The sequence below is a fragment of the Electrona antarctica genome, assembly GCF_951216825.1.
Source record: "Electrona antarctica genome assembly, chromosome: 5".
NCBI classification, from domain to species: domain Eukaryota; kingdom Metazoa; phylum Chordata; class Actinopteri; order Myctophiformes; family Myctophidae; genus Electrona; species Electrona antarctica.
The window spans coordinates 20278262-20422440 of NC_136810.1; the positions used below are offsets into that span (position 1 = coordinate 20278262).

Below are 144179 nucleotides of genomic sequence, written 5' to 3' on the forward strand. Positions count from 1 at the left end.
ATGCCTAATGAATAACTCATTCCAGCGTGACTGTCTACACTTCACTTTGTACACGCACGCGCGTGCGTGTCTGTGTGTGTGTGCGTGCGTGCATGCGTGCGTGTGTGTGCCTTCAGCAGTCTGTCTGCCTCAACAAATTACAGCTCACAGCAGTCTGTCAAAACCCAACACACACACACACACACACACACACACACACACACACACACACACACACACACACACACACACACACACACACACACACACACACACACACACACACACACACACACACACACACACACACACACACACACACACACACACACACCCATGCGCATATGTGCTGCACATGCATGCGCACATGCATGCACATGCAGGCATGCACACGCACGTACGCATACCAGGGTGTGTGTGTGTGTGTGTGGGGGGGGGTTAAACTTATTACAGAAGACCCAATCAGGACTCTAGGGGGAGAGCACTGCAAACCTCCGCAGTGAGAGAGAGAGAGAGAGAGAGAGAGAGAGAGAGAGAGAGAGAGAGAGAGCAGGGGATGGAGGAGAGAGAGATAGCAAGCGCGTGGCAATTCGTAGCTCCCATCCACACTGAGACAGAGAGAGACAGAGAGACATACATTGCAGAGAGAGGGAGCAACAGAGAGACAGAGAGTTAGTGAGACAGTCACAGCCAGACCTGTCTCTCTGTGCGTTTGGACGGACGAGGGACAGAGGGACAAGGGGACTGCATGTGACGGTAGTGGTGTGGGACATATCGGTTCCTGCAGGACTACAACGTCTGTCAAGTTATTGCTTTGGCGTGGAGGAGACTATAAGACCATGGGATCCTAGTTCCTTGGAGTCACCACATTGTTCTCTCTCTGCACTCTCAGTGTGTGATTATTTGCATCGCTCATAGTAAGTCACTCTGGGATGAAGAGGGACCTGCTAAATGCCCTATTGTAAAACTATACAGAGCATCTATCTATGGCCCATGTGCAGCCGTTTTACTGCTGAATGACATGGACACGAGGAGCCTGGAGGTCTAGAAGACATGAGCCTGAAGGTCTAGACGACATGGAGATGAGCCTGGAGGTCTAGAAGACATGGAGATGAGCCTGGAGGTCTAGAAGACATGGAGATGAGCCTGGAGGTCTAGAAGACATGGAGATGAGCCTGGAGGTCTTGTCCACAAGGCACCAGGGCTGAACAATTTGGGAAAATATCTCTAATCGTCATTCTTCATGACTAATAATATTTATTTTAGATCTAGTCTAGAAGATGTGGACTTGAGGAACCTATAGGTCTATTCCAGAAGATATGGACCAGCAGAGTGGTCTAGACTATATGGGTCATAAGGACATGATGGTGTGTGATTGTGGAGCTTCTGGCTTTACTGCCTCACGGTGAGTGTTCAAGTGGTTCTCAAACATTTTCATGTCAAGGACTCCCAAATCAGTATGTAATTGGCATTTTAACAACATTTGTGTTGTTAAAATGTTTAATTTTTTCAAGAATTCTTTTGAAAATATAGCTGATCAGATCGGCTGCTTTCAAATAGCCAATGTGTTATTTTATAGAGGTTCAATTGGTTAAAACTTTTGCTGGGAAACCCCTGAAACCCCCTAAAAAAGCCCCTGGGGGTTCCCGGACCCCAACTTTGAGACCCACTGGTCTACAGTAGGCCTACACTTCATATTTTGGATTGACAGTGCAGCCTCTGAAGCACCGTAAATAGCCCATCTATAAAAGATAGGCTATGCTGTTTGTGGCTGATCGATGTCCCGCAGAAATAAATAGCGGTAAGTGAGTAATGAGAGACATAACATCTACATTTCAATGAAGTGACTTAGAGAGCCTGACCATTAGTAGGCTATTCACTTAAAGGACCACTTCACCACTTTTCAACATTTCTTCATATAATTGGTCCTCACTAATGTTCATGATAAAACACCACCATTTTTTCCTACTCAGTCTGTGTCTCATAGGAGGGCTTTGGGCAGTTCGGACACCCGTCCACCAGTGACATCATCATTAGGCAGATTTTTTTTTAAACAAGATTTGTTTTAAAATATATTTAGATTTTTATTATCGTGAGAACGATGGCTTCAACTTTTGCATTGCAACTTTTCAGGAAAAGAAAGCCTGCCGTTTCTATTAGCTTGGATTCACCATCGATGATGTCACTGGTGGACGGGTTTCTGAACTGCCCACAGCCCTCCTATGAGACACAGACTGAGTAGGAAAAAATGGTGGTATTTTATCATGAACATTAGTGAGGACCAATTATATGAAGAGATGTTGAAAAGTGGTGAAGTGGTCCTTTAAGTGAAAGTATCAATACCAAAACTATTCTTCTGATAGTAAAAATCCGATATATTCAAAATGTAGGGCCTACTTGAGTAAAAGTATAAAAGTATTGGCATCAACATGCACTTATAAAGTGCAAAAGAAAAAGTACTCATTATGCAGAATGTTGCTTTGCGTATGTTGTATATTTATTTTCAAATACAAGTCCAGAAATAGGGCTGAAGTGGTTAGTGTATGTTTTGTAACCAGTTGAGTAACCAGTAGCTAAAGTTTTCCAATAAGTGTAATGGAGTAGTACAATATTTGCCTCTGAGAAGTAGTGGAGTAGAAGTAAGAAAGTATTGAAAATGGGAAATACTACAGTAAAGTAAAAAAAAAAAGAAAAGACAAATAAATAGTGTACTTAAAGTGCATTACTTGAGTACATGTACTTAGTTACTTTCCACCACTTCAAATGAGCAATGAGACGGTTAAGTGAACTTAACATCAAAATATCAATGAAGTGACTTAGAGAGCATGGTGCCTATTAAGCGAGGAGGAAATTCAATTAAACTGTGTTTACCAGAAAGCGCTCTGGCGCATAAACATCGTTCTGCTTTAAAGGCATAGTATAACTTTGCCCTGTGTTTAGACATAGCGTAACAATAAATACATAATATATGTATTTCTATACACTGACACCACGCTAGACAGGAACGCCCAAAAACGTCACATCCGGTTTTAGCCTGGGGTAAGAACATTCTATGGCTGCCAATGCAACTTGGTCCAATCCTTAATCACATACGGACAAACATCTATGCCGATGCTATCTAACTTGCGGAGGTAGCGTGCCTTGTCCACGGGCAACAGATCTTTCAACGTATGGCATTGCAAATACGTTTGATAATCGCTACTCTGCTCAATATTATTTTGAAAATGCCGCAAATTGCATTGCAGTGAACGAGCGCAAATCACAACTTCCCCCGGTTGTGGGCGGAGTCACAGTTTGAGGCGCTGTTTACGCGCCGTGGTGTCAGTGTATCTATCATCATCTCCCTAGCAGGAGGCTATCAGCCACTGGAGTAGTGTGGTGGTGCGTGGTGTTTACCTACGGAAACTCTCACTGTCTGTTTGGTGTTTAGAAGACACTCAACATACTGTGAGAGGACACTGTCTGTTTGGTGTTTAGAAGACACTCAACATACTGAGAGAGGACAATGTGTTTCTGAATCACGCACGTTTACAGATCGTCTATTTTTGAACATGTAACATAATGCTAGGTTGAAAGTGATTAACCACTCATTAAGGCCTATTCATACTCTTTTTAGGCGATAAGGTGACCACTGAAACGGTAGCCTCGTTCCCTTTACGCCTCATTCACACCTAAAAGACACCTGTCTTGTCCGTGTTTAATGCATTTCCAATGGCACACGCAAGACACACTTGTGTCCTGTGTCTTCTGTGTGTCATGGCCGCCTCAATGCATTTCCAATGGGAGTCACATGGTTTGATGACACAACCTTGTTGCATGGGGGGGGGGGGGAGGTCAGAAAACCACCTGCATTGTGTGCAAATTCAAAACAGGTGGTTTTGTATTAAACAAACACATTGTAGATAGAAAGAGGATAATTCAAGCTTTCCGTAGAGCTGCAATGTTGGTGAGTTTGACCTTATTTAATACAATTAGAGATAGGACTGTTCTATTTGGATGATTGGGCTGTCTATGGGGAGTTGCACCTAGTTAGCACCTTGCTGGCAAGATGGCAGCCGTGTGCGGCTCTTCTTCATTGACTTCTATTGGTTTGTCACCATTTGAAGGCTTCAAATAGGGACAACCGGAAGTTTACGGAATGCATTGGAGTCTATGGGGCTTGCGCGTGGTACATGAACCACGTGACCGTGCTGTTTTCTGCCCCCTCAATATCGCAACTCTTCTATTAGATGGCTCTGCCATAGTATAGCATAGACTTTTCTCTTTTTTATATCACATCAAATAATAACTGTGTTCCAAAAATAAACGATCCCGGCGGTTGCATCTTGCATGGACTGATATGAAGTATCAACTGAAAACTTGAATGTTACTGCCGCCAAATTAGTTTCATATTCGCCAGAAACACACTGTATCAAAGTGACTGAGTGTCACGATACAGAGACAGTGAGACACCTACCCGAGTTTGTTTATTTTTGGACCACAATGCTCATCAATATGATTTTAAGATGACGCCATGTAATTCTCCATAGAGACAAACGTCTATGACCCAGGGGGTGAACGAGCGACATCAGGACTCCGGTACTCTATTATAATGAGCATTAGTGAGGACCAATTATAGGAAGATAAGGTTGAAAGTGGGTGAAGTGCTCCATTAAGTCATTTTGGGCGGGAACCCCTCTTGGTGTTATTATGTTATGCTTTAGCTATTGAAAAAGAGCAGATCTACAAGCTCATGTGCTTGTAGGTCTGCTATTTTTGAAAAATCGTGAAAATGTGGCCCAAATGTTTGAATATATTCTTTCAGAGCGTTCATTTTTAACTCAAATCTTTGCTTCTGGGTGGGTCCCTGGAACAACATATTTTCAGATGGGGGTCGGCGGCCAAATACAGATAATTCTAGGGGTCCTTGACATTAAATAGTTTGAGAACCACTGACATAGAAACATGGGTTATTTCAGAAAAATGTCAGGATTTTGGCATTTGTAGAATCGTCCCCAGGTCAAAATGGGTTAAGTCTCTGACAGATATGCATCTATGACACGTCATTGCCATTGCGTCAGTTACACATTAATTATTGAACCCCTGATGCCTATAAAGAGATGTTTCTGTTTGTGTCTGTTCCCCCCAGAGGGGATTATTATTAGCATCAGTGTTAATGAGATCCATTGATACACTGCAGACGAGAAAATGCATCGCATGCTGGTTGATATGCTAAGGAGATAAATGTGTCATCCTACACCTAGGATATTATGTGTGTGTAAGTTACTACCCTCCCTCTCTCACTGGTGTAACTGTAAAGTGACTAAGTACATTTACTTTTTTTTCTTTCTTTTTTTCTTTACTTTACTGGAGTTCTGAGTATTTCCTTTTTTAAATACTTTTACTTCTACTCCACTACTGTATATACAACTATGGAAACACTGTATTTTTTATTCCACTTATTAGAAAAATGGTAGTTACTAGTTACATTGTATTAGCTATTTGAAAATAGAAGATCTGCTATTTTCTAAAGATTTTAAATACATGCATTTTATACATGATGAAACCTTGTGAAACAGGTCTGTCTGTCTGTCTGTCTGTCTGACTCTCTCTCTCTCTCTCTCTCTCTCTCTCTCTCTCTCTCTCTCTCTCTCTCTCTCTCTCTCTCTCTCTCTCTCTCTCTCTCTCTCTCTCTCTCTCTCTCTCTCTCTCTCTCTCTCTCTCTCTCTCTCTCTCTCTCTCTCTCTCTCTCTCTCTCTCTCTCTCTCTCTCTCTCTCTCTCTCTCTCTCTCTCTCTCTCTCTCTCTCTCTCTTCCCCCCCCCCCCCCTCCCCCAGGGCAGTGAATAAGACGCTGGTGTGATTGAAGAGCAGTCGGATGGTGTTTTCCGTGTCCTTCCTCCACCCCCCCGCCTCTCATCCAGGATCATGGTGTTGTCAATCAAAACCGCCTAATGAATCCTCTCTCCTCTGCCTCTGTATGCTGATGACCTTCTGTCTATAAACCGCTGAATCTATCCCCCGCACACACGCACACACCCGCACGCACGGCACGCACACACGCACACACCCGCACGCACGGCACGCATACACCCGCACGCACGCACAGAAGTGATTAGACATGTATAAGCAATCTTCTCCGGGTCACCTGACCTCCATCAGCGATTGAGAGGTCAAGCGGTTACCGGTTAACGATAGATGACAAAAGGTCAGGAGGTCAAAGTCCTCATCCTCAGACAGACACTGAGACCTCAACGTATACGTGACAAGCGGATGGATATTAACCTAAATCAATGGAATAGGCTACTATTAACCGATATCTTTTTGGAATGTCCATTTCTGATAAGCTAGACTACTATACTTCCACAATTTGATTTACAGCACCGACAAAACCTGCCGTGAATGGAATACAAAACTGTTTTGGATTTCCATTTCTGCTAAGCAGCAAGACAGCTGTGCTTTGAATAATTGAACAGGACAAATTTATACCACTGCAAAGACGAAACAGAAGGAGAAACAGAGGAGATCGGCGGGACAACGACTAGTTCATTTGCATAATTCAGCAACAAACAGTCAATTCCACTGACTGTTATGTGGAATACTTTGAAAGTAACAACCTTTACAAACACTTTGAACAAGATCAGCCTTCATGTGTGGAATACAATTAAACTCTAAAACAACAGACTATAACAACTCAAACTAATTTCCATTTTTCCACTGAGGACGACGAGAACACACAAAAACAGTAAACTATATACGAGCATTTGGATGTATGGGAATATTTCTTTTTTCGTCTCTTCCTGCCTGGGAATATAAAACGGAGTTTCATGCAACAGGAGATGAGACCGTCAGTTTATCTGTGATCCACTCGACTGGAAAACACTCCTATACCACTGTCAAAACAAACTGTCCCCACACACACACACACGCACACGCACACACACACACGCACGCACACGCACGCACACGCGCGCGCGCACACACACACATACACACGCGCACGTGCACGTGCACGCACACACACACCACGTGTGTGTGTTCTCCCTGTTGCAAACTGCAGTGTGGGGGGTTCACAAGCGCTGCCTTGCCTTTTTGTTTGCCTCGCCAGACGAGGCGGTGTTGTCATGGTGACCTGTGGTGTGGACCTCACGAGGACTGATCTCACAGACCTACTGCTCACATAGTGCTGAAGAGAACGTCTGATCTGATCTGACAGACCTTACTGCTGCTCGTGCTGAAGGGAAGAGGTGAGTGTCACCGATTTAGTATTTAAAACCCATTCTGGACGTGAACCCCTTTTGGTGTTTCAAGCGTTATGTTACACTTTAGCTATTGGAAAATAGCAGATCTACAAGCTCGTAGCGCGGCACCTCTGCTATTTTTGAAAAAATGTGAAAATGTGGCGCAAATCTTTGAATGCATATTATTTCAGAGCAAACGTTTTTTAACTCAAATCTTTGCTTCTGAGGGGTTCCTGGAACAACATATTTTCAGATGGGGGTCGGTGGCCAATTACATATAATCTTTGGGGTCCTTGACATGAAATATTGAGCACCACTGATACAGCAACATAGGTATTTCAGTAAACTGTCAGGATTTAGAAGACTTTTTTTTTTAAATTTCGACTTCAGGCCTAAAAGGGTTAAGTTAAGTCCGTACTGAAGTGAGATGCAATGTGTACTGTTACTTTACTTTACTACTGTCCATTTCTCAATACGCAGTGGTGAAAAAAAGTACTCAAAGTTTGACTTGAGTAAAAGTAGCCTACCGAAAAAGTATTGCCATCAAAATGTACTTAAAGTAGGCCACCAAAGTAAAAGCACTCATCAATGTCCCATTTTACAAGTATTTAAAAAAAAAAATCAGTTCAGCAGATGTACAAGAGCACAATGCGTCACCTTGCGACATGCCCTCGTCTATAGCAAATAAGAACTGTGTTCCAAAAATGATCAAATGAGCACCACGGTTTGACTCACATGGATATGAAGCATCAACTGACGTCCAGAAAACACTAATGTTACTGCTCAGTGTTGTTTTCGTCGACTAAAACCAAGACGAAAAATGTTTGTCGACTACCTTTTTTCACTGACGAAAACTAAATGGAAACAAAGTGAAAACTAAGCTATGATGGACTAAATATACTGACAATTTCGTCAACAAATAAAAACTAGACTAAAATGTTAGGAAGGGACTAGTGGACAAGAGATCCAGTCTCCAGTAAGTCATTTCACACTTGGTTGCATGCTGAAAATAGTCATCAGTCATTACGACATTTTAGCCGACTAAATCAACTGTAGATTTAGTGGACTAAAATCTTATGATATTTAGTCGACTAAAACTAGACTAACACTAAAACATTCCACGTGACTAAAATGTGACTAAAACTAAATGAAAACTATGACTAAAACTAAAATGAAAATGATTTGCTGCCAAAAAACAACACTGTATATAAGTTATGCATGGGATAATGAATGGGGAGCAGGTCAGTATTGAGAAATAAACCCAGACAGGGTGATTAGACCCTGATGCATGCATAGCCCTGATTGGGCTTTATTTCTCTATAATGACTTTTACACTAGACGCACCTGACATCAATTAACGGACTGCTTTCATTACAGCAAGCAATTAAATCCTTCATCTTGTTGTTCATTTTGGTAGAACCGCAAGATGGGGAACAAGTTGTTCCCCATAATTAAAAAGGACATTCATAAATTGAACCAAAATTAACAACAAGATGAAGGATGTAATTGCTTGCGGTAATGAAAGCAGTCCATTCATTTATGCCAGTGCAAGCAACGCGTCACCAATTGGAATGTTGATAAAAGTGTTGATAAAAATCTATTTCTTGCTTCAAATGTTTTCAAAAACCTGACGTGTATTGTCTAGCAGCTAGACTATTAGCTGCTGTAGGCTACTGTAAATCCCATTAAGTCAGACAACTCACGAATAGATTTAACCAATATTTATTATAGAATGAGAATGTTCATATGATATTTATCTTGGCGTTCGGCTCTAATGCATTTTCTCCCTGCTCGGCACGATTAAACACCATCATAAAACATTAAGAGCAGGGAGATAGATATACAATAAAACCCCCATGGGGAGCATAAATAACAGAGCCCACCGAACCATGGAACCATATATGCAGAGGAAGGCAGGAAGAGCATGCCTTGAGCTTAAGTATAGCCCGCCCAATAATAATAATAATAATAATAATAATAAAACTTTATTTGTATAGCACCTTTCATGACATGAAATGCAGCTCAAAGTGCTTTACACAAAAAAGAAAAGAAAGGCAGGGCATAAACAATACAGTGAGGACATGAATAACATTTTTTTTAAAAGACAAATAAATCAATTAAAAGCAAGGGTGTAAAAGTGGGTCTTGAGCTGAGCTTTAAAAATGTCTACAGAGGCTGCCTGTCGAAGGTACAGTGGGAGTTTGTTCCACGCCGTCGGCCCGTAGAAGCAAAAAGCTGCTTCCCCGTATTTTTTAGTTGCCATTTTTTTAGGCAAAGCGAGCAGGCCAGCAGTGGAAGACCTTAGGGGGCGGTTTGGGACATATTTCGGCAGGCAGTCATGTAGGTAGGAAGGTGCGAGACCATTGAGAGCTTTATAAACAAGTAAAATAATTTTAAAATCAATCCTAAAAACAACCGGAAGCCAGTGCAATGAGGCCAAGACTGGAGTAATATGTTCTCTCATCTTAGTTCTAGTTAAGACTCTGGCTGCTGCATTTTGGACAAGTTGTAATCTGTCAGTTGATTTCTTAGGCAATCCAGAAAAAAGTGCATTGCAGTAATCAAGCCGAGAAAAAACAAAGGCGTGGATTAGCGTTTTTGCATCGTCCAGTGACAAATAGGCTCTGATTCGTGCAATATTTTTAAGATGAAAAAAAGGCAATCTTGGTAACATGATTGATGTGTGAATTAAAATTCAGTTCAGAATCAATAGTGATCCCCAAGTTCTTTACTGTACTGTTACTTTCTACAGTCAGGTTGCCAAGTCTGCTTTTTATCGATTCTTTCTGCTCACTAGAACCGATTATGAGAACTTCTGTCTTATCCTCATTTAGCTTGAGAAAGTTCTCACTCATCCAGCATTTAATGCTAGACAGACAGGTCAACAGCGGGTCTAAGGCACAGAGATCATCTGGAGCTACAGAAAGATATAGTTGGGTATCATCAGCATAGAAATGAAAATTTACTCCGTGATTGGTAATGAGTTCTCCCAATGGCAGTATGTACAGGGAGAATAACAGAGGACCAAGAATCGAGCCCTGTGGAATACCAGAACCGATGTTGTGTTTGTCTGAGTCAAACTCAGCTAGATTGACAAAATAGCTTCTGTTTGTTAGGTAGGAGGAAAACCAGGACAGGGCCGTGCCAGACAGGCCTACCCAGTGCTCCAGACGCTGTATTAAAATTGAATGGTCAATCGTGTCAAATGCAGCCGTTAGATCTAGAAGTAAAAGAACGGACAAATGTTTCTTGTCAGCAGACACCCTAAGATCATTCATTACTTTTACAAGTGCTGTTTCTGTGCTGTGGCCTTTCCTAAAGCCAGATTGGAATTTGTTATGCACATTGTTGTTCTGTAGAAACACATCCAATTGATGAAAGATGCATTTTTCTAAAACCTTGCCCAGAAAGGGCAGATTAGAAATGGGTCGGTAGTTACCCAGCACAGAGGGATCAAGATTGTGTTTCTTGAGTAAGGGCCTAACTACAGCCGTCTTCAGTGAGTCTGGAAAGACGCCTGATTGTAGAGAGCTGTTTACAATTTTTAGGATATCTCCAATCACACTGTCTAAAACCTCTTTGAGAAAGGTGGTGGGAATTGTGTCCAATGAACAGGAGGATGATGTCATCTGAGATATGGTTTTTCGGAGTTCGTCTTCATCAATTGTACAGAAAGACAATAGGCTCCCCCTGGAGAGATCAACCCTGGCACCATTAGCTGCTGTTTGAGGGCTTGAGCTAGCAGCAGCACCATTCATAATATCAGCTCTAATGTTACAAATTTTGTTATCAAAAAAGCATGCAAACTCATTACACTTAGCTTTAGAAGCCGGGAACGACTGCTTGTAGGACTGGGGGGGGGGTTTAAAAGTCGTTCAATGGTAGAGAATAAGACTCTGGCATTTTTCTTGTTCTCATTAATAATGCCAGAGAAATAAGCCTGCCTTGCCAGACGCAGGGCTTTGTTATAGGCGACTGTTGACTTTTTAAGAATCTCTAGGTGGATGGTGAGTTTGTTTTTTCTCCAAGCTCGCTCAGCTCTACGACAATCTTGCTTCAGTGAACGTGTATGCTCATTTATCCAGGGTGTTACTCTGGTGTTCTGTTTCTTTTTAGTTTTCATAGGAGCCACTATGTCAAGAGCTGACTCTAGTTTAAGATTAAACATTTGGACCATATCATTCACTGGGGGAGTATCGGATAGGGGGGGGGCCCAGATGACGAGAGAACTCGTTGGCTGCAGATGAGCTAAAAAAACGCTTTTTTATAGTATATTCAGTGATGTTTTTCTCTAGATCAGAGACAGTCATATTAAAACACAGCAAATAGTGGTCTGATAGCTCAGGCATTTCAATAGTCCTTTCAACAGTGATGTTCAGACCTCTAGAAATCACCAGGTCCAGAGTGTGCCCCTGTTTATGTGTAGGCCCAACAACATTTTGGATGAACTCAAAGGAGTGCAATAACTCTAAGAAACCCAGAGCCACCGCATTTGAAGCATCTTCCAGGTGTAGATTAAGATCACCTGAGATAAGAGTTCTGTCATAGTTAGTGGAACAGATAGATAAAAGTTCTGATATTTCTGTTAGAAATACAGCTTTGCTGAACTTTGGAGGACGATAAATGCTGATCATTGGGATAGAGGACTGACCCTGCAGTATTGTGGCCTGGTATTCAAAGGATGAAAAGCTGCCGAGAGTCAGAGCCTTGAATTTTAAAGTGTCTGAAAAAATTATTGCCAGTCGACCTCCTTTCTTAGCCTCGCGAACAGAGTGGATGAAACTGTAGTTTGCGGGACAGGCTGGCGCTAGGAGAACAGCTCCATCCGAGCCAAGCCATGTCTCTGTTAGAAAGATAATATCTAGCTTCTCTTTACATATTATATCATTTACAGAAGAGGACTTATTTGTTAATGACCTGATGTTAAACAAGGCAAGGTTTAGCTTGTTATCAGATTTTTGGGGACTGTGATGCCTGTGAGGTACATTAACCAAGCAGCATTCTCTCTTCAGGCTACTCCTTGTCTTGGACAATCTATTTGAAATAACAGTGGAAATGTTGTGAACCTCAACCTGTACGGTGATTGAAACACCAGGCTTTCTAGAAGCAAGGGGTCCATACATGTTTGTTGCTACGCATAATGGACCCTGTTCATATCAGTGATCAAATGTATTTTCTAGGCTATATGGGCGTGGCATATAGCGTGGGATTAACTCTGGCCATGGTACCTCTCCCTGTGGCCATGGTACCTCTCGCATTTTGGGCTGTTGGGCTGGCCGTATGGTAAGGGGGGTCAGCCTTACTCCAGCGTTTATCAGGTCCATCATGCCCGGAGTGAATTTGAGGAGATGTATTGGTGAAGGAGTTTGAAATTCCTCCATTCGACTGTCATTGATGGACCTCTCGGCGGCCTCAGTATCCTCTCCACCAGTGGACCCTGTGACTTCACGCTCTGTGAGTTTTTCTCCACCAGGGGGCGCTGTGACTCCACGCTCTGTGCGTTTTTCTCCACCAGGGGGCGCTGTGACTTCACGCCCTGTGAGTTTTTCTCCACCAGGGGGCGCTGTGACTTCACACCCTGTGCGTTTTTCTCCACCAGGGGGCGCTGTGACTTCACGCCCTGTGAGTTTTTCTCCACCAGGGGGCGCTGTGACTTCACGCTCTGTGCGTTTTTCTCCACCAGGGGGCGCTGTGACTTCATAGTCATAGCACATAGTCACTTCATAGGGGGTGAGTTTTTCAGGGGCCCATGCTTCATCGGGGGTGACTTTATAGGGGGTGACTTCATAGGGGGTGAGTTTTTCAGGGGGCCATGCATCACCAGGGGACCATGCATCACGCTCTATGTAGTCACAGCAGATGCAGATATACCAGGGGGGATGCACTTCCTCTTCTCCATCAGAGGAGGACCACTCTTCTGCATCAGTCCAGAACACATCAGGAGGAGCTGTGTGTTCACTTGATTTGACTACTCCACCAGGAGGAGCTGTGGGTTCACTATCTGTGGTATTCCTTGTTTTGAGAACATCCTTGGCGAGGGGGAGAAGCTTGGCACCCGCCGCCACAATATTATCTGTTTTGGCTAGGGCGCTATCTCTTGATTCTATGTTGTGGAACAAGTTGCTGGAGAATAATTTAACCCCCAGCTTGTTTAGGTGAATTCCGTCTACAAAGAGGTGCCTACGATCAAAGAAAAAATTGAAGTTGTCAATGAAATTGAATGATTCTTCTGTGCATGCCGTTGAGAGCCATTTGCTGAGTGCATACAGTCTGCTGAAACGTTCACAACCAGTCATCGGAGGTAGTGGCCCGCTGATCCACACGTCTAAATCTAGGGAGCTGAGGGTGTGGAATAGGGCTCTGAAATCATTTTTTAGGATTTCTGACTGTTGTTTTTCTGTATCACGTGTACCGATGTGCAGTATCAGTGTTTTCACCATAGGGTGTGCAGCAACAACATCAGAGATTCTGTCATTCAAATCAGAGACTGTGTCTTTGGGAAAGCATAGAACTTTTGCTTTTCTCTTTTTGTTACTTTTAACATATTTCACAGCCTGATCACCAACAATCAGGAATTCATTAATTTGGTCTCCATTAGCTCGCCTTTCATTTTCTGTGATGTTGATTCTTACCCTGCTCGGTGTGGCGATATCTCTGTCATCCATCTGGAGCAGTGGGCTGAATCTGTTAGCCACCTGCACATTCTCCATATGGGGAGATATGATTTTTGATCTGCCTTTCACAGTTTTCCATTTTTGAAGGGGGGTGGACGAGGCTCTGAGTCGGGCTGGTAGCGTAGGCCAGCTGGTCTTATCGGGGCTCCGAGCTCTTCCAGTTAGTCGTCCTTTCAAGTCCAAGTCTGTTTGTAATCACAGTGGATATACCGGGTGGGGAAACACCCCCAGTTTTTCGTCCTTTCATGTCCTTTGGCCTTGCGCCGAGAGAACTCCAGGCGAATGTCTTATCCTGCGTGCGGTTCTCCTGATTCCCATGTTGTTGTTTTACTTCCAAATTAACTTTTAAATAGTGTAATTCCGCTTCGAGCACTGCAATCTTTTGAAGCAGTTTCTGAAAGTCCTTTGAAGATATGACAGGGAACATCGCGGTGCTGGCTATTTGCCAAGTATCCAGTGCTAGTTAGCTATAGCTATGTGCCACGTACCCATTCACTGGAGGTAAAAAAAGAGTATTTTGCAGTATGGCAAAAGCTTCGATCTATAGAAGAAATACAGTCCCATCGGTTTACAAGTAACGAGGATCCACTTGTAGTTTCTCAAAGAAAAATAAAACATTGATATCAGTTGAAGAATGCAAGCATAGGCGAGAGCAGCGGAGCGAAGCGTCCTCAGTGTACGAGAGCAAGCAAGCAATCTTAGGCCTATCTCACAGAATTTCCCCGCCCCCTTTCCACACCCCCTTTCGGAGCTAGTGGTGATAGCGTGACGTCACTCCATAGACACTACATGTTAACAGAGGTCATTTAAGAAGTCTACAACTTTTGTTTTCTCAAGGTAAGGTTTGTTCTATCTGTTCGAGCTGATTTACCATCTTGTTTGCTTCATAATAATATTGGTCTGTCACATTTTTACATTAGGAAATGTACTTAGATTCTCCAGAGAAAAAAACGTGTAAATGCTAATGTTAAATGACACCACTAGCTACCGGAAGGGGGCGTGGAAAGGGGGCTGTGAGATAGGCCTATTGGTCAGCTGACTGCCACATCAGCGAATGACGTGTGGGTTTTGCACACACACTTATACACCCACATAGTAATGCAGCATATTAACCCCTTGGGTAAATGTATGCGTCCTTGAGCACGGCATGAAACCCCTCGAGTATATCTGACTGAACTAACTCCGCAAGCTACGTATCATTTGTGTGTTTGTTTACATGGCTGCCATGTTGGGGCACAACATTGAGCAGCTGCAGATTGATATGAGCCAGGTCTTTTGATTGGACGACGGTCTGTTATTGAGTTCATCGGTTATTACAAAATTACAAAAGAACACACTGCAAACCATCTAATGAATTCAGCGATTGACCAATCAGAATCAAGCATTCAACCAAGCTGTGTAATGCATTGTATAAACTTGTTTGCTGATTGGATAAAATATAATTTTATTCACCATAATAATAATAATAATAATAATAGGCCTGTATAGAGCACCGAAGTCCTGACGTCACTGCCCTCTACTACCAGTAGAGGGTAGTGAGCGCCATGGTTCATGTATGTTTTTATAAGCATTGTACTCTCCATAGGGGGATTTTAGATCGCCTCATATAAGAACTGTGTTTGAAAAATAAACCGATCACCCGGGCCTTTTCACTCATATGGATATGAAGCATCGACTGAAGGTGGAAATGTACAAATATACCCAAAGAGTAACAAAATAAGCGTTAGAAACGAGCCAAACAACCCAGAGACTACATTTCCGGGTAGGCTGCTTCTGCCCGCAGCCCGTCGCACAACAGAATCTGAACGTTAATTACGTTTATTTTTATTTTTATTTTATTGATATATAATGTATCGTGGTTAGTACGAGTCGAGTCACCACCAGCTGAGCTTACGTCAACGAGGAATCTCAGGAACGCAATATGTTGACAGCTGGGCATGTCGTATATGCTCAGCGACATTGCATTCATATGTAGTTTCAAGGCTTTTGCGGTCACATTAATTCCATTTTCTCTAGAAACTGGCTGTATCAAATATGAATGGACATCATTAACGACGCACAGCCACTCCCCTGACAGAAACGCTGAGGTGACGTCAGACTTCGGAGCTCTATAACAAGGCCTAATACAGAGCCCCTCCATTGTCTCCAGGAGAATGCACATCCTTCCCCAGCTGGAAGGAGAAACCACCATGAATATCACCGTCACCGACAACACTGAGCCCATCAGCCGAACTGTGACACCGGCTGCACCCGGATACTCGTACCCTATCAGCTTCCAGGTACTATCCCATACCCGTACCCCATTATCTTCCAGGAACTATCCCGTACTCGTACTCCATTATCTTCCATCTACCAGCTGTTTAAAAACCAGGAAGAGACGCCTGCTCTTGACGCGTATATGTGCCCACGCCCTATAGGCTTCCAGGTAGACCTACTGCACATACCTTAGCCTATCAGCTTCAAGGTACTGCCCATTATACCTTAGCCTATCAGCTTCCAGGTACTGCACATACCTTAGCCTATCAGCTTCCAGGTACTGCACATACCTTAGCCTATCAGCTTCAAAGTACTGCCCAATATACCTTAGCCTATCAGCTTCCAGGGACTATCCGTACCCGTACCCTATCAGATTCCAGGTAGGCTACTGCCCATACCATAGCCTATCAGCTTCCAGGTACTGCCCATAGTCGTACCCTATCAGATTCCAGGTACGACCCGTACCCGTATCTTCCAGGTAGGACTTTACGATTGGGGGAAGATCTTTTTCCTGTGCCGCTGCCTTCTTCGATTAAATTTACATATATGTAAATGCAGTCCATTTACACTTTACGGTGTTATCTTTATTTTTGTTTGTTTGTTTTGTTAAGTCAAGCTTCAATTCTGTTAACTGTGTAGGTACCACAACATTACTGTATATACTGTCAACATACATTTATATTTAAAGGATCTGTCACAAGTACAGATCCGTGTTTAGCCGTTGAATACAATTGACATAATGTACATTACCATACTGAAATGATGGAAAACCAATGACTTTCTTGAAGGCAACATTGTCAGCAGTAATGTAAAGTATAAAGTGTACGACTTCTAGATACAATTTACAGATTACAATCTAGGCATTCAGCAGACGCTCTTAATCCAAAATCAAATCAAACTTTATTTATAAAGCACGTTTAAAACAACCAATGACCAAAGTGCTGTACAGATCAGTGGCAAAACAGAGACAAGCGAGAAACACAATAAGACATTTTGACATGATACAGGGAGGGAGCAAAATATCACAAATTGTGACACCCCTAAATTCCAGGTATATTGGTGACTAGGTTATAGTGTCAGAGATGGTTCTAAATCCTAATCATATTTATTCATCCCATCCAGGCAGGGACGTGCAGAGAGTGTTATAGGGGCAGGGGCTGAAATCCCGTTAAGAGGGCACTTTTGAACAAAAATAGAGAAAATAGCAGATCTACAAGCTCTCAATGCGTCGCAGTGCGACGCGTTGAGAGCTTGTAGATCAGCTATTTTCAGGGCGCAACCCCAGCACTCTGTATCTACTGGAGATGCGGTGTAACGACTTGGATTTCAAAACAAATTTGTTCAACGCAAAATGGCGCGTTCCAAGTTCAGGAGGCTTCGGAAAAAAAGCTATTTTCCTGAATGCTGCCTTCCGGCATGGCATGAAAAGGACTCTGAGTGGCATTTGCATTTCTTCCACCATAGTAAATGCTGCATTCGTGGTATGGAAAGGGCAGTTGTTTTACAGACGGGCATAGAGTGCCGCAGTCATGACGACACCAGGCCCAGGAAATAATTCCCAATGCATTTTCCCCATAGACATTTCAAAAAGTATTTATTTAAAGACCTTTTAAGCGTCGTACAAAGCCAACTCGAGTTGTGACAAATCATGACAACAAACACAATATTTTGGACCAAGCAAATAATTACAAAGAAGAAAAACAACAAAAAAGTGTTGTAACCTGCCGTTTTTTTCTTCTTTCTAATTATTTGCTCGGCCCAAAACATTGTGTTTATTGTCATGATTTGTCACGACAAGAGTTGGCTTTGTCCGCGGCGTAAACGTATTTAAATAAATACTTTTTGAAAAGAGGAAAATGAACAGGGAATTATTTTCCCGGGTCTCTCGAGGGTGCGGGACTGCGACGCTCTATAAGGGCAGGGGCTGAAGCCCCCTTTGACGTCTATGTGTGCACGTCCCTGCATCCAGGTATCAGTGACGGGGTTCCTCATGCTGGAGATGGTCCTGGGTCTGAGCTCCAACCTGACGGTTCTGGCTCTGTACTGCATGAAGTCCAACCTCATCAGCTCCGTCAGCAACGTGGTCACCATGAACCTGCATGTTCTGGACGTGGTGGTCTGCACCTGTTGTATCCCCCTCACCATCACCGTGGTCCTGCTCTCCATAAAGGTTATTATTATTATTTTTGAGTGGTGCAAACCACTCCAACAACTGTCTTTGTACCCGTGTACCCGTGTTTGTTCGTACCAAAAAAACGAGCATGGTTGCTATGGTTAGCAACCAAAAAAACGAGCATGGTTGCTATGGTTAATAAATGTGTAGTTGCACCACTCAGTTCACACGGGTGTGATTTTTAATATTTACCTAGCCTTGGATCAAGACTATCAGATGTATTTTATCCAGTCTGACATTTATTGCTTATTACGTACGTATGTATCTAGTCTTGGTCTCATATGGTCCCTATAGTCACTGTAAATCGGCATGCAAAGCCCATACTTCCCGTACATAATACAAAATAAAAGTTGCCACGTGCGTTTATACACTGGGGGGAAAGTAGGACACATTTACTAGGGCCCCAAGAAAGCCTGGATAAAAGGCTTGAAAGCCTGGATAAAAAAAATAAAAATAAAGAAAGATGTGCGTGTGGGGCCCACAGAGAATGCTTGTCCCAGGGCCCAGCATTTGGTGCTACATCCCTGAACATGGCTATACAGGGTCTAGCCATGTATATATTTTTGGTAAATATGTGGAGAAGTACAGGCTTTGTGTGCAGATTTTCAGTGATTTTCTCCATTGGACCCTCAAAATGTCTGCTAAAGCAACTAACTCACCACCTCTCCCCCTCTCATGGAAGTAATTGACAATATATAAAGTTACAACACCAACTTTGATGAGGCTGTATTGCTTTGTTTAAAAAATACAAGGTTTTCTTAATTTCCTGAAAAATGCATATTTTTCATTTCCTGAAAAATGAACATTTTGGAGTTATGAGGTTTCCTCCCGACAGCAGAGATGTGGTCTTGATCCAAGGCTATACCTCCAATCATCACTGTGGTGCACTAGCTGCTACTGTCCATCAAGGTTTATTTCAATTCTATACTTTTCATTAACTTCGTTAAGTTTTAGCAAACTTTTCTGCCCCCTGCTGGCAGGGCGACACGGCGCTGGTCTGCTGCTTCCACGAGGCCTGCGTGTCCTTCACCAGTGTGGCGACCGCCGTCAACCTGCTCGCCATCACGCTGGACCGCTACGACATCTCCGTCAAACCCGCCAACCGGGTGCTGACCATGGGCCGCGCCCTCAGCCTGCTGGCCGCCATCTGGGTGCTCAGTCTGGTCAGCTTCCTGGTGCCCTTCATGGAGGTGAGGCGCAGTGTTTTTGGCATCAAATTTTGATTTTAGTTATTTTAGTTGTTGTGTTTTTAGTCATATAGTCTATTCAATAGTTTTCATTTAGTTTCAGTCACATTTTAGTCACCTGGAATGTTTTAGTGTTAGTCTAGTTTTAGTCGACTGAATGTCATAAGGTTTTAGTCGACTAAATCTACGGTTGATTTAGTCGACTAAAATGTATTTTGGCGGGCCTTGATGCCGTCGTGATGACTGTTTTTACACTTGCTGAAAATAGCCGATCTACAAGCTCACAACGCCACTTTTTGTGTGTTTTTTTTTTTTTGTAAATGAATGCCCTACTACATGGGCAACTGGCGGCCCTGGGGCCACATGCGGCATGGGAATTGTAGTCCAGGAAGTAAGTGAGCCCAGTGTCCATGACATCAGAGACACTGGGCTCACTGCTACAATCTAAAAGATCTAAAACCACATATTACACACATAAAGACTCCCATGAAAGTGTTCTAAATCTTCTAAATGTCATTAACATATATTTGTATGCAAAAAGGGTGAAACGTCCCTTTAATGCAGCCCTCAGGTTAATATAGAATAGTGATATATTATTGATTTCAGCTGTTATACAATTCAAAACATGCAAACATGGCCCGCTTTTGTATGTCCAATGTGTTTGGATTTAGTTCATAAAGTTGACATAACTAAACTAACTAAATTCATTTGAAATTCAATAAAAAGGTTATTTTTCAGGATTCCAATTTAAAAAAATGGCCCCATTTCTTGTCATTAGTCCTACAACTACAACCTATCTCAAACCCTCCTAACCTCCCACGGGGCAGCACACCTAAACCTAACCTTAACATGGGTTAAGGCTTAACCCATGTTTAACCAAGTATGCACCCCTTAAAGGCCTCCTGCAATGAGGCCCTGGCTCGCAGTTTTCCCCTGTTGTCTCTTTCACTAGCCTCAAGTCATATTGAACTGCCTTCACCTGCAGCAATCTTGCTTTTATACAGGTGGGGCAAACCATCCCCTAACCAGTTAAGTGGTAAATAATTAACTCAACCACACGGCTAGCTCTAAGGCCTATAGAGTAATCTGCCACCTCACTATACATTACAACGAATATTAAATATGCATTTACATATCACAGGCCCAATTAATTTAGAGAACCTAACATAAAGACCATACATAATAATACAAACATGAACAAACACCCCTCTACTCCTCCTCTACACTACAGTACTTGGCACCCTCCGATGTAGAGAGGAGTGCCAGCACTGCAGAGGAGAGACAGGTGACAAACATAATTCAACTTCAGTGTCAATAAATACAAATATAAACATATTTAAACCCCTTTCAATCATTGTGTGAATTACTAAAAATGTCATTTGTACAATATGAAGCGTCACTTCCAATCCAGCTTCCAATCCGGTTTATCAATTGATCAAGTTGTCTGTGTGCAACGTCCTTGATATTGTCTATTGGGCACGGGCTGCCCCGTGACCAATTACAATTGGGGTGAATAAAGGGGTAGAGAAAAAAGAAAACATGTCATAACATTGCCAATTCCTCCATCACACACAGGGATTCATTCAGTTTTGCCAAGCTCTAGCCATGTAAAATGTGTGTACTGTATGTGCGCACGTAAATTACAATATTCCTATATTATACAGTTTTGGAGTAGGCAGGCTGTACACTGGCTGGCACTCTTTAGTCTTTACATTCAACGTAGCTAGAAAGCAGGCTTCCATGCCGATGAAATAAACAATTATAATCTACTGCATATCGTTCCTGTTAAATTATGTATGAGGCAATAGAAATGATTGTTTCCACTTCCATTCTCAGTGTGAAGTCTTTTAAGCACATTTTGATTAACACAATAATATTGTTTAATAACCACAAAAACCCTATATGGTTGAGTGGAGTCCCTCAGGGCTCTGTGTTGGTGTTGTTTTCGTTTTCTGTTAATTGTGAGGAAATCTTTTGCAGGAAATATAACAGCTCGGCAAGCTCAAGCTGCTAGTATTTCCCACAGAGGTTTTCCACCACAATACGGGTGCTTGGGGGTTTAAGTGGAATTGTGATTATTCTTTGCCACAATGTGTTGTTTTTGACAGCAAATTTAGATTTTAGTTTTAGTCATAGTCTCTTGAATAGTTTTCATTTAGTTTTAGCCACATTTCAGTCACCCGGAATGTTTTAGTGTTAGTCTAGTTTTAGTCGACTAAATATCATAAGAGTTTAGTCGACTAAATCTACAGTTGATTTAGTGGACTGAAATGTATTTTGTCGGGCCTTGATGCCGTCGTGATGACTGTTTTTACACTTGCTGAAAATAGCCGATCTACAAGCTCACAACGCCACTTTTTGTGTGTTTTCTTTTTTTTGTAAATGAATGCCCTACTACATGGGCAACTGGCGGCCCGGGCGCCACATGCGGCATGGGAATTGTAGTCCAGGAAGTAAGTGAGCCCAGTGTCCATGACATCAGAGACACTGGGCTCACTGCTACAATCTAAAAGATCTAAAACCACATATTACACACATAAAGACTCCCATGAAAGTGTTCTAAATCTTCTAAATGTCATTAACATATATTTGTATGCAAAAAGGGTGAAACGTCCCTTTAATGCAGCCCTCAGGTTAATATAGAATAGTGATATATTATTGATTTCAGCTGTTATACAATTCAAAACATGCAAACATGGCCCGCTTTTGTATGTCCAATGTGTTTGGATTTAGTTCATAAAGTTGACATAACTAAACTAACTAAATTCATTTGAAATTCAATACAACAATTATTTTTCAGGATTCCAATTAAAAAAAATGGCCCCATTTCTTGTCATTAGTCCTACAACTACAACCTATCTCAAACCCTCCTAACCTCCCACGGGGCAGCACACCTAAACCTAACCTTAACATGGGTTAAGGCTTAACCCATGTCTAACCAAGTATGCACCCCTTAAAGGCCTCCTGCAATGAGGCCCTGGCTCGCAGTTTTCCCCTGTTGTCTCTTTCAGTAGCCTCAAGTCATACTGAACTGCCTTCACCTGCAGCAATCTTGCTTTTATACAGGTGGGGCAAACCATCCCCTAACCAGTTAAGTGGTAAATAATTAACTCAACCACACGGCTAGCTCTAAGGCCTATAGAGTAATCTGCCACCTCACTATACATTACAAGGAATATTAAATGTGCATTTACATATCACAGGCCCAATTAATTTAGAGAACCTAACATAAAGACCAAACATAATAATACAAACATGAACAAACACCCCTCTACTCCTCCTCTACACTACAGTACTTGGCACCCTCCGATGTAGAGAGGAGTGCCAGCACTGCAGAGGAGAGACAGGTGACAAACATAATTCAACTTCAGTGTCAATAAATACATATATAAACATATTTAAACCTCTTTCAATCATTGTGTGAATTACTAAAAATGTCATTTGTACAATATGAACCGTCACTTCCAATCCAGCTTCCAATCCGGTTTATCAATTGATCAAGTTGTCTGTGTGCAACGTCCTTGATATTGTCTATAGAGCGTCGCAGTCCCGCCTCCTACCCGGGACCAGGAAATGAAATCCAATGCATTATTCTCATAGACATTTCGTAAAGTATTTATTTAAAGACGGTTACGCCGCGGACAAAGCCAACTCGAGTCGTGACAACTCATGACAACACAAACAATATTTTGGACCAAACAAATAATTAGAAAGAAGAAAAACAACAAAAAAAGTGTTGTAACCTGCCGTTTTTTTCTTCTTTCTAATTATTTGTTTGGTCCAAAATATTGTTTGTGTTGTCATGAGTTGTCACGACTCGAGTTGGCTTTGTCCGCGGCGTAACCGTCTTTAAATAAATACTTTACGAAATGTCTATGAGAATAATGCATTGGATTTCATTTCCTGGTCCCGGGTAGGAGGCGGGACTGCGACGCTCTATTGGGCATGGGCTGCCCCGTGACCAATTACAATTGGGGTGAATAAAGGGGTAGAGAAAAAAGAAAACATGTCATAACATTGCCAATTCCTCCAGCACACACAGGGATTCATTCAGTTTTGCCAAGCTCTAGCCATGTAAAATGTGTGTACTGTATGTGCGCACGTAAATTACAGTATTCCTATATTATACAGTTTTGGAGTAGGCAGGCTGTACACTGGCTGGCACTCTTTAGTCTTTACATTCAACGTAGAAAGCAGGCTTCCATCCCGATGAAATAAACAATTATAATCTACTACATATCGTTCCTGTTAAATTATGTATGAGGCAATAGAAATGATTGTTTCCACTTCCATTCTCAGTGTGAAGTCTTTTAAGCACATTTTGATTAACACAATAATATTGTTTAAGAACCACAAAAACCCTATATGGTTGAGTGGAGTCCCTCAGGGCTCTGTGTTGGTGTTGTTTTCGTTTTCTGTTAATTGTGAGGAGATCTTTTGCAGGAAATATAACAGCTCGGCAAGCTCAAGCTGCTAGTATTTCCCACAGAGGTTTTCCACCACAATACGGGTGCTTGGGGGTTTAAGTGGAATTGTGATTATTCTTTGCCACCATGTGTTGTTTTTGACAGCAAATTTAGATTTTAGTTTTAGTCATAGTCTCTTGAATAGTTTTCATTTAGTTCTGCACATTTTAGTCACCCGGAATGTTTTACTGTTAGTCTAGTTTTAGTCGACTAAATATCATAAGATTTTAGTCGACTAAATCTACAGTTGATTTAGTCGACTAAATCTACAGTTGATTTAGTGGACTGAAATGTATTTTGTCGGGCCTTGATGCCGTCGTGATGACTGTTTTTACACTTGCTGAAAATAGCCGATCTACAAGCTCACAACGCCACTTTTTGTGTGTTTTCTTTTTTTTTTAAATGAATGCCCTACTACATGGGCAACTGGCGGCCCGGGCGCCACATGCGGCATGGGAATTGTAGTCCAGGAAGTAAGTGAGCCCAGTGTCCATGACATCAGAGACACTGGGCTCACTGCTACAATCTAAAAGATCTAAAACCACATATTACACACATAAAGACTCCCATGAAAGTGTTCTAAATCTTCTAAATGTCATTAACATATATTTGTATGCAAAAAGGGTGAAACGTCCCTTTAATGCAGCCCTCAGGTTAATATAGAATAGTGATATATTATTGATTTCAGCTGTTATACAATTCAAAACATGCAAACATGGCCCTCTTTTGTATGTCCAATGTGTTTGGATTTAGTTCATAAAGTTGACATAACTAAACTAACTAAATTCATTTGAAATTCATTAAAAATGTTATTTTTCAGGATTCCAATTTAAAAAAATGGCCCCATTTCTTGTCATTAGTCCTACAACTACAACCTATCTCAAACCCTCCTAACCTCCCACGGGGCAGCACACCTAAACCTAACCTTAACATGGGTTAAGGCTTAACCCATGTCTAACCAAGTATGCACCCCTTAAAGGCCTCCTGCAATGAGGCCCTGGCTCGCAGTTTTCCCCTGTTGTCTCTTTCAGTAGCCTCAAGTCATACTGAACTGCCTTCACCTGCAGCAATCTTGCTTTTATACAGGTGGGGCAAACCATCCCCTAACCAGTTAAGTGGAAAATAATTAACTCAACCACACGGCTAGCTCAGTCTAAGGCCTATAGAGTAATCTGCCACCTCACTATACATTACAAGGAATATTAAATGTGCATTTACATATCACAGGCCCAATTAATTTAGAGAACCTAACATAAAGACCAAACATAATAATACAAACATGAACAAACACCCCTCTACTCCTCCTCTACACTACAGTACTTGGCACCCTCCGATGTAGAGAGGAGTGCCAGCACTGCAGAGGAGAGACAGGTGACAAACATAATTCAACTTCAGTGTCAATAAATACAAATATAAACATATTTAAACCTCTTTCAATCATTGTGTGAATTACTAAAAATGTCATTTGTACAATATGAACCGTCACTTCCAATCCAGCTTCCAATCCGGTTTATCAATTGATCAAGTTGTCTGTGTGCAACGTCCTTGATATTGTCTATTGGGCACGGGCTGCCCCGTGACCAATTACAATTGGGGTGAATAAAGGGGTAGAGAAAAAAGAAAACATGTCATAACATTGCCAATTCCTCCAGCACACACGGATTCATTCAGTTTTGCCAAGCTCTAGCCATGTAAAATGTGTGTACTGTATGTGCGCACGTAAATTACAGTATTCCTATATTATACAGTTTTGGAGTAGGCAGCTGGCTGTACACTGGCTGGCACTCTTTAGTCTTTACATTCAACGTAGCTAGAAAGCAGGCTTCCATGCCGATGAAATAAACAATTATAATCTACTGCATATCGTTCCTGTTAAATTATGTATGAGGCAATAGAAATGATTGTTTCCACTTCCATTCTCAGTGTGAAGTCTTTTAAGCACATTTTGATTAACACAATAATATTGTTTAATAACCACAAAAACCCTATATGGTTGAGTGGAGTCCCTCAGGGCTCTGTGTTGGTGTTGTTTTCGTTTTCTGTTAATTGTGAGGAGATCTTTTGCAGGAAATATAACAGCTCGGCAAGCTCAAGCTGCTAGTATTTCCCACAGAGGTTTTCCACCACAATACGGGTGCTTGGGGGTTTAAGTGGAATTGTGATTATTCTTTGCCACCATGTGTTGTTTTTGACAGCAAATTTAGATTTTAGTTTTAGTCATAGTCTCTTGAATAGTTTTAATTTAGTTTTAGCCACATTTCAGTCACCCGGAATGTTTTAGTGTTAGTCTAGTTTTAGTCGACTAAATATCATAAGATTTTAGTCGACTAAATCTACAGTTGATTTAGTGGACTGAAATGTATTTTGTCGGGCCTTGATGCCGTCGTGATGACTGTTTTTACACTTGCTGAAAATAGCCGATCTACAAGCTCACAACGCCACTTTTTGTGTGTTTTCTTTTTTTTTTAAATGAATGCCCTACTACATGGGCAACTGGCGGCCCGGGCGCCACATGCGGCATGGGAATTGTAGTCCAGGAAGTAAGTGAGCCCAGTGTCCATGACATCAGAGACACTGGGCTCACTGCTACAATCTAAAAGATCTAAAACCACATATTACACACATAAAGACTCCCATGAAAGTGTTCTAAATCTTCTAAATGTCATTAACATATATTTGTATGCAAAAAGGGTGAAACGTCCCTTTAATGCAGCCCTCAGGTTAATATAGAATAGTGATATATTATTGATTTCAGCTGTTATACAATTCAAAACATGCAAACATGGCCCGCTTTTGTATGTCCAATGTGTTTGGATTTAGTTCATAAAGTTGACATAACTAAACTAACTAAATTCATTTGAAATTCATTAAAAATGTTATTTTTCAGGATTCCAATTTAAAAAAATGGCCCCATTTCTTGTCATTAGTCCTACAACTACAACCTATCTCAAACCCTCCTAACCTCCCACGGGGCAGCACACCTAAACCTAACCTTAACATGGGTTAAGGCTTAACCCATGTCTAACCAAGTATGCACCCCTTAAAGGCCTCCTGCAATGAGGCCCTGGCTCGCAGTTTTCCCCTGTTGTCTCTTTCAGTAGCCTCAAGTCATACTGAACTGCCTTCACCTGCAGCAATCTTGCTTTTATACAGGTGGGGCAAACCATCCCCTAACCAGTTAAGTGGAAAATAATTAACTCAACCACACGGCTAGCTCAGTCTAAGGCCTATAGAGTAATCTGCCACCTCACTATACATTACAAGGAATATTAAATGTGCATTTACATATCACAGGCCCAATTAATTTAGAGAACCTAACATAAAGACCAAACATAATAATACAAACATGAACAAACACCCCTCTACTCCTCCTCTACACTACAGTACTTGGCACCCTCCGATGTAGAGAGGAGTGCCAGCACTGCAGAGGAGAGACAGGTGACAAACATAATTCAACTTCAGTGTCAATAAATACAAATATAAACATATTTAAACCTCTTTCAATCATTGTGTTTGTGTGAATTACTAAAAATGTCATTTGTACAATATGAACCGTCACTTCCAATCCAGCTTCCAATCCGGTTTATCAATTGATCAAGTTGTCTGTGTGCAACGTCCTTGATATTGTCTATTGGGCACGGGCTGCCCCGTGACCAATTACAATTGGGGTGAATAAAGGGGTAGAGAAAAAAGAAAACATGTCATAACATTGCCAATTCCTCCAGCACACACGGATTCATTCAGTTTTGCCAAGCTCTAGCCATGTAAAATGTGTGTACTGTATGTGCGCACGTAAATTACAGTATTCCTATATTATACAGTTTTGGAGTAGGCAGGCTGTACACTGGCTGGCACTCTTTAGTCTTTACATTCAACGTAGAAAGCAGGCTTCCATCCCGATGAAATAAACAATTATAATCTACTACATATCGTTCCTGTTAAATTATGTATGAGGCAATAGAAATGATTGTTTCCACTTCCATTCTCAGTGTGAAGTCTTTTAAGCACATTTTGATTAACACAATAATATTGTTTAAGAACCACAAAAACCCTATATGGTTGAGTGGAGTCCCTCAGGGCTCTGTGTTGGTGTTGTTTTCGTTTTCTGTTAATTGTGAGGAGATCTTTTGCAGGAAATATAACAGCTCGGCAAGCTCAAGCTGCTAGTATTTCCCACAGAGGTTTTCCACCACAATACGGGTGCTTGGGGGTTTAAGTGGAATTGTGAATATTGTTTGCCACCATGTGTTGTTTTTGACAGCAAATTTAGATTTTAGTTTTAGTCATAGTCTCTTGAATAGTTTTCATTTAGTTCTGCACATTTTAGTCACCCGGAATGTTTTACTGTTAGTCTAGTTTTAGTCGACTAAATATCATAAGATTTTAGTCGACTAAATCTACAGTTGATTTAGTGGACTGAAATGTATTTTGTCGGGCCTTGATGCCGTCGTAATGGCTGATTTTACACTTGCTGAAAATAGCCGATCTACAAGCTCACAACGCGTCGCAGCGCGACGCGTTGTGAGCTTGTAGATCGCCCTATTTTCAGCATGCAACCAAGTGTAAAATTACCTATACTGGATCTCTTGTCCACTAGTCCCTTACATTTTAGTCTAGTTTTTATTTGTTGACGGAAATTGTCAATACATTTAGTCTTAGTTTTAGTCATCACAGCTTAGTTTTCCTCAGTGAAAAAAGATAGTCGACGAAACATTTTTCGTCTCAGTTTTTAGTCGACGAAATCAACAGTTTGCCACAATAATGGAGACATTCTAATCTTCTTCCACATGGTCCCCTTACCCTATAGGTGGGCTTCTACGCCCAGGGGGGTGGGGCCGAACCCAACCGGACGGTGGCGCCCCACGCTAAAAGCCACTACCACACCGAACCTGTCCTCTACTACCACCTGCTGGCCCAGATCCCCATCTTCATCTTCACCGCCGTCGTCATGCTCGTCACCTACTCCAAGATCCTGCAGGTCTATAGCCTCAATTGTGCCACATTTTCACGATTTTTAAAAAATAGCAGACCTACAAGCTCGTAGCGCACCACACCAAAAGGGGTTCCCGCCCAAAATGGGTTAAAGATGGAGTGCCATGATTTTTTTCCACCCTAAAACATGATCATCAGGTCTTATTGTTATACAGTATTTGTTAAAATGTCGTTTTTATATGGGCACCCCCACCAGTTCATTAAGTATGCCTGGTTTGCCTGGTGGGTGGTGATGGGTGGTGATCCACCTGAACTGAAGCCACACCCACAGCTGTAGTTGTATGATAAAGGGGGAGGGGTTAGGGGAGGGGCTGATAGTGTGATGTCACTATATTAGTGTTTTTTGCAGTGGCACGTTTGACTTCAGCCGTAAGAAATACAAAGTTAATACACCATTGCACATAAAAAACGACTCCAGGGTGTCTTAATGAAGTACTGTCACCTCATAGACACATGAAAAACTGGAAAAATACAAAAAGTGTGGCACTCATTGTCTCAACCAGGCCGAAGGCATGGGGAGAGAGTATGTTTTGCACTCCGTCCGTGTGTGTGTGTGTCCGTCCTTCCTTCCGTCCGTCTGTTACCAGCTAATCTCTGGCACCGTTAACCCGGTCGATGCCAAACTTTGCACACACACTCGCTGGATGCCAACGATGAACCTCTGCCCCACATTTTCCAGAATGGGATGTTATAGCGCCACCATAAGGCAGCTTTTCACATTTTTTACCTAAAACTGCACCGATCTGCGTGAAACGTTGCATGCACACTTCCTAGAGGCCAAGGACAAACCTTTGACCTGCATTTTCCGCATCTGCCTTTTATAGCGCCACCAGGAGGCCGACTTTTGTAAAACACATTTTTTGATATTACTCCTCCAGATTCTGTCCAAAAATCTCACAAATCGTTACACAGTATCTCTATAGTCATGTGCTCAAGTCGGATCTATCCCATATTTCATATTCCATCCTAATTGGCTATAATTGGCTTTCAAAGTTTGCAAGATTGCCCCGTTTTGAACAAAAGCCTCAAATCATGAACGCAGCGTGCAATTTACATGAAATCTTTCACACATTTTCTTACTAGGCTGAGGAATATATCCCACCCTTTTCACATTGGCCTATTATAGCGCCACCAGGAGGCCACAACCTGACCTGCCTTGGTGGAGACCTGTGCCCCGAGGGGCACTTTTTCTACACCTTTTGGTGTTCATTTTTATTTCATTTTTCCCCCACTCATTTGTTTTTGTTTTTCAAAATGTCACCTTTATAATTGGTTTTTACAAATTACACGGAGAAGATTGTGTTCACATCTCAATGCCTATATATTTAGACCAGGTGCTGGATGTCAGGCATCAAGGCAAACATCAAAGAGGAGGAAAAAACATCCACACACTATAGTTTCTAGAGCGCCACGAGACTTACTTTATTAATGGCAAGAAAATGCAACGTTTCGACCCAATAGGTCTTCATCATTTGCCTGATGAAGAGCTTAATAAAGTAAGTCTCGTGGAGCTCTAGAAACTAGTGTGCGGATGTTTTTTCCTCTTCTTTATACAAATTACACCCTGTCGTGTCTCGAAATATTTCAATTGCCCGGTGGAAACCTTGACGTCCACAACCCGCAATCCAATGGAAGATCTACAAGCTCACGTTGCGACGCATTGCGTTGTGAGCTTGTAGATCGGCTATATTTGTGTGATGCAGTATAGTATGCATTAATTTGCGACAGTATACGGATATACGAGGCTTTTCCCCCTTCAGCGAATAAACCTGCATGCAAATAAATTTGCCTCTGTGTCTTGCCTCTGTAAACTTGCCTCTGTAAACTTGCCTCTGTACCTTGCCTCTGTAAACCTTGCTGCAGGCGCTCAACATCCGCATCGGCGCGCGCTTCCACCACCACGCCGCACAGAAGAAGAAGAATAAGGCGGCGCGCAGGAAAAAGCGACCGTCCATGACCGCCATGACCGCCTCGCAGCACGAGGACGACACCCACACAGACGGCGGCTGCCAGAACGCAGACGACACCGCCACTGGGGGCGGCGGGGCGGGACGATACCCGGCGCTGGGCATGCGCACGTCCGTCTCCGTCATCATCGCCCTGCGGCGCGCCGTCAAGCGGCACCGCGAGAGGCGCGAGCGGCAGAAGAGGGTGTTCCGCATGTCGCTGCTCATCGTGTCCACCTTCCTGCTGTGCTGGTCGCCCATCACCGTGCTGAACGCCTTCATCCTGGCGGCGGGGCCCAGCGACGCCACCGCCCGGCTGCGGCTGGCCTTCCTGGTCATGGCGTACGGCACCACCGTCTTCCACCCGCTGCTCTACGCCTTCACCCGGCAGAAGTTCCAGAAGGTTAATTGCGCCGCCTTCTTATATGTCTGACCTGCATGTGTGTAGCCTGGAATCCTGGACTGATTCGCTATACGTTAAACCCCATTTAGACCTGAGGACGATTCTATAAAAGTCGTCTAAAATCCTGACAGTTTTCTGAAAACCCCCAGGTTTCCATGTCAGTCGTTCTAAAACAGTTTCATGTCAAGTACCCCCAAAAATATATGTAATTGGCCGCCGACCCCCATCTGAAAATATGTTGTTCCAGGGACCCCCCCACAGAAACAAAGGTTTGAGTTAAAAACGTTTGCTCGGAAAGAATATATATTCAAAGATTTGCGCCACATTTTCACGATTTTTCAAAAATAGCAGACCTACAAGCTTCCTGCATGAAAGGGGGCGGGCTCGGGATTCTGATTGGTCTGTGTGGGCGGGGCAGGACCGGAGACGTCCAATGTAAATTTTAGCCACTTGGGGCCGATTCATACTCCTATTTTACCGCTGTAGTGCCGAAATGATTTCGCCTCGTCAGAAATTTTCAGTAGCACCGAAGAGCCTACTTTAGGACGGTATACCCGCCCCCCCCCCCAGAGCCGAACCGACTTTTAGGAGTATGAATCGCGCCTTAGCCCTTCTTTGCTGTGATTCATTGAGCACTATCCAATCAGCAATGACATGCCTATACGTAACAGGTGACCCTTGGAAATCAGGCTCAAGACGGCCCGATTGAGAAGCCAAGTGAAAAGGGCCACTGTTGAACGCAGCAAATCAGTCTGGATTCCAGGCTAAATGCCACGTCGTACATACCTTCTACGTCTTGCACCTTTATGTCTAACCTCATGTACATACAGGGCTATATCTTGCGCCACCCCTTATCCCTTATCCCTAAACTAATTTGCCATTTTTTACTATTTAAAAAAAACCTTTTAAAATAGTTCAAATAGCCGATCTACAAGCTCACAATGTCTCGATGTAGATCGGCTAGTTGAACTATTTTAAAAGGTTTTTTTAAATAGTAAAAAATTACAAATTAGTTTAGGGATAAGGGATAAGGTTGGCGCAAGATGGAGCCCACAGTACCTGCTACTTTTTGCACCAATATTTCTGCACCTGCTATTTTTTATATTATATGTATAAATGTACAGAATACAGACGTTTGACTGTTCTTTTGACCTGTTTCTTTCCTATGTTTTATCCTATGCTCTCCCTCTCTCTGCTCCACCCTTTTTAACCTGTAAACCCGTGATGCGTCAATCAAACTGACTCTTGACTGTGATTTGTTGAAGGTTCTGCAGAGCAAGATGAAGAAGAGGGTGGTGTCCATCACGGAGGCGGAGCCTCTGCCCGCCAACGCTGTCATCCACAACTCGTGGATCGACCCCAAGAGGAACAAGACGGTGACGTTCGAGGACAACGAGGCCAGGCAGAAATGCCTCTCCTCTGAGGATGCCGAGTGAAGGAGCTGTGAAGGAGCAGTGTCCACGGAAAGCCTTTTTTTGAGCTGCACTTCTTCGGTGAAGTTGTGTTGCAGCTGCTGCGCTTCGCATTTCAGTGGAGGAACTTTGCAAAGTGCACAAAAAATACCTCCGGCAGGTGAAGGGCGGGCACCAAAATATCGGCCGCCTCATTGCCGTCTCTGTACCCTGCCCACACAACGGCGGTGCTAGACGTGTGCCGGCGCTCGATCTTGGCGACCAGACACTCAATGTCCTTTCAGATTGACCCCATGGCTGTCCAGACCAGATCACACCTGACAACGGTTAAAATTCCATGGAGGATGGACCCAGGTGAGAGAGAGGAACCTGGGGACACTTGAGTTGTCATCAGATGTAGAGTGTGTCCTGTAGGAGGACGACTGCTGCTTTGTTGGGCGCTCACAGCATGGCAAAAAAGGCCCTGGGTAGTGTTCACGCAAGAATGCTTTGAATGGCACTTGTTGTCACATATGGGCAGACCGTCGTCATAAACGTCGACCTCTACGGGGTCACAGACGAGGTCAGAGAGAAAAGGATGAGGCTGGCTTGGACACTTATGTCAGGCACCCGTAACTGACAAACTGACACTGTGGGAGCCAACCAAGGTCAAAGGCAGCAGTGGAAAGACACACACACCTATATGTGGACACACTGCGGTGCGACAGCGGAGCTGACAACGCTGCAGATCTCAAGTCCCTGCACACTAGACAGGAGGGTGTGGAGGGCAGTGACTCAGGAGTCCTGAGTTAAGTGTTGGCTAGTGTTGCAATGTTGGCTAGTGTTGCAGTATACGCACTCTTGGAATTGGCAAACTTGGGACAGTGAGGCCCTCGTGGTTGAGCTGGAGCACTCATTAAAAAGGGTATCTTTGAAGAAAAGGTCCCGCACACTGTCAGACACTTGCCAAAATGTTGCTCTTTATTGGGTCGACGTTTCGGTCGATTAGACCTTCATCAGGACAGACAATGAGCTGGAGCACTGACAGAGCCTGGCCCTCGACGGGCGGAATGTCCACCCCGTGAAGCGGAGAAACTTTGGTTTGCGAACTCGCCGATTGTGAGGCGACATTATAGTGTCACAAGACAGTATTGTTGTACCACAATGGAGGACCATAGTGGAAATAAGCCTTATTATTTTATTATTATAAGGCTATATTGTGGGGTTTTTTTAATCGTCTGTGACATTGTCTGCTATATGTTGTGGAGGTGCCTGATGTGCTCTTTAATTTTATCAACCACGTGAATGAATGAATGAATGAATGAATGAATGAATTCATTCATTCATTCATTCATTCTATGCCAGTGGTTCTCAAACCTTTTAGCTCGAGAAATGTGATGTTTGCCGAGCAGAGCTAGGTTTTTATGGGGCGCTAGCCCCTCCTATATTTATACATTTTTGTCCTAACACAAACATTAAATGCCATTGACAATTAATGGAGAATTGACGTCATTGTGTAGACGAGCAAATCGGCTATTTTCGTCCTACACAATGAATGGAGAATTTACGTCACATGTGTCTGAGCAAATCGACATGTTACGTCATGATGATGTATGATGATAAGCACGCCCCTCACTTCACACGGGTGTGATTTTTTGTCGTTGTTCGTACACTCTCAGAACAACAGACCCGTAAGTGTCCATTTGGTTCTATTTGTATACACTCTCAGAGTTACAGACGCTTACGGGTCCATTTGGTAACTTTTTCTCATAGTTAAAGTAATACTGAGTGTTTGACTGTGTACCTTAATATCAAACGACCAATGGGAAAAAAGAAGAAAGGAAAGAATAAATGGGAAAAACATATATCCAAAGCAGCAATTTAAATAGTTCTAGAGTGTACAAATACCAGTGATGGAAATCAAATATGTTTTATGTATTATATATTACAGAAGTAGGTTTCATAGATACACAAACTGTAATGTATATATATGTTATTGCATGGATTTTTGTAATTGTGGTTGTAATTTACAGTAGGCTATATACGGTACACTGTATAAATATATAAATATATATGAAATGTATAGTGTTCATTATATGTACGTATGAGGAATTATATGTATTTATAATAAATTCTGTGTTTAATATTCAATGATTGAATTGAGTGACTGACTATACACCCCCCACCATTCATTCAGTAAAATTGTTCTCATAGATTTATATCCTATACTTACATCCGAAAATAACAGATCTACGAGCTCACAACGCGTTGCCATGCGACACTTTGTGAGCTTGTCGATCCGTTATTTTCACTATTTTAACATGAATAAAAAGGAACGGTTAGTTAGGAGTTAAAGGGGAATTTCTTCCTAACCGTTGATAATATGTATATTGACAAAAAATATATATATAGGGGTCTAACATCAGCCCACGTAGCACAGGAGTGCAGCAACAACACTGCATGGACTAACCTGTCATATCATCTACAACAGATGTAAACATAAACTAAAACAAATTACGCGATTGAATAATAGTTCTAGCGGTTGATCCACCCGGACAGTAAAACCGCTAATCTGGTATGGAACATATGGAATTATTATTTTTATTTTTTTGTGACAAATGGATAAAGCTTGTGGAAACTCCCCTTTAAGTGTCTTGCTCAGGGACATGTTAGACCGGGCCAGGGAGGTATAATCCGACAACCTTTCTGATTACTAGACGGCCTCAAGCTACGGTTGCCCAAAGGGGGAGAGAAAAACAGAGTGGGCCGAGCGTAGCAGTGTTGATTGTGTCGACTAATACTATGGCGAAAAAATTTCGTCGACTACCTATTTTCACTGAGGAAAACTAAATGGAAACTAAATGAAAACTACGTCATGATATTAACTAAAACTAAGACTAAATATATTGACAATTTTGTCAACAAATAAAAACTAGACTAAAATGTTAGGAAGGGACTAGTGGACAAAAGATCCAGTATATAAGTCATTTTACACTTGGTTGCATGCTGAAAATAGCCGATCTACAAGCTCACAACGCGTCGCTCTGCAACGCGTTGTGAGCAAGTGTAAAATCAGCTATTGTAAAATCAAGTGTAAAATCAGCTATTACGACGCCATCAAGGCCCGCCAAAATAAATTTTAGTCGACTAAATCAACTGTAGATTTAGTTGACTAAAATCGCATGACATTTAGTCGACTAAAACTAGACTAACTAAAACATTCCAGGTGACTAAAATGTGACTAAAACTAAATGAAGTTTCATTCCATATAGGCATAGACTATGGCCCTCATTTATCAATCGAGTGTAAAATCTGGCCCAAATTCGAGTGTAGGATTCGTAGTACACCCACGTCGGGTCGGCATTTACAAAGTGATCGCAGACAGCTGTTTCTTCCTTAATTTCGTTCGGACGTTTATAAATGTGACGGCTGAAATCTATCTGGCACGCCCTATGAAATCAAGCCTCGCCCTCGTTTTTGCGACATGAACAACTGCAGTACGACCTTGGAAACCATAGTTACATGACGAAAAAAGTCAATAAAAAAGTCACCCCCACTCTCATACACACACAGACGCACGCACGCACACGCAACTTGCAAGTCCAACTGGTTTGTTGTCGCCTATCTTAAATAAATAAAGAACGAACACCTGTATGAATTAAATAAAGCTGTAGCTGTAAAGTACCCTGTCTGTTTCTCCTCTCGCCTCGCTTGCCTTGCTGCCCCCCACACACACACACACACACACACACGCACATACGGGCCGTGGCCCAGTCAGTTTAGAGCTGGCCCAACTGAGCCTTGTGCATGCAACTTTCTGGTTAGTAAACCACAGCATGCAAGCCGCCTTTGTTTTAAAATGGTTCCCCAAACCGTTCACAGTTCACACTTCTCTATCGGCCGTGGATGCGCCCCCCCCCCCCCCCCCCCCCATGCTAATTTGCCCAGTCAATCATTTGATCCGCGCTACGCGCCTGCCGTGTGTTGTTAGTTGTAGCCTATATTAAATTATTAAAGTATTTATTCATTTAATATAGCCTACAACAATATATTACTGAACGAAAATCTGAACCTGCATGTGAACAATGAATTAAATAACAAATAGGCGCACACACACGCTGCTGTTTTCCTCCTCTCCTGTCCTGTCTGTCTCTATCACTGTGGTCCGTTCATGACACCGCGACCATGCACGTTCATGACAATCTATTTAGATTACCTCGCTAGTCGCAGTAGTCAACTGACAATTATATAAATGTGCAGCCTAAACCAGACTCATGTGGCACACTGGCACTGGTGGGCTGGCAGCCTGGCTGGGTGGTTTAGCCTATACCTAACTCCGATGCGGTCAGCGGTCCCCAATTTTGCGCTGGCACGCCGGCACGGCACATTTTGGCATTCGAGCGACGCGTCGGGTTTATTAAACGAGGAGGAGATTGCACATAGGCTACTGTAACTCCAGAAAGACATCGGCCTGCTGTAGATTCGGCTACAGTAGGCTACCCATGTTGGGACTCTCCGCAGCTGCAGCGCTGCACTATAGCCTACTCTCCAACGTCCCGTCATGGAAATATCCTCAGCCCAAATCCTCGCATGTATGCGCTCATCATGCAAAACACTGTTTAAATGGCTTACGCATCTAACTTGCAACATTGTTTTTAAATGCGCGATTTTAATTGCTTGCTTGTAAAGTTGGAAATCTCCTACTAATTTCATATGACACAAAGACACATCGTTGATGTATTCCTTAACTTTTTTTTCTTTTTTACATTTAGCCCATATACATAGGCCCTCATTTATCAACCGTGCGTACGCCAAAATATGGGTGTACGCCGAAATTACCGCAATTTTCGGCATTTACGATTTGCGCCAAAGATTGAAAATGATCTTGTGCCAAGACAAAACTCACGTCTGGTCGGGAGCTGTCGTACGCTTTGTCCTCACCTGTTTTTCTGTCGTAGAACAGCGGAGCAGCATTGTTTGACCAGCTGAGAGGCTGTCACAGGCATCTAAACATATGTATTCACTCCTAAAATGTTTATATAAAACTGTATAGGTATATATGGGCTAAATACATATAAGATGTGTCTTTGTGTCATATGAAATTAGTAGGAGATTTCCAACTTTACAAGTAATTAAAATCGCGCAATTAAAAACAATGTTTTGCCAATGTTGCAAGCCATTTAAACAGTGTTTTGCATGAGCGCATACATGCGAGGATTTGGGCTGTCTGTGCTGAAATATTTCCATGACGGGACGTTGGAGAGTAGGCTACTATAGGCTAGTGCAGCTGCGGAGAGTCCCAACGTGGGTAGCCTATACTGTAGCCTAATCTACAGCAGGCCAATGTCTTTCTGGAGTTACTGTATGTGCAATCTCCTCCTCGTTTAATAAACCTGACGCGTCGCTCGAATGCCAAATGTACCGTGCCAGCGCAAGTGGGAACAGCATCGGAGATAGGTAGGCTACCCAGCCAGCCCACCACCACCAGTGCCCAGCCACTGCAGCGACTGCGAGGCAATCTAAATACTGTCGAACGTGCGGTGCATGGTCAGTTGGTCACGGTCACGGACGGACCACAGTGATAGAGAGAGACAGACAGACAGACAGGACAGGAGGAGCACCTATGCAAAACAGCAGCGTGTGTGTGCCTATTTGTTATTTAATTCATGGTTCACAGGTTCAGGTTTTCGTTCACTAATATATCTTGTTGTATATTAAATTAAAAAGACTTTAATAATTTAATATACAACTAACAACACACAGTGACAGTTGCTTGCAAATTGCGATATGTGCGTGCGTGCGTGCGGGGGGGGTGAGGCAGGCAGCAAGGGAAGCGAAGCGAGAGGAGAAACAGACAGGGTAGGCCTTTATACAGCTTTATTTAATTCATGCAGGTTTATTTATTTAAGATACAACAAGTTGCAAGTTGCCTTAGTTGCGTGTGCGTGCGTCTGTGTATGAGAGAGGGGGCAGCGAGGGAACCTTTTTTTTTCTTCCTGTAACCATGGTTTCCAGGTCGTATGGCAGTTGTTCATGTCGCAAAAACGAGGGCGAGGCTTGATTTCATAGGGCGTGCCAGATTGATTTCAGCCGTCACATTTATCACTGCTAGGAATGAAATTAGGAAGAAACAGCTGTCTGCGATCACTTTGTAAATGCCGACCCGACGTGGGTGTACTACGAATCCTACACTCGAATTTGGGGCAGATTTTACACTCGATTGATAAATGAGGGCCATACAGTTTTATATAAACATTTTAGGAGTGAATACATATGTTTCGATGCCTGTGACAGCCTCTCAGCTGGTCAAACAATGCTGCTCCGCTGTTCTACGACAGAAAAACAGGTGAGGACAAAGCGTACGACAGCTCCCGACCAGACGTGGTTTTTGTCTTGGCTCAAGTTCAAAATCAAACGTTGGCGCAAATGGTAAATGCCGAAAATTGCGGTAATTTCGGCGTACACCCATATTTTGGCGTACGCACGGTTGATAAATGAGGGCCTATGACTAGAAAATAGAAAAAAATAGAAAAATAAAAATAGAAGCCCTGAGGGACCCTGGTGAATACGGTAAGTATTCAGGGTTAATGGAAGTGGTTACAGCCTTACAGGTGCAGTAAGTGACATTTTCTGTTTACTAAAAGAGTTGGAGAGAGGTGAGACTCCATGCTAAATGCTAATGAACAAACACTCTACAGCAAGATTAGGTGCAAAAAAAGAAATAAAAAAAAACATTTTTTTTAAATAATTTGGGGACCCCCCAAAATTATTTGGCGACCCCCTCCCGAGGGGTCGCAACCCACAGGTTGAGAACCCCTGCTATATATGATATGAAAAAATCAACCAGGAATGGATTAGTATACTTAAGTTGGAGAACTACCAACAACAGAGCTCACAGCTACATGTCTAGAAAAGCAAAAACAAAACAAAAAAAAAATATCAAAAAAATATTAAAAATAATATTAGCAAATAATAATTTTTTTATTTACAGTGTCAAATAGCCTTTTGATAGTCGAATATTCGATTATTCTGTTAATGCACCAATAGTTATACCAGCCATTCGGTACAGCTTGGAAACGGTGGCAGAAGATGGATAGGACAGACAGACCTCAAAATTGTACAATACTTGAGTAAATGTACTCAGTTAATTTCCATCACTGCACACAAGGTTTCCACCCGACAGTGATGATATTATCCATTATGTCCTCTGCACTCTCTCTCTCTCTCTCTCTCTCTCTCTCTCTCTGTGCCTCTGCGTTCGTCCCCCTCAGTTCAGTAAGGCATCTCTTGCATCTCTGACTGCAGTGTGACAGAACAACAGCCGGGTGAAATCACATTAGGCCGGGCCCACGGGGGAGCCTCTATTGCATTATGTCGGCTAACACTCTGCCCGTAATTCTGCTATCTTCTGCAACAGCACAAAGAAAGCGAAAACGCGGAGGCCATGCCGGGCGGGCGGGCGGGGCGGCCAGCGCCATGGCTTTGACAAATGGTCAATCTCTAAATGCTCTGCTCTCAGCAGCGCAACGCAGCGGGGACAGATAAATGGGCCTTTTATGGAGTGGAAGACTTATGGCTCCGATTAGGTGAGCCAGTAATCTCTCTGCATCTTTGGCCTGAGACATTGAATGACATTGAATGACCTCTACAGCCAGTGGTGAAATAGAGCGGTGGTTCTCACAACTTCGGGACCCCATCAATTCGGGACCCCCCCCCCCGATATGTAGCCTATTTGGCTGACATTTGATTTGTGGCTATTCTGGATGTGGTGAAGAATCTCCGGTTGCACTGCATTGAGAAGTTCTGGTATATATGGTGTCATCTAGTGACAGAGCTATACTGCCATCCCCAACAGCAAAGAGGACATGATTCCCAGAGACAACCTGGTGCTTCCATGTAAATATGAAGATGTCAGGATGTGGATGAGGAAGCTGTGTCAGCTTTATGAAGCCATGGTGGTGTTCCCATTGATCAAACTTTGCCATACAGCGTGGAAAGGCTGGATGGCCACAGCAATGAGAGACTTTCCTCAAGAGGTGGTCTGCAGTAAGGTTGAGGTGGTCTCTGCCCAGATGCTGCTTTACTTTACTACACCAGGTTGAACCATCTGGCCCAGGCAGCCCACTCCAGAACACCTCCACAATAAACAAGATGCTCGTTGACGTCATCTCAGTTTCATCTCAGACACACACACACAAAGACAGAAGCGTTTGCAGCTGGTGTTAATTAAGCTACCTTGCGCTGCGAATATGCAGGCTCTTATAACTATAGCGCTGGTTAACCTACTAATGTTACACCCTCTGGCGTGTGGATTTTGTTTGGTTAACTCAAGATGACAACAGCAAAGCTTGGTTTAATACAAAGTGGTCTTGTCTTGAGTTGAGACTGACGGGTGGTGAAAAAAAAGGTTTGTGTGTGTGCGCGCGCGCGTGCGTGCATGCGTGTGTGTGTAAGGGGGTGCGGGGAGGAATGGCAGCTGTACTGAGAGAGACGCAGCTGCATACTCCTCCATTCAACAGCGTTTTTACGGATTTTGCTCAAATCAACCAAACCGAAAATGCATTTTTTTTGCCATTTCGGCTAAATATTTCCTTACTAAGTGTCAAATTTGGTTAAAATTATTGTGACGCTATTAACTAATTATGCTGGGTAGTGGGTACCCCCTGGAACCATCCCAAGTGTAGTGCAGTGGTTCTCACATGATTTTGGCTCAGGGCACCCTTGAAAACAACCTTTCCACCAGCAGCCCCGAATTACATCGTTACTTTATACTTATTGGAGAGAATATCTGTTCACAACAGATTGAAAAATATGTTATACTTCACGTTTAAACGTTCCATTCATACTGTCAAATCTGGGCAATCATGACAGTCTGAGGGCAGAGAGAGGGCCTCTGTGTATGTATGTGCATGCGTGCACGCACGCACGCACGCACGCACGCACGCACGCACGCGTGTGTTTGGTGAAATGAAATAAACTGAAGCATATTAAAGTGTCTATATCTACAAAATGTATAGTATACAGTACATAATTTTCCCCCATTTAAAAGGATTTTTGAGCCAGCGGGGAGAAGATTTGTACATTTTCAAAGATAGCCGAAGTACAAGCTCATCGGGTCAAAAAGGATTGTGTTGATGTTACTGTTTGTGTTAACACAACATCAACACAGTATCAACACCAGTGTTGTTTTTGTCGACTAAAACTAAGACGAAAAATGTTCATCTTTTACTTTCTCTAATAACCTAAAACATGAACCTTGGTTAAAAAAACTAAAGTTGTCCTTTAAGTTCATAAACACCACTGATCATCATCTCTCCATTCATCATTCCAGATACTTTACAGACATGACATGCTGTCCACATCCTGCCTCCCGGAGGACATGGGACAAATCACGGCACAATTACCGCTTACAGCAGCGCTCGTAAAAAGCTGTCAGCCATGGAGCGTTATCGGTCTCCCAGCAGTCATTTTCTAGGTCATAATAAAGCTGTCAAGAGAAGACAGTTGTCATCATTCTAACAGCAGTCATCAGCTCTAACTCATGAAACAAGAATTCATACATTATGAATTAATAACCAGCTGCTGCATATATCTCCAGAATTAGTGCTATGAAATGTAAATATCTGTATTTAATGTGAAAAAAACAGGATGTGTCCAGGTGACTCTAGTGTAGCCTTAGCCTACTACAAATGGACCCAAAGGACCCTTTTATAACACTAAACTCTGAGACGGTACAAATGGTTATGGGTCCATTTGGTTGTACCCGTGCCGACCTCCACGGGGACCCCGTTATAGTATTCAATCAAATGGAAAAGTGCTGCTTAATATAAATCGGCCCATGCGTACCACCCGTTTTGAATGTGCACATAGTGCAGCAGCAGGCGGTTGCTCTACTTGTAACGAGTGCTTCCATACTCTGATACTTAAAATAATCATCTGCAAGGAATTTCTTGACAGGAAGTATCTCATAACATGTTACGGTGGATTTGTATTAAACGAAAACTTTACAGATTGAAAGAGATAATTCAAGCTTTCCCTACAGCTGCAATGTTGGTGATTGACATTGTTTAATATGAGACGACTTCTGTTTGGATGAATGGGCTGTCTATGGGAAGCTATCACCTAGCTAAGATGGCTGCAGTCTAATATGGCCAATGGCAGACAAATTGTGTCATGAAATAAAGACTAGTTTAAATAGAGGGCAGCTGTGGACAGTTCAGAAACCCACCTACAGCTAGGGACACCATTGATGGGGATCATCTAATAAGACACCGCTGGCTTTCTATTTTGGAACTATAGCATTTGTCATAAACTGTTCACATTAAAATACATTTGTGAAATGATTGGTAAGAGAGTTTCTGAACTGTCCACAGCCCTCCGAGACACATCATTGAAAAGCATTGATTAGTCCCTTCCTAAAATGCAATAGGGCTCTTCACTTTGGCCAGGGGTTCAACCTTTTTCATATCAAGGCCCATTTAGTCTGCATTTGAGCCACGGGCAACCATTTCATGACATCTAGCCTCTCAGACCCCAAACATAGAATGTTGTGTCATTGTTGGAACGAGATGTCCACAATTCAACCATGGAAGAGAGAATAGGCAAATGTGATGACAAAACAATTCTTCCATTTTCTACTCCTTGTAAAGTAATTCAGATGCATTTTAACACACAAGCATAAAATGAAACTAAATTACCCATAAGGATGTATTTGGCTTAATTTTAAATTCTTAGCTCTATAAAGGATCAATTTGGTTAACACATCTCCATTTAGCTGGAGACCACCTGAAACCCCCTCAAGGACCACTGGTTGAGAACAACTGCTGTAGGCGATGAAGCTTGTGGAAATTGGGCCCATAACCATGGAAAAGAAAGTGACATAGGCATAGCTGTAATTTATAGTTTTATTAATCATCCATGTCTCCAAGTACAAGCAGCAGTGTCACATCCAGAACATGAGACCTAGTAAAAAAAAAAAAAAGAACAAATTAAACTGGTTAAGGGATAGCAGAGTGAATCCATATTGAAGAAATACATGTTGTGAAGCCATATTGAATACATACATGTGGAGTTCTCACCAGCAGCAGGGCCTTTAGTATCGACGTTTCACTGCATTAGAAGGTGGATAGCGTTGTTTGACTGGATTCATAACCGGCCTTTTTTGTAGCATTGACCCAGTAGGATATCCCATCCAAGGGGTGGGTCTAGTTTCAGGCACTGGGCCCTCCTCAGGAGCGTAGCCAGTTTCAGCAGGCACTGCAGGGCCCTCCTCAGGAATGTAGGTAGCTTCATAGAACACGGTTCTTCCTCGCAGGTAGCGTGAACGTGAGTTGAAGGAGGAGACTGGCTCAAGATCTGATACGTCACTGAAGACTGGTTCATTAGCTTCCCCACCAACAGATCCCCAATATTGTCCAGAGTAGTCAGGGGCAACAGAAGCCTCTTGGCCGTCGGGGTGGGTGGTGGCAACAGGAGCCTCATAGCCATCGGAGTAGGGGGAAACGGGGGAAACGGGGTAGGGGGAACCGGGGGAAACGGGGTAGGGGTTAACAGAGTAGGGGGAAACAGGGGAAACGGGGTAGGGGTTTTCAAAGTAGGGGGAAACGGGGGAAACTGGGTAGGGGGAAACTGGGGAAACAAAACCCATGTCAGGTACGTGGGGCTGTGGTGCAGCAGCATATGGAACCTCATTGTATGCAGGGAATGCAGCAGCAGGGCCATCCCTGCGTCTTTGAGTATTAGGAAAAGCGCTATACATATCCCAGATAATATTATCATAATAGTCATTGGGAACAGGAGGATCGCCTTCATTTGGCACACGGTAGGCAGCCACAGGACGTGCATAGCCAGCTCCATGCACCATGGGATATCCTGGATATCCTGCAGGATATCCCAGGATTCCTGCATATGGCATACTGGAGGCAGCCACAGGAAGTGCACCCTCATAGCCAGCCACAGAGGGGTTATAGCCTGTAGGCCTATATTGTAGCCCACTGGAGCTGGTCTTCCTGCGTGTCTCAGGGGCAGAGGGCTGGTTATAGACCAGAGGGCTACCGTCATAAGAACTCCCTCCCTCACGGTACAATGGCGGTCCCCTGGATCGTGGGGAAACCTTGCCTGCAAGACAATCAGCAAGCATTATTTTTTTTTTAAAGTATAAAATTAATTAACGATTTGGTGGAACTAGAGAAATGATCCGTTTTACCTCTCTTAGTAGGCAAAGTAGTGACAATTCCAAGCAGCAAGCATGAAATCCACAGCACCCTACAAAACACATTTCAGTTAAAGTCATGCTGGTTAAAGAATTAATTTGTATCACACCAGTAGAAAATGGATAAACAACCTACCTCATGTTTTGCAGTTGCTGTTGAACTCTTGACACGTACTGAATCAATGTAGACAAACAATCTCTTGTTAGCAGTGAGGTCAAATAAACTAGCTTTAAAAAAAACTGCTGCGGCCCTGTTGTTGGAACAGCAGCTTTCCACACTGACTGCAGTCCTTCGATACCTCTGGGATGTGAATCAGGTGTCCCTTTTAAAGGTGCTCCAAGCCATGTTAATCAGTGTAACACAGCTGAAGGTAATAATGTTATTCATAGGTGTGTTCCTTTTCAGACCCTAGAGAGAGAGAGTTACTTCACTAATATAGACTCTACCAAGTATTGGTATTTTAAAAGAACCAACAAGAATTCATACATTATGAATTAATAACCAGCTGCTACCGTATATCTCCAGAATTGTGCTATAAAATGTAAATATGTATCTCTGTATTTAATGTGTGTGGAAAGTTTCCACACAACAACAGGATGTGTCCAGGTGACTCTAGTGTAGCCTTCGCCTAGTAGAAAATGTACCCAAAGGACCCTTTTATAACAATAAACTCTGAGACTGTACAAATGGACTGTTATGGGTCCATTTGGTTGTAGTATGCTGTTAATAGTATTCAATCAAATGGAAAAAGTGCTGCTTAATTTAAATCATTAAAAAAAAAAAATCTTCTTCTGTATAGGCAAACCATGTGCTGATATGAAATGTGTCAAATACTACCATTTTGTCTTAGTTTAAACCAAGGATGTAGCAGCAATAATAAAGTAAACTCAATTAAAGAAAAGTACATTCTGTGAACACTGCATAACATTCTCTTTGTGGTGTACAGACACACAACTCTGTTGCATGATGTCAAATTCAGTTTATTCAAAATGAGGAAAGTTAGCATGTCCAGGTGCTCTGATGTGACTGGGTGAGGGCAGTCTTGATTTTGTTTTTTCATGTCCTATGAAAGCAGGGAATCATAGCAAAAATAATGATGTATTGGTTAATTAGATTGAGTGAATAGTTTTGAAACTACAGCTTTTTGAAACTACAGCTTATAGTACTGAAGTCAAGTTAAACCACACAGTCCTGACTTTAAGGGCTAAAAGGGCTACACTTTACAGTGAAACATCAGGGAAGTGTTAAGTGCAGTGGTGTCATGCTCGTAGAACGCAGTACCACACTGTGGTACCAACAAAATAGTGCCGTGCACACGCAGGTACGGAATGGAATGGTGCACGTGCATGCACGCTAGAAGGCGTCCGGCTAGATTCAAGAGAAGACGCACATAACTAACCTCGGGTTACAAGACTTTCCAAGATGCACCAAGTACCCACTTCTGAGTGGTCTATAGGTTTACTGGAGGTGCGGGCGGCGGGCGCCCCCCCTATTTTCACAACGTGTCAAGTATACCGTGCCCAGATCAAATGGCTACTACTTTGCATAAACAAACTGAATGCACGTTCTCATTATACACGGTAAGCAACACAGCAGTATGGCTCCAGTAGGCTACTGCTTATTAATCTGTGTACTGCACGCAACAATAATAGAGCACCGAAGTCCTGACGTCACTCGCTCATCCCCTGGTTCTGTCTGGTTCACGGCCATTTCTCTATGGAGAATAACATGTGGTCATCTTAAAATCGTTTCATATAAGCATTGTGGTCCAAAAATAAACAAGCTGTCTCTGCGTTATTGTCAGGGAGGTGTCTCTGTATCGTTTGCGACAGTCAGTCACTCATACTGTATATGATACAGTCTGTTTCTAGCGAAAATGTAACTAATTCAGTAGCAGTAACATTAGTGTTTTCTCTCAGTCAGTTGATTCTTCATATTCATATGAGTGAAACGGCCGGGATGACATGTTTAGTTCTTATTTGAGGCGATCTAAAATCCCCCTATGGGGATTACAATGCAAATAAAAAGTACATGAACCTGTGGATTTGCGCCCTCTACCGATAATGACATCAGACTTCGGTGCTCTATGCCTCCTCCACCATCAAAGAAGAGATTCGTCCAAAGCAAACATTTTAGTTTTTCGCTACTGCAGCGCAGTAAAGAAGTTTGACTGAGGAGCCGGGTATATATGGAACCCGGAAACTTTGGATACCAAAGACGGCCGTTCTACCTCCTGAGCCAAGCTGCCACCCTTTATCTGTAGATGTGCTCAACTAACCCCATTTCTAAAAATAGCACTACATCCCCGCCTACCTTCTGAGGATGATTCGGTGGAGCTGTCCAACTACTTAGAAATACTACAGCGAAATCTTAATCCATGGCCAGACCGCGGCTCAGGCCTTGACAGTATAAATCTGAGACAAACTTTATTCTGTTCATAAAAATAAAAAATAAATCCAACACCCCTGCGAACCAGAAATATACTTTTATTTTGTTTGTGTGTTTTTCATGTGGCCCTGCAGAACAGCTTGTGTGCGTTCATGCGTGCGTGCGAGACTGAGAGAGAGAGAGAGAGAGAGAGTGTTAGATACATTCTGACATGTTGTTTACACGTCATGTCAAGTTGGCCATTCCATCATATTCTGTTGGTCAACACATATAGAACTTTGGGCCCAGACCGTGTTCCATATAGGTCATATTTTGTCATCTTGCGATTTTATCATCATTTTACTCATAGCCTACTGCCTGTTTACACAGGATTGTTCATCTTATCCTTTATTCTTTTATCATATTTATATTATGGATTTCCTGACGCCACATTCAGATTTAATATCATATATCTTGTTGACTCCTTATTCGGTCTCCATACTGTCTGTCCCCAGGCAAGTTAACTCGCATACTGAGAGGCCTATTTTGATTTGAGACATGTATTTGACCTTGGTGCCTAGTGAGAAAGTAGATAGGAGTATTTCTCTCTGTCGAAAGTTTACAGCTAGCAGGGAAAGAATGTTATCTTCAGGTTGCCATAGCAACGCCAGCCTCTGTGCTTTCCCGGTCTATGGCCCTCAATGACGGAACCAAGGAAGATGTCACGATACCAGTCTCATCATCCATGTGCTGGTCCAATGAGTGCTCGACAACCAGCACCACCGTGGGATATTGCGGACATGAACTATATACCAACCAATGAACGTTTATCAACAACTGACGTGATCCACAGTATTAATGCTTGGGACATACTGTGAAGGGTTCGGGTTGAGTATTGAATACTCTAAATTATAGTGATGTATTGTACTATTATTATTATTATCTGAACCATGTAGCACATTCTCTATGTAAATTGACTTTATTACCTACTAAAAATTACAGTTAAACCTTAAACTTCCTCTCAGAACTTTATTTCAACTGTCTCCAATTCGTTTTTAAGGTATCCTATTTTGTATGGTACCGTGGCTGTCATTCAAGATTTAAAGGGCTATCCACTCATTTGTAAGGTAAATACAGCACGGTATTTGGTCTCCCTGCTGGGTTATTGAAGGTATATATATATTTACAGTCCTTTCTAATTAGCATTACAGAATAGATATAATTTATTTGTATCCATTATATGGCCTTTCTCGCCATCTTTCCAACAAATTGGTCCTTGGGTCGCCGGATTTTTATACACAACAAATTGGTCTTCGAGCCTTCCCTTATCTTAGATTTATGCAACAGAGAGAGAGAGAGAGAGAGAGAGAGAGAGAGAGAGAGAGAGAGAGAGAGAGAGAGAGAGAGAGAGAGAGAGAGAGAGAGAGAGAGAGAGAGAGAGAGAGAGAGAGAGAGAGAGAGAGAGAGAGAGAGAGAGAGAGAGAGAGAGAGAGATACACAGCACCCTGAGTCTTACGTCACTGGCTCTCACTGGGAGAGTCTGCAAATGGAACGTTTGGTTCCATTTGTACACTCTGAGTTAAATAAACACTGAAGATTTTACAGTTTAGATTGCAAGGGCTTCGTTTCATATAAGTAAGGCCAAACGGAATCTGCGGGGTTTTTTCTGTTTTTCTGCGGTGACTCCGGAGGAAAATCTGCGGGATTCTGCGGAGTGTTTTTTTTTCTTCTTTTAAGGTTTTAGACAGTTATCCAGGACTATAATCAATGTGTTTAGAACTTTAGAGCAAAAATAACTCTAAATATGCTAAATAAACCTTAAAGTACCACAACAAAGTAATTAAGATCTATTAGTCAAATCTTCGACTTTATCCATTTTTATTCAATAATAATGAACATTCTTTAGTACAATTCAAATAACAAATGTGAAATGAAATTACAATGGGTCCAACATGAACATACAAGCCAGCGGCTTTCCGCCAGTCCACCAGCCAGTCCGTTAGCCAGTCAGTCAGCCAGCCAGCCAGCCAGTCAGTCCATTAGCCAGCCAGCCAGTCCATTAGCCAGCCACCCAAACAGCCAGCCAGTCAGTCCATCAGTCAGTCAGTCAGTCAGTCAGCCAGCCACTCAGTCTGTTAACCAGCCAGCCAGCCAGCCAGTCAGTTAGCCAGTCAGTCAGTCTGCCTGCCTGATTGCCTGCCAGCCAGATAGCCAGGGGCCAGCTTGGGGGCTTCCTCAAGAGGAATATCTGCCTCAACCAGAGCCTTTGTAAAATCCAACACAAACTTCTTCCTCTCAGCAGTACATGGGTCTTGGAGAGGCAGGCAGCCATGGTTTCAGTCCTAGATCGTACTGCAAAACAAAGACAATGTGTTAAAACCCTAGCATCCCTATTCTGAGGGTAACATTAGTCGAAAATAGCAGATCTACAAGTTCCCAAACGATGCCTCATGCTGCGACTAAGTGGGTGTCTAAAAATACTGAACATGAATCCAACACAACACTGCACTGTTTGACATGGTGCTGTCAAACAAATCTATGAAGGCACTAGGGAGGGCACCAAAACATAGTGGGCACTAGGGAACGGTGGGCAGACTGGGCACCAGGGATAGGTGGGCAGCAAAACAGAGTGGGCACTAGGGAACGGTGGGCAGACTGGGCACCAGGGATAGGTGGGCACCAAAACAGAGTGGGCACTAGGGAAAGGTGGGCATCAAAACAGAGTGGGCACCAGGGAAAGGTGGGCATCAAAATAGAGTGGGCACTAGGGAAAGGTGGGCAGACTGGGTACCAGGGAAAGGTACTGTATAGGCACCAAAACAGTGGGCACTAGGGAAAGGTGGGAAGACTGGGCACCAGGGAAAGCTAGGCACCAAAACAGAGTGGGCAAGCTATCTATGAAATCTATTAAAGTTGAATCTGCAACACAATTTTATATGGGGTCCCTGGCTCCTGCTTCATCTGTCTCAGCTAAAGGTTTTCTCTCAATTCAATTCAAATTAGCTTTATTGCCTGGCATGAGAAAACATACGTTTACATTGCCAAAGCAAAAGTGGAACAAGACAATCAAGATAAAACAACGTATAAAATAAATAATGAATCTCTCTCTCTCGCACGCACGCACGCACGCTCTCTCCAAACACACACGAGCTGTCGCGCACACACACACACGCACACACACACACACACACACACACACACACACACACACACACACACACACACACACTTTCGCTCTCTCTCGCACGCACGTAGCATGCAGTCTCTCCAAACACACACACGTTCTCTCTCTCTCAGCTCTCAAAGCGATCGCCACGCTGCCACATTTCTTTTTAATTTAGTTCAGCATGTTAACCAAACCAGCTAGCAAATACAATAGTAGGCTAGCCTAAATGTAAATGCTACTTACCCAAAGTTCCCAAATCACTCGCACTCCTGTTGCTTCAGAATGCTCGACATTTCTTTAGGTAATCCATTGGTGTTGACAAACAACACGGCCCCCCCATGCATCCGAAGTCACTCAGCAGTCAGCTCCTCTGCAGTAAATCCGACAGGACTTCCGACAGCTTTTGATAAAGTTATATTAAATATTCTCGTCCATAGCCTCCAGACCAACTCACAACATATTAGTCAGCAGTAGAGAATGAGGGGAGGAGGGGCGGGATGCATCCACTGGTTAATATTACGATGGCCTGGGTAAAGTAAACTACAACATGAACGTGTTAAAATTCCGCGCTAATTCCGCGGAGTTTTCGTCGGAACACCGCGGCCGCGTATTCCGTTCGGGCCTGCATATAAGCATTGTGGTCCAAAAATAAACAAGCTGTCTCTGCGTTATTGTCGTTATTGAAGGGGGGTTAACGCTTTGATATAAAAATACACTGCAGTCTGCTAAGTCGAGTGTGCGAAGGTCTTCCCTTCAGAAAATATAAAAATACACCAACATGGAAATTTCCCATTTCTTTTTTGGCACCCATTGTTAGGTATGCCCATATGATGTCCACGGACATATTCTAAAAGTGTGAAAAACATATTTTTGGTTATGGGTCCATTTGGTTGTACCCGCGCCGACCTCCACGGGGACCCCCCTGTTAATAGTATTCAATCAAATGGAAAAGTGCTGCTTAATATAAATCGGCCCATGCGTACCACCCGTTTTGAATGTGCACATAGTGCAGCAGAAGGCGGTTGCTTTACTTGTAACGAGTGCTTCCATACTCTGATACTTAAAATAATCATCTGCAAGGAATTTCTTGACAGGAAGTATCTCATAACATGTTACGGTGGATTTGTATTAAACGAAAACTTTACAGATTGAAAGAGATAATTCAAGCTTTCCCTACAGCTGCAATGTTGGTGATTGACATTGTTTAATATGAGACGACTTCTGTTTGGATGAATGGGCTGTCTATGGGAAGCTATCACCTAGCTAAGATGGCTGCAGTCTAATATGGCCAATGGCAGACAAATTGTGTCATGAAATAAAGACTAGTTTAAATAGAGGGCAGCTGTGGACAGTTCAGAAACCCACCTACAGCTAGGGACACAATAAGACAACGCTGGCTTTCTATTTTGGAACGTTAGCATTTGTCATAAACTGTTCACATTAAAATACATTTGTGAAATGACTGGTAAGAGAGTTTCTGAACTGTCCACAGCCCTCCGAGACACATCATTGAAAAGCATCGATTAGTCCCTTCCTAAAATGCAATAGGGCTCTTCACTTTGGCCAGGGGTTCAACCTTTTTCATATCAAGGCCCATTTAGTCTGCATTTGAGCCACGGGCAACCATTTCATGACATCTAGCCTCTCAGACCCCAAACATAGATTGTCATTGTTGGAACGAGATGTCCACAATTCAACCATGGAAGAGAGAATAGGCAAATGAGATGACAAAACAATTCTTCCATTTTCTACTCCTTGTAAAGTAATTCAGATGCATTTTAACACATGAGCATAAAATGAAACTAAATTACCCATAAGGATGTATTTGGCTTAATTTTAAATTCTTAGCTCTATAAAAGGATCAATTTGGTTAACACATCTCCATTTACCTGGAGACCACCTGAAACCCCCTCAAGGACCACTGGTTGAGAACAACTGCGGTAGGCGATGAAGCTTGTGGAAATTGGGCCCATAACCATGGAAAAGCAAGTGACATAGGCATAGCTGTAATTTATAGTTTTATTAATCATCCATGTCTCCAAGTACAAGCAGCAGTGTCACATCCAGAACATGCGACCTAGTAAAAAGAGAAAGAAAAAAAATAGTAGCCCGGGGCAAACAAAGCCTCTTGGCCGCCGGGGTGGGTGGTGGCAACAGGAGCCTCATAGCCATCGGAGTAGGGGGAAACGGGGGAAACAGGGTCGGGGGAAACGGGGTAGGGGTTAACAGAGTAGGGGGAAACAGGAGAAACGGGGTAGGGGGAACCGGGGTAGGGGTTAACAAAGTAGGGGGAAACGGGGGAAACTGGGTAGGGGGAACCTGGGGAAACAAAACCCATGTCAGGTACGTGGGGCTGTGGTGCAGCAGCATATGGAACCTTATTGTATGCAGGGAATGCAGCAGCAGGGCCATCATAATAGTCAGAGGGAACAGGATAGCCTTCATATTGCGACACAGGACGTGCAGCCTCATAGCCAGCTCCATGCTCCATGGGATATCCTGCAGGATAGCCAGCCACAGAGGGGTTATAGCCTGTAGGCCTATATTGTAGCCCACTGGAGCTGGTCTTCCTGCGTGTCTGAGGGGCAGAGGGCTGGTTATAGACCAGAGGGCTACCGTCATAAGAACTCCCTCCCTCACGGTACAATGGCGGTCCCCTGGATCGTGGGGAAACCTTGCCTGCAAGATAATCAGCAAGCATTATTTTTTTAAAGTATAAAATTAATTAACGATTTGTTGGAACTAGAGAAATGATCCGTTTTACCTCTCTTAGTAGGCAAAGTAGTGACAATTCCAAGCAGCAAGCATGAAATCCACAGCACCCTACAAAACACATTTCAGTTAAAGTCATGCTGGTTAAATAATTAATTTGTATCACACCAGTAGAAAATGGATAAACAACCTACCTCATGTTTTGCAGTTGCTGTTGAACTCTTGACACGTACTGAGTCAATGTATACAAACAATCTCTTAGCAGTGAGGTCAAATAAACTAGCTTTAAAAAAAACTGCTGCGGCCCTGTTGTTGGAACAGCAGCTTTCCACACTGACTGCAGTCCTTCAATACCTCTGGGATGTGAATCAGGTGTCCCTTTTAAAGGTGCTCCAAGCCATGTTAATCAGTGTAACACAGCTGAAGGTAATAATGTTATTCATAGGTGTGTTCCTTTTCAGACCCTAGAGAGAGAGAGTTACTTCACTAATAAAGACTCTACCAAGTATTGGTATTTTAAAAGAACCAACAAGAATTCATACATTATGAATTAATAACCAGCTGCTACCGTATATCTCCAGAACAATTATTGTGCTATAAAATGTAAATATGTATCTCTGTATTTAATGTGTGTGGAAAGTTTCCACACAACAACAGGATGTGTCCAGGTGACTCTAGTGTAGCCTTCGCCTAGTAGAAAATGTACCCAAAGGACCCTTTTATAACAATAAACTCTGAGACTGTACAAATGGACTGTTATGGGTCCATTTGGTTGTAGTATGCTGTTAATATTATTCAATCAAATGGGAAAAGTGCTGCTTAATTTAAATCATAAAAAAAACTAAATCTTCTTCTGTATAGGCAAACCATGTGCTGATATGAAATGTGTCAAATACTACCATTTTGTCTTAGTTTAAACCAAGGATGTAGCAGCAATAATAAAGTAAACTCAATTAAAGAAAAGTACATTGCATAACATTCTCTTTGTGGTGTACAGACACACAACTCTGTTGCATGATGTCAAATTCAGTTTATTCAAAATGAGGAAAGTTAGCATGTGACTGGGTGAGGGCAGTCTTGATTTGGTTTTGAGTTTGTTTTTTCATGTCCTATGAAAGCAGGGAATCATAGCAAAAATAATGATGTATTGGTTAATTAGATTGAGTGAATAGTTTTGAAACTACAGCTTTTTGAAACTACAGCTTATAGTACTGAAGTCAAGTTAAACCTCTTATAGAGTATCTAATCTTTAATGTGCTTAATGTTTGTGCTTTAAAACACAGTCCTGACTTTAGGGGCTAAAAGGGTTACACTTTACAGTGAAACATCAGGGAAGTGTTAAGTGCAGTGGTGTCATGCTCGTAGAACGCAGTACCACACCGTGGTACCAACAAAATAGTGCCGTGCACACGCAGGTACGGAATGGAATGGTGCGCACGCTAGAACGCGTCCGGCTAGATTCAAGAGAAGACGCACATAACTAACCTCGGGTTACCAGACTTTCTAAGATGCACCAAGTACCCACTTCTGAGTGGTCTATAGGTTTACTGGAGGTGCGGGCGGCGGGCGCCCCCCCTATTTTCACACCGTGTCAAGTATACCGTGCCCAGATCAAATGGCTACTACTTTGCATAAACAAACTGAATGCACGTTCTCATTATACACGGTAAAGCAACACAGCAGTATGGCTCCAGTAGGCTACTGCTTATTAATCTGTGTACTGCACGCAACAATAATAGAGCACCGAAGTCCTGACGTCACTCGCTCATCCCCTGGTTCTGTCTGGTTCACGGTCATTTCTCTATGGAGAATAACATGTGGTCATCTTAAAATCGTTTCATATAAGCATTGTGGTCCAAAAATAAACAAGCTGTCTCTGCGTTATTGTCAGGGAGGTGTCTCTGTATCGTTTGCGACAGTCAGTCACTCATATATGATACAGTCTGTTTCTAGCGAAAATGTAACTAATTCAGTAGCAGTAACATTAGTGTTTTCTCTCAGTCAGTTGATTCTTCATATTCATATGAGTGAAACGGACGGGATGACATGTTTAGTTCTTATTTGAGGCGATCTAAAATCCCCCTATGGGGATTACAATGCAAATAAAAAGTACATGAACCTGTGGATTTGCGCCCTCTACCGATATTGACGTCAGACTTCGGTGATCTATGCCTCCTCCACCATCAAAGAAGAGATTCGTCCAAAGCAAACATTTTACTTTTTCGCTACTGCAGTGCAGTAAAGAAGTTTGACTGAGGAGCCGGGTATATATGGAACCCGGAAACTTTGGATACCAAAGACGGCCGTTCTACCTCCTGAGCCAAGCTGCCACCCTTTATCTGTAGATGTGCTCAACTAACCCCATTTCTAAAAATAGCACTACATCCCCGCCTACTGTCTGAGGATGATTCGGTGGAGCTGTCCAACTACTTAGAAATACTACAGCGGAATCTTAATCCATCCCAGACCGCGGCTCAAGCCTTGACAGTATAAATCTGAGACAAACTTTATGCTGTTCATAAAAATAAAAAATAAATCCAACACCCCTGCGAACCAGAAATATACTTTTATTTTGTTTGTGTGTTTTTCATGTGGCCCTGCAGAACAGCTTGTGTGCGTTCATGCGTGCGTGCGAGACTGAGAGAGAGAGAGAGAGAGAGAGAGAGGGAGAGAGAGAGAGAGAGAGAGAGGGAGAGAGAGAGAGAGAGAGAGATACACACAGCACCCTGAGTCTTACATCACTGGCTCTCACTGGGAGAGTCTGCAAATGGAACGTTTGGTTCCATTTGTACACTCTCAGAGTTAAATAAACACTGAAGATTTTACAGTTTAGATTGCAAGGGCTTCGTTTCATATAAGCATTGTGGTCCAAAAATAAACAAGCTGTCTCTGCGTTATTGTTGTTATTGAAGGGGGGTTAACGCTTTGATATAAAAATACACAGCAGTCTGCTGCTTTGTCGCCGACGCACCTGTTGATATTACTAAGTCGAGTGTGCGAAGGTCTTCCCTTCAGAAAATATAAAAATACACCAACATGGAAATTTCCCCATTTCTTTTTTGGCACCCATTGTTAGGTATGCCCATATGATGTCCACGGACATATTCTAAAAGTGTGAAAAACATATTTTTCATTTCACTAGGTCTTTAAGAGCACGGGAGATGAATGTAGCTAAAAACATACATTCTGTGCATTTTTCATTTTGGGTTCATCATAACTGTATTTCCAGCTTAGACTACCTCGTATGAATACATCATTTTTAAACGTAAAGAAAAACATGACTTTTTTTTAAGAGACTCGAGACTTGAAGTGGACTTGAGCTCAAAGCAAAATTGTTGGCATCTCTGGCTAGCCTGGCTCCAGCCCTGAATCACTAGCCACGCTCATTAAAAAAATCACACCCGTGTGAACTGAGTGGTGCAACTACACATTTATTGTTATAGTTACTGACTGACGTCACATACTAACCATAGCAACCATGCTCACCCGTACAGGCACAAACACACACGGGTACTAACAAAGCCAGTTGTTGGAGTGGTTTGCACCACTCAAAAAATATTCTGGCGATTCAGGTCTGGTGACTTGGTCTATATGGGGCGGTGTTTTTTCGGTCGAAAAAGATGATTGCAGCTGCTGATTGGCCATCAGTGCCGCCACTCGATGACATCATCAAACAACAAACATGACGGCCCCCACTGTGGTAACTTGCTATCACACCGAGCTGGCTCTTACATCACATCATCATTTTTCGGCCGCGGTCGAGATCATGGATTTCACAATATCACGCCAGACTTTCCGGTTCTTCATTGCCATCCCATTGGAGTAGTAATAGACCATCTATTGTCATGGAACGATCAGATTGATTCAGTGTGTAAGAAAACAAAGCAAAGAATCTACTTCCTTCGCCGTCTAAGATCCTTCGGTGCTAGTAGACGGATTCTACTTTTGTTTTCACTTCTGTTATTATGAGTGTTCTTCAGTACTGTAGTACAACCTGGTATGGATGTTTGTCTGCAGCCCTAAAGTCACAACTGCTGCAACAACTGAACATTTGTTCAAAGATTGTTGGACAACAACTTCAGAAACTTTATACATCCACGTATGATAACAGCATCCTAAGGTTAGCAAGGAATATCACCTCTAATACTAAGCATGTGTTGTATGGAGAATATAGGTTGCTACCTTCAGGAAGGAGATATGGTGTACCAGCATACAATAAGGTCAGACTAAAGAGGTCCTTTGTCCACCAGTCGACCTTGAGGCTTAATCAGGAGTTGTAGTAGCCACAGGGTAATCTAAGCGGTGGATATTGCTCTTGTCTTCATGTCCTTATGTATGTAAATTGTCTTGTTCTTTGTTATGTCAAATGTGTGTTCTGCATACTTGGCTGCTGGGTCGCAAGACACATTTCAGTGTGAACTGACAATAAAGTACTATATCATATCATATCATATCATATCATCCCTGCTTACTGATGCATGTGTCCCTACTAGCGATGACATCAGGGAACGACAGTTTTCTATACCTCTGGTCTGCTTTGAGGCAGGACTCCAGAAAAGAAGAGAAGATATAACCTCATTGTCAGCTCTGTAGCAGTGGCCGGCAAACTGTGTTCTTCTGGATTGGACTAGTGAAGAAACACGGGGAAGGTTGCCGTATATTAGATTAGTCGATGGGTGGCTCTTCCTTGCTGGACAGATTTTGCGCTCTCATTAGAAGGCGGGTGTAAGTGCCATCCAACCGTTTCTCTAGTTTCTTAGCCATAGCCACATGATTGAACAACGTCATCTGCTTTCCTACTATTCTGATTGGCTGGTATGAACCAATCGCCAAAGATTGCCGCTTTGGCAATGCCCATCCCAGAAACGTCTGTCTTGGCAAGGGCTTTCAGTCTGAATAATGAAGTGAAACTAAATGAAAATTCAGGCTGAGTGTCAGGCTAATCTCTGGCACGCACGCACGCACGCACGCACGCACGCACGCACGCACGCACGCACGCACGCACGCACGCACGCACGCACGCACGCACGCACGCACGCACGCACGCACGCACGCACGCACGCACGCACGCACGCACGCACGCACGCACGCACGCACGCACGCACGCACGCACGCACGCACGCACGCACGCACGCACGCACGCACGCACGCACGCACGCACGCACGCACGCACGCACGCACGCACGCACGCACGCACGCACGCACGCACGCACGCACGCACGCACGCACGCACGCACGCACGCACGCACGCACGCACGCACGCACGCACGCACGCACGCACGCACGCACGCACGCACGCACGCACGCACGCACGCACGCACGCACGCACGCACGCACGCACGCACGCACGCACGCACGCACGCACGCACGCACGCACGCACGCACGCACGCACGCACGCACGCACGCACGCACGCACGCACGCACGCACGCACGCACGCACGCACGCACGCACGCACGCACGCACGCACGCACGCACGCACGCACGCACGCACGCACGCACGCACGCACGCACGCACGCACACACACACACACACACACACACACACACACACACACACACACACACACACACACACACACACACACACACACACACACACACACACACTGGCCTTCCGGCGACGTCGGAGAGATGGATAATGTTGTTGTGAACATCAGCCTCCATTATGACTCGTTAATAATTGACCAGGAATCTGTCAACGGTAGCTATTTATAGATATAGATCTGCTTATTCATGTATGAATCTAATGATGCATATCCATTTCTAAGAGCCAAGGGAGCTCACACTTGTTTACATCTCATTGTGTGTGTGTGCGTGTGCGTGCGTGCGTGCGTGCGTGCGTGCGATTGTATTAATATACTTGTGAGGAGGAGTCCCAACTAAGTCGAGAAATCATGGTTGTTTTGTGGTTTAAAAAAACAGATGCCTAGAGATTTAAGATTATACAAAATAATATTCAGATTGTGGATAGGTTTAGGATTATAAACATTTAGAAGTTAAGTTTAGGGTACAAGGGAAAGTGTTGTCTGATTTTTACCGAAAAATAGCCGATCTACAAGACCTACAAAAATGTCATTTATACAATCACTGTCCTAAAACAATGTCCTCACATGCTCACACAAGTATGGCAATACTATTGTGTGTGTGTGTGTGTGTGTGTGTGTGTGTTGTGGCAACCCAGGGGAGAATAGGCAAGATTCACAATAAAATAAGAGGCTATACTAATCTATTCTACACTACACCATTTACTAGTAACAATGTAGAAGATCATCAGTTTTCTTCTTGTCTTTCCAGATTGGTAATCACCATAATTTAGGCTATATCTATTATCCGAAAATAGCTTATCTACAAGCTCACTGCATGGCTGCAGATCGGCTATTTTCGGAGAAGAGATTTATAGACATTAGGCTTATTTGCAAATATAAAATAGCTGTGAGTGATACTGGAGGTGGAAAGCCTGGTGACGTGAGGTTAGTTTGGAGGGGGCGAGGGGACTATTGCGTCACCGTTTCAGCAAATAGGCGGCATTCTCTGTAGGCCTACACATGGAGACGACAAAGTCGCGTCTCCAAACCTTCCCACTCTGGAAGGTGGTTTCAAAAACGCCATCTCCGTGTGGCAGAAAGGGCAGATCGGCTAAATACTTCCCCGGGTAACACAGAATACGTCCTTGTGAGAGTCGGCGTGTAACTTAAATTGTCTTTTATTAACTAATTAGGGAAAGGGGAAAACGGAAAACTTCAACTTAGGGTTCCTCCTGTCCTGGGTTTGGGCTTCCTCTGTGGTTTGGGAGATCAGTCGGCTTAGATATCCATCATACAAGCCAGAGTGATTCCTGCTTCCTCACTCCTCCATTAGTCCAAACTGACTCACCAGGCAGCTTGGGCGTCGGCTATTTAAAAGCTTCTGTTTATTGCCTGACGGCTCCCATTGGCTGCAATACCTGTACAGGGTAATATACTGCCTCTATCACCTCCCCCAGCTTCCTTCTGTGGGGAATAGGCCTGGCTGTTTCCCCTGGTTTGCCACAGTATGTGCGCATGTGCGTGTGCATGTGCGTGTGTGTGTGTGTGTGCGTGCGTGCGTGCGTGCGCATGTGCGTTAGATGGGTAAAGCTTTCGCAGAAAATTTCAGATCAACATGTAAGTTCACAACGCCTTGCGTTATTAATATATTAGAATACAGAAAATACCTACAGAATCCTGAGAGGCTCTGGTCAACCATAAAGGGAAGGGGTCTTCAGTGTTTTTTCAGGACCCCTAACGCCGGGACTCCACTGCAGCCATCAGCGTTGCGTCATCGTCAACGCAGAGGATGTTCCCTTTTTAACACATTTTGGGCGGGAACCCCTTTTGGTGTTTTAAGCATTATCTTATACTTTAGCTATTGAAAAATAGCAGATCTACAAGTTCGCCGCACTATGAACTTGTAGGTCTGCTGTTTTTGAAAAATCGTGAAAATGTGCCTCAAAGAATATGTATTCTTTCAGAGCGAACGTTTTTTACTCAAATCTTTGCTTCTGGGAGGGTCCCTGGAACGACATATTTTCAGATGGCGGTCCGCCATCTGAAAAAGGTTGAGGACCACTGACATAGAAACATTGGTTTTTCAGAAAACTGTTAGGATTTAGAAGACATTTGTTTAATCGACCTCAGTCCAAAATCAATGAAGGTTGCTCCACTGCTGACGGTTGCGTTTGGACAGCGTCACGCCAGGGACAAATTAGCCATTGGGCCAGTGGGGCCATGGCCCAGGGGCCCTTGGCTCTCAGGGGCCCTTCGGGGAAATTGGTCCGTGAAGTACGATGTTTGACGCCCTGAAAAGGGCTCCTGGGGCCCTTCATTGGCTGTTAATTTTGTTAAATTTACGTTAAAAAGATGATAAAAACGCGGAAACACATGAAAATGTCGCACGCACACGCTTCATTTTTTTGACTGCGTCCAACACTCAGTGGAGCCCAGCCGTAAGCTGAGAAAGAGATGAAACAGAGACCCTAGTATAGTGTATAGAAACAGTGTTAATACCTCTATATATAGAGTTTGTCTATATCTATATAGGGTATGCACATGCATAAATGAGTGGCAAAGTGAGTGGTAAAGTGAGTTTAACCCATTTAGGCCTGACGTCAGAATTAAGAAAATATCTTCTAAATCCTGACAGTTCTCTGAAAAACCTATGTTTCTATATCAGTGGTGCTCAATATTTCATGTGAAGGACCCCAAACATTATATGTAATTGGCCGCCGACGCCCATCTGAAAATATGTTGTTCCAGGAACCCCTCGGAAGCAAAGATTTGAGTTAAAAACGTTCGCTCTGAAATAATATATATATTCAAAGATTTTCGTCCCATTTTCACGAACTTTCAAAAATAGCAGACCTACAAGCTCGTAGTGTGGCACTCGGTGCCGCGCTATGAGCTTGTAGATTAGATAGATATTTTTCAATAGCTAAAGTATAACATAATGCTTAAAACACCAAAAGGGATTTCCGCCCAATTTTAGTATATCCCGCGTAACTTCCGGGTATGATTGATGATGTTGCGTGTCTACTGTCTATTGTGATAGTATAGCCTAATCATTGCGATAGAGTATTTGTTCAGTAACAGTTTTAAATAGCTCTACATTGTGACGGTAATCATTGCAATATTGCTATATTGCTGGAAACAACCTGCAACTCCCAATATTTACAAGCAACTTTGCAGGAAAACAAGCCCAAAGTCACTTGGCAACACTACTCACTTCAACAGTAACAGCTGCTATAAATAGTCTGTCTGCTCCTTCCTGCTACTGGGTGTTATATCTGGCCTTGGAAAAGGATAGGGAATACATCTCCACTGAGAGACAGACTAAACAAACACCTTATTTATGGAGCTTTATTTATGACTGGAGGTCTACCTATTGAATAGTGTTGCTTTCGGTGTAGAAGCCTCTTGTCTCCATATTTCAACTTTTTATGTTCTTCCGTAAATTAATGCCCTACTTGATCACACTAGTTACTTACTTTCTTACTTACTTAATCCTCTTCGTCCCAAGTGGGACATAAGGCTTCGAGTCTTCGACGATCTGCCTCCATCGGGACCCGTTTTGTGTCTTGTCATCAACGTCACACAAACGTATTCAAAATAACAGATCCACAAGCTTGAACGTTGATCTGCATTTGAATCCTGAGTCTGAAAAGTAACCAGTCCAATGAAACAAACTTTTGTCAGAGATAAATAAGTTCTATTTCATGTTTTAACAGACATTGGACCTGGCACTGGCAGTCCCCATATGCCGAGTCAGTGATATTTAAATAAAATATATATTGTACAGCTTTGTTGTTTTCGTCAACTAATACTATGACCAAAAATGTTCGGCGACTACCTTTTTTCACTGACAAAAACTACATGAAAACTAAATAAAAACTAAGCTATGATGACTAAAACTAACTAAATATACTGTCGATTTTGTCAACAAATAAAAACTAGACTAAAATGTTAGGAAGGGACTAGTGGACAAGAGATCCAGTATAAGTCATTTTACACTTGGTTGCATGCTGAAAATAGCAGATCTACAAACGCGCCGCGTTGTGACCTTGTAGATCGGCTATTTGTAGAATCAGTGTAGAATCAGTCATTAGGACGGCATCAAGGCCCGCCAAAATACATTTTAGTCGACTAAATCAACTGTAGGTTTAGTCGACTAAAATCTTATGACATTTCGTCGACTAAAACTAGACTAACACTAAAACATTCCAGGTGACTAAAATGTGACTGAAACTAAATGAAAACTATTCAAGAGAACATGACTAAAACTAAAATCTAAATTTGCTGCCAAAAACAACACTGTAGTGCAGACTGTGGACAGTGTGGAGATCTTCACTGCTCTGATCAGCTGCATTCAGAGAAGATCTTTACTGCTCTGATCAGCTGCATTCAGAGAAGATCTTTACTGCTCTGATCAGCTGCATTCAGAGATCTTCACTGCTCTGATCAGCTGCATTCAGACTGTGGACAGTGTGGAGATCTTCACTGCTCTGATCAGCTGCATTCAGAGAAGATCTTCACTGCTCTGATCAGCTGCATTCAGAGAAGATCTTCACTGCTCTGATCAGCTGCATTCAGAGAAGATCTTCACTGCTCTGATCAGCTGCATTCAGAGAAGATCTTCACTGCTCTGATCAGCTGCATTCAGAGAAGATCTTCACTGCTCTGATCAGCTGCATTCAGAGAAGCCTGCAGGCTGAGCTGAAGAGAAACATAACAAGCAGCCAAGTCTATGGGCTTGTCTATGGGTTTGTCTTATTCATGCGCTCGCAAAATCAGCATGGCACCTAAATCTGTAGGCCTATGCCCCTCTGTGATGTCATGTGACAGCCAAGTTTCTGGCCTTTTAACAAAGGCGTCCCTCACTTCACACAAGTGTGTGGCTGTGATTATACTAATCACAGCCATTAAGAAATCGCTTTTTATACAGATAAAAGGCTAATCCTTTATTCTTTCCTTTTTTCAAACATGCTTCGCACATGAAGGGTGTGTGCGTGTCTGCGTGTGTGTGTGTCACAGTCCATTTCTGGCCTGGCCAAAATCCATAAATGAGAAAAAAAGACGACAAAAACAAGACCTGAGAACTATTAATGGACAGCTGATTGGATCCATTGGAATGTAAATGCATGCCTTTCAGCCTTTGTATCCTACTCGTCTGGCAGGTATATCTCTTTGAAAACCTTTAGTGCTACGATTGTGCGCGGGGAGACGACAATTAACATTTATCTTGCCTGCCCAAAACGTAATTCCTGGATACGCCACTGGTCACAGTGTGTGTGTGTGTGTGTGTGTGTGTGTGTGTGTGTGTGTGTGTGTGTGTGTGTGTGTGCACTGTGCACGCTAAAGATATGTCGGGAGTAGGGGGGGGGGGTTGTTGATTAGATGAGTTTTGTCCTTGCAGTGTGAGAGAACGGATGGAGGTTAGCTACAGTAACAGCATTAGCATTCTGCGCACGCATGCAGGAACGCACGCACGCAGGAACGCACGCACGCACGCAAGTACACACAGACACACACACACACATTTTAATCATTTATTTATGTCCACATAAGAGATACAATACAAGGACACAAATATACAAGGTACTGTACAGAATGCAATCAGCAAATCCCGGACAAATACCCACACACCCTTCAGGGGTACAAGACAAGTAACAGCGTCTTCGCCATATTTGGTGGCTACCGATAGAAAAGATTGCACAGAATTTTGCAAGCTGTTTACCTGTTTTTTTGGCATCCCAAGTTGTTGGAAGCCTCTTACAACCAACCTACACAACACACTCCATTGTACACACATTGTGTTGTTAACACAGCTGGATTTGTTCTGTGTCGGTTTGAATCTCAGATTTTTAACTGCTGTGCTGGCAGTCTGCCACGTTCTCACACGCACGCACGCACGCACGCCACGCACGCACGCACGCACGCACGCACACACACACACACACACACACACACACACACACACACACACACACACACACACACATACTCATACTCATGAGGACATCAGCAATTTAGGACATTTGTTTCATCTAGACTAATTGTAATTTTTTAACCCTAACCATACAGCCGTGAACTGCAGATCTACACGTTCACAACAGGTGTGTAGCCTAATATTGGAGTATTTATCAGGCGTAACGCGTAACCCAACCCACCCCTGATGAATCAAACCTGGAAATGTCTGCTAACCCCAACTTGAATCTTTTCCTAATATAACAGTGTTTTTTTTAAACCATAAAACAACAATTTATCTTGTGATACTGAGCATAGATATATATATAAACACTAGATGGCTCAAGGCGGAGTTTCTGACGTCGTTCACCCGGCAGCCATCTTACTTCGGGGCTACAGTACAGTATGTTCAATGGCAGCTCAAACAGAAACAGTCATAACTCGCTCAAATCTTGACGGATTTACAAACGGGTTGGTTTATTACAAACGTTGTCAACGTGGCTATGATTCAGGACGCCTATCTGCTTAATTTATGTTTTTTATATGAACGTCGTATAAAATCATATACGTATGCGGACGTCTCTGACGTTTATAACAAACCAAACCGTTTGAAAATCGGTTGAAAATTGAGCAAGTTATGGTCATTTAAGAGTACATGCCCCATATACACAATGTTATGTGTCCCGAGGTAAGATGGCCGCCACGTAACGACGTCGCTCTCCATTGGCCAACAGCGTGGGTGAGCTATCTAGAGTTTATATATATATCTATGATACTGAGTACCAATGCTGTCCTCACAAATTCTGCTATAGCCTGTGGGGATGTGGTTCTCCAAGTATTCTAAGTATATGCACACACTCCCAAACACACGCACACGCGCACGCACAATATGAATGTTATTTAGCAGATGTACAATCATATATATCGGCCATTTCTTGGTAGGCCTACATGACACTGCTGTTCAACCACGTATATCATAAATAATGTTTAACTTTAATTCCAATCCACAAACCTCTGTCTAATCCTGACCCCAACCCCAAGATGATTATTTTCCTAATTGTAAGTCTAAAAGTATAAAAAAAAATTAACCATAAAACAACCATGTTTCCTGTGTGGACCAGGAAAATGCATGACGCCTAATTCTCCATTTCTAGTCTACTTAAGGCATAATGGTCCTCACAAGCATAGTAATACAAACACATGCACTCAGCCGTGCGCGCACACGGGCACACACACCCATACACAGCCTCCATTTTTGCAGCAATGCAGCATTTTCAGTAGTTCTGGATTTTCAAAGGCAGCAAGAAGTGATACCCTGAAAAATATGTCTTGACTTACTGTAGCTTATTACTTATTGACACTGCTGAACTTTAACAAAGTACATTCACTTGAGTACTGTTTTAAAGGCCTACGTATCTGTAAGCAGCTTCACTATTTGTTGTTTATGTTTATGCCGTGTGGCACTAGTGACCCAAGAAAAAGTGCCTAGAAAATTAATTTTGTTCCCATGTCTGGGTGCACTACTTTCTCAATGCATTTTTGCATAGACAAAAAAAGCATCAAACACATTTGATGCTTTAGAGATGTATACTCTTCCTATCAAATATATACGCTTGGTGCGGAGTATAGCCTACTCGTTTTAATGTGCTTTATATCGATATAAGAAAGCCTTGCTGTTTTTTTTATCGTTTTGGGGCAAAATGACAAAAATAAAATACTATTAAAAAATAAAATAAAATAAATTAAAAAAAAATATTGGAAAAACACTGCCCTCTCACGTATTAGAAGGACAATGTCAGTCACCAGAACCATGGCCGTTTTTGATTCATGTTTCATGGTTATAGTGTTTGGTGTTACAATAATGAATAATGAATGGCATTTTTATAGCGCTTTTCCAAGTGCTCAAAGCGCTTTACAATGGTTCATTCATTCATACATTGGGAGGTGAAGCGGCAAACAGTCGACGCCAGCGTCCTCACTTCCCTTCACACACCATGGTGTCAATCTCACACCAACCAACTCATTGGAGGCAATGTAAAGCCCTTTCTGAAACCAGTCCCTTGACTTGAAGTGCTCTCGGGAGGTTCCCTCGTCAGAAAGTGCCCCTCCAGCTGAATCAAGTTCCATTGATTAGGGTGCTGGGTATAAAAAACTGTTTGGAAATACACTCGCCCTCCTTGTGCAGAAACAGGAAACAGACACCATTCGTTGCCATGGTTACCATCACGCAATTGTGTTACCTGTTATTTTGTTTGTACAGTTATATTGCATTTTATCGTGTATGTTTGTGACATGTGGATTTCATTAATATGGAAAAAGGAAATACAGCGTGTCAAAAATGACATGTCATATACATCCATGGTGTTTATTATAAATCATAAGTTGTTTTGTTTGTGTGGTTTCATAACTTTCATTTATCGTTTTTTTCACGGTGGGGTAAATAAAGTGCCCTTGTGAACATCAGTTGGAGTGTTGTCTATTCTGCATCAGATGAAGATTGTTTAGGAGGAGTTTATTTATCATTTATTTGTGGTGGTACTTACATTTGTAGGTCGCGTTTTCCATGCGGACAGAGAACAGGGCTGCACAAGGCAATCGAGTCTAGATCGGCACAGACTCGCTCTTGAGGGCTTTATAAGCCACTTCCACTCAAGGCTGCTTGGTTTCGGACGACACTTAATATGGCGCAGCCTCGCGTGAACGCGCATATCGAGGGCAAGTGTGTAGAGCGAGTGGCGAGGAGCTTGTTTCAGAAAGGGGGTAAGGTTCAGTGTCTTGCCCAAGGACACTTCGACATGATGTGGAGTTGTAGACAATGGGTTTGTATGTATCAACGGGGCATGTCTGATTAAATGAATATCAAACACCGGTACCCAAATACTGAATCAAGCAACTTAAAAACTGCCTGGGGTCCGAGTCCAAACTTTAAAAAAAAATGGATATACCTTCATGTAAAAAATAATAAAAAGTAAAAACCTCTTCCACTTTTCCCAGCTATAGCCAGACAGCTTTAATTGCTTCTTCTCGATTTTCCACTGACCAAAAAACAAACAAACAAACCCTGGTGCATTGTGCGCCTCCCAGCATGCATTGTGTTGTCATTAATTCTGGGCTCCAGCACAGTTGTCAGATGGAGACATTATTTCTGTACGGTGGTGATGCATGGCTCCCACATTTTGCCATTAATAAACACCCCATAGCACGTGAGCGCACTAACAACTGGCCAAGAGGAATGATGATGACGGCTGCACAGTTCCTGGTCCGTCTCTAGGCCAGTGGTTCTCAGGGGTAGAGTGCCTGGATGGCAACCGTGAGGTTGCCAGTTCGAACCCGGGCTCCCCCAGAGTTACTGTCGAAGTGTCCTTGAGCAAGACACTGAACCCCAAATTGCTCCCGATGTGCTAGTTTGTGCCTTGCATGGTTTCCGCTGCCATCGGTGTATGAATGTGTGTGTGAATGGGTGAATGTAATGCACAATATCTGTAAAGCGCCTTGGATAAAGGCGCTATATAAATGCACCATTTACCAAAGTGGGGTCCGCAGAAAAGGTATAATTTAATATAGCATCACAATCATTTTAACCACTTTATCCTTTTTGTCGCATAGTGGTGTGCTGAGGAGGACCCAAAAGCAGGACAGCCAGGCAGGTATAGTGTCAAAAACTGCTGATCATAAAAAATGAAATAAAAAATAATGATCCAACAGGGACTGACTGGGGAACAAGACACATGAGGGCTGATTACACATGAGAAACACCTGGGGAAGACAAGAACATAGAACCATGAAAACCAGGACAACTAGAACATGAACTGAACAACACACAGAACTACAAGACCTATAGACAAAACAGGCACAGTCTCACTGCGACACTTGAGATATAGGGTGAGAAGTTCAGTCATGTGAGAGAGAGTCGGAAAGGAGGACTTGGAAAGGAGCCAGCTTAGGTGGTTCAGGCATCTAGTAACGACGCCAGCCGAGCATCTCCCTAGGGAGGTGATTGTTGCAGTCACATGGTTTGACCAAACATTTGTGTTTGATTGCTGATTGCTGCCTCATCAAACACAAATGTTTGGTCAAACCATGTGACTCCCATTGGAATTGCATTGTGGCAGCCATTAATCACAGAACATTTGTTTGATACGTGTGAATGAGGCCTGCTAATGAATGTGACTGATTAGACTGCTAATTAGTACAAATTACTGACTGTGGCAGGCAGAGGTGGACAGTAACTGAGTAAATGTACTTAAGTACTGTACTTAAGTATACTGATTCTGAGGATTTGTACTTTTATACTGAAAAACATCAGTCCATGTGCAGAAAATGAATGGAGCAGCCCTGTGAGTGGCTTTGTGAGAATAGTATTCTCACAAAGCCCACAAAGCAGACTAGCATGGTGAAGTGCTTACATGTTTGCGTGTGCGCGTGCGTGCGTGCGTGCGTGCAGGGCTGGACAGGGTCAAAAATTCAGCCCTGACATTTGGCACAGACCGACGCACCACAACCGGCAAGCAGATCGATACTCTACCGCCTCGCTCTGGCTCACACAAACAAACAAGCGCTAACACCACCACTTTTATACTGAAAAACATCCCTCAATGTGCAGAAAATTAATGGAGCGGCCCACCGGGCATATGCCCTGTATGTCAAGTGGCCAGTCCAGGCCTGCATTTACGTTTACTCTTGAATACTTAAGTACATTTAAAAGCACATACTTTTTTTATTCTTACCCAAGTAACATTTTGACTGAGCTACTTTTACTTTCGGCGGTGGCTCAAGGGTAGAGTGCCTGGATGGTAACCGTAAGGTTGCCAGTTCGAACCCGGGCTCCCCCAGAGTTAGTGTCGAAGTGTCAAGTGTCCTTGAGCAACCCCTAATTGCTCCCGATGTGCTAGTTGGTGCCTTACATGGTTTCCGCTGCCATCGGTGTATGAATGTGTGTGTGAATGGGTGAATGTAATGCACAATCTCTGTAAAGCGCCTTGGATAAAGGCGCTATATAAATGTACCATTTACCATTTACTTGTAGTAGAGTAAATCTGAACAGGTCGTATTTGTACTCTTACTCAAGTACTGGGGTCAATTCACCCTTTGTCAGCCTTCTGATTGGTCCCTGACTGACTAACCAGCAGGCTCTTTCTGCCTTGTTCCGCCCTGGTTCCGCCTTGTTTATATTGCATTTTCTAAAACATATTTTTTGGATTAAAAAAAAAAAAAAAACATGATATGCCCTGCAGTCACCATGCTGCATCTGTGATGTTCCTTTTTACTGACACCAAGTTTAAAATAAGAATTGAGTGCACAGAATATTATAATATATTTCAATGGTAGTGGATGGAGAGAGAGGATGTTTGTCCAACCACGAAACGGCAACCAATGGGTGCGAAGAAGGGCACAACCACGGGCGGGACTTGACAAAGGGTGAATTCTCGTCTTTGCATTGACTTTGTATACATGTAATCGCGCCGCTCTAACCATCCAAGTCTGAAAGCGCCTTAAATTAACATCTCTTTTGCCCTCACTGTCCGGGCCGCGTTGCCTGTCCTCTTGTAAACATGCAGATCAGGCATTCAAATGCTAATCTTGTTTTCACCTGCCAGGTAGGGTATACATTGCATACAGTACTGTACTCTGCTTAGGCTACTTGTTCACAATGAAACCATGCACCAGCAAGAACACCCTGGCTGGCAACAGCGATGCCAGCCTGCCGTTGAAACCTCCCACCGACCCAGTGACAGAACACAGAACCTGCCGAGGCGGACAGAACTAGTGTCAGACTGTCTACATTCACTGCACCGGCACACATGTCCTGAATTTAGTTATGCAGGATGTTGTCCACAACATCAAAGAGTGTCAGGATTTCATGGTAGTTGTTCGTGACATATATAATAACACTGATCAGAAATTCACCAAAGCGACTAGGCCTAGCCTGGTTTAAGGAGTACCAGATGACTCAGTGCAATCATGGCATTTAAACATGCTCTTCTGTTTATAATCTAAACACTGTGACACGTTTAAAAAGTGTTACAAATAAGTGTTTAGAACCTAAACGATTGGGGTTTAGTGTGAAACGAAAGAGAAAAACAACAACTTTTTGGGGGGGGAGCTGGGAGAGCTATACACACTGACTTTAAAAACCCAATTTTGTTGAAAGTGTCCAGGGGGGGTTTTTGAGGGGTAATGGAAGGGCAAAGCAGCAATGATATATCCACTAAAAAGCAATCACTGACTGTAGCTCCAATTTCATCAATCTAACACCACCGATAGTACCATCGGCGGTGTGCGTGTGTGTGTGTGTGTGTGTGTGTGTGTGTGTGTGTGTGTGCGTGCGTGTGTGCATGCATGCATGTGTGAGATGAGAGGGAACAGCACAGCACAGACATGTTGCCTATTAAGTGTTAAGTGTTCCCATCCATCGGCCATCGCTCATCATCCCTAGATGGAGTGAACCCTCCCATCAGTGTCCACTGTCCAGACAGGTTCTGTATCGAGCCGTTTGGGGCAGTTCTCTCCACAGCGGAGCTAGGTTTTCAGCAGGGGGTCCGGGACCCCCATAGGAGGTCCTAAGTGTTAAGGGGGGCCGGCTGCCATGTGTATTTTTTACACATCAACATTTAACCGTGTATAAACTCTCAGTGCTTGGCCTCTGAATATAGCAGATATATAAGCTGACATCTGCACATTGTCAGCTTGATCTGCTATTTTCAATAAATGTTCTCCCCAGAATAGGGATACTGGGGAGTGGTTATGGTTAAAGCAGAAATAACATGCATTTTTAAAACTATTTTTAATATTTAATATCATACTGTCTATGTCCCTCAAACTTATGTCTATTGGTTCGAGCCTCAATCACCACTCTGATATAACCAGTCCTTGTCATATCTTTCCGGACTTTGAAAGCAGTTTTAGCTGCAATACCACAATGTCCTGAGGTGGTGGGGGTGCTGATATTCAGATTATTTAATATTTTAGAAATTATAATACTGATGTTAGATAAAACCAGGCTTGTTTCCATTCCATGCCAGCTTGGAAAATCAACAATGGCGGACATTGTAAACAAAGTGGAAATGTAAATTTGGAACTGAAGACTGAAGAAGAGGAGGAATTATACAAAGTAGGTTGACATTGTTGACATCACGATGAGGACAAAATCATTTGAGCTGTTCCTGAGAGCAATTTCCATTAAAGCACCCATATGATATGAAAGCCTGATTGTTCAAAATTGGTTATTTGTGGGGATAGAAAACACATATGGGAGCCCCAAAACCACAAAATAAATAGAAAAAGTTGAATTTTATGTTAAGGTCCTTAAAAAAAGAGTAAATGTTCTATCTCACATAGATTTGGCGGACCCCCTGTAGTAACTCTGAGGTCCCCCTAGTGGCCCCGGACGCCCTGTTGAAGACCCCTGGCATAGAGCAGAGCTGGGTAAAGACGAGGCTTGAGTTAATATAGCCGGGGAGCCAGTCACCCAAAATTGGACAGGACCTGTGATGTCATGCCGTACTATTTATGTTTTTTGAGTGGTGCAAACCACTCCAACAACCAGCTTTGTCTGTTTGTGTCTATGTATGTGTGTACCTGTACGTGTGTGTACCTGTACGTGGGACCCAAAAAAATGAGCATGGTTATGGTCACTGACATTACGTCAGACCACAGCTGATCAGGCTATATAAGACCTTGCACCACTCAGTTCACACGGGTGTGATTTTTTCTATTCACTTGGTCATTAAGGTCCACAGAATGAGAGGTCTGCTCTGCCGGAAACATTGCGGAAAAAAGTTATGGCCATTTTTGTATACCACACTATAGACTAGGGGGTTTTCATGATTCTGAATCCATTCCAAGCATTTGTTTTGGCCTAAAAACGGCCATAGCCGTCATCACAAATGTGATGAGGTCAGCACATTTGGGCACATTTTGGCAAGTGGCTATGGCCGAATTTAGGGAGAGTGTTTTTTGTGCAAAACTAATGCATTTCACGATAATTGTTACATGCTATTTAAAGCATGATGAAATTTGGAAAATGTTGCCTTATATTGGTTGTCTATGGTGTGGTATACAAAATAATGGTGTGGTTTACAAAATAATCATAATAGCCATAACTTCTTTTTGGCACTGTTTCTGGCAGAGCCGACCTCTCATTCTGTGGGCCTTAATGACCAAATGAATAGAAAAAACACAAATAAAAAGTACGGCAATGACATCACAGGTTAAACCCTATTCCTTGAGCTTTTGCCCCCGGCTAATCTGGACAAAGGTCTATAAATTCCTAATCTTAATCCCAACCTCAATCTTTTCCCATTCATAAACCAACCCCCCCCCCCCCCCCCCATTTAAACCATAAAACAGCATTTATCTTGTGAGGACCAGGGAAATTATCCTCACAACGTACTGTATATTATGTGTCAAATTATACTACATTTGTGGCCATCACACAAGTAGTGATGTGATTACGTGCGCACGCAGGCACGCACGCACACACACAGTAGTAGTATGAAGTACTTCATTATCTCACTACAAGGTTATTCCAGCCTTCATTCATTCCCTGAGCTGAGCTCTCATTGGAATGACGAGTCAATCTTATGGCCTTAAATCCCACAAAGGGATTAAAATGTGTCCATGCTGTGGATGCTTAGTGTTCATTTGACTCTGAGGGTGTTAACAGCGCAGCGGTTATCTCCTGTGAGCAGGCGAGATTAACACACCATTATACAGACCCTTCCAGATCCATATAGCATTTAAATAGATGGACCGGCTGGAATAGGCTCTATAGAGTATATATGCACAGCAGCCATATTATAAAGAAATTGGGCCTCTTCCTTACTTCCTTCACAGGTGTTACCAATGAAGGTTCTGTGGCAGGTTCTCAATTTATTTAACTTTTTTTTTCCAAGGGCAACCGTTCATCTGAGACTGTACAAATGGAACGCACTTGTACAGGGCTCGGGACGGAGTTTTGCCAGGTGCTAAACTGTCTTATAATCACTACTGGGGCTAGTATAGTACCAATGTACTAGGCTGTATACACCTCATGCCCCAAAGTCCCCAACAAACACTCAAATCAGGCTTCTGGACAAACTGGTCACCCCTTTTATGCACTACTCTTAAAGGGGTGCTACAGGTGTGCGTACGCTTCTCTGACCAGTCATTTGTCCTTAATCCAGAAAACGGCCGGATTAAGGTTGGCGAACACACACGCACGCACACACGCACTCACGCACGCACACGCACGCACGCACGTCAAGTCTGTATTACTATACTTGTAAGACAAAGAACATTCCCCCTAAAAAGCAGAACTACAAGGTCACAATGTCGTGCAGAGATCGGCTATTGTCGGCTAAAGTTTCCTATGGATGCTATAGGGTTCAAGATTTTGCGACCCCCGACCCCCCTGTAGTAACTCTGAGGACCTATACTGGTCCCGGACCTCCTGTTGAAGACCCCTGCCATAAACTGCACGTTTGGTTTGTTTTGGCAAAGATATTGGGTGTTGGGGGTGGTGGTACCCCAAATACAGGTATACAAGGAATGTGAATATCTACTGTTTTAATTGGAAAGATTGACCCTGCAAAATCGAACACAATTTTACCCATTTCAACGTAGATGCATGAAGTATACTTTTAACACCTTGAGGGCCCGGACCTATTTAATCCATTAATAAAATGTGCCCATCATTTATAGCGCCCGGACCACTTTTACCGGCGCACCGGAAGTTGTTGTGAATGTCTGTGTATAGCAGCTAACAATAGCCACACCACTCTAGAGTCGATCGACAACAACGGGAGGTAAGAATAAATCTATCGCGACTAGCGACTGGACTGCGGAGCGCCATCTAACACAGGATCTTTTTTCATAATTAGACAGGATGCGAGTTATGAACGTTTTAAGATTTTCGTTACATTGTCACTGTTGTGCAACACCGAGGATTGGGCAACAAGCGCTCCTAGGCTGTGGAGAGATGCGATCGGTTTTGATATCATTAATCTCCGTCCCATTTATCAATCTCCGTCTGGGGCACTTGACCATGAACTTGACGGTGATCTCCGTCTGGGGCCTCTAAACTGTTAATAAGATGCAGAGGTTTACTTATAGGACCAATTAAAAAAAAACTATTAAACATGATTCTCCTGGGTCTGGGCTGTTTCCGGTTATATTTTATCTTGACATTTCACTAGAGGACGAATCCCTTGAGTTGCAGCAACTCGTTTTAAAGGGGGTCCTAGATTGACTGGACTATTAAATCATAAACGTATAAAAGTGTCATTTTAGGAACACCAATTTGGTCCCCAATTTGATATGATGTGCCCAATCAAATTGCTATAAGTCTCCTAATGTGTCCTATTTTAGGAACAGACCACACACACATGCACGCATGCATGCACACATGCATGCACATTTGTAATATATTTGTGAGGACGGCTTTATGAATGCATTTGTAATACATTTTAACGCTCAAAGCAAAGCTAGAAATAGCTGATCTATAACGCACATGCACAATCACAAAAATCAACGCATAGCTGTGCAATGCGATTTTCGGCGTGGGACACCAAACCTTTTCAGGCATAACCCTTAAAACTAACTAACCTCTAAATGTAACCCTAATCCTCACTTTTCCTTATTGTCTAGCCGTGTATAGTTTTGGAGGAAAACTACTATATCTCACTCCCCCCAGAACTATTTCATTAAAACAAGCATTTCTCTTGTGAGGAGCAGGGAAATTGTCCTCAAATGACGGGAACATTATTGTGCCCTCACAAGTATAGTATTACAAGTATTCCGTTGTTAATGTTAATGGTGTTGTAAGAATATCAGCCACAGCGAACAGGAAATGACCTCATCTTCATCAAGTTTAGTACTGATGTGATCTGAATCGGAACACTGGCTGTGATTACAAGGAAATACTAATTACTAGGAAATCATTAATTACTAAGTCATTACTAGGAAAACATTAATTGAATCATAACGGCATGTAATAAAACCTTGTCGTCTCTCATTTGACTCTGGATAATTGGCAAAACACTACATTTTTGATAACATAATTCATATTAATAATACTGTCCTAAACTTTATAGGAGACTTTTAGGACCTAAAGGGAAGGGAAGTTTCATCTTACATGGAGACTCGTTCTTGCTGTACTTTTGACTTAGACACTTTGGACAGCAGTTCATTTAAGTTTTATCTCCCGAGTCCTTGGTGAGAAAAGTCGGACCACGGTTCAAGCTGAACTGCACCGTGGGTGTGTGCGCGCGTGCATGCGTGTACGTACGTAGGTGTGTGCCCGTGCGTGCACGTGTGTGTGCTGTGGCCGCTTCCAGCCAGTGATAGAAGAAGTGCTCACATGCTTTACTTCAGCAAAAGCATCAACACTTAAATGTTGAAATACTCTGCATTTAAATTAATTGTTGTACTTTAGCTATTGAAAAATCGTGAAAATGTGGCCCAAATGTTTGAATATATTCTTTCAGAGTGAACATTTTTAACTCAAATCTTTGCTTCTGGTGGGTCCCTGGAACTACATATTTTCAGATGGGGGTCGTGAGCCAAAGACATATATTTTTTGGGGTCCTTGACATGAAAATGTTTGAGAACGACTGACATAGAAACATGGGTTTTTCTGAAAACGGTCAGGATTTAGAAGACATTTGTAGAATCGTCCTCAGGTCTAAATGGGACAGAACTGTAATAAATGGAGGAAGAGGAAACCTACCAAATACACTTGAAATACAATAAGCACTTCCATAATAATAATGGCACACATCAAGGCACTAGGCTACTGCAATGTTATCCATAACGCTGCCAAAAAAAAGTATACGTCGAGTTTAACTTATGCATTTACATTTTTGTAACACTGTATGTCTTCAGCATTGTAAAATCTAAATGTTGAAAGTCATGTAACAAACATCCAATTTACACAAGAAAGAACAAACACCAAGACAAAAAATATAAAATGTAGCCTACGGTCAAGTTTAATATAATACAAAGATGTTGGCATTGACACTGATGTGAACCTGTACATTATGAACAAAAGCACAACATTATGATGTCATAATATCATACATGGCTGAAAATTAGATAAGATTACATATTTATATAAAGTGCAATAAAAATAAATGCAACACAGTGAAGACCTGAAGCCCTGAACACTTACTAGACCCCAACAAACACCAACATACATCCGTTTGTATATCAGGGGTCTTCAACAGGGGGGTCCTCAGGGTATCAGAAATTCTGGAGGGAGTTTTATACCAACCATCTCGATTCTCGGGGGAACATTGGCAGGGAATAGCAGATCTATAAGAGCCAAAGGTCAAGTTTACAAAGTATTTGTGGGTAAATGTAGCGTAGCGGGGGTTCCCTGCTTCATGTCTCTCAGTTAATGGGTCCATGGCCTGAAAAACGTTGAAGACCCCTGCGATATATATCGCTCATTATTTGACTATATTGACATTATTTAGACGACATCGGTATCTGCAATTATGTAGCAGATGTGTCCCGGATTTTTTCAACGTGTGGCGCCATCCATGTTTTGGCTATGTCGTGACGTCATTTACGCATCCTACCTGGGTCAGTCCCCCCCAATCTGAATTCCCATAGACTTGTTTAATATTGCATCAAATAAAAACTGTATTCCAAAAATAAACCAAACAGAGCATGGCGGTTTGATTAATATGGATATGAAGTATCAACTGACAGCGATAAAACACTAACACTAATATTACACACCGACAAATTAGTAAACATTTCGCCAGAAACAGACTATCAAATATGAGTGACTGACTATCGTAAACGATACAGAGCCACGTACCTGACAATATCGCCAGGACAGTTTATTTTTGGACTACAATTCTTATGAGATGATTCCGAGATGATCCAATTTTATTGTCAGGACTTCGGTACTCTATTGGCGTAGCAGAATTGGCTCAAGAGACTAAAAGACCAATATCTCACCAGACCCATGGCGGAAATTACCCTTTAGGCTAGTGGATAAGATGTTGGCATCCCAGCGTACATGGGAGACCTGGGGTTCGAATGCCGGGTGTTGCATAGACGAATAAAAAAAAACGAACTGAGAATTTAACAATTTCCGATCTACAAGCTCATAAGCTTGGCTTTTCTGGAACATTTCTGAGTAGGCCATAATCACTTAAACCCCAAAATCCATATTGTGGGGAACGGAAAATACACCAATATAGAGCCCTGAGGGACTCCCAGTCAAACAACAAGAGAGGGTCTCCATACCCAAAAGAGACATTCTGGACACAGATTTATAAAAATGCATTAAGAATTAACAACTTAAGCACTATTAAATAGTGAGAATATCAGATCTACAAGGCTATTTTTACTTATTTGTTGTCATGTTTTAATTTCAGAAATTATTTTGAAAAGTTTTAATAGGCTAGTTGTTATAAAAGTATAGTTGTTACGAATTTATATTAATTATAGTTATTAGTTACAGTTTTGGGTGTTGTAACTTACATGAACCCAAGTGTCCCTGTTCTATCACAATAAGCGAGCATTCTCTGAGAATTGGCCAACATTTCGGTGAAAACAGCCAATCTACAAAGCCCGTAGATTGGCTATACTTTCGCCAAAGAGATTTTGTCTAGAGGGGGGAAAAGGAGGAGGCCTACTATAAAGCCCTGGGGGACCCCGGTCAGCTAAGGGTTTAAGTGGTTCGGAGGGTACAAATGGAACCAAACGGACCCGTACGTGTCCACACAGTTTGACCTTTTTTTTTATACCGTGTGCAGCAGAGTACAGATTCCAAATTACAATAAAAATGTACAAGAGTTGTAAATCTGTGCAATAAAAGTTGCCAATCCCATATGGATGGCTGATTAATCAATCCTCTTTTATACATATCCAGATGTTGTATATATATTTGAACTGCTCTTTTTTTTAGCACCACAAGGCGTCCATGTTTCATAATCACGATGAGACAACCTCAAAAATAAAAGAGCAGCTTCTTATATCAGAGGAATATAATGGGCTGTAACCCACAGCGTGTTATTTGCAGTGGTGGAAAAAGTACTCAATTGTTTTACTTAAGTAAAAGTACAAATACTGCAATTTAGAAGTACTTTGTTACAAGTAAAAGTACGCAATTGAAAATGTACTTGAGTAAAAGTACAAAAGTATGAGCATCAAAATGTACTTAAAGTACTAAAAGCAAAAGTACTCATATTGCAGAATGTCCCATTTCACAAGTTCAAAATGTGTACCAATTCTATTGAAAATAGCCATTCTACAAGCAATGCGACGCATTGTGAGCTTGTAGATCGGCTATTGTGAGTAGATCGGCTATTTTCAAATTGCCAAAATGTATAGCATTGAAGTTCTCTAATCAAAATTAAAATCGCCAAAGTAACTACAATTTTAAAATAATTGTAGTGAAGTAACAGTACAAATTTTGGCTCTGAGATGTAATGGAGTAGAAGTAAAAGTACTGGAAAATGGAAATACCTCAAAATTGCACTTAAGTACAGTACTTAAGTAAAAGTACTTATTTACTTTCCACCGCTGGTTATTTGCGCTCCGCAGCATTGTTCGTGCGACCGTTCTCACCAAAAAACCTGAAACCAGACCGCATTCACAAAAAAAGGAATACTTCACCCAGACATTTTGATCAATTCTCATCCAATGAAGCCTGGAATTCATGGGCACCGCTGTTGGAAGAAGACCAATGCACAGCTAATATTAATATAAACTCTGTGTAATCACTGATTAGCCTACAGATGATGCAAGTTCAAAGAGAACGTTTTAAAAATGTGGTTTTGGATTCACAATGGCGCTCTATGGGCTGGCAAGTAGACTATTAGAATTGGACGGATTGATTTAGATCAAGAGTTATTCACGTTTTAAGATTTTCGATCTCATCCGCTAAAATGGGGACGACGACATTTTGGCTGGTGGGTTTCAGTCATCAGGGACTACGGTCACACGTGTGCATCAGAAACATTGTAGTCAAACACATGCTGAGACACTTCAACAGGCTCTATGCACAGCAGCCATATTGGACAGGAATTGGGCTTCTATACTTCCTTTAAATGTTTGAGAACCACTGTGCTACACTAAATGGAACAGAGCCTTATTGGTATACGGTAGTCTCTTGAGACAGACTGTTGACTCGCATCATTCAAAGGAAAGGAGGGTGCCGTTTTTCCTTTATTTTTTGCAGATGGGTTCTCAGATTGATATTGTTAAGACCTTTGAAGGAGGTGACGCCCGATTTCTCTCCAATATGGGCTGCTGTGCATAGGGAGCCCTATTTCCCTAGTTGTTGTTGCGGGTTGTTGGGTTTCGTCCAACGAGAACAAACTTAGCAGCATCACATCGCACAGCAACCGCCTTCCTCACATGGACAGAGCTATACGTCGCACTCGATAGTATGTATACCGTTTATTCCCGACGGCCTGGTTTCTTGAGGTACAACACGAATTGAAAATTGTGACCAACTTTGACTGAGGGACTGCCATTGGATTTTTTTGAATTTTCGTCATATGAAAGCTGGGAATCATAGCTTCAAAATTACATATTGGTTGTTCAGTTTGACCCACCAGTTTTGGAGATATGGCTTATAGAGTAATGTCTTGCAGAAAACAGCGAGTTGAGAAAACAGGCTCTAAAGGTTCACTTCTGTGGTCTCTAACATTACACCTAGCTACATGTTTAAGCATTTATTTCATATTTACTTGTCGATTTCAGCTCTGATACTTATTTCAGACATGCTCTAGTATGTGAAGAGTCTGCCTGTGCTATTAACTCATTTTGGGGAGAAAAAAAAACGTTTTTCTCCTCTGGTGAAAAGCTGGAATTTGCGCGATGGCAGGCTCTCAGTCAAATCTGGTCACAATTCAGTAGCACTCTCCCTCTCTCTTTATGTTGCCCTCGGTCATCAAGGATCCCTGGGGTCACTTGAGAACCACTGGTCTATGAGACACCGACGCTCCTGGCGAGTTGTGTGTGACCACGCCCCCCCTAAAGCATAATTTATACTTCACAGTACGGCGGTGTCGCTCGTCGACAAGGGGCCAGTGAAACAGGGTTCATGTCGGCGAGCGCCGCCGAGGATGACTGAAGCTGAAAGCGTCCGACATAAAAAATATAAGAAAATATATATAAGCAAAGTTAGATTACTAGATTACAGGTTTCATATAAAACGCATAATTGTTTTTTTCCCCCCCATAATATTTTGTCTGCATAATGTTTTAACGGTTATAAAAAGGTGGATTAAAAAAGTGTGTCGTCACAGTTGGGAGAGTTGACATCATTCCTGTCCTGCTTCTCCGTCCAACCAGAGATGATTCTGGGAAAGATCTTAAGTCTGCTGTGAACCCTGGAGGGGGAAGAGAATGAAAATAAGTCAAACGTTGAATACATAATAAAAACACTGCATTAGTGTGTGTGTGTGTTTGAACCCCACCCATAGCACATATACAAGCTCACAATACATTGCAACTCGATGCGTTGTGAGCTTGTATTAGGGCATTAAGCAACTAGTCGACTAGTAAATCCACTAGTCGACCTTGTTGGTACTAGTTGACTAGGCCTCAAGATCAGGTAGATTATAGTTATAGTGTACACAGTTTTTCAATGTACAAATATTTATAAAAAAAAAAAAAAGATTTATTTTATTTTTTACATACTAGAAAGTTAAACAACTAGTCGACTAGTAAACTAGGCAACTAGTCAACTAGTAAAAATGACTAGAAGTGAATGCCCTAGCTTGTATATGAGGTATATTAGGTGAAAATACCTCATATAACGTTACGGTTGCCAAGACAAACTGGCTGCTCCTACCATTGAAGACCTTGTTATTTCGCCGTATTTCAGAAGAGGATCATAAGTATTAATATCAAGAACATCCATACTATAACACCATGGTGAAACGTTGCTGTTGGGCGCCCTGCAACAGTGCTTCATAGGTACCCAGAAATATTTGGGGGCATTTTCTTCCATTCCTTTTCCCATGGGGTGCGCACATGCAAATTGTCAGTGTTTACAATATGGAGGTGGAGGCGGCCCCTAGTTTACAGCCCCCAGAAATATCACCAACATGGCCTGCAATATGCAGTGGAGGGATATGTACGTATAACATAATAGTCCGGCAGATGGGGTGGACGGGTGGGAAATTTGGTATATAGTCTTTTTTATTGGCCTAAAATTCATGAATCCACTTGCTGACCAGCTGTCACTATTGGGCAATTTGTTTTATAGGGGTTTCTTGTGACCCTACCATTAACATCCAATGGCAGGCAAAAATGACAATCTTTCCTTTTGCTTTAAGTAGCATGTGACATGTCAAACTAGGGTTTTTTCATGATTCTGAATCCATTCCAAGCATTAGTTTTGCACAAAAAACCCTCCTTGGGCTAAAAACGGCCAGACGTCATGACAAATGTGATGAGGTCAGCACATAACTAACGCACGTAACGTTCATCATATACAGTTATTATGTGTGTGTGTGTGTGTTAGGCTGCAAAACAGTGACACTTGGTTGTGAAAACCAAACAAACACTATTTTCGTGCTCAGACCCAGCCAGCCAGGGACAGAACCCAGGCAGCCAGACACACAAAGCTCCTTAATGAAGTGGTTGCACCACTTAAAAATACATTACATATTCATACATGCAGACACACACAATATAGAGCATAGATTTATTTTACACAAATACTTCCAACAAAGAAACACATGGACATGTAGTACAGTGATGATGCAAATGGCCAGTCATTCCCACATTCAGAATTAATCCCCAGATTGAGATTTGTTATTATTGTCCATTTACGTTCTAAATTACAGTATACCATTACTCATCACGGTGCTAACCTTTCATTATCATTGGTTGAAAGTTGGAGAGGATACTCACGACATACCAAATCTCATTTATGTTGTGCAAGCGGTGGTTGGGGATTATGTCGGAGACAATTTTAAAACATTTTATTTTTGAAATAGCCCTTTCAACATGAACTCTGTGGTGTGCAACGGTCTTTGCTTTGCTGACATCACATGGTGGCATCTGGCGGTTAGATCGGACAAAGGGAGGGAGGATGTTTAATTTCAGCCCCACGTCTTCCACCTCTTGGTCTATTAGGAAACCCTTATCTGCCATAAGCCCGTCGCCCTGCTTAAGGTAGCCAGTCACAATCAGATTCCTCAGGAGGGGTACGATTCCACACTTCTTGACCATCTCCTTGTCCGACACACAACCTGTAAATAAGCTGGAACAAAACATAATAGAGCCTCTCGGGTCGACAACAATCAATGATTTGAGCGTGTTGGTTGATTTGTAATTTGAAAATGTTTCGCTCTGTCGCACCAAAGAGCTTGGTTGCTGAATCTTAATCTCCGTGCAGTCCAGGATGGCAAACGTGGTGGGGAATTCAGACCAATATGTGGATGGCATTTTCTGTGTTATAATGTCTCTGTGGGGCCACATAGGAAATCGCCCAAGTGTGATGAACATATAATCAATCCAAGAGTTGAACAAAACGCTTACACATTGATGACTAATGTTGAACTTGAAAGCGAGCTCCTTGTGATCAAAGTTTTGACGTAACTTCATCAGAACCAGGAGGAGCTGCTGACGCAAAGGCATGAGAGTTATTCGCTCGCCAGCTTTTTTGTAAATCGGGGGTTCCGTTTGTGGCGGAGCATTTGCACTGTTAGGAATGCCGAATACGGTGCACAGGATGTTAAACTGCTCGTAGGTAAACCCCGTGTTATACTGGAAGAAATTTGGAATGGTGCAGAACTGTATTCGTTCTGGGGTCATTTCATTGCTATAGCTGAGAGTTCGTACTAAATGTTCAATTCGTTCGACCATTTCAGCCTTCTCCCTGTCCACTTGGCGTTGCTTCTCGACAAGGGATTCTTCACCGGCATGGACTCGATCCTGGTCACGGCAACCTATAGAAACAAGTTACATTTTAATTAAAACAATGTAAATATTTTAATAGAATATATACACTTTACTTTGTATTCATCATGTTGTGTGGTTGTAATTATATTTTTCATTATTCCCCCCCCCCCAACTACCATTCTTGGTGAAAGCACAGCCACCACCAGCACCAGCTTGCAGTGCATTATCACCCTGTGGCGATACAAACCTTCCCCTGCCGATTGGCCAGTGATGTCTACGTACCGGAGCACACCACCACCAGCTTCAGTTTGATAGATGGCCGCCAAATACAGAACACAAAAGACCAAGCGTCATGTCTCAAAATGTGAAATTAAATGTTAACAAAAAAATAATTATTCATCAGAGAATGAGGCTTTGGCCAAGCAAAAGTGCATTGTACATGAGGCTTTGGCCAAGCAAAAGTACATTGTACAAAAAAAGTACATTTCCTGAGCGGCACGCACCTGCACAGTTGGGGCCTTCTACTGCAGCCAAGTCTGGCTTTCCTTGGGGCAACGCCAGATGGCATTGTATGCGATTGCAGTGGTGGGAGTGGGTTGCTTGACATTAAATGTCCCTTTGCTGCAAGGGACATGGCGGTAGCCATTGCAGTAGAAAAAAAACTTTTAAAAATTGTAAAAGAGGGAGAGACCTTCACCATCTCTAAAATTCACCAGCCAGATTCAAGGCCAGCTGCTACCAGTCAGCTACTGAGTGGCCTAGCATTCTGTGACTTTGTGCTTTACACTAGAAAATGTTTTTTTTTAGAGTGCACAGAGACACAGAATGTATCAAATGATTTTGAGACTCCACAAATCCCATGTCAGCTATTTTACTGTGTTGTGAAAGTGTTGTTACAGTGCACTGTATCTGTTGGCGCCAGTTTAGGCAGTGGTGCTGTGTGTGGCCGAAATGTGCTAGATCATCTTTTTTTTTTGTATTATCCCATTCTGGGCGGGAACCCCTTTTGGGGTTCTGTACAGTCTGTACAGTATTCAAAAATGTAAAATATTTGATGCTGCTATATAAATATTTGAAGTTTTTAAGAAAACTTAGGGTCAGAATTTAGGGACTTAGGGAAAGGATTTTTAGCTCAAAATGGGTTAAATACTGTTTTTGCACATTGTCAAGTTAACTCATTAACCGAATGTATGCCAAGAACGCAGGTTCTCTCCACGACCCGCCTGTGCCAAAACGAGAAATCTCATCTCTTTAATTTTATGTAATCGAGCAATTGCTTTTACACAGCCTGTGTGGAAACGTCCTAGCTAATCCAACCGACTGATTGCAACGACGTGTGTGTACACATCCTAGCGCTTTTTCATTGATATCAAACGATGCAATGTACGAAAGGCTCGCCACGCATAATCTAGGGAGCTCTCCGTGGTTTTGACCAGATGGCTATACTTTACATACATTTCTGACTTAAACATGCCTCTTGCCCCGGAATATTAACGCTTCTAGAGAGACTCGATCGTAATCATAGTAAGGTAAGCAAGCAACATTATGCCTCCCGGATTTTAACTGCGATCTTTGAGGCCTTATAAAAGTCTAAACTTTGATCACGCTAAGAAAGTGAATCCATCCCGCGACGATGCAGAGCCTAGAATGAAGATGTGGCTCAAATATGGGCGGCTATCACTTCCGGGGCGGGGGCGGAAGTGACCCGTCTTGTAAGCTTATAGCGCAGATTTATTTGGCACTGGCCAAATAAACATTGTGCATTCCATGCCGCTACGATAGGCGGTAACGTTGAGGCCAGTGCCAGTGAAATGCGCAACAAAAAACAAAGACGAACCCTCGTCGGGCCAACCCTGGAAGTGAATGCTCTTCATTTGGGCTCCAGGCTCGCTCACGGCCATGATCTGCTGCCCGGACTGTTATTTTTCATATGGCAAATTAATGTTTTATCAAGCTCTAAACATGGTCCTTTATCTCAATCGGAGCCCAAAAAATGCGTTAGATCGTGTGCGTGCGAGTGGAGATTTTGGATATACGATGACTACACACCATGGGAGCTACGGGAGGCTACCGATGGCTTATAAAAACCGTAAATAAAATATTAATTCTGGATTAAATTACATGAAACAAACCCGAGAGATCTTGTGTATCGTGTAAATCCTATATTTTAAGTTATTGTTGCTATACTGTGTGTGTGTGTGTGTGTGTGAGAGACATTTTGCTGATCATCCATAAATGTTACTGAAGTGAAAACGGCACTTGTCAGCGGCAAAGGGACCATAATGCTTACCCAAATGTGGGGGGTAAACTGCCTATACATACATACATACATACCAATTTCTGCCGAGTCCTGCTTCGTGCCAGACTTTTTATTGGACCTGGAATAGAATTTATTAGAAAATAGTTAGTGGGTACACTTAATAAAATAAAAAAAGATGCAAATAGAATGGTTCGCTCAATAATCTCCGACATATTTAAAAAAAAAAAGACACAATCAAGGAACCATGCTATTAACCAGGTCGCTGATAACACCCATAATGAATAGCGTATGAAACCTTAAGCTTTACATCTGCTTATATGTTACCTTATTTTAGGAGAACGTCTTGCAACAACGGCGTGTGCTTTTGTTGTTGCTTCATCATTGATTTGCTAGAAACAGACACAAATTAATTTATAACATAGGCCTACTGTACATGAAGTTCAGTCCTAAATCAATGCAATATCTACTTTAGCTGACATTTGAGAAAAAAGGATTTGTCAACATTGATCTACATTATGCATATTTTTTAATGTTTCCAAACTTTAATTTCCCAGGGTTAAGGACTTCTCCTAAACATGACTGAAGTAAAATCAGACAGAAGTATGTGCTTAAATTCATATAGAAAATGTTTCAGATGTCAAAACATTCTGAGATGATGGAATGATGAAGGTCATGGAAGGAGAACATTCTGAAAGCTTCATGGGCAAAGATAATCAACTTCAAAATCTCAAAAAGAATGTCAAAATGACCTCATTTAATTAATGCTATGGACCAGAGCTAGTCTTGATCTAAGCTGAGCCTCGTTGTCTCCAATCAGCCTCGTCGTCTACCAATATATTATGGAGCCTGGGATATTTTATTTTGTGATACATATGGTTAAGGTGAGGCTAGTGATATGATATTAACGCCACTGTTCAGATAATCTTGATAAAATACTGTGACTGTCACTGTCTTGATGCTAATGCTAACGGAGACAGACTACTCATTCACCCTGCTACTAAAGCATTATCATTAAACAGCAAAGTTTACTAAACAATGGTTAAATCAATTGTCTAATACTTACCTTGGAACAAATATAGGTGGTCTTTGTAACTTTCCCCGACGTTTAATTGTTTGTAATATGGTCGGCCGTATAACTTCACCCACAGCTTGCATTTATTCGGTGCTTGTTTGGGCTTGGGGGGAAAGGAATAAAGAAAATGCCCCCTCCAAACGTTCTGGGTAACTAGAATCACTGTTGCAGGTCCCCCAGCGGCAATGTTTCACCATGGCGTTATTATAGTATGGTTCTTCTTGATATTATAACACTTTAATCCTCTTCTGAAATATGGCGAAATAACATGGTCTTCAAGGGTAGGAACAGCCAATTTTGTCTTACCCAGCAACTGAAAAAGGTGTGTGTGTGTGTGTGTGTGTGGGGGGGGGGTCTATAGAGCGTTGCAGTCCCGCCCCCTTTCATGACGACGAGAGACCCGGAAAAGAATTCCCCTTTCATTTTGTAAGAAGAAAAATAAAACAAAAAGTGTTGTATCCTGCCCTTTTTTCTTCTTTCTAATCATTTTATCAGCCCAACACATTGTGTTTATTGTCATGATGTGTCACAACTCGAGTTGGCTTTGTCCGCAGCGTAAACGTCTAAATAAATACTTTTTGAATTTTTTCCGGGTCTCTCGAGGGGGCGGGACTGCGACGCTCTATTGTTTGTTCAGTTACAGTCTTCTCCTCTCGCCTGCTCATAAAATACGCTACATTGCAATAAAACATGTAAAGTGTTGTCAAATAATAATTACATGAATAGCCAAACAATATGTTGGCTATTGTGGACTTTACACCAGTGTAACAAAAGACAGCTTTTAACTAACCAATTTTCAGTTGTAAAAATTCCAAACTGGTTCTAAATTGGGCAGGGGTTAAAAGAACAGAACCGGTTCCATGCGGGTGCAAAACGGGGTCAATAGATTGGTTGTCTACTTCTCTCGCGTTAATGTTAACCCATTCGTGGCGGGAACCCCTTTTGGTGTTTTGAGCATTGTGTTAAACTTTAGCTATTGAAAAAAAGCAGATCTACAAGCTCATATCGCGGCACCGAGTGCTGCGCTACGAGCTTGTAGAACTGCTAATATCGTATGTTCCCAAAAATAGCAGATCGACAAGCTCATAGCGCCACACCGAGTGCCGCGCTACGAGCTTGTAGATCTGCTATTTTTGGGAAAATACAAAAAAAAAGATTGTGAAAAATATATTCTTACGTTTTTAACTCAAATCTTTGCTTCTGGGGGGGATAATAGACAGATAATAGAAACATACGATTTTTTTGAAAAGTGTCAGGATCTCTAGAAGACATTTTTGTAGAATCGTCCTGCAGACGATCAGTGAGGTAACATGGTCAGAAGGTCTTACAGAATTGGTTCTCTTGCGTTTCCAGCAGTCCGGGTTGATTTTCTTCTGCTGGTCAGCCAGGGCCTTGGCCTCCAGCGTGTACATCCTCCGCTCCTCGCTCCGCATCTTCTTCCAGCGGTCGCCCAGGATCACACTGATGGCTCTGGGGCATGGCCAAAAGGTCAAAGGTCAAGGTCACAGCCTCATGAGGTCATGGGGAAATCACATACTACCATTTTTTTCCCCAACATAGTTTTTAGTGCAATACACCAGTGTTGATTTCGTAGGCTAAAAATGTTGGTCGACTACCCTTTTTCCACAGGACGAAAACTAAATGGAAACTAAATGAAAACTAAGCTATGGTGACTAAAACTAAGAGTAAATATATTGACAATTTCGTCAACAAATAAAAACTAGACTAAAATGTTAGGAATGGACTAGTGGACAAGAGAACCAATATAAGTCATTTTACGCTTGGTTGTATGCTCAAAATAGCAGATCTACAAGCTCACACCGCGTTGCGTGAGCTTGTAGATCGGCTATTTTCAGCAAGTGTAAAATCAGACATTAGGACGGCATCAAGGCCCGCCAAAATCCATTTCAGTCGACTAAATCAACTGTAGATTTAGTTGACTAAAATCTTATGATATTTAGTCGACTAAAACTGGACTAACACTAAAACATTCCAGGTGACTAAAATGTGACTAAAACTAAATTAAAACTATTCAAGAGACTATGACTAAAACTGCTGCCAAAAATAACACTGGCATACACCATAGGTGGTTATGTTCCCCAGTTTCTATGTTCCCAGGGTTCTATGTTCCCCACTTGCCTTGGTTAGGGTTTGGTAAGTGGGGAACATAAGACACAATACTCAGATACCTTTAGACTTAAGTTTTAAAAACACCTTCTAAATCCCAACCTAATCTGGGGGGAAACATAAAATAGCATGTTGTGTTGTTTCATGTTGGCAACATCTAACATGACATGTATGCTTTCCCGGATCACATCAGTGTGATCCTGGGCAATAACCCATTTTAGACCCGGAAAACCTATACATTCTTTCTTATACCCTTCAATAAAACTAGAGATGGATGGTAACGTGTTCTACAGAGGACTCAAACTATGGTTGAAATCAAATCAACTGTGTTCACATGTATAGCTTCCGTTGGCAACATCTAACATGACATGTATGCTTTCCCGGATCACATCAGTGTGATCCTGGGCAATAACACATTTTAGACCCGGAAAACCTATACATTCTTTCTTATACCCTTCAATAAAACTAGAGATGGATGGTAACGTGTTCTACAGAGGACTCAAACTATGGTTGAAATCAAATCAACTGTGTTCACATGTATAGCTTCCGACTGGTTACTAGAGTGATTATGTTTACTTTTGTATTGGAGATTATGTAATGGGTATTGTAATTTTGCTGTAAATATTATTAGAATGTATAATTTTTTGTATTTGATTGGGTGTTTTTTAAACTATAGTGTCACTGTATTTTTTAGAAAAGTCTCCTGTGGACAAGTGGTGAAAACTAGCACATGTGTTAAATAAATAAACATAAACATAATCCGGGAAAGCATACATGTCATGTTAGATGTTGCCAACATGAAACAACACAACATCCTATTTTAGGTTTCCCCCCAGATTAGGTTGGGATTTAGAAGGTGTTTTTAAAACTTAAGTCTAAAGGGGTAATAGCACATGTTAGGAAAGTGCCCCATCTTGTGACAAAGCAGAGGTACTGCACAATACATGATCCTGTTTCATCACTGCTGTATAGCAGTTAAACCTTGTTTTTGGACTGTTTCAACAAAAAAACACTACATATCGTTTCATAAAAGCATAATTCACGTTACGTCGCTGTCCGCCATGTACATTCTGGTATGTTGTCGTCATCGTGGGACATTCATACTAGTGTAATGTCCATTATTGCGTCCTGTAATATTTCCAGAATTGTGTATGAATGTATTTCATGTACTATGTCGTAGCTACGTAATTTGGACATCCTAAAACTCCCACACTAATTTGGCATACTAAATTATTTGAGTTTTTAGATAAAACAAAGTTGAACCTCTGATAGTAGTCATTGCTAGAGCATTTGTTCAGTAACAGGGTTCTCTCCCCTTCTCTGCAGCTCTTTAGCCAACAGGGAATACATTTGCAGGTGGGTTGCCAAATTTCAGCCAATCAGGAGAGAGAACGAATGTGAATAGTGGTTCAGTTCCAATTGTGTCTTGGCTCATTTCTTTGTGTCATCACTTCCAGTTTCACCATTCGTTATCCTGTATGAGTTTTCTCTTTTTTAATTGGATGCAATCAGTATCCCGGGCCTGAAAATGTATGAGTTACTGAACAAACACTCTATTGTAGGGGTTTAACAGGGTGGTCAGAGTTCTCTTTATGCGATAGGAACTTGTTTTTATATTAACCACTTGAACCCTAGCATCCATAGTCTGGGGAGGACATTTGCCGAAAATAGCCGATGTCATGGGCTATTTTCAACACAGAGGTTTTGGTGTAGAGGAGAGTATGGTCTACTCTACCACAATACAGAGCGATTCAACCCATTTTGGGGCGGGAACCCCTTTTGGTGTTTTAAGCATTACGTTATGCTTTAGCTATTGAAAAATAGCAGATCTACAAGCACATAGCGCGGCCGCGCTACGAGCTTGTAGGTCTGCTATTTTTGAAAAATCGTGAAAATGTGGCGCAAATCTTTGAATATATATTCTTTCAGAGTGAACATTAATAACTCAAATCTTTGCTTCTGGAAGGTTCCTGGAACAACATATTTTCAGATGGGGGTCGGCGGCCAATTACATATAATTTTTGCGGGTCCTTGACATGAAATATTGATCACCACTGATATAGAAACATGAGGTTTTTCAGAAAATTGTCATGATTTAGAAGACATTTTTTTCAAATTTCGACGTCAGGTCTAAATGGGTTAAGTAGTATACCGACTAGTGTTCAGTGTGCCATACCTGTTGTCTTTCCCAGGGTACAGCTGAGTGTACTCCACGCGGAACTTCTTGGCGAAGAGCATGAAGGCATTCATTGGACGCTTGCATTTAGTGGGCGTGACCGCCGCGACCGTCGTCCCTGAGGTGGCGGAGGCGGCGGCATGGCCTCTGACCGACCTGCTTCCTGAGGCGTGCGGGGGGGAGGAGCCGTCGCGGTCCGGGCTTGCGGCGCCCCCGCTGGACTGGGAGGTACGTCGCTGGCGCGCCATGCTGCTCAGCAGGTACACAGCTGACGAATCCAGCGGAGTGAAGTCATAACTGTAAATGACATGAATATTTAATTAGTAAAAACATAACATACTCACTCTACAGTGTTTCCCCCCAAACACTGGGTCGGCTCGGGACACATCTTTGAGTCGATATTATTACCGTCCTCCTTGTGGTGTAGCAAACCACAATTAGACAGCAAGCCAAACTCACAGAGGACATGAGTCAACGTGTATGCTTCAACGCTCCAACATATTTATTGCAGACTCAAGGTGCATACAGTTGTGAAAAATAAGTGAAACTGCAAAGACAACATACAAACATAATTACAGTAGTGAGTAGTGTTGCTCATAAAATTTGTAGAGGCAAGTAAGGGTAAATATAAATGTAGCATACATTTAAGGTTATGGTATGTAAGTATACGTATGTATGGCAACTGTAACAATTAAGTAATATTCTTTTCACAAGCATAAGAACTGTATGATATAGTTGTGTTATTGTTCATGTCTATCAGTGGTGGAAAAAGTACGCAAATGTTTTGCTTAAAGGACCACTTCACCACGTGTCAACTTATCTTCACATAATTGGTCCTTACTAATGATCATGATAAAAGAGTACCATTTCTTTCTACTGTCTGTCTCATGGGAGGGCTGTGGGCAGTTCAGAAACCCCTCCACCAGTGACATAATCAATGGGGAAGCCAAGCTAAACTGCAGGCTTTCTATTCCTGAAAAGTTGCAATGCGAAAAATTGAAGCCATCGTTCCCAAGATAATACATATCTATTTTTTTAATCTGGTTTAAAATAAATCTGCCTAACAATGATGTTACTGGTGGACTGGTTGATGAAACATGGTATTTTATCATGAACATTAGTGAGGACCAATTATTGATGTCTTGAATGTAAGTCTGTCTAGTGTTGTCCTTGTGTCTGTCAGAAAATCCTTAAAATAAATGATAATTGATAAATGAAAAAAGTGGTATTTTAAGTAAAACTATCAATACTATATAGAAATTCTGTTAGAAGTAAATGTCCGGAATCATTTCAAGTTTAAATGTAGACCAACAATTTCAGATCTACAAGCTCACAATTCATCGCATTGTGAACTCGTACATCAGCTATTGTGAACTTGTAGATCAGCTATTTTCAAATGGCCAAAATGTATATAACGCTGAAGTGATAACTGTACGTTTTGTAATAAGCAAAATCTACATAGTGACTAAAGTTTTCAAATAAAGTACAATATTTGCATCTGAGATGTAGTGGAGTAGAAGTAAAAGTCCTGTAAATTGGAAATATTCAAAGTACAAATAACTCAAAGTTGTACACTTAAGTAAATGTAGTTAGTTTCTACCACTGGAATAATTGGAATGGATTGCATACTGCACAGGGCCTAAATTGAAACTAGACAGCAAGGCCATTTTTGGGTGCTATCCTTTGTGAGTTGCCTGAACTGTACTCTGTTACTGTTTAATTATACATTCTGTCTAGCTCTGGTCCGAGCTATGGACCAGAGCTACATTCTGTCTAATAAACTATTCAATTGATCAAACCAAATCCACAACAACAAACACTCAAAAGAAGAATAGCACTGGTTAAACAGCTACAGTACATAACCACAGCACTCGTGAAAATGAAGTTAGCATGTAGCATGTTAGCATAGGAATAATACATCCCAAATCACAGTTAATCCAATCGTGCAAAAAGTCATACTTACAGTTACAGACAATGCTTGCCTAGCACAACAACAGCAATAATGGCAGCAAAAGCTTTGGAATGCTCTTTTTTTTTGGCTGCGTAGACTGGGATACAAGACTGTGAAATAACTCTCTCTGTTAGCAATGTTTGTATTTGTCTCAAAAACTATCTTAAGTCTTCTTTTCGGCAGTAGCTGTTGTGTATGCTCTAGATATGCCCCAAGTCTTATAATCAAAGTGGAAATCCAAATATTGTCCAGGTCTTCACAAACTCCGCTCTTTCTGCCCTAAAGTTCTCACACTCAAATATTCCCCACTGTTTATCTGTTCAACTTTTCAGGCAACTGGCTCGCTCGCGGGAACCATAGGGGGGCGTAACCCTGGTCCAGTGCTTACTCGCTGTAAACATAGGCTGTAACATAGATATTAAGAAATAGATGCCTCATTTGCCGCTGCAGTTCATTGGAGCGACGTGTATCCCAATGAAGGCGGAAGTGCAGTGCTGAAGGCTTTTTTTTTTTTTTTTTTAACAAATCTTTATAACAGTCATGACCGTATACATTACAATACAAAACAAGACAAAAAACAAACAAACACAAACAACAAAGTTATTAACAATACAACATCAGAGCCAGGGGGATTAGATTACTAACAGAAAACATTAAAGAGTGAACACAAAGCAACAGTTCTCCGCAGCTTTATTATTTAGAAGTGCTGAAGGCATTTGCTGAAGGCGACTGCGTCTCTCCTCCATGTCTCTCGCTGTCACTCAAGTGACTACTGGCCAATCACAGCGCGTCTTTTCCGGGACTTATGTTACGCACGCGGAAGCTTGACAAGCTTCCGCTTTGCTTCCGCTATTCTTCGCAAGGAATGTCGGGAAAATAGTGCCTTCAATTTTGACACACGCCTCAGAGCCGGAAGGGGCGTCTATGTATATATGTCTATGGGCTGTAAGCACTGGACCAGGGCTAAGGGGGGCGGGAACAATAGGGGGGCGGGAACTGGCTTGATATTTTTTAAGCCGGGGACCAAGAAGTCCCGAAGGGTCTTTGGTCACTTATTGTTTTTGTTTTTTTTCTCCAAAAATAGCACTTCTGGCTGAACCGTACAGTCGGTTTTCACGAAACGCAGGAATCTGGTAGAGGCCCATGCAAAACGGTGACTATGCGAAGCCCATGACCATTGGCCAAAGGGTGGCGCTATAGCACTCAATTGAAAATGCAAACTTTGAACGTGCATAGCTCATGAATCGTTTGACCGTTGGCAATGACATTTTGATACACATGTGTCTCCTCATGCCGAACAACTTTCGTGTTCTGAGTTTTGACCTCTGACCTTTAGATCACCGCCATTTTGAATTATATGAAAAACAGTTCAAATGTATCTCCTCCCAGGATCTTTGATCAAAATGCACAAAAACGTCTACACGTGAACTTTGGACCTATACGGACAAACAAATCGTAGTAATTTCCTCTGAAGGAAAAACAAAGTGCTGATATAAAATGTGCCATTGACTCATTTTCTGTAAGACAAAATATTTCCATTTTGTCTTTAAACCATTTTGTCTAATAATGTAAGATAAAGTACATTCTGTGAACACTGCCTTTTGGTCTACAGACAGACAGACACAACTCTGAGCATGATGTCAAGTTCACAGTTTATTCAAAGTGAGGAAAGTTAGCATTTCCAGGTGCTTTGGTGTGACTGGGTGAGGGCAGTCGCTTGCTGTGGAGTGCAGACAGGCCTCATAGGCATCCATGGAACCTTTACTCTTCTTGTGACTGCATACATTGATTAAAAAGGAAAGACATCTGTCAAGCTATATATTGTCACATATCTCTATTAAATTCAAATATTGTATTTATTATTATTAATTCATTCACATTTTATTTGATATAAAAACACAAAACATTCTAGTCATTTCATGTTCTTGATTCTGTAATCCTGCACGCAGGTATAGACGTGATGTCTTGGCTTTAACCCATTCAGAACGGGAACTCCTTTTGGTGTTTTAAGCATTGTTATACTTTAGCTATTTATTTTTTTAATTGTGAAAATGTGGCGCAAATCTTTGAACATATTCTTTCAAACGTACGTTTTTAACTCAAATCTTTGCTTCTGAGGGGTCCCTGGAACAACATATTTTCAGATGGGGGTCGGCGGCCAATTCTTTTGGGGTCCTTGAGAAATAGTTTGAGAACGACTGACATAGAAACAGGTATTTTGAAGACATTTTTTTTATTTCGACGTCAGGTCTAAATGAGTTAATGTGCAGGGTTGCAGGCTAAAGTTCGTACACACTGCACAATATTTGCTCCTATTATGCTGTCGGGGACCATTTTTGGCGCTCGCCGACAAAACTCCCGATCTGACGCAAGATCAGTCTTTGATCGCCAAGGTTTTGCTCGCTGTGTGTCAAAGGCTCTGCGAGAACATATAGCGCCGATAAAAGCGCTCGCTGACGCCTTCCTGATCTAGCAGGTTTGATATTTGGCTCTCTCGCCGACTGGACATCATACAGTATGAACTGGGTTGCGACCGCGTCCCGAGAAGGCTTGTCTGTCGATCGATACAGTATGTCTGTATCACTGTATTTGACTGTATCAATAGATGATCAGATGATAATATATATAACGTTTATTCCTTGGGTAAATCCCTGTGTCGTACACATTGGTAGTATGGTAGCTATAGCGCAATGTTGCTGTATAGTCTAGTGTGTGTGTGTGTGTGTGTGTCTGTGTGCGCGCGCACACACACACACACACACGGACAGAAACAGAGAGTTATTTTATGAAAATCAAGATTGAACGCCCTGTCTCGCTATAGCGCACGTAGGATATATGCTATCACAAACATTTCCCGTGTGTGTGTGGCGTGCACGCAGAGAGAGAGAGAGAGAGAGAGGCGTCCTGTGTCGGTCTCGCGCTTGTATCACGACATCCTGCACGTGCGTGAGATGTCAAAATGAATTGGAATAAAGAACAAATGATGTAGCCTATATGTATCGGGTCTGGATCGCATCTTGGTGAACTCTCGCAGTGTGTGATGCCTGTGTCGATTTAAAAAAAAGACTCCTGTAGTGTGAAATACATAACGATCTGATGACTCGCCGACAACTTTAAAACTCCTACAGTCTGTAGGGGCCATAACACAAATAGAGCAGATGGACTATTACTAATTGGGCCTGACCAATGTGACCCTTACTGAATGGTAAAAAAAGAAAGCAGGCTTTCCGCAGTGGAAAGTCTGGTGCCGTAGAAGTTCAATTTAAATGTTAAAAGCCAAGACGACTCAGTCTGCTATACAGGGCAAGCTCACAAGCCAACTTACCGGAGGCGAGTCTTCGTCTGGTTCGAAATCACCAACGTGGTTTCTCCTCAGATGCTCGTTCATCGTGCTTGTCATCATCATCATCACCTTTATTTATACTCGTTAAGTACAATTGAGGGCAAGCCCTCATTTTCAATGTAGCCGAGGTTACAATATACATAGTACAATCAATAATACATCCAAAACACAATACATTATGAATCAGGGTCAATTACAAACTACCCCTTTTCCCCTCACTGTATATTTCTTTATATTTATTTCTCTTCTTACCTCCTCTATGATGATTTCCTGTTCTGTGGCTATATAGAAGTGTCTATTTGTACGTCTCTAAATGTTTTGATGAATTGAACAAGGTGGACCCTCGTGTAAACAAGTGTAATGCTTTATGGTGTCGTACACTCACAGTAAACAGTCTTTGTATTGAGTTGTGCTTGAAATGTACTGTAATTCTGCAAACTGTTAATAAATATTTCAATCAATCAATCAAACCCTAAAACCTATGTTCCTGTCGCTTTCCATAAGTAGTAGTAGTAAGTAAGTAATTAACACAATATGATTCTTCTATTGCTTTGTATGACCACTTCAAATATGCTTTAATCTTAAAATAAACTTTGATATCTAGCGTTACCGTAGCATAGGGCTTAAGTTTACCAGCCACATGGGGTTTTGGGTAAAGCCCGATTTGTACATAATCGCACGCCATGTTGTTCAACAACGTTTAAATATACGTTCTCTTTTTAAGTAAGAAAGCAGAGAGTTAGTCAAGAGAAGACAACTGAAATCAGTTGTGGTGGCGATAGAGAACTTGAATCCATGTGTCCCTCTCCTATCTCTCTCTCATCTCTCACAGGGGTGTCTAGGGGTGTATCTCTCTCATCTCTGACAGGGGTGTCTAGGGGTGTATCTCTCTCATCTCTGACAGGGGTGTCTAGGGTGCATCTTCCGTCTACAGAGAGACCACCAATTCATCAGTGTGGACCAGGAACGTGCAGAGAGCGGGGCGTACGGCATGGATTTCTAAACAAATTTGTTCAGCGCAAAATACTGTGTTCAAGTTCAGGAGACTTCGGGGGAAAAAAGCAATTCTCCTGAATGGTGCTTCCGGCATGGCATGGAAAGGAGTGGCATTTGCATTTCTTTCACCGTAGTAAATGCTACATTCGTGGTCTGGAAACTAAAGGGCAGTTGTTTTCGGGTAAAAGGGCAGGGGCTGAAGCACCCTGTGCACGTCCCCGGCTTGATCCATCACAGGTTGGATAAACCCGAACAGGTCATTATGTGATGATGATGACGTATGTGAGGATAGCGTACCTCCTGAACGTGTCAAACACCACAGAGTCGTCACAGTTGATGGCGTCGGGGTGGTTCGGCGGCAGACAGACCTCGCCCACCTGCATCTCATAACAAGGTATCCCATGATGCACCACAGTAAGGCTCGGATAAAAGGAAGACCACCCTGAAAGACAAGAAACCCAATGGATAAAAAGGGAAAGACCACCTTCAGGACTCCATGTGCTGCTGTGCAGTGTTGTTTCTATCGACTTAAACTAACACACACACGCACATTTTAACTGTATATATGGTGATTTTGGGTGTGCCAGTACAGTACAGTACAGTACAGTACAGTACAGTACAGTACAGTACAGTACAGTACAGCGGGTACAGTAGAGGGGGTACAGTAGAGGGACCCCCACACAGAGTTGCACCACTCACTTCACACGGGTGTGATTTTATACCTTTGTTTTTGACGAAGAAGGGATGGTCCAGTCGACATTCTGCAGTTAAAAGCCCATGGTCAGGTGAGCCTGGGTCAAAGGTCAACTTGAGGACGGCCTGGCTGAACGACAGTGTCTCCTCGCGGTTCACCAACTGCAAACCCTCCGAACCGTAGCGCTGAAAACACCACAGCCAATCAAATCGCACCGCAAGTCAACCCACAGCCAATTAATCGAGCCCAAATTACACAAAAGGGACTAATTTTGTCAGTGTCGGTGGTTACATACAGATAGATGGGAGTGACCTATATTATATAGCTCATGGACAATTAACCCATTTTGGGCGGGAACCCCTTTTGGTGTTTTAAGCATTATGTTATACTTTAGCTATTGAAAAATAGCAGATCTACAAGCTCATAGCGCGGCACTAGGTTTGCTATTTTTGAAAAATCGTGAAAATGTGGCGCAAACCTTTGAATGTATATTCTTTCAGAGCGAATGTTTTTAACTCAAATCTTTGCTTCTATGGGGGTCCCTGGAACAACATTATTTTCAGTTGGGGGTCAGCAGGCAATTACATTTTTGGGGGTCCTTGACATGAAAATGTTTGAGAACGATTGACATAGAAACACAGGGTTTTTCAGAAACCTGTCAGGATTTAGAAGGCCTTTGTAGAATCGTTCCCAGGTCTAAATGGATTAATGATGTCACGAACCTTGAGAGTAGAGAATGATGTCACGCTTTCATCGTCTGAATCGTCATCAGAGTCTCCGAGGTCACCGGCATCCTGCCACTCCACGTTAGGACCCCGATGGAAGCGCAGGCGTGTGCCTGAAAAGAAATTGCACTGCCTGTCAATGATTGGGTAGTGTAAACACACACATGACATGTATTAAATTATGTCTGATTAATGTAACACTTCAATAATAAAATGGTGATTAAAACCCATTTTGGACTGAGGCTGATTCTAAAAACGCTTCTAAGATCTCTGAAAAACTCCAAATATTTATATAGCAGCATAAAAAAAAATACATTTTTGGTTAATGTACATACTGTACAGAACCCCAAGAGGGGTTCCCGTCCAGACGGGTTAGAACACCAAAAAGGGTTCCCGCCCAGAATGTAGTAAAAGTATTATCACAGACATCCCGACAAGGAGGATGTCTGTGTCAGACGTCTCTTCATTTGTTTCTATGGAAAAACAGCTGTAAAAAAATATATTGTATTTTATTTCATTGGATTCATATAGGAATAAGCCGTTATAATGCCACCAATGGTGTGCGAGTCTTCCAGAGATCGGAAGGGTGACAGTAGCCTTCTTTCCATGCGTGTGCATAATGTAGCCAATGGCCATCATCCGATGTTACTAGGTCTTCGCTTGATAGCGTTTCATTGGGAGACAATGGAAGCATGGCTGATATCACAAATTAAAGTAGAATTATCAAGGAGACATTACATGGAGCGTTTGGGTTCTGTAAAGGTCTTTGGTAGAGGTGTGGGTGGTTTGTGGTTGAAAAGAGGTATTTGGGTAGAGGTGTGGCTGGTTTGTGGTTGAAAAGAGGTCTTTGGGTAGAGGTGTGGGTGGTTTGTGGTTGAAAAGAGGTCTTTGGGAAGAGGTGTGGGTGGTTTGTGGTTGAAAAGAGGTCTTTGGGTAAAGGTGTGGGTGGTTTGTGGTTGAAAAGAGGTCTTTGGGTAGAGGTGTGGGTGGTTTGTGGTTGAAAAGAGGTCTTTGGGTAGAGGTGTGGGTGGTTTGTGGTTGAAAAGAGGTCTTTGGGTAGAGGTGTGGGTGGTTTGTGGTTGAAAAGAGGTCTTTGGTAGAGGTGTGGGTGGTTTGTGGTTGAAAAGAGGTCTTTGGGTAGAGGTGTGGGTGGTTTGTGGTTGAAAAGAGGTCTTTGGTAGAGGTGTGGCTGGTTTGTGCAGTTACGGTCACAGTGGCTGTGCATGTACGCATGCAACTGTGTATACCTTTGAGGAAGCAGTGCCAGGCTGTTTCGGGCCAGGAATGGGACCAGACCATGTCCTCATCATCTGAGAAGGACGACGACATGGAGAACACGCCCGACTCTGACTCGCTGCTGGCCTGATGGGAGTAGAACTGTCATTACTGATAAACCCATTTAGACCTGTCGAAACTGTCTAAATCCTGACAGTTTTCTGAAAAAAAAACATGTTTCTATGTCAGTCGTTCTCAAGGACCCCAAATATATATGACATTGGCCGCCGACCACCATCTGAAAATATGTTGTTCCAGGGACCCTCCCAGTAGCAAAGATTTGATTTAAAAACTCGCTCTGAAAGAATATATATTCAATGATTTCAGGCACATTTTCACGATTTTTTAAAAATAGCAGACCTACAAGTTCATAGCGCGGCACTCGGTGCATAACATAATGCTTTAAAACACCAAAATGGGTTCCCGCCCAAAATGGGTTAAATTAACCCTTTAGGGCCCAAAAGGTAGATTGTGATCTACCAGTAGATCACAAAGGCTGTGCAGGTAGACCACATGACATGGCCCTAAAAAATATATATATAATTAAAATATATGAAGAAAAAAAAGGGTCAGTAGCATTACAAAGTTATATACAAAAAAAACCTATCAATTCCATTTTCCCCCTCTATTTCCCATTCCAAGTGTGTTTGTCTTCCATGTAATGCCAGCGCTGCTATTCCAAAGCCCCCTCAGGTACATTGTTAACCCATTTTGACCTGAGGACGATTCTACAAATGCTTTCTAAATCCTGACAGTTTTCTGAAAAACCTCATGTTTTTATGGAACCCAGTGTACTCTCTGCTGCCCCATCTGGCGGAGTCCGGTTAGTTTTTATGTCCGTGGTTCTCAAACATTTTCATGTCAAGGACCCCCAAAAATATATGTATTTGGCCGCCGGCCGCCATCTGAAAATATGTTGTTCCAGGGACAAGAATATATATTCAAAGATTTGCACCAAATTTTCACGATTTTTCAAAAATAGCAGACCTACAAGCTCGTAGCTTGTAGATCTGCTATTTTTCAATAGCTGAAGTATAACATAATGCTTAAAGCACCAAAAAGGGTTCCCGCCCAAAATGGGTTAAACTAGTTTCAGCAATGGAATCATCATTCTTTTTGTGGATAGATCTCATTGAGCTGGTCATGAAAGTAGCTCTCAAGTAAAAAAAAAAAGGGCACCCCTGCTTTAGGGTGATAGAGAGCCCTCTTCCGCTTCACGCCAGGGTCTAAAATCACCCTGCCAGGGTTTATTTCTCAACAATGACCTGTGGTGAAAACGTACCCTGACACGCCTGCGCTCCCTCAGGTGTCCTCTAGAGGGTGTGGGGGCGCTGCTGGCCAGCGGGGGCCGGGCGTAGGAATGCAAACTGTTACTGTGGCCAAAGATTCGGACGGGAGACGATCTGCACACACACACACACACACACACACACACACACACACACACACACACACACACACACACACACACACACACACACACACACACACACACACACACACACACACACACACACACACACACACACACACACACACACACACACACACACACACACACACACACGCTACTTTATATATACACACACAGACGTGTGCTTGTGTCCTAACCTTAAAGCTATAATCCGTAAATTGTATGTCTGTTGTCACTCTCTCTCTCTCTATCCTGATTGGCTAAGATCGGCTTCCAAAGTTTGCAGGAGTGCTCAGTTTCAAACAAAATGCTGCAAATCATGGACACATCGTGTGATTTCCGCACATTCCCACTAGGCCGAGGAAGAAATGCCACGTGAACATTTACAACTCTAACTCGCCGAAAAGTGTTTTACCTCTAACTGCACGGATCTGTGGATAACTTTGTATGCCAACTCCCTAGAGGCCAAGGAAAAACATTTGCCTGGAATTTTTCACATCTGCTCTTTATAGCGCCACCAGGAGGCCGACCTATTTAAAACCATTTTCTAATATTACTCCTTCAGATTTTATCCAAATTTCACGCAAATCGGTACACATGCTCTCCAGTCATGTGATCAAGACACGTTTGTTTGATTTCTCATAATCCACCTTCATTGCCTACAATTGGCTTCTAAACCTTTCAGGAGTAGCCCGCTTTGTACCCGTTTTGTACAAATTGCCACAATTACTCAACGCAGCGTCCGATTGCGGTGAAACTGTGCATGCATATTCCCACTAGGCTGAGGAAGAAATGCCACTTGACAGTTTTCAAATCAGCCTCATGGTGGCGCTACAACAGGCCACGCCGCGTCACACACACACACACACACACACACACACACACACACACACACACACACACACACACACACACACACACACACACACACACACACACACACACACACACACACACACACACACACACACACACACACACACACACACACACACACACACACACACACACACACACACAAAACATCCTCCTGGTGGAGACCTGTGCCCAGAAGGGCACTTTTTCTAGTTATTATTATATCACGAGGCAGGTGGGCCGACAGTGCTGGCTTGCAAGCCGGGCTTGCCTCTCCCCCCAAACCGCGAGTCAAGCAAACTGTTCATCCCGTGAAGCACAATGAGAGATTTGACGATGTATTCATTACAAGAAGTCCTGAATTGTAGCTTTAACCTTCTTCCACGGATTACAGACAAGGTCTAGTCAGCGAGAGAAGGATGGCGCTGGCTGGGCACTGCGTCAGGCACCCGGAACAGAAAAAACAGAAAGTGGATATACAATTGTTTTTTTTATTTTCTAATGCATTTAGTATATGATGTGATTTGTAGGCCTAGCCTACACTTTTGAGTTAAATGAACACTGGCTTTTGGCCATGTAGACTGGGGTCCCAGTCCAGAGATGAAAATCATAATGAAATGGCCTAGGCTAATTTCTATCAATTTAATTTGGGGGTCCTTGAAATTAAAATGGCTGAGAATCAATGGGTTAAACTGTGTAGAGACTATAGTTAATTCACAAAATACAATAACATGGTACATAACCATTTTTGAAACAGGGCTTGGTTTAGAAAAGCCTATATTTTGCGCTAAAGTAATATATTGAATAACATATAAATGTAGGTTTTATCGGTTTAATCCGCAGCAAATAAAGGAAATTAAGCTAAACACAGTTGGAGACGGAGAAGGGATATTCATTTTTCGCAGCGCAAAGATGTCCCGTTTAACCGTGGATAGACGTGGGCAAATAAGGAGACTGAAGCACTCATTGAAATATGAGGAGTAGGCCTACATTAATCAATTGCTTAAGGAAACACTGTAGTGTACAGACTATTCAGTCCGTCTGTGCGTAAACATGGTGTTGTCACTGCGTGGGGAGGGAGTGGGAACTTTCTTCGTGTCGATAAACTTGTAAACGGAGGTCAGATTCATTTTGTGGTGCTGTCTGCGCTGTGCCTCCACATGCCCAAAAGAACAGTGCGTGCACACACACACACAGGCACGCACGCGTGTGTGCACACAAGAGTGAGACAGAGAAACGTCTAGTCCCCGACACACGTTACCCTAATTTTATGTCCTAACTATTACTCGAAGTATTATTTTAACACCATAGATTTCACACACATTGATGAAGTTCCCTTCTGCGTTTCCAATTGCTGCAGATGACAGCGCAGTGTGATGGCAAACCGCAGCAAATTAAATATGCAAGAATTCCAACTTTTCCGCCCATTCCCATCGAGTCTACCCAAGTATTAGGTGTGAATGCGACCTTAGTTCGTACCTGGAGTTGTGCATTATCTCCGCTGTGCACAGCAGCAGAACTGTCTTTATATCCATGGTCGTTTTCAGTCGCTTTACATGTGCGACACAAAAGTACCATGTGTTTGTTTTAGTAATAGCCTACTGCAGGCGCAGCCCTGCTGATTCCCGTAATCGCGTTGGACAAAACGAAACCATGCCGAACCAACTTTAATGGCTTAATGTACGTAGGACCCGCATTTTCAAACTGTCCACAAGTTGCGACGGACCCGACAGTACTATAAAACATGTTGTGAGTGATTCTTGCAGCGCGCTGCGTCTGAAGCCCGATAGCTACACAGCTAGCAGTGTGCGTGTGTGCATGTGTGCGGAAGAGGGAGGAGGAAGACTCAAGACTGGAGGTGGAGGAGGCGTGTGTGTGCATGTGTGACTGTGTGTAATGAATGTTATGCGCTGGACGTTCCTGAGCCGCACGCTGGACGTTCCTGAGCCGCACGCACGTTAGGGGGAACACTGCACATGCATTTAATTGAGTTAAATGTTTTAACGCAATTAATTAACGCAATTAATTAACGCAATTAATTAACGCAATTAATTAACGCCATTAACGCGATAATTTTGACAGCCTGAATTGGAATACGGGTGCACCCCTTGGAGGACACTAAAACGTGTTGCAGATAAAACTAATGTGTCTCCGTCTAACCTCTTGTGGGGGGCGCTGTCCTTCACCAGGGGGCTCTGGGGGCTGGTGGCGATGTTAGCCAGCTCTGTGAGCCAGCCGCTGTCACGTGGAGAGCTGCTGAGCTCCTTCTCCTGGTGGTGGTGGGACACCTCGGACCCCACGTGGTACACGTCTGAGCTCCGGTCCAGATCCACCTCCTGAAGCTCCGGCATGTCATCTGGAGAGCAGCAGTCAAATGGCTCTCAAACATGTTAAGGTCTAAGGACCCTCCAATTGATGTTACTTGGTCCAGGGACCCCCCTTTTGAAGTCCTGCGGGCTGGGGTTGGGATCCAACAGGATCCAACATTGAGGAACCGGAAACCGGTTCCATCACATTTGTGGAACCGTTTCCGGAACTGGTTTTCATCACACTTCACGTGTGCTATACAAGTAAATACCAGTGGTTCTCAAGCTTTTTTAATTTCAAGGACCACTATAACTCTCAGAGTTACAGACATGTAAGGGTCCATTAGGTTCCATTCGTACTACACTCTCAGTTACAGACCTGTAAAGGTCCATTTGGAACCCCCCTCAAGTAACCCAGAGGGTCCATGGACCTCACTTTGAGAACCACTACAATAATACATATGCAATACTCAATTGAATTGAATTGGAAATAAAAAATGAACCCCAAAATTGTCTCGACTTTTAAAATGTATTTATAGGACTGGAGTAATTTTTTTTTTTTAATGTTTTCTGAGCTCAATTGCACCCAAAAAACCTGAACTTTTAACATTCAGTAGATTTTCCTGTGGAGTGTGAGGTAAGAGCCAGCAAATCCATATATGACAATGGGATTTGCCAGCAGATGTCACACAGACACAGAGAAAATCCCATAACACAGGAAATCCACTGAATGCTCAAAGTTCAGGTTGTTTGGGTGTAATTGAGGTCATAAAACCTAAAAGAAAAAAGAAAATAAATTAAATGTCGAAAGAAAATTAATGTCATGAAACCTTTAAGAAACCTTAATTGTTAAAATATGACCGTGTGGCACGGACCCATATGAGATGATTTGTCAATATTTGTCAACGCTCTCTTTCTTTCTTTCAATGCTTCCATCAGATTGAAGATTTTTTTAAAGTTGACTCCCACTTCCTATGCCAGATCTTTCAATGGGTTTCCCCAGGCTTTTCTTTTTGAGACGAATGCGAATGAAAATAAAAGCCTGGATAGAGGGTACTAGGTTCCTGGTTTACCTGCGATACTGCACCATACTGTTTCTCTGCATTCTATGGCCTCACTCACACGCAAGACACACTTGTGTCCTGTGTCTTCTGTGTGTTATGGCCGCCTCAATGCATTTCCAATGGGAGTCACATGGTTGGAAGACACCTTGTTCAGGTTCAGGTTTATTTGTCATATGTATAGATACAGAGTATAAATACAATGAAATTTATTTTGCTCAGAGCACTCTGTCTTATAGACACAGGACAAAAACAAACATCTATAGTGCAAAGAAAGAAAACACAAAAAGTGCAAAGTGAAGTGACAGTGCAATACAGTTCAAGGTCAGCTGTTCAGCAGCCTGACTGCCTGGGGGAAGAAACTGTTACTGAGACGGGTGGTACGAGATTTGATGCTCTGGTAGCGTTTTTTGGAAGGGAGTGGTTGGAACAGGGTATTTGTGGGATGGCTGGTGTCTTTAATGATGTGGGCTTTTTTCGTACAGCGAGTGGTGTAGATGTTGTGGAGGCTGGGTAGTGCTGTGCCGATGATTTTAGCTGCTGTTTTAACGGTCCTCTGCAACCTGCAGTCCTGAGCGGTCGCATGGCTGTTGCATGGCTATCTTCTGCCCTCCCCCCATGCAACAAGGTTGTGTCTTCAAACCATGTGACTCCCATTGGAAATGCATTGAGGCGGCCATAACACACAGAAGACACTGGACACAAGTGTGTCTTGCGTGTGTCTCGTGTGTGAGTGAGGCCTATGTATGCACTCTGGATATACGTGTCTGCTAAATGCCTATATTTAAAACTTAAATTTGTATGAAATGGAGTGGTCCTCATAGTTACCATAGTCCATGTGGCTGGGTGAGGCAGGCAGGTCCTCTGTGCATTTGAGAGGATCAAAGGATTCATCCATTCTGACAGAACGTTGATTTCACATCAACATCATTCACATCATATCTGTCGAAACAATGAAGACTCAATGAAACATCACATCGATGATCAAATAAACGAAGTCAAGAAAAATTAAGTCAAATTAATGAATAAAACTTCAAGGTGTCTAATGTGTTTAAAATAATTAAACAGCATATCCAAAATGTAAATATTGACATGGTAAACCGTCCACCCTCAAATATGCCAAAATCATAACAATGACATACCATACCAAGATACATGTAGGCTATCACATATTGGTGTGTGTGTGTGTGTGTGTGCTGTTGGGGAGGGGGGTTCCTTTGTCTGACAGCCTGATCATGTGGTCAAAATGTGTTCAGGCATCTTTATAAACTCAAGATAACTGCACTCACACACATTCATATGTCCGTGATAATTATGGTCATCTCTGTATTTTTGCCCCCGTTGCCGACTGCTTTTACATTCAATTTTCCGTTTTTTTTAACTTAATTTCACATGTCTTTTTGTATTAAGCCTATGAATGAACACTTCACATCAAGTATAATGTAAAGCATGTACAGATTTATATTGATTCGTTTTCTTGTCAAATTAAATAAAAGTAAAACATAATCCAGAGGGTTTATTATTATAGTTCTTAAAATAACGCACACACTGACACACACAAAGACAAAGGAAATCAGACTGAATGATTCACAAAAAAAATAACATGAGTCTGTAAAGGTTTAATTTGCAACGTTGTCGCTTGTCGATGAGATCTACAAGCTATCAACGCGTCGCATCCAATACTCTATCTATGGATGCGACGCGTTGATAGCTTGTAGATCAGCTCTTTATTGGAAAAGCCTGGTTTCCATTCACCACTCGGCGGTCACATCCGGTCGGTGCGCCCGCCTACCGTTTCCGGCGATTTCAACGCGGGCAACACAAGGACCGCTTCCGTATCCGCTCCGGAAAGGATGTGCAACTTCGCTAAACGGAATCGGACCGCCCTAAAAGCGAGTCTCTCCGTGTAAACAAAAGAATGTCAACAAGTTGAGGCATGATGACGCAACCCCCCCTCTGCATCTCCCCGTCCGTGCAAATGAATGAGACCAAAAACATTCAGAAACATTTAACAAAAACGACACACTTGTCATTTAAACTTGTGTCGTTTTGTCTTCATATGTGCAGGCCTATAGTCAATTCAACGCGTCTTGTAGTGTCCCAAGGCAATTCTCATCATAAACGAATTATAAACTATAAATTAAAGACGGGCATATACGGCAGCTACAAAAAAAACACAACCACGTAAACATTAAACGTCGTGTTTATTGGTTGCGTTTCAGTAAACATAAACAAACAAAGTGCTGCCAAACCTTCCAGCTGCTAAACCAAAACAACAACACGTCACAATGAGAAAAAAGAAAGAGCTCCGTGTCCGTCAAAATACAAATCAAATAAAAGAGTACAGAAAACCGCAATGACAGCTTGTTTCTTTTGCTATTTCGTAATAGCGCCATGGACGCGCGCGTGCTCATTGTATAAAATGTGAGTTTGAGACGTTTGTTTCATTATAAAATAATACTACATGCATACAAGTATTAAAACGACAGAACAACTTCCACTCACCGAGGGCTGTCGCCATCGAAATATAATGCCCTCTTTGTATGGCGTCGTACTGCGGTGCGGCGCGAAGAGGAGGAAAGAAGAAAGAACGCAGATCTACAAGCTCACAACGCGTCGCAAAGTGACATGTCGTGAGCTTGTAGATCTGTGGGTTTTTCCAGAGCGCGGCACCGTCGCGCGACGAAGTGTAGGGGGGAAAAAAATCGGGGCTCTCTTCTCTGGCATTCACTGACTGGGGTTGGGAGGAGCTGGGGGGGGGGGGTGGGCGGGGTCACGACACGACGGAGCCCTCGCATTGGCTTGTAGGGACGTCAGTCTCGTCGACGCGTCGCTCTCATTGGCCAGTGCTCGTGGAAGGGGCGCGGCCTTGGTTTTGTTGATGTGCTTCTCATTGGCTGGAAGTGCATGCCCGTTATCGCCATGAAACAGCTGATTGGTATAGTAAACAATGCAATTATTACAGTACATCACATACAATAGTTGAGCTTGTAGATCTGCTTTTTTAATAGCTGAAGTATAACATAATAGGGCTTAATTGGTTAATGTAGGTTTTGAAATAATAATTATTAATAATCTAAATCTTAAAGTAACTTGCAACTCAGGTGTTCAAGAAAAGAGACATACTTTGCTGAAGTGGAGCAGAAGAAGAAGTGGGGGGATGCCCCACAAGACACGTGTGCGCACACCTGCACGCGCATTTGCGTGCACGTGCGCAATGCACACAGACAATATTAAAACATGCAGACGTGTATATAGGCTACAATTATCATGCTTGATCGTTCGTATCCATAAAAGTCAAAAAAACATATTTTCGGCAACAAAAAAAAATATATTTTAGACTTGACTTGAGACCCGTATATATGCACCACTGCTTACTTAGTTACTTTGCACCACTGTGTTGTCCACATAATTATAATTTATAACCAGTGTGTAACGTGCATGTCTGGGTTTTACAGCCCTGTCTGGCTCAATCATTGTGTTACACTGACCCCTTGTGGATGGAACAAACAAATGCAGGACAGAGCTGTAAGCTGGATATTTCAGCTACAACAGAACGTGAAGGGTCAACAGCTACAAGAATGTGATTATGTGAAGGGTCAACAGTTACAACAGAGGAGGAGATAAGGCCTATTCATACACGATAAGGTGACCACAGAAAACTAGCCTACAACATGACGTCACGCAGTGGCCACGGTTGTAAGCGACTCACCGCAGGCGCTCACCCAAACTCATCCCTCTGGTTTTTACTAACCACCGGTGGTTACCTTATCACCTAAATCTGGAGTACGAATAGGCCTTTGCGAGCTGTCCATCGTCGTAACACTGTACAGACTCACGGTCCAGTAAGGCCTGCCACTAACCTGCCTATCAAGAGTATGACCGTGGACCAGGCCTTTTCACAGGATTCCTACCATATTATATTAACGACACGACACGACACTGTATATCATCTAACATTATTATTGTGACTGTAGGTCACATTTACTATGAAAACCTGCATTTCCATGTGTCACGTCACACCTCCATATATGGCCACGCCTCGTGCACCGGCACTGGGCTACGCGGGCCGTGGCCCAGTCAGTTTAGAGCTTGCCCAGTCTAACTTCGAAGAACAACAAAAGATAACCTACCGTTCACACCTATACGCCCAAAACTTAAGGCTTACCTGGGCCCTCATCAAACCCTGTACACTCAAGACACTGCCCCCGCTGCCACCCTTAGATCTCCATATATGGAGCTGACCTGTTCTGACATTCCTTATGTTGATCTGACCTCATCAAACCCTGTACACTCAAGACATGCTCCATATATGGCCAGTATAGAATTCATTCCATATGTTGATCTGACCCCCCCATGCCAAAGCACCAGCGCTCGCCCAGCAGTCTGCCGTCACCCAGGCGAAAGCGTACACGCGACCTCCACCTTATATTATTTTACATTATTACATGTATTATTATTATTGCTACTACTTGTATTTACCTGTATCTCCCTCTCTGTCTCTCTTTCTCTCCCCCCGACACGGTCGAGGCAGACCCTAGAGTCGGGTTCTGCTTGACGTTTCTTCTAGCTAAGGGGGAGTTTTTCTTTACCACAAAATGTGTTGCATTGGTGTGGTTGACCTTAAAATTGGTTTGTCCCCAAGGATTCCGAACTGGTGTGGTTTGGGCAAATGGTAAATGGTGCATTTATATAGCACCTTTATCCAAGGTGCTTTACATAGTGCATTACATTCACCCATTCACACACACATTTATACACCGATTGTGGCGGAAGCCATGCAAGGTACCAACCAGCACATCGGGAGAAATGTGGGGTTCAGTGTCTTGCCCAAGGACACTTCGACATGTAGACAGGAGGAGCCGGGATTAGAACCGCCGACCCATGGATCATTGGACGACCTGTTCTACCTCCTGAGCCACTGTGGCTTGAGATATTGGGCTTTAGATATTTCTCTTAGCTTTTTCCACAGGAAAAAAAAACATATTTACACGTGACGTAGTAGGCCTACCTGAGATGAGAGATATATAAGGTGCGTGAGCATTTATAGCTGCGATGTAATGTGCATTATATTATACTTATTATTCAACATGCTAGGACACTACAAGGTGCAAAGAGTCAGTATGTGTCAGCTACATTGAGGGCTGACATTGGTTCTGCTTGTGGAAGGAAGAAGAGTCGAGTACCTTAATGTCCAATAGTCCACGCCACGGGTGGTTCAAGGAAGAGCTAAAGTCCTTCCACTGAGCAATGTACTAACAAAAGCTTGTGACTAAGGTCACATTCACACCAGAAAGCTTTACTGCGATTAAAACGAATCCTGCTGCGCATTGTCCAAAAGTTTGCTTCGTTTGGCAGGTGTGAAGGCTCATTCGAATCCTAATGCACAGCAAAGAACCGCATTCTACTCCGCCCAAAAACGGGGGTTTCGCTTCGCTTCCAATCGCAATTGATTTCGAGTCGGTGCAGGTGGGAATGCAATCCGCAGCAAATAAAGGAAATGAAGCAAACGATGTGGCGGGTGAGGAGCTGAACACAGTTGGAGACGGAGAAGGCATATTTTACACAGCGCAAAGATGTCCCGTTACCGTGGAGGATAGACGTGGTCGAATGAGGAGACTTTAGCCCTGATCGAAATGAGGACGAGTACATTAATCAATTGCTTAAGGAAACACATAAAAACACTGCAGTGTATAACATGGAGTGCTGTCACTGTGTGGGGACTGGGGTGGGTTAAAGTCGACTTTCATCTCGATAAACTTGTAAACATTTTGCGCTGCTGAGTGTCTGTTATATCAGTGCGCTCAGTGCTGTGCCTCCATGCCCAAAAGAACAGTGCGTGGCTGCGTCCTGCGTGCGTAGAGAGATATAGGGGGGGGGGTCCAGTCCCAGACGGCACGACACATGCACGTTATGAGTATAATTTTATCACCATAGATTTCACTGTGTAGGCTAGTTTATGAATGGAACACATTGATAAAGGTCCCCCTGCTGCGTTTCCAATTGCTGCGGATGACAGTGTGAAGGCAAACCGCAACAAATTAAATATGCAAGAATTCCAAATTATCCGCCCATTCGCATCGAGTCTACCGAAGTATTAGGTGGGAATGTGACCTAAAACAGATCACACCCGTCAAGTGAGGGGCACTCTTTTCATCATACATCATCAAACGTACATCATCTCATTCCGGCCAATCACAATTTGCGTCCTCACTTTTGTCTTTAATGTTTGTGTGGACACAATGTTTGTGTTTACACGAACACTCAAAACTGGCCATTCATTGTCAATGGCATTCAATGTTTGCGTTTACATAATGTTTGTGTTAGGACAATGTTTGTGTTAACCCTCAAAGCTGGACATATGTGGCTAGCGCCCCTCAATAATAACTACATGGATCCATTGGAACAGGTTATTTCTTCAATTCCCTGAAAAGGTAACAGTTTTGGACATACAAGGTTTCCACTCGACAGCGACAATGTCTACATATTAACAGCAATTGAGGTGTACTGTATTGTTGTTGTCCATCCCTGTATGGCACTCATGTGTTGTTAATTAATTTGAGCATGTTTTGAGCACATCTCCAGGGACTCATTCCCCTCTTTAGATGTGGGGAATTAATTAGCTTCCAACACTGCACCTGTTGTTGAGCCAGTGTTTCATCAGCTCTGGGGCCACATGGCAAAATGTAATCAATGGTTAATTAACACACGCACACCCAACCCACCTGGGTATGGTCTGCTTTTGTCACATGAACTTCAGAATGAGCTCAGAACTAAAGGTATACACGCACGCATGCACGCACACACACACACGCACGCACACATACACACATTTACACCCACATACCACAATGTCCCAGTTAACCGGAAGTAAACACTGTTTAGTTCCGGTTAACGGCCTGTGAGTTTTTGGTCTTCAAAAGAAGAGCTTGCTTTGAAAAGACGTGGTTAAGGGCAGGCATGCAGTGAAATAAATGAGTTAAAATAATGTGGGCACGGGGCACTATTGAGCCATTTGACCACGTGTGTGTGTGTGTGTGTGTGTGTGTGAAATTGCACAACTTGTATGTTTAAGCGCTCAAAAACTTGATTTGGGCAAATAATATCCTTTGCATTTCAATAGGGCAGGAATGGGTGGACCAAAGTAGCTCCATTATTATTGTTATTAATTTAATATTTTTTAAAATAATACACACATTTTCACACATTTTTGCCCCTCCGTGATATCGGTTTTTCGTTTAAATTTCATGTTGAAATATTAAAGAAGAGTACCTCAAATTGATATGTATTGTTCATACAATGTCTTGGTTGATGAGAAATGTGTTTTATGTAATTTATTATATCGGGGTAAAATATAGCCTACCTGGGTTTAGTGATGGTGTGACAACATTTGGTTTTAGTGTTCTAGGGTTAATCCTATATTAAAATTGCCTGTAGAGAACAGTTGTTGTTGCAACTGTTCGGCGATGACTCAGCTTGCTGATGGCGTAGTACTGCTGTAGGGCAAGGTCCTCATCTACCCCAATGACAGCTACATGGCAGGGACTCATAGAAGACATTGCAATCAAGGTCTGGTACAGCAGGGACTCATGGAAGGAGTATAGGCAAACACACTGAACATGACGGATGGTACACCTGGTGATGGTATGCCTGATAAGTACAAAATTATGTCAGAACCACAATATAAAGATACATATACAACATTACTTTTAAAATGGCCGATCTATAAAGCTCCCCCTGCAAGAACATACCTCCAGTTAAATATAGTTTTGGGCCTAAAAATGGGTTACAAACAAAACAGGCTCTTGGTCCTCGGCACTATGCGAGGCCTATGAGGAGGGCACCGAGGAACAATAGGACCATTAAAAATCACACCCGTGTGAAGTGAGGGGCGCTCTTATTATCGTAATCACCCAACCTGCAGAACCTCTCCGTAATAACCCACCATCTATTCTTTCTAACCATAGATCTTAATGATAATAATATAACGAGAATTATACATAGCCAATTAGCCGATTTGTTCAGACACATATGACGTGAATTCTCCTTTCATTGTCATTGGCAAATGTGACACGGGTTATGACAAAAAGCTGTATATAGGAGGGGCTAGCGCCCCTCAAAAATACACATAATGATATTCTAAACTCTAAAGCATGGTTTAACATCAAAACAACCCAATTCCTACCTTGCTCACACAAGTCAGTGCTGTGATGTATCCCAAGGTCATCCGGGTTTCGGGTCTTCCAACATCATACCCCTCACTCAGGTGACCCAGCCGGGGTGATCAAGTCCCGACTTACGTCCCAGTAGCTACAATTTACAATTTACAATTTAGGCATTTAGCAGACGCTCTTAATCCAGAGCGATTTACATTAGGCAAGAACAAAAGTATGGGAATACATCACATATATAAAATGCATTTATCAAGAAACATGCGTAAGCTAAGAACGTAACTAGAACATATCTATATAATGACACTATACATATTAACTATACATATATACTATACTATGCTATACATACTATGATGTGCTATGACTACATACAATGCAATTATTGTGCTGTCTACATGACATATAAGTCTGTTTCAAATGCTATCTAAGTCTAAAAAGTGCTATCTAAGGGGGTAGGATAAGTGCTATGGGCCATGATGGAGTCTGAAAAGGTGGGTCTTCAGACTACGGCGGAAGATTGGGAGTGATGCTGCAGTTCTGATTGCAACGGGGAGTGCATTCCACAGTTTTGGGGCCAGAAGGGAGAAGAGTTTGGGACGTGTGGAGCGTTGTCCCGGCGTTTTTAGTGAGGGTACTTCCATCTTTCCTGCGTTGGCTGATCTGAGTGCGCGGGAGGGTTTGTAGGGTTCAATCATGCTTGCAAGATATGGGGGAGCCATACCTTTGGTTGCTTTGAATGCCAGCATCAGAGTTTTGTATTCTGTGCGGGCAGCGACTGGGAGCCAGTGCAGGGAGCGGAGCAGGGGGGAGACATGTGAGAATTTTGGCTGGTTGAAGACCAGACGAGCTGCGGCATTTTGGATCAGTTGGAGAGGCTTAAGTGCACATGCCGGTAGGCCAGTAAGGAGCGAATTACAATAGTCAAGTTTTGACAAGACTGTTGTCTGGATTAGGAGCTGGGCTGATTCCTGGGTGAGGAACGGTCTAATTCGTCGTATGTTATAGAGTGTGAACATGATCGAGTGACAGCTGTGATGTGAGTTTTAAACGAGAGCTGACTGTCCAGGACAACACCAAGGTTCCTGGCTGTTGGGACAGACGTTACCAGGGCGTTGTCTACGGAAATAGTTAGCTCCCGCATAGGGCAGGACTTAGCTGGGAAGAAGAGAAGCTCAGTCTTGTCTGGGTTCAGCTTGAGGTGGTTGGAGGACATCCACTGTGAGATGTCAGCCAGGCATGCAGTGATGCGCTCTTCCACCTGAGTGGCAGAGGGGGGGAAGGATGGAAACAGTTGTGTGTCATCGGCATAGCAGTGATAGGATATATTGTGAGCAGAGATGATAGTGCCAAGGGATTTGGTGTACAGTGAGAAAAGGAGGGGACCAAGTACAGATCCCTGTGGGACCCCAGTTTGGAGGGTTCGGGGGGATGATAGCAGACCTTTCCAGGAAACCTGGTAGGTCCGGTCGGTGAGATAGGAAGAGAACCACTTTAGTGCTGTCCCGCCGATGCCTAGATCCGCTAGGGCGTGGACACAGAAGTTTGAGTGGAGACCAAGGCCCCAGTGAGGCTCTCCAACGTTGAAGCACTGGGCCCTAATGGTAAGAGGAGGGACTGCAAGCAGGCCCCATGGAAGTATGACGAGGAAACCCCGTGCAGCTGGGCTTTAACGTCTCCCTGTTACAACCCCCAGATACGATATTCGTTTGACCAATCACAACACTTGTTTCATTTACGGAGAATGTAATCTGATTTGAAAAACGTTAACGTAATTTCCTTGAGCTGTACTTCCGCCAAAATCCCCCAACTTCCCATTGCCCAGCATGGGTAGGTGGTCTAAGATGACCCATAAGGACAAGCTGTAATTGCTTAAGGGCCAATTCATACTCCTATTTTATCGCCGTTTCGGCGCTGTAGTGCCGAAATGATTTCGGCTCGTCAGAAATTTTCAGTAGCACCGAAGAGCCGACTTTAGGACGGTACCCGCCCCCCCCCCCCCCCCGAACCTCAAATGACGTCACATTGTAGGCTCTACAGCGCCAAACCGACTTTTATTCGGCTCTAAAATAGGAGTATGAATCGGCCCTAAGCCAGACGCGAAGAGTTCTTATAACGGCAGTGGGTGCTGTTATAAGAATATTTAGAATAGTTGATGTTATAATTTGTCCATGTGTGCTCCAGCCTATGGAATGTATGGAATGCATGTGCCGACTAAAAAAAACAACGTAATACTTCCTACAGTTAATATGAGAACTATTTCTAAATGAAATAAAATAATGACTGTGTTTTTATTAGCCAGGGATCCTTTTAAGGCCTGCATCTACTTCCGCCTCTGCTCTGAGATGGGCATTGTGAAAGATAACCTAATGCCATAAGGTGGCACAGGGGATGGGCACAGTGTTGTGAAATATTACGCAATGCCATATGGTGGCACAGGGGATGGCACAGCAGCACTGTGTATAAAACGTAAGAACTGGACAATGGGTTTTAGAGAATGGGTGCAGGGGTTAGACAGAGGACAGTCATGAGGGTTTCTTTAGTCATACACCTGCTTTCATATTTTATATTGTTATCTTACTTCTCTCCTCTGTGTTCCTCATCGTCCTCTTCTTGTGAGTTACAGGCACTGTTTAATCTCAACAGATTTTACAAGTCTGGAGACGTGGTTCTGGGAGGGTTGTTTGATTTCAACCTCTCACCCGTCTTCCCTGATCTGTCTTTCACCTCCAAGCAACTGGACCTCATTTGCTATGGGTGAGTATGAGTCATTTTTGACAGCAAATGTTGAGCCTTTTGCCTTTTGTACCAGCTAGCCTTTTGAACCTGTACAGATTGTTCTTCTCGTATACCAAGGGCTCCATCTTACGCCACCCTTATCCCTTATCCCTAAACTAATTTGCCATTTTTTACTATTTAAAAAAACCTTTTAAAATAGTTCAACTAGCCGATCTACATTGAGACATTGTGAGCTTGTAGATCGGCTATTTGAACTATTTTAAAAGGTTTTTTTAAATAGTAAAAAATCTATTATACTTGGTTCTTCCAACATACTCATTGCTTATTTATTATTGCTTATGTATTGTTCCGTATATTACTGTACATACTGTAATTTCTTCTGTATTTATTCTCTCATTGCTGCATTACTGTATTGCACTTCTGGCTAGACGCCACTCTTCATTTCATTGTCAAAGTATTTGTATACTGTGTGCAGTGACAATCAATTTAATCTAATGTAATCTTTTGAATACAAGTCACTTTTGAGATATCTGAAATGCAGGTCCGGATTGGCTGGTCTGGCAATTCTGGCAGATCTGCCAGACGGGCTGGGCAGTCATGGGGCCGTGGGCTGAGCCGAAATAAAAATAAAAAGTAATACAAGTCTTTGGGCCGGTGAAGTCTGTGCCTGCTGAAATGTTTTAATTTGTGTCTACTTTTAGTTGACTAAACACAATATGATTTTAAAACAGGTTTAGTTAAAGTGTAATGCATTGATTTAAATGATTATCCAAACATGCATTCTTCTCATTAGTACATTTGTATCAATTTGGGCACAGTGAAACTGTGTCATTCACCATTTCAATCAGCTAAGCAACTAACATTTAAAATATGAAATTCAGAATGACTTGTCTTAGCTCTACTGGATCTCTTCTATAGTCCCTCTCTAACATTTTAGTCTAGTTATTCATTAATGGACCATTAATTGTCATATAGTAGTAATTTTATTTAGTCCACCTCAGTGAAAAATGATATAGTTGTCAAACTATGTCCAGTTTTAACACTGGTGAGTACAATAGCAAGCTAGAGAACAGCTGGGGACCTTGTTTTGATGTGTGGTACCATAGGATTAATAATAGTCCATGTTGTATTATTTCTACAAATTATATTACGCAAGGTTAAAGTGGCATTTTGTGTGCTACAGATTCAGCATTGACGTGTTCAGGCAGGCCCAGACCATGGCTTTTGCCGTGGCAGAGATCAACAGAAACCCCAGCCTGCTACCCAATGTGACTCTGGGATATAGTATCTATGATACCTGTTTCACGCTTGGAGTTGGATTCCGTGCCGCATTGTCTTTGGTCAGTGGGAGAGAGGCACATTTTCTATTGGATGACAGCTGTGTTGGCTCTCCGCCGGTGCTCGGAATTGTGGGTGCTGCGTCCTCAGCTAATTCTATCGCCATATCTAGTGTAGTAGGTTTGTACAGCGTGCCCCTGGTAAGTTTACTACTTGAACCCCCTTTTGCCATCACCTATTGATATGTGCTTTGGTTGCTTATCATATTTGTTGTTGTCAGGCAGAAACCTTTTTTTTCTCCCATAAATTCCCTACTTGATCAATCATACTACAGCATCACACAAAGGCATCAGAAGTAGCAGATCAACAAGCTCCAAACGCAGTACAAAGCGACACATTTTGGGCTTAGATCGGGTACTTTAGCTCTTTTTGAATTTCATCCTGAAGTAATGTAGGCTATACGGTGCTGCGTTACTGCTTGCCTATCGGGCCATGGCTCTTTAGTCGACTGGTAACGTACTTTGCCTTTGGAATGGGGAACGCGGGAGGGGCCCGTCCCACCGATGCCACCAATGTAGCCTCGGCTGGGAAGCGAACCCGGGTTCCCCATTCCAAAGGCACAGTACGTTACCAGTCGACTAAAGAGCCATGGCCCGATAGGCAAGTAGTAACGCAGCACTGTATAGCCTACAGTAACAGTATTGGACATGAGGTTCTACCCGACAGAGACGATATACACAGTATAATATGATGTACAGGTATCGTTGCAATGCCCTTCTTAGTTCTACAATACTTACTTAGTCCTAAGTATGGCAGTTTTTTTTGTCACGTTTGTGTGACACTTTGTGTGTAAATCAAACAAAAGTAACAAAAACTGCAGAATCTACAAGCTCATAACATGTCACAATGTGACCCGCGTCTTAAGCTTGTAGATCTGCTTTTTTAATTTGAATCCTGTAAAGTAACATAATGCGGTTTCCACCCGCATTATGCTTGAAAGAGATATACGATATTAGCAGAGCAGGCAGATTTCGGATGTAGGTTTTCATAAGGTCAGAGTGCAATGCATCTGTGCTCCAGGTTGGATTCATCCTGGCCCCGAGAGTAGGAATTCTAAGGCCCTGAGGGCAGTATTATGCGTGTCTTAAGTACCAGGTCTTATTACTTAACTTAAGACCTGGAGGCGTCAATGCCATTTGGCTATTCTGAGTGGCCAAACAGCATTGACCACGCCTCCAGGTCTTAAGTTAAGTAATACGACCTGGTACTTAAGACACGCATAATACTGCCCTGAGTCTCATGGTCACATATAGGCCTATAGTCTAATGGGGAGTTTGAAATCTATGTTTTGGGTCAACATTAACACATTACCATTTAATTTAAACTAGACCTGTACGTGCCTGTCGCAGTCGGCCACCGGCCTACTTGGGAACGATGCAACTTGGGAATAATGATATACGTTGTCATAGCACCCGTTTTAACTGTCAGCCGGTGTCCCACATGGAGATCTGTGTATGTGCAGGGCCGCTTTTAGGGTAGTGCGAGTGGTGCCGCCGCACGAGGCCTCGCATGAGCCTCAATTGGCTGAGGCTGGAAATTGCACAGGTGAAAGGAGTTGGCCTCATTAGGCCCACTGGCAGAGCCTGGCCCAGGTGAAAGGAGTTGGCCTCATTAGGCCCACTGGCAGAGCCTGGCCCAGGTGAAAGGAGTTGGCCTCATTAGGCCCACTGACAGAGCCTGACCAGAGCCTTTTGTGGTGGTTCTGGAGAACCGTGGGGCCGACCAACCCTCGGTTCTCGAGTTACGTGCATTACAACCGTACACACACGCCCGCACGCAGAGACGTGGCGCATTATATAGTAGATACATCATTTTCTAAGAAAGAAATTGAATGCAGGGATGCCTGAATGAGGCACAACAATATTAGGAGGTATAGTTCCGGCAATATCTTCAAGTCACTTTCACTTCTGTGGTGTTGAGCACAGTGACAGGTTGAGTGGAGCATGAAAACAGCCTTGTCAGCTCACTCCTCTCACATGCTTTGCTTGCAGGGGAAATGGAACAAAAAAAAGAAAAAAGTGTCATATTACAGAACAGATGTCCTTTTTTCAGATAAGTTACTGGGCCATGTGCTCCTGCCTGAGTGATCGGAATCAGTACCCTTCCTTCTTCAGAACCATCATAAGTAGTGCCATCCAGGTGAACCTCTCTAAGTAGTACATGTTTCACACCATACACACATGACAAATACATCCCTCTAGTGAATGTCATTGATATCGCATGACAGATGTTAGATAGATAGATAGATAGATAGATAGATAGATAGATAGATAGATAGATAGATAGATAGATAGATAGATAGATAGATAGATAGATAGATAGATAGATAGATCCCACAGCGGAACTTTGGAGATCAAAGATTTACCACTATTTATACTTATTTTTTATTTGATCAGGTGCGAGCTATACTCCAGATTATGAGACGGTTTGAGTGGACTTGGTTTGGATTGTTGTTTATTGATGATACCTATGGCCACGATGCAGGCCAAATATTCCAGACTGAGCTGGCCCAGTCTGGTTGGGGTTGCCTGGCATATGTGGAGGCTACACCCTGGGACAGTGACCCTGCTGAACTGCAAAGAATTGTCTCTGTGATGAAGAAATCCACAGCGCGCGTGGTCGCTGTAATTCAACATGGGATCCGTGCACTTAAACTCATGGACGAGGTTAGGGGGTTATGATCAGGGATGTGCACACGCATAGACATCAAAGGGGGTTTCAGCCCCTAGCTGCCCTTTTACCTGTCTGTAAAACAACTGCCCTTTCCAGACCACGAATGTAGCATTTACTGTGGTGAAAAAATGCAAATGCCACTCCTTTCCATGCCATGCCGGAAGGCAAGTCTTCCAGGCAAGTCTCCTGAACTTGAACACAGTATTTTGCGTTGAACAAATTTGTTTAGAAATCCATGTCGTACACCGCATCTCCACTAGCTAAAGAGTGCTGGGTTGCGCCCCGAAAATAGCTGATCTACAAGCTCTCGACGTGTCGCAGCGCGACGCGTTGTGAGCGTGTAGATCTGCTATTTTCGCTAGTTTTGTCCAAAAATGCCCCCTCTTACGGGATTTCAGCCCCCTCTAACACTCTCTGCACGTCCCTGGTTATGATCCATGTTAATTTAGCAACTCATACCATACCTCAACTCAATCTGAAATTAGTTATATCGACGTGAAGACATTTCACTTTCATAAGCCTATACAGACATAGGTTGCTATTTAATTGCAAGCATTTGGTTAATTGCATACAATCATACAATTTTGATCACAATTAAACTGCAATGCAGTAATTATGTTTCCGTTTGCACATTCTAATGTAATCATGTTTTCTTCTACACTTTCTTCTTTGCCCGATAAGCAAATAAACCATTCAACACATCTCATTTTTAAAACTAAGGGCTGTTTTAGCGCCACCAGGAGGCAGGTTTTTCAAACCGGAGGAGCACTTTTCTAGTTGCTAATTGTCGTTGTTGATGTTAATTGTTCACAATCAACAGGTGGTAAAGCAGAAGGTGACAGGTTTGCAGTGGATAGCTGGTGTGGATTTTTTAGCAGACCCAAACCTCCAGGATCCTCGCTACATGCCCTACCTGAGAGGCACCCTGGGTGTTGAAATCCACCTTGGAGAGATACCAGGCCTCAAGGACTTCTTGTCGAAAATACATCCTGACAATGACCTTGAAAATAGCAGTGAAAATATCATAGTGAGCCGCTTGTTTAATTTCTATGTTCAAGGTTATGTTTATATTGTGTAGAGGTATATAAAAGTAATACATTTTCTACACCCCTCCCACAGTAAAATGCACTTTAGATTAGAATTAGTTTAGATTAGTTCTAATGCCGGTATTTTAGTACATCCAAACTTTTTATTTTATTTTTTCCCCCCACAAATCGTAGTGTCCTGGTACTCACATGACGGCACTCCATCTTTTTATATTCACAACGGTATTATATTTCTGATTAAGTTTACATTTTCTTCAGGTGAGGCAGTTTTGGGAGCACACGTTTCAGTGTAAATTTGCACCCCTTCCGTCAGAGTGGGTGGATGCTGGTGGGAGGGTGTGTACTGGACAAGAGGACCTAGGAACAGCAGAGACTACCCTGCTAGATGTGTCTGACCTCAGGATAGAGGTTACTGTGTACAAGGCTGTGTATGCTGTGGCCCACGCCCTCCATGACATGCTGCAGTGTGTGCCAGGAAGAGGGCCTTTCACTGGGCACAGCTGTGCCAGTTTGCAGACAGTCCAGCCATGGCAGGTGTGATATTAACAAACTGTTTATTAGAGATAATATTATGAACTAGAGCGGTGCCCGTGTTGTGATGTCAGAACAGGCCAGCTCCATATATGGAGATATGGGGGTGATCAGGTCCAGAGCCTGGGCAGAGGCTTTTGTGCTGGTTCTAAACAACCGGAAATGCATGCCCCACCCAGTTATTATGCATGTGTTCCTTTCATGTTAATTTATGGAGTTCTTTGTCAAGTATGTCAAATTAAGCTTTTGTGCTGGTTCTGGACAACCGGAAATGCAGAGTACCAGAGCCGGATTTACCTTGCTGAGGGCCCCCGGGCTGGAGCAAATTTGAGGGCCCCCCTTGGGGCGCGCGGCAGAGCCACGCGTCCCGCGATTTGGCCGAGCGGCGCAGCCGCGAGGCCGAAAAAATGTTGGGCTATTTTGTTTTCATTTTGGGGTACCCAGGCCCCTAAAAAGAGAGGCAGGCAGGCAGAAGCTCTCAATGGTTTAACCATAATACAACTAAATACAATAACAATACACACATTTCACTTGAATTGGATTTTACTTTACAATTTTATAATTCAAAAAACAAAAAAATAAAAAATATTTTTTTTTTTTTTTTTTTTTGGGGCCCCCCTAGTCGGGGGCCCCCGGGCTTCAGCCCACCCTAGCCCAACGGTAAGTCCGGCTCTGCAGAGTACCCATTCCACCCGCATCTGTCTGTGTCCCTTTTATGCCCAATGCCCATATATGGAGATTTCTGTATGTGTCTCTCTGTGTCCCTTTATTCCTATATATGGAGTTCTGTGTCAGGCATGCCCAAATATGGAGTGTTGTGATGTCAGACAGGCCAGCTTATGGAGTTCTGTGTCAGGCATGCCCAGAAATGGAGTGTTTTAATGTCAGAACAGGCAAGCTCTATATGGACCCTGGTCAGGGGCCCTGTCCAGATCCCGGGCAGAAGCCTTTTTGGGCCGGTTCTGGACAACCGTGGGTCCGTCCGACCGGGCACTGCACTCCCTGTGGTGGTGTGGAATGCGTGTGTCGAATTTGAAGTCGGTGGGGCGAACGGTTCTCGAGTTATACGTGGATTACAACAGTACACACACACACACACACACACACACACACACACACACACACACACACACAGACAGACGGACGGACGGACGGACGGACGGACGGACAGACAGACAGACAGTGACATGGTACATTTATAGATAGATGATATACATAATGCCAAATTTCTTATAGTGATAATACTAATACTAATCATACTAATTGCCTAATTGTTTTTTTTGTTTTTTTAAATATAATCCCATTTCCCAATGCACATGGTTGGGGCAAATATGTATGTCATGTTTAAATTGTGTCTCTTGCTCTTCGTAATTTTGTTCATTGCCTTTTCTAGCTTGTGTATTACCTGGAAAAGATCAACTTCACCACATCATTTGGTGATCAAGTATCATTTGAAGAGAACAGTGATGCCTCACCAATCTGTGATGTCATGAACATGGTGTGGCTCGCTAATGGAAGCTCAAAGGTTCAGTATTTAGGCGTGTACAAGACGTCGGCCTCTGGAGATGAAGAACTCATTATTGATGAAGACAGCATCTTCTGGAACTTTGAAACCAAAAAGGTTGCTATGGCTATAAAATACCTAATGTTGATGTTGTGAATGTAATTTAGTTTGGACTTAAACTGATCATTATCACTTTCCTCTGTAGCCACTTCGGTCAGTGTGCAGTGAGAGCTGTTTCCCTGGAACCCGTCTGGCCAGAAGGAAAGGAGAACCTGTCTGCTGCTTTGACTGCATTGCTTGTTCTGAAGGAGAGATCAGCAATGCGACTGGTAGGTTTACATCGTATATACAGGAGCTTATCTGAAACTGTACATGTCTGTGACCTTAATCGCGTCTTTCCTTTGTTAGACTCTACAGAGTGCACCAGTTGTCCAGAGGACTTCTGGTCCAGTCCCCAGCGTGACCACTGTGTCCCAAAGAGCGTGGAGTTTCTCTCCTTCCATGAGGAACTGGGTATCTCCTTGACAACCATCTCATTGCTAGGCACACTTACCTGTGCCGTTGTCATGGGAATTTTCATCTATCACCGAGAGACACCCATGGTACGCGCCAACAACTCAGAACTCAGCTTCCAAATTTTGATGTCACTGAAACTGTGTTTCATGTGCTCACTTCTGTTCATTGGACAACCCAGACTCTGGACTTGTCAGCTGAGGCATGCAGTGTTTGGGATCAGCTTTGTGCTGTGTGTCTCGTGTATCCTGGTAAAGACTATGGTGGTGTTGGCTGTGTTCAAGGCCTCCAAGCCTGGGGGTGCAGACATTATGAAGTTTTTCGGCGTGATGCAGCAAAGAGGAACAGTTCTGGCACTAACTTCCATCCAGGCAATAATTTGCATAGTCTGGCTTGTGTCTGCCTCACCAACACCTCATAAAAACACACAATACTACAGCGATAAGATAGTCTATGAGTGTGAAGTGGGATCAACAGTTGGTTTTGCAGTGTTACTAGGTTATATTGGTTTACTGGCACTCCTCAGCTTCATCTTAGCATTCATGGCTAGGAATCTTCCAGACAACTTCAATGAAGCCAAGCTAATCACTTTCAGCATGTTGATCTTCTGTGCCGTGTGGATAGCCTTCATCCCTGCATATATCAGCTCTCCAGGCAAATATGCAGATGTAGTGGAGGTATTTGCTATTTTAGCATCTAGTTTTGGCCTTTTGGCGGCATTGTTTGGACCAAAGTGTTATATAATGCTTTTGAAACCCGAGAGAAACACTAAGAAATCCATCATGGGTCGAGGTGTCACCAAGACATAGAAGCAGAAATTAAATTTTGATACATTGTCTTTGTATTGATTTGATTGCTGATCACCTTGTACTAGATTCAGTTGTGTATCAGATAAAACTAGCTACATCCAGTCAGAGATACAACATTAGTATATTTTCTATACCATAAAGTAATGTTGGTGAAAAGTTGATTACACTCCCTTAAAGACTGGAGTGTATTATGGACAAGAAACAAACAAAGTGCAAGAGGGAAATGACATAGCCTATAGGTCTAAAATTGGCAAATTAACCCTTTAGCTAGTATTGTCTACCGGCATTATGTTTGATGGCCTCAGATTTAAATGGGTGAAAGCTGCTTTGTGTGATATTTTCATGGTCAAAAGGATTGAAATCAATATGCTCTGTATGAAGGTTTCATAAGCACCAACCAATATGCACGTGCCAGCCATGCATGTTGGTTTTTATCTAAAGCATGTTTTCAATTGTCAAGGGTTGGGTTGGGGGTAAATCCCTGCCTCACACTCAGAAACTGGAGATTGGGCTCCTGCCCTGTGGGCATCATGTCAAGGCTTACTTTACTTACTTATGTTTTCAATTCCTGGCAAAGACCATTTACTCTGTTTGTACTACATCAAAGATGCAATTATAATCCATTTCTAATGGTTGAAGCCTTGGCCTGGAAGAGAGTTCATCAGGTGGTCTCCAACCTTCTTCAGCGTTATTCATAGTCTAATATTTTCGGTGATGAGGTGACCACCGAACTACAACATGGCGTCACTGAGCCGCGGTGAAGAGCAAACCACCACTCTCCCCATCCCTTCTCTCTTATCTGTTTTTACTCACCACCGCTCCACGTTATTACAGCTCCGGTGGTCACCTCACCACCGGAGCGGTGGTCACCTCACCACTGAAAATCCAGACTATGAATAGGCCTTTAGTGTTTCAACCCTCAACCACTACACTCTCTTAGTTGGCGGGTCAGCAGTGATTGGCCAAATCACTGCCCCGCTCTCCTCCAGGCTTCCAGTTATAGACAAATCCACGGAGGGGTGCCCCATGCAGCGCCAGTGGAACCAGCTTTTAGAGCAGCTATTTTGAAATAGCCAATGTACTGTATGTAGAGTTCTTAAAGGGGAGAAATAAGGTCAGGCCACTATGCTATACGCTGATAAGAGCAATGGTCACCGAATTATGGCCATTTTAAGTGTTAAACGCTGCTATAGAGCGGCACAGTCCCGCCCCCTCGAGAGACCCGGAAAATAATTCCACCTTCATTTTCCTCATAGACTTTTCTAAAAGTATTTATTTAAAGACGTTTACTGCGGGGACAAAGCCAACTCTTGTCGTGACAAATCAACAATAAACACAATGTTTTGGGGCGAACAAATAAGTAGAATGATTTGTCACGACTCGAGTTGGCTTCGTACGACACTTAAAAGGTCTTTAAATAAATACTTTTTGAAATGTCTATGGGGAAAATGGATTGGGAATTATTTCCTGGGCCTGGCGTCGTCATGAAAGGGGGCGATGCTCTATAACCCCTCTGCCGAGCAGCGATGCACTTGCAGCACCCAGGTCCACTGTCATACCTGTGCAACCAATCTAATAAAGTAAGGATAAATATAATCATCTCCTGGTGCGATGCTGCCTGCTTCTAGTAACAGCAGTACTGAGGGGTGTGCCGTCTCTATAATTTATAAATGGTTAAATGGTGCATTTATATAGCCAAGGGGCTTTACATAGATTGTGCATTACATACATACATACATATACATACATACATACATACATACATACATACATACATACATACATACATACATACATACATACATACATACATACATACGCTTGGACTTTACCAGGTATGCCACCTGGTGGCTAATGAACCAAATACAAATCTCAGAAGTTGAAGCAGTTTTTAAGGACCCACTTTTAGGCCAGTGCAATAGAGCATGATTTTGCCTTTTTTTTTTAAACCTTACCCATTTTAACCAAATACATACATACATACATACATACATACATACATACATACATACATTTTGGCGCATTTTATATAAAATTACAATATTCTACTCTACATCACATACACATCATTATAATGAAAGTCTGTATTAAATGTAATAAACTAATTTCTTGCCCCCCTCCCTCCCTCCCTGGGACATTAATAAAGGCCTTGAACATTGAACCTTACAATGCATGTAATTTTTACACGATATTAAAGGGAATGTTTCAATTGATGAAAAAAGCCTTTAACTATGCTTATATACTATAGAGTGCTATATGTCTACATAAAATGCTATCTAAGTTACATAAGTTGAGCCTTTGCATACGCCTGTAAGGTCGTCGAGGCTGAGGCTAAGATGGAGTCTGAAGAGGTGGGTTTTCAGACTTAGGGCGGAAGATTGGGAGTGAGTCTGCAGTTCTGATTGCAATGGGAAGTGCATTCCATAGTTTTGGAGCCAGAAGGGAGAAGAGTTTGGGTGCAGTACTTTAGTTAGACTAGTCATTGGTCCGACAAACGACAACCCACCTCAAAGCCTAACCTAACCATAACCGCAAGCACAGGAGCAGGAGCTAGTCCGAGATGCGTCCGCATGTCGGACTAATGCTCCGTCGGATTTACATGCGGTCCCCGAAGAGTTTGGGACATGTCACATGTTGAGCGTTGTCCCGCCATTTTTAGTGAAGGTACTTCCAGCTTCCCTGCGTTGGCTGATCTGAGCGTGCGGCAGGGTTTGTAGGGTTCGATCAGACTTGCAAGATTATGGGGGTGCCATACCTTTGGTTGCTTTGAATGCCAGCATCAGAGTTTTGAACTCTGTGTGGGCAGCGAAGAGGAGAAGGGGGAATATGTGAGAATTTTAAGACCAAGCGAGTTTAGTTTAGTTTAGTTAAGTTTAGTTTAGTTTAGTTTAGTTTAGTTTAGTTTAGTTTAGTTTAGTTTAGTTTAGTTTAGTTTAGTTTAGTTTAGTTTATTCATCATCTTCCAGTGTCAAGTACAAATTATACAACAATATAGGAAACTGTTACAAAGAGGTGATCAAAGGGAAAAGGCTGAAGCTAAAAGCTTACATGATTTATGTTACTCAATGTAGTTTTCAGATTCACAATACATTTGCTGAGGCATTTTGGATTTTGGATAACAACTTGTATAGTGCCATTGACACATTACATTACAGGACTCACAAAACAGTATTTTCATAATATGAAAGTATTGTTAATGCATGTTAAGCCCTGCCCTCATGCCCTGAAAGATTACATAATGCCATAAGGTGGCACGGGGGGGTGGCACAGCACTGTGTATAAAACTGGACAATGGGTTTAGAGAAGTGGGAGGGGGGTTAGACATAGCAGGACAGTCATGATGACTTTTCTAGACACACACCTGCTGCTTTCATACTTGATATTGTTCTCTTCATTCTCTCCTTTGTCTTCCTCGCCTTCCTCTTCTTGTGAGTTACAGGCACAGTTTGATGTCAACAGAATTTACATGGCTGGAGACGTGCTTCTGGGTGGCTTGTTTCCGATGCACTTATCCTCTGTGTTCTCTGAGCTGTCTTTCACCTCCAAGCAGCAGGAGCCCACTTGCTATGGGTGAGTATCACACATACAATAGCAAGAAACTAAGAGAACAGGGACCTTGTTTTAATGTACTGCAAAGTACAAGGATTAATTGACGTTGCACATTCTGACAAAGATAAAGATACATATTGTCACTGTAGGGTGGAAACCGTGTAGGCCTATGTCCAATATATATATATATATATATATATATATATATATATATATATATATATATGATTAAAATATCACACCCATGTGAAGTGAGGGGCACTCTTATCATCGTACATAGCCAAAACACGTAAGTTACGCTAATTCAGTTTTATACATGTTATGATCCGATCTAGTCGAAAGGCTACTCACATTAGCTTCGGATGGCTATCTGTTGTTATCCATAAAACTGGAGTGTACCATCTTGATCTGCGCGTGGGTGCGCGCGCCATGCGTTCATGTCGCTTTTATCTCCAATTCCCCGTCCCAGGCGGCATTTCTGGTCAAAACAAGGCTTATTGCACAGAGCATAGTGGTCGCTCTAATGGCGCCGAGATATCAACACCTAATCCGACAACACACACACCATTATGTCAACATCAGTTTTGGATCTTCAAAATAAGGGTTGAAAATCCTGCCATATAGTAACCATTCTTGAATTAATCATGGCGGTCTAAGAGTTAAGCAATAAAACATTGTTTTTTATCAAGGTGACAGATCAGTTCATCAGATAATTTTTTGCCATAAAGTGCAGCAATTTTAGGAATATAGTATACATTTCAGAGATTCGGGTAAATCAACACTTCAACTTTATGTATGTATGTATGTATGTATGTATGTATGTATGTATGTATGTATGTATGTATGTATGTATGTATGTATGTATGTATGTATGTATGTATGTATGTATGTATGTTATGGAGATCAACATTCAAGTTTACATTGTAATTTTAGGTTTTACATTGAAGGGTTCAGAATGGCCCAGACTATGGCTTTTGCCATCAATGAGATCAACAGAAACCCCAGCCTGCTACCCAATGTCACTCTGGGATATAGTATCTATGATAACTGTTACACGCTTGGAGTTACTTTCCATGCTGCGTTGTCATTGGTCAGTGGGAGAGAGGAACAGTTTCACCTGGATGAGAGCTGCGTTGGGTCCCCTCCAGTGCTCGGAATCGTGGGTCCTTCTACCTCAATAAGTTCTATTGCCATCTCTAGAATATTGGGTTTGTACAGAGTGCCCATGGTACGTTTCCGTCTCCAATCCCCTTGGCCCCCATTGTATTGTGCTCATTGCTTAATGTTTGGTTATTTACTTTAACAGGCCTGACGTTGAAATTGAAAAAAAAAGTCTTCTAAATCATGACAGTTTTCTGAAAAACCTATGTTTCTATGTCAGCAGTGCTCAATATTTCTTGTCAAGGACCACAAAAAGTATATGTAATAGGCCACCGACCCCATCTGAAAAATATGTTGTTCCTCAGAAGTAAAGATTTGAGTTAAAAACCTACAAAGAGTTAAAGACCTACAAGCTCGTAGAGCTATGAGCGTGTAGAACTGCTTTTTTTCAATAGCTAAAGTATAAAATCATGCTAAAACACCAAAAGGGGTTCCCGTCTAGAATGGGTTAACATATAAGTTGCAGCAGAACATGTGAGCAGAGAGAGCAGGTTGTTGTGAATATGTGAAGCAGGCATTCAAAAGGTCAGAGAACAATGCGCCTGTGAAGTTTGATTATTTTTTCTCCTCATGTTTAATTAACAGGATTTATTCTGCCTACATGAAGAAATCAATGTTCCTTTGTGAAATGTGTAGCCTACTAATTCATTGGGTGTTAAAACTATATACTGTATATATATACTGTACGCACGCACGCACGCACGCACGCACGCACGCACGCACGCACGCACGCACGCACACACACACACCATCATCATCATCGGCGATCACTCGGAACGAGTATGATTGTCCTCCTGTCGGTGGGTCTGGTCATCTGTGGGTCTTCAAGTGCTGGAAGAGGCCAATCCTTGATCCACAGTCTCTGTTGCAGTGGGTGCATATGTGAATGGTTGTCATGGGGGTGGTGGTGGTGGTGTGAGGAGCTGTCTTGGTGGTAGGTCTCTCCTTTCTCAGTTGCCTTTTTGTTTCTGTGGCACTGTGGAGGTCCTTTTCTTGTTGTGCTGTGCCTTCATGGACCATCCTGCTCCACATGCCTCTCTGGAGGGCAGCCTCCTCCCAGGTGTTGAGGTTGAAGTGGCACTTTCTCAGGTGAGTTTTGATGTTATCTTTGTACCTCTTTTTCTGCCCTCCTTGGGTGCGTTGACCTTCCTTCAGCTGGCCATACAGCATTTGCTTCGGGAGGCGGTAGTTGGGCATGCGGATGACATGGCCTGTCCATCGCAACTGGTGCCGAATGATGGTTGTGGTGATGCTGAGGATGTTGGCTTCCTTCAGAACACTGATGTTGGTACGCCTTTCTTCCCAACTGATCCTAAGGATCTTGCGGAGACATCGCTGATGGTATCGCTCCAGAGCCTTCAGATGTCTGCTGTAGGTGGTCCAGCTATCAGCCCCGTAAAGCAGAGTGGGCAGAACTACAGCTTGGTAGACAAGGAGCTTGGTGTTGGTCTGGATGTCCCTATTCTCAAAAACTCTCTTTCTCAGCCTAGCAAAGGCTGCACTGGCACACCCTATGCGGTGGTTAATCTCTGCATCAATGACAGCTCTTGTGGAAAGAAGACTGCCAAGGTATGCAAATTGATCCACGTTTTCCAGAGTTTGGTTTTCCACATAGATTGTGGGGGCTTGGAAGGGTGTGTCAGAAGCTGGTTGGTACAGGATCTGAGTTTTTTTAATGTTTATGTCAAGTCCTAGGAGTCGGTAGGCTCTAGCAAAAGCATCCAAGGTGTTTTGGAGGTCCGCTTCAGAATGAGCAACTAGAGCGTTGTCATCTGCGTACTGGAGCTCTGTAATGGAAGAGGTGTCCACTTTGCTTTTTGCCCTAAACCTGTTGAGGTTGAAGAGCCCACCGTCAGTCCTGTACACAAACTTGACTCCCTCAGGCAGGTTTTGTCTCGTGAGGTGAAGAATGGCAGAGATGAAGATGGCAAACAGGGTTGGTGCAATGATACAGCCCTGCTTGACACCAGTGTCAACTTTGAAGGAAGCTGTTTCCGAGCAGCCATTGCCAACTATCGTCGCCGTCATGTCGTCGTGTAACAGACGCAAGATCCTCACGTACTTGTCCGGACATCCGATCTTGGAGAGGGCACCCCAGAGGGCAATTCTGTTCACGGAATCAAAGGCCTTTGTGAGGTCGATGAATGCCATGTACAGCGGTAGATGTTGTTCCCGACATTTCTCTTGCAGTTGACGGGCTGCAAAAATCATGTCAGAGGTTCCCCTAGCAGGACGGAAGCCGCACTGTGACTCTGGAAGGATCTCTTCTGACAGTGGCAGTAAGCGGTTGGCCAAGATACGGGCCAGTATCTTTCCTGCTGTGGACAGGAGGGAGATGTAGTTGCCACAGTCCGCCTTATCTCCCTTCTTGAAGATGGTGATGATCAGGGCATCCCTGAGTTCAGCTGGGATTTCCTCCTTCTCCCAGATTTTACCAAGGAGGCTATGGGTGTGGCAAATGAGTTTTGGTCCACCCTGCTTGAAGATTTCTGCCGGAATCCCATCTGGTCCGGAGGCCTTGTTATTACTCAGTTTCCCGATGGCCTCCTGGACCTCACTTTCGGTGGGGGGATCACCTAAATGCTCCATGATGGGTCGCTGAGGGATCTGGTTGATTGTTTCCATCTCAACTGTGGTGTTTCGATTTAGAAGCTCTTGGAAATGTTCTCGCCACCTTGAACTGATACCTGCATCGTCCTTCAGCAGTGTTTGTCCATCTTTAGAGCGGAGAGGGTTTAGGCCTCGATAGCTGGGCCCATAGACAGCCTTGGTGGCATTGAAGAAGCCCCTGGTGTCCCCAGAGTCAGCGAGCCTCTGGATTTCCAGGGCCTTCTCCATCCACCATTGGTTTTTCAGCTCTCTCACTCTGCTCTGGACAAGTGCCTTTGCCTTGGCGTGGGCCTGCCTTTTGTCCCTACAGCTGATGTCGTTCTGCCAAGAACAAAAGGCTTTCCTTTTGGCATTGATTAGATGTTCTATTTCGATGTCGTTGTCATCGAACCAATCCTGGTGTTTCCTGGTCTTGTAGCCAATGGTATCCTTGCTGGTCTCAAGTAGTGTGGTCTTAAAAGCCTTCCAATGTTCTTCCACATCCTCAGGATATTCCTCCGGGAGTCTCACAGATAGGGTGTTTTGAAGATGTTGCACCATGTCTGTGTCTCCAAGGCTATTGATGTTAAATTTAGGGCGGAGTAGTCTCCTTTGTGTCCTCCTCTTCTGCCGCAACTCGATGTTCATTGTAGAGCGGATGAGTCGATGGTCTGTCCAACAGTCGTCCGCGCAGATCATGGCCCTGGTGAGGTTAACATCTTTACGATCTCTAGCCCTGACAATGACAAAGTCAATGAGATGCCAAAGCTTCGATCTGGGATGCATCCAGGAGGTTTTGAGCCTGTTTCTCTGACGGAAAAGGGTGTTTGTAATCACAAGCTCATGTTCAGCACACTTTGACAGAAGAAGGACTCCGTTGGAATTTACATTCCCAACACCTTCTTTGCCTAAAGTGCCCTTCCAGAGCATGTGATCCTTGCCAACCCTGGCATTGAAATCTCCGAGCAGAAGGATCTTATCTTCTTTCGGGATGCTCGATAGAACCTGGTCTAGAGTTGCATAGAAGGTCTCCTTGTCTTCATCCTGTGAGTCCAGGGTTGGTGCATAGGCACTCACAGCAGTGGCCATCTGATCGTTTGAGAGCCTCAGTCTTAGGGTCATGAGACGCTCATTGATGCCTACTGGAGACTCGGAGAGTTGGGAGATGAGCCGGTTTTTGATGGCAAAACCAACTCCATGGATTCTGGGTTCGTCAGCTGATTTTCCCTTCCAGAAGAAGGTATATCCCCCTTTCTCCTCCTTTAGTTGCCCCTCCTCGGCCAGGCGGGTTTCAGACAGGGCAGCGATGTCAATATTCCACCTTTTCAGCTCCCTGGAAATGATTGCGGATCTTCTCTCTGGACGATTGCTGGAGGCACTGTCCATAAGTGTTCTCACGTTCCATGCTCCAAAGTTCATTGTTTTCATTGTCATTGTTTTAGTTTTTCTTGTTTTTCGACCGCTATAAAGGTGAACCCACTGGATGCGGTAATCCAGTCAGGTTATGAGAGGCAGGCTATTTTTAGGGCACCTTTTCTAGCCCCTTCACACACACACACACACACACACACACACACACACACACACACACACACACGTATGTAAACTTCTCAACTGGGACTGTTCAAAGTTTGAATACAAAAGTATGTATATTACATTTTGTTGTTTTTTTTGTTTGTTTTTTTGTCTCTTTCAGATAAGTTACTATGCTAGCTGCTCCTGTCTGAGTGATATGAATCAGTTCCCATCGTTCTTCAGAACATTCGCCACTAATGTCTTCCAGGTGAACAGCTGTGTTGGTGTCCAGTAGTTCATGTTCCACACACTTGACAAAATAACATTCTTCTTGTGCAGCCATTCCCAACCTGTGGGCAGGAGCCCAGGAAGTACAAATAATATGAAATAAAATTAAAAATACTAAGATTGTATTGATAATTTACCTTAAAGTTTCCATGGTGATACACATAGGGAAGTACAAACTACATTCATTCATTTATTTATTTATTTATTTATTTATTTATTTATTTATTTATTTATTTATTTATTTATTTATTTATTTATTTATTTATTTATTTATTTATTTATTTATTTATTTATTTATTCATTTATTTATTTATTTATTTGTTTGTTTGTTTGTTTGTTTATTTGACAGGGACAAAGCTCATTAATCAACATGTCAGTTTTCACATCAATGTAAATGGGCCAGAGTTAGCCAGAAGACTTGAATTACCCGCTACAGCTCCCTCTGTAGACGTTTTTAAAGCACTGCTCAAAACCCACCTATTCACTATTGCTTTTAGTTGAGCTTTTAGAATCTCTGTGTTCCTATTAATGTAGTCATTGTTCTGCGTTTGCTGCCGGTTTTATGCTCTTTGCTATTGTTTTATTGTCTTGACGTTATTCTGTTCTTGTTTGTTTGTCTCTGTCTTGTAAAGCACTTTCGGCTGCATTTCTATGTCATGAAAGGTGCTATAGGAAGTTTATTATTATTGCTTATTATTATTACCACTATGTGAATAATATAGGACTTTTTAAAACCTATTGTACTAGTACCACTATACAGCCCAAGTGGTCCTGTTATAATATATATACCGTTATGCCTATGCTTAAACTCCCAAGATGGACAACTGCAAGTGAAATATTTGTGACCTTTCATGCAGTATTGAGGACTTTTATGTATAGATTTTTGTGTAGACTGATGGAGTCAAAGAATATGTTAATTATGGCCTTAACCAGGGTTAATATAACACGGTATTCCTCATGTTTGTTTGTATTCAATTAAAACAATGGGTTCAAGGTTCAACTTTATTTGTCATTTCACATGTTTGCATATACAATGAAAATCATACACTGCTGGTCTGCTTACACTTTTCACATTATATGTGCAAACATGTGAAATGACAAATAAGGTGAACCTTGAACCTTATATATTGTTTTAATTGATCTGGGTGTATGTAGTGAGAACAGTCTGGTATCTCTGTCTGGTTGCTTTCTGTTTTGTATCTCTGTTTTTATATGGACCTATTTTTGTCTGAAATAAATCTGTATGTAACCTATAAACCCCTCCATTATGTATCCAATCCAAGGTGGAAGCTATGCTCCGGGTTATGAGGCAGTTCGAGTGGACTTGGGTAGGAGTGTTGTTTAGTGACGATGACTATGGCCACGATGCTGCCCTGACATTCCAGTCTGAGCTGGTCCAGTCCGGTCTGGGCTGTGTGGCGTATTCGGAGGCTCTGCCCTGGCACAATGACCTGGCTAAACTTCAGAGGATTGTCACTGTGATGAAGACATCCACAGCTCGTGTGGTCATCGTATTTGCATATGGGACTTACATAGTTAATCTCATGGAGGAGGTGTGTGTGTGTGTGCGTGCGTGTGTGCGCGTCAATGCATCATCATCTGGTAGAGAGCTCACTGTTCATTCAGTAACAGAATGCTCTATAGTTAGTGTGGTTGCCGGATATTATTATTGGTCTTATTACCAATTATTGGATTATTATTTCCCCACACTCCTCTGATTGGAAGACGATTACACCCCCCTGCCTATAATTAATAATAATTCTACAGGATACACTTTCTTCCCCACAGGATTACAGTTTTCTATTATTGTTATTAATTTCAGTCATTGTGCAGTTAACTATAGAATTGTGCATTTTTTTGTCCGTCAGTCACTCAAAATCCCCATACATGGGGAAAGCCACCATTTATTGTGGCCAGGTCTCGTGACATCATTATGACATCATCAGGGATGATAGTAAATTAGGGATCATAGTAAATGCGACCTGCTGTCGCAATTAAGGCCATATATGGAGATCCCTGATGTCATCAATATTAGTATATGCATGTCATAACCTGTTCTGACATTCCATATGCTGATCCTTCCCCATCCATCCTTCCTCTTCGATGTCTCCCTTTTGACTGATACCTGTCCATTTAAACTCTAGACGAGCCGCCCCAAAGTTTTTTGTGCATCATTGTAATCTTCATTGTAGCTTTTATGCCATGACCCTGTCTTATCGCTGTATGCTTGCAGATGTATTTATTATTGTATTTCAACACAATCCACAGGTGGTAAAGCAGAATGTCGCAGGTATGCAATGGATGTTACCTGCCGCTGCAGGTTGGACGACAGACACTACCATCCAGACTCCTCACTACTTGCCGTACCTGAGAGGCACGCTGGGTTTTGCCATTCGTCGTGGAGAGATACCAGGTCTCAAAGACTTCTTGTTGAAAATACACCCTGACAATGACCCTGACAAGAGGCATGGAGATATCATAGTGAGTATTTTTTTGAGGGGCGCCAGCCCCTCCTACATCCAGCTTTTGGTTACCGTCCACAAACTTTGTTAACCCATTTAGACCTAAGGATGATTCTAAAAAAAATGTTTCTATGTCAGTCGTTCTCAAACATTTTCATGTCAATGACCCCCAAAAATATATGTAATTGGCCACCGACCCCCATCTGAAAATATGTTGTTCCAGTGACTTCCCCAGAAGCAAAGATTTGAGTTAAAAACGTTCGCTCTGAAAGAATATATAGCGCGGCACTGCGGCATAGCTTGTAGATCTGCTATTTTTCAATAGCTAAAGTATAACATAATGCTTAAAATACCAAAAGGGGTTCCCGCCCAAAATGGGTTACATTTCCATTCACAATGAATCGAGAATTTTACGTCATAGTGTCTGAGCAAATAGGCATCATATTGTCTATTTTATGTCATGTCATTATCTCATACTGGCCAATCAGAATGCCTGTTGCCTGTGATTGGTTAGCTGATTTGCTCCGTTTAATGTTTTGATGTTTAATTTACATCATATTTAGCAGACATTTGACCCAATTTCTCCGTTCATTGTCAATGACAAATCTTGGTAAAGACCGGAAGTTGGACTGGAACAGGTTTAAATTGCAATTTGTCCCCCAGTCAGATTATTTATTTTTCCCTACATCCAAACCACAAGGTTGCACATGGTATGACAGTCGACCTGGGTGCTGCACATGCATCGTTGCTCCATTAAGCACCAACCTTGGCACAAACACTGTCCAGGGGTCTGCCATGACAACAGTTACACCAGGGACCACTCCAATCATCACCTATACACGGCACAAATGCTGTTCAGGGATATGCCATGACAAATTGTCACAAAAATAAACGTGGGGAACAATTGGCCATAAACTCGCTGACATTGCTCTGATCAGTGCAATATAGGACTGGATTTGAAGGCTGCGTGAAAATGTAGTTTTTATATATTCAAAATTATATTAATTAAGTCCTCATTGTTGTTTTTTATCAGGTGAGGCAGTTTTGGGAGCACACATTTCGGTGTAAATTTGCACCCTCTCCCTCAGAGTGGGTGAATGCTCGTGACAGGGTTTGTACTGGACAAGAGGACCTAAGAACAGTACAAACTACACTTTTGGATGTGTCTGAACTCAGGGCAGATTATAATGTGTACAAGGCTGTGTATGCTCTGGCCCACGCCCTCCATGACATGCTGCAGTGTGTGCCAGGAAGAGGGCCTTTCACTGGGCACAGCTGTGCCAGTTTGAAGACAATACAGCCATGGCAGGTGTGGTATTAATGCAATTATTAAGTTTACCTGGATTTAAATTTAGAATAATAATGACAATGAAAATATTATGTAATATTGGTGGAAAAACAAGAGAAATGGACATAGTAGGATGTTTCGTTCATCATCAGAACTCATGTTGTGTAGTCATGCTCTCGTCTCTGGTCCTACGTCAAAGAGGCTGACTTCCAATGGTGGTCTGTATAGGGAGCAGGTAGTAATTGTTCTTCCGAAGGTGGTCTGTATATTTGGCAGGTGGTAGTTATAGGTTATTCGGAAGATGGTCTGTATAGGGGTGGGTGGAAATGATGTTTGGCATTCTGCTGCCTCAGACTCACTGTGCTCGTAGCTCACAAATTATTTGAAGCAACTGACCCCAGCATGTAGGTGGTTCAGCAGGGTCCATTGCTGGCGGGGTAGGTCTTCACCTTTGATGCATCCCCCGGGTCACAAATATAGTGATAGATCTGTTTGGTCCCTGACCCTGTCGTCCCCGACTTCGGCTTCCAATTTCACTTAATTATCCTGCAGGACTTCCCCTCTCCAAATGGAATATTTGTATTTGTATCTTAATTTAACTGTTCCTGTCTATGTAACACAGTAGGTAGCCGGGGAGCCACAGGCCCAAAAGCTCAAGGAATAGAGATTAATATTGAATCCATTTCAAGCATTAGTTTTGCACAAAAAACACCCCTTTGCCTAAAAATGCCCATAGCCGTCATCACAAATGTGATGAGGTCAGCACATTTGGGCACATTTGGGCAAGTGGCTATTGCCGAATTTAGCCCAAGGAGTATTTTTGTGCAAAACTCATGCTTGGAATGGATTCAGCATCATGAAAACCCCCTAGTTTGACATGTCACATGCTACTTAAAGTATAATGAAATTTGGAATTCTTTGCCTTATATTGGTTGATAATGGTACCCCAACTTTCAGCAGCTGTCACAAAGTTTCCCAAGGGAGTTGGGTTGGAACAATTTTTTCTGTGATAGTAGACATGTTTATGAACACATCTGTGAAGAAAGCTAGTGGTAAGCATTTTTTTGCAGATTTGCCACAACTTAAGCTAACTTTACCTAACTATATGTGATGTCATGATTGACATATACTTTTTATTTGTGTTTTATCTATTGACTTGGTCATTAAGGTCCACAGAATGAGAGGTCTGCTCTGCCGGAAACATCGCGAAAAGAACGTGGCCATTTTTTTATACCACACCATAGACAACCAATATAAGGTATACATTTCCAAATTCATCATGCTTTAAGTAGCAGGTGACATGTCAAACTAGGGGTTTTTCATGATTCTGAATCCATTCCAAGCATTCGTTTTGCACGAAAATACTCCTTGGCCTAAATTCGGCCATAGCCAAATGTGCCCAAATGTGCTGACCTCATCACATTTGTGATGACGGCTATGGCCGTTTTTAGGTCAAGGAGTGTTTTTCGTGCAAAACTAATCATGAATCATGAAAACCCCCTAGTTTGACATGTTACATGCTACTTAAAGCATGATGAAATTTAGAAATTGTTACCTTATGGTCTGGTGTGGTATACAAAAATGCCCATAACTTTTTTTCACAATGCTTCCGGCAGAGCAGACCTCTAATTATGTAGACTTTAATGACCAAATTAATAGATAAAACACAAATAAAAAGTACGTCATGACTTTCAAATTTAAGGTGACTGGCTCGTTTTTATTTGTTTAGTCTCGTGTTCTGCCTGATTCTGCTCATCAACATTTCTAGCTTGTGTATTACCTGAAAAAGGTAAACTTCACCACGTCATTTGGTGATGATGTTTCATTTGATGAGAATGGTGATCCTTTACCAATCTTGGATATCATGAACTGGGCGTGGCTTCCTAATGGAACCACAAAGGTCCGCAATGTAGGTGTGGTCAAGAAGTCAGCCTCCGGAGATGAAGAACTCATCCTTGATGAAGACAGCATCTTCTGGAACTTTAAAACCAAAAAGGTCACTTTAGTTTGGATGGCTAAAATACCTAATGTTGAGCTAATGATATAAATATATATATATATAGTTTGGACTCAAACTGATCATTTTTACTTTCCTCTTTAGCCTCCTCGGTCAGTGTGCAGTGAGAGCTGTTTCCCTGGAACCCGTCTGGCCAGAAGGAAAGGAGAACCTGTCTGCTGCTTTGACTGCATTGCTTGTTCTGAAGGAAAGATCAGCAATGGGACTGGTAGGTTTACATTACAGGAGCTTACTTTAGGCTGAACCTGTACATGTTTGTGACTTTAATAGCTTCTCCTTTGTTAGACTCTACAGAGTGCACCAGTTGTCCAGAGGACTTCTGGTCCAGTCCCCAGCGTGACCACTGTGTCCCAAAGAGCGTGGAGTTCCTCTCCTACCATGAGGGCCTGGGTATCTCCTTGACAACCATCTCATTGCTAGGCACACTTACCTGTGCCATTGTCATGGGAATTTTCATCTATCACCGAGAGACACCCATGGTACGCGCCAACAACTCAGAACTCAGCTTCCAAATTTTGATGTCACTGAAACTGTGTTTCATGTGCTCACTGCTGTTCATTGGACAACCCAGAATCTGGACTTGTCAGCTGAGGCATGCAGTGTTTGGGATCAGCTTTGTGCTGTGTGTCTCGTGTATCCTCATAAAGACTATGGTGGTGTTGGCTGTGTTCAAGGCCTCCAAGCCTGGGGGTGCAGACATTATGAAGTTTTTCGGTGTGATGCAGCAAAGAGGAACAGTTCTGGCTCTTACTTCCATCCAGGCAATAATCTGCATAGTCTGGCTTGTCTCTGCCTCACCAACTCCTCATAAAAACACACAATACTACAGTGATACAATTGTCTATGAGTGTGAAGTGGGATCAACAGTTGGTTTTGCAGTGTTACTAGGTTATATTGGTTTACTGGCACTCCTCAGCTTCGTCTTAGCATTCATGGCTAGGAATCTTCCAGACAACTTCAATGAAGCCAAGCTAATCACTTTCAGCATGTTGATCTTCTGTGCTGTGTGGATAGCCTTTATCCCAGCATATATCAGCTCTCCAGGCAAATATGCAGATGTAGTCGAGGTATTTGCTATTTTAGCATCTAGTTTTGGCCTTTTGACGGCATTGTTTGGCCCAAAGTGTTACATAATGCTTTTGAAACCTGAGAGAAACACTAAGAAATCCATCATGGGTCGTGCAGCCACCAAGACATAAGCCTGAAAGAGGCCTATGCTTTCCTGGGCATAGAGGGGCAGGTCAATCTACCGCTGGAAACGGACGGCTACCTATTGACCATTTGCAGACTGCAGCCATGTTTCCATCAGTTTGGAAGCACTCGTTTTCAGTAAAGCAATGTCCTGCTGCCTCTTGCATTATGTGCTAATTCAAAACAGGTGGTACACAGGGCAGTTGAGTGATATCTAATGAGCACTTCCAAACTCCAGCACTTAGAAAAATAATCAACTGCAAGGACACAAAGTAGCTCATAACATGTATACAGTGGATTTTTATGAAACAAACACTTTGAGGATAGAAAGAGAATAATTCAAGCTTTCCGTACAGCTGCAATGTTGGTGAGTTTGACGTTGTTTAATACAATCAGATTGTACTTTTCTGTTTGGATGAATGGGCTGCCATTGGAAGTTGCACCAGGTAGCACCTTGCCATTAACTTATATGGCCACAGTCTGCATAATGGAGATGTGTGTGTGTGTGTGTGTGTGTGTGTGTGTGTGTGTGTGTGTGTGTGTGTGTGTGTGTGTGTGTGTGTGTGTGTGTGTGTGTGAGAGATTGAATACAGGTTGGTGAAAAGAGTGCAGAAATTAGTGCATATTCTCTGTGGGTTAAATAGGGGTGCATACCGTGCATAGATACAGCAACAGCATCAAAATGTAATTAAATAAATGTAAATTTAATAATAAGGGTAATAATAATAATAATAGTAATAAATGTTTCTATTTGTATCGTATCGTATCGCCATGAATGAACCAATATCGTCCATGTATCAACCATGTATCGTGTTGCTCATCGTATCACTGTTAAAATGCATCGTTACACCCTATAGTAATTTGTTATGGGCGCGTTCGGAAACAACCCACTGAGCGCACTGTGCAATGCAAACTAATAGGCGAGTGTGCTCCGGTGCGGTATTTCCGAACGCGCCCTATAACTCAGATCAAAGCTGCACACCCGACACTGACCGACATATACGTCACCATCGAAAGCCGTTTGTAGCGGTTGACAGTACTTGCGCACTCTGCTTGCGCACTATAGTAGGCCATTTATGTACAAGTAGTGCAAGTAGGCACTCGACAGAGTGCAGTTCTAGTTTATGTTTGGGTTTATTATTTTTGAGGGCCTCCTATATACAGCATTTGTCCACACACGTCTCATATTTGCCATTGACAATGAAAGGAGAAATTAGGACAAATGTCCGCCAAATATGACGTAAATTATGTGGCAACACAAACATTAAATGCCATTAACAATGAAGGGAAAATGTACGTCATATATATGTAGACGAGCAAATCGGCTAAGCATAAATTCAGTTGTTCAAGGGATGATGTATGATGATGTATAATGATAAGAGCCCCTCACTTCCCACGGGTGGGATTTTTTTGTCTACCTCCCCAGCACACCGCTAATATGGAATATGAAAATAATAATAATAATTGTGACACTGACTAGATCATCATCCCTTAGTTTTTATGCCTGCTCACTCCACACACAAACTAAAATAAACCCATCCTCTTCGTCAAAAAGGACGTGGCCTCCTCTGTGGTGATGCTTCTAAGAACACTAAAGAATGCAGTAAAACAGGGTCAGCTTCTTGCAGATCCATTGTGTAAAAACAAGAATGAAATAAGTAAAAAAAAGCCACAAAGATGTCTGTCTGTCTGTCTGTCTGTCTGTCTGTTTGTCTGGCCTAAGGGTTAGAGGAGCCCCTTGTTATCGAAAGGTTGCCGGATTGATTCCCCGGACGGGCAGGAAAAATCTGGGATCACACAACACCGCTGAAGTGTCCTTGAGCAAGGCACTGAACCCCCAACTGCTCCAGTGACTGCTTAGTGGCCAACAGTATAAGACTGGTTGTACTGGTCAGCTCCCAGGTGTGTGTCTGTGTGTTTAAATTCTATGTGCAGGGCGTTGCTGAAAATGAGTAGTAGTGCTCAGCTACTGGGGTACATAAAGGAAAAAAATAAATAATAATGCGTGCGTGCGTGCGTGCGTGCGTGCGTGCGTGCGTGTTTCATATTCCTTTTAAGAGAAAGCGTTATTTTCATAATGAAATTCTTTCGGACTGGGCTGACACGTCCTCATATGTCATGGATGTGTTGGTAGTCATGGCTGCCAGTTCCCACCTGATGCCTTGTGGGAGTCCTGAATAGTCCAAACCGCATCGAATAACTGCCAGTTTGCATAACGTCTCCAGACTAGGACTTAAATCTAAGATATACAGATGATGGCCTGTACATGCCATGTATGTCCCATATCCTCCAAAGATGATGACACTGTCTCCTACCGTGCAACAGCACGTCCTAGACATCCTTGAAGACGGGCCATACCCCTTGGGCTCCACCTTGTGAAAGGAGACAGTCTCTGGGTTGAATTTCCACAGATCACTGAAGGTCTGACGATTGTTATCGCCACCATAGATGTACAGCTTTCCATTGTAGGCAAAGGCTGTATGACGCATGCGTCCATCTGGACGCAGCTGTGCAGAAGGAGTGCTCAGCCAGAGGTTGGTCTCTGTGTCAAACACTCTGATGTTGTTGCGGTACTGATCCCACTGGTCCCCTTTGCCCCCAAATACAAACATATTTTTCCCGATGATGGTTGCAGAGTGACATAATGAAGCAGGTGGCAGCGTGCCTCCGGAGTTGATTAAAGTCCAGACCATTGTGGCGGTGTCCAACGTATACATGACATCAGTGCATCTAATCTGTTGGTTGCATCCTCCAAAGATATACATGACCTTTCCCGAGACACAGGCCGAGTGGCCCCACCGTGCCTCTGGAACAGTCCCAGAAACGGCTGGCTTGAACCATCTGTGGGTGTCGACATCAAATGCGTAAAGCACATTGAAGCACTTCAATTCATAAGTGGTCAAACCGCCCCATATGTAGACAGCATCTTCTATCAGCACCGCTGTGTGGCCCCAGCACATGGAAGGCACCTCCAGGGGAAGTGTTCCACTTTCAGTTGTCACTGCGGGCAACTTGTTCCAGCGCAGAGACACTGTGTTGAAGACGTACACATCGATGAC

General features: G+C 42.8%; 4 protein-coding genes and 1 long non-coding RNA gene across 11 annotated transcripts; 2 read left to right on the forward strand and 3 right to left on the reverse strand.

Moving 5' to 3' along the window:
• Window positions 1–16024: 16024 nt before the first annotated feature.
• Window positions 16025–32730, forward strand: LOC306922878 (G-protein coupled receptor 22-like; the record flags this gene model as incomplete). The annotated part of the gene is made up of 6 exons (XM_079500760.1): window positions 16025–16150; window positions 18097–18297; window positions 19281–19490; window positions 28761–28931; window positions 30809–31294; window positions 32560–32730. 6 exons carry the CDS (start codon window positions 16025–16027, stop codon window positions 32728–32730), a joined length of 1365 nt encoding a protein of 454 aa, XP_079356886.1.
• Window positions 32731–43575: 10845 nt separating this feature from the next.
• LOC306922803 (uncharacterized protein) lies at window positions 43576–45203 on the reverse strand. Of its 2 annotated transcripts, none has more exons than XM_079500640.1 (4): window positions 45033–45203; window positions 44891–44949; window positions 43764–44802; window positions 43576–43647 (listed from the first exon to the last, which is right to left on the reverse strand). In XM_079500640.1, the coding sequence occupies exons 1-3, from the start codon at window positions 45035–45037 to the stop codon at window positions 43778–43780; spliced, it is 1089 nt and encodes a 362-aa protein (XP_079356766.1). In that variant the 5' UTR covers window positions 45038–45203; the 3' UTR covers window positions 43576–43647; window positions 43764–43777. The 2 variants fall into 2 exon arrangements, with proteins under 2 accessions (XP_079356766.1, XP_079356765.1); XM_079500639.1 differs by having other exon boundaries at window positions 43749–44802.
• Window positions 45204–52435: 7232 nt separating this feature from the next.
• LOC306923367 lies at window positions 52436–53502 on the reverse strand. Its single transcript, XR_013790049.1, has 3 exons — window positions 53337–53502; window positions 53195–53253; window positions 52436–53109 (listed from the first exon to the last, which is right to left on the reverse strand). It is a non-coding gene; the product is annotated as an uncharacterized lncRNA (long non-coding RNA).
• Window positions 53503–76564: 23062 nt separating this feature from the next.
• Window positions 76565–108291, reverse strand: LOC306922904 (HMG box-containing protein 1-like). Of its 6 annotated transcripts, XM_079500794.1 has the most exons (15): window positions 108242–108291; window positions 106565–106678; window positions 104530–104725; window positions 101383–101503; window positions 100073–100187; window positions 98823–98938; window positions 98129–98285; window positions 97704–97848; window positions 91117–91413; window positions 88142–88283; window positions 86066–86130; window positions 85816–85859; window positions 83985–84102; window positions 83764–83782; window positions 83277–83528 (listed from the first exon to the last, which is right to left on the reverse strand). In XM_079500794.1, the coding sequence occupies exons 2-15, from the start codon at window positions 106632–106634 to the stop codon at window positions 83421–83423; spliced, it is 1713 nt and encodes a 570-aa protein (XP_079356920.1). In that variant the 5' UTR covers window positions 106635–106678; window positions 108242–108291; the 3' UTR covers window positions 83277–83420. The 6 variants fall into 6 exon arrangements, with proteins under 6 accessions (XP_079356924.1, XP_079356919.1, XP_079356922.1 ...); XM_079500797.1 differs by lacking the exon at window positions 83985–84102 and having other exon boundaries at window positions 83385–83528; XM_079500795.1 differs by lacking the exon at window positions 83764–83782 and having other exon boundaries at window positions 83385–83528.
• Window positions 108292–135466: 27175 nt separating this feature from the next.
• Window positions 135467–141128, forward strand: LOC306923885 (extracellular calcium-sensing receptor-like; the record flags this gene model as incomplete). The annotated part of the gene is made up of 5 exons (XM_079502229.1): window positions 135467–135715; window positions 136431–136643; window positions 139681–139908; window positions 140014–140137; window positions 140215–141128. The coding sequence occupies 5 exons, from the start codon at window positions 135467–135469 to the stop codon at window positions 141126–141128; spliced, it is 1728 nt and encodes a 575-aa protein (XP_079358355.1).
• Window positions 141129–144179: the final 3051 nt, after the last annotated feature.

What these genes read in the sequence shown, in the direction of transcription:
- LOC306922803 (XM_079500640.1), bottom strand. An exon ending in TACTTTGCCTACTAAGAGAG is followed by an intron (nt 44,803 to 44,890) that starts GTAAAACGGATC and finishes ATTGTCTTGCAG; the next exon opens with GCAAGGTTTCCCCACGATCC.
- LOC306922904 (XM_079500793.1), bottom strand. Translation starts at nt 106,634, where the DNA reads ATGGATGAATCCTTTGATCCTCTCAAATGCACAGAGGACCTGCCTGCC. An exon ending in GTGTTTGACACGTTCAGGAG is followed by an intron (nt 91,414 to 97,703) that starts GTACGCTATCCT and finishes TGTCATTTACAG; the next exon opens with TTATGACTTCACTCCGCTGG. An exon ending in AGACGTTCTCCTAAAATAAG is followed by an intron (nt 85,860 to 86,065) that starts GTAACATATAAG and finishes ATTCTATTCCAG; the next exon opens with GTCCAATAAAAAGTCTGGCA.